At 35.3% G+C, this 144179-nt stretch overlaps 1 protein-coding gene across 2 annotated transcripts; it reads right to left on the bottom strand.

Annotated features, from left to right (window-relative positions):
- Positions 1–23912: 23912 nt before the first annotated feature.
- On the bottom strand, positions 23913–138282 carry KCNT2 (potassium sodium-activated channel subfamily T member 2; the record flags this gene model as incomplete). Of its 2 annotated transcripts, XM_079536377.1 has the most annotated exons (28): positions 23913–24024; positions 25154–25238; positions 26440–26740; positions 28340–28468; positions 30423–30506; positions 31792–31893; positions 38797–38908; positions 43047–43181; positions 46316–46387; positions 48455–48627; positions 48882–48987; positions 50297–50513; positions 51359–51588; positions 52640–52789; positions 56466–56574; positions 63972–64080; positions 68348–68411; positions 72215–72351; positions 73758–73922; positions 76480–76660; positions 98584–98678; positions 99268–99351; positions 99796–99870; positions 101744–101803; positions 103497–103545; positions 109178–109277; positions 114074–114153; positions 138188–138282. In XM_079536377.1, the coding sequence occupies 28 exons, from the start codon at positions 138280–138282 to the stop codon at positions 23913–23915; spliced, it is 3411 nt and encodes a 1136-aa protein (XP_079392503.1). The 2 variants fall into 2 exon arrangements, with proteins under 2 accessions (XP_079392503.1, XP_079392504.1); XM_079536378.1 differs by lacking the exon at positions 46316–46387.
- Between the last annotated feature and the right edge of the window lie 5897 nt (positions 138283–144179).

The raw sequence follows: 144179 nt of genomic DNA, 5'->3' as shown, positions 1-144179 counted from the left end.
AAAGAAAAGAAAAGAAAAGAAAAGAAAAGAAAAGAAAAGAAAAGAAAAGAAAAGAAAAGAAAAGAAAAGAAAAGAAAAGAGGATGTGCTTAATGTGCTGGTTGTATCAGGAATCTGGACATTTTCTTGAGTACAATTACTTTATTTATATCATCAATTTTGAAGATTCTTCATTTGATTCCATAAATTGCACTAAAAAGGTTGGCTCACTGAGGGTCAGCCCTTGCCAAATGTCTTTTGAGATGGTTCTGATGATTTCTTTGTCAAAGCATTATCAGCTTAAGTTTGCTTGGGAAGGCAGCTGCTTGAGATCTGTGGGTCCTGTATTCTGATTAGGCTGTAGGATGTCTGGCCCCTGATTTCAGTTATTTGGCTATCACTCAGAAGGAATACAGATAAGCCGTATAATTTCAAACTTTTCTTCCTTCTAAAAGTAGCACATTCTTCTAGAAATCTTGGACTGTTTGTCTCATGGCCTTGCAACTGAACACTGCAATATTGTTACAGCAGTTCTTATGGGATGTGCTTGTTGCTGTTGGGTCAGACTCACATTATCCTTCCCTTCGTTCTTTTTGTTTGTGGCATTTTTGTTTACTCTACAGGACACACCAGTACATTTGCACAACTGCCCCTAAAAAAAATACATCCTCAAGTCATTGCTAACAACATCATAAGCTATTCCCTGTTTATGGAATTCCATGTGGCAAATTTGAATGGGTTTTGGTGAAAACTATGTGGTTGCTGTCAAAGCATTATGCAGGCATCATCTGCTGCTAGTGCTTTTCTTTGCTCTGTTCTATCTGACTTCCCAAGTTAGGAGTCAGTGAGTGTTCTATTCAAAGTGAGAATGGAAAAAAATTGCTTGTAAGATCTTTGTGTACTGTTGTTCCAAGACAAAAAGAAGGAGGGTTTAACTGAAGGATGAATGGTTTATCAAAGGATTCAGTATCATTGCTAGAGAGGAGGAACTAATGTAGGAGTGTCCTTATGCAGGTCCTGTGCATTCCCTGGGCACCTCTCCCAGCTGCTCTCCAGTCTTCTGTGAGGAAAGCCGACCAGCCAAAGAGGAGAATGGCACCTTGGCATACTTGTAACTGATGTATGTGAAGCAAGAATCAGTTCTTGTTATTCTAACAGACACTCAGAAAGATCTATAACAAGAAAAGGACAGAATTTCTTGTTCCCATTGTGGGATATTTCTACTGACAAGATGAAGCAGGTCCCCATGGGCTTGAAACAGGACCTTGGAAATTAATAGAAACATTTTAATTGCTCTCAGAACTGTCAGATGCCTAGCAAAGCATAACAAGGGGCGCTGATGTAACATTTCTTTTTCTGCATATTACTGCATACTTCTACATACTGTTCTTTTTACCTACAATTTTTCTACTTAGTCTTTCTTCCATTTACACATTAGATTTTTAAAAATTGGAACATTAATGAATAAATATGTATAGTGAAAGTAATATATGATTCTTTCACAACTTATTTATATTTTAAATATTTTATATGAATATATCAGACAGGTAAGATTTAAATAATGTTTTATTCATGTATTTCAATACGTAAATGTGTGTGTATTGCTCTGAAAGTAATACCTCCTATTTATTTCTCTGGAAATGACAATAGATAAAAAGAGCACAATAACATTATTTGATAGACAAAATTCTCAGCTACAAAATGCTATTTTCCAACACTGTCACTGCCAGTAGCAGTGCATTTTTGCCAGCAATGCCTGCCTGCTGTGATCATAAACATCTTCACCAGCAGAGGTGACCCAGTGTCACAGTCACCACTGCTGAAATGCACCACTAACTGTGCTCGCAGCCACTGTTTGGTCTCCAGAAATGTTCAACAGATGTCAATGGGTGCCATTATTTCCACATGGAGGAATTCAATGACGCACTTTTGTTTCGTACACATTTCTATGTCAGACGCCATTCTGCCAGACTGCCCCTCTGCTGCCATCCGTCACACAGCAGCAACATGTAAGGGAATATTAGTGGAAAGATTCAGCGTCTACTGTCATAACACCAACATTCACCTCTGACATCATGGGCAAAAATAATAAAATAGGCCTAACTTTTAGAATGGTTGTTGTTTATATCTATATGTATGTATATATATATATGTGTGTGTGTGTGTGTGTGTGAGTGCATATATGCATGCATGTTTTGTATTCTTTTTCCTGAATTCATCCAAATCCCATTAGGACATTAATTGGAATGTAAACCGATCTTTCCTACTCAAGTTTTCACATACCTAGGTCACAGTTCTCAGTGCTGTCTAATGTAAGGCTGCTACATGCATCTTATTTGTTTTGAGAGCATTTGAGATAGAGCTTTTTAAGTTAATGTCTGCATAGATGTGAAACTTCAAGTAGCTATGATTTAAAACTTTGAGATAATGTCTTTAATAATCAATAATAAGAGTGCTAAAGCTGTTTTAATTATATTTATGTGTGGCTGCCTTGTGATTCTAAAGGAATAACAGCAAAATCCCAAGAGTAGTCTTGTAAACAGTTTAAATAAATTGACTTTGCCTCTATGTTCCTTTGCATACTCTGTCAATATTGTAGCCAGTGAATTTATGAAAATAATGCACCATACTGAAAGCAGATTTTTAATTGAATATTATCATATTGCTCCAGAAACCTGGCTCTAAGTGAGACATAACTGTGCAAATTGGATGGCACATCTGAACTGCCTGAATTTTGACCATATGAATTTGAGTAGTTACAAAAACTATACAGAAAGGAATTACTAGTTGAAAATATTTGGTAAGCATCTTCACAAGTATTTCAGCTAAATTTGTTTACAAGCAGCCTGTGAACAAAAAGAAGCAGAATATTTTTGTTGGCTACAAACTACGATTAGAATTTCCCAAAACAAGAAATAAATTGCATTGTCACAACATATTTAGGTAAGGCTCCTCAGAATGATGCTTTTGACATAAGAGCCAGCAAATCTTGAAACAGAATTTGAAAGTGTAATTAAATATTTGAGATGTTCTTGACTTTTCAGCAAACATTTTTGTTTGTGTGGTATGCATATGATTTATTTTCATAACAAGCACAGTGGTCTTTTTACCTTTAATAATCACAATTATTTAAATGGCTTTCACGTCATTTGGACCTCCACCTTAAATAAGCAGTTATTACAGTAAAACCTTCATGGATGAAGAAAGGGATGAATGAATAAATTCTCAGTTCTGCACCTCCCATGCAGCAGTGCAGCCCCTTCAATATGTGTGAAAGAAGTCAGCATACCTGCCATCTGTCAGCACCTTTTCATCTGTGTCCTGTTCTTGCCCATGATGCTTCACCTGTGAGCTGAATACTCATCAACACCCTTCTCCAGTGTTACATGACTACATCCTGCTGCAGCTCCAGGAGCTTTTTCAAATGTTTGTCCAGTCTTTTAAAAAATGCCAATAATTTTGAACAAATCCCACACTTTGTTACATTCCACTTGAAATAATCAACTTCTCCTTTGATTTCATTTGAAATTGCTGAAATATGATAAAATACAGAAAATCATCTCATTTAAGCACAATATCATAGAAAGGCCTGAAAAGTTAGATTGAAGAAATATGAATGAACTGTTCTGGAGTATAAGATATTTAAGGGATGGAATAACTTTATCAAAGTAAGGGATAATCCCTCTAAAGTAGGAGCAATATGTAAGTCAATACAAAGAAAAATGAGGAATTAATGCAGAGTCATCTGCGTGACTTAGTTCAATTATCACAATCTGTGGAATAAATTCATACAGCTGTAGAAAGATCTCAGAAATTAGTGGGAACTGTGACTTTGTGAGTTGAAGATAATAAATTAACCAGAGGGAAAAAATACGTTAGAAAAAAAAATCAAGTAACACTTTAACAAGTGTAGTGTGTTTGACATAAGGTAATGTTTTGCTCTAAGAGATTATGAATTACCTTTTGTATATGTGTACACTCTAAGAATAATAGGAAAACAGGGCAGAATGAGATCTTCAGTGATCATCAGTGTAGTAATTCCGTGGTCTGCAGCAGGTTATCTCTGCTGGCAGAAATTTGGCTACTTTGTTCCTACAGCTCTACAGAACATTAGGAATATTTTCTATTTGATTTTCAGTCAGCCAAGGTGCAATCATTCATATACTCTTAAATCCACCTACCTGCTTGCCTCTCGTGTTCCAGAGCAGAACTTGAATCGTGCTCTCTACTTTATATCCGTGCATTACCTTTACCACAAGATCAGAAGAGATGCAGAAGCCATCAGTCCAAGCCAAGGTAGTTATGAATTTGGGTTTCCTTTTTCTTGTCTCTCCTGCCACAGTATTTCAAATATGAGTGTGACCTTGTCTCCTTTTTATTTCCAAACTTCTCTAGTAGAGGTGACTACGGTGTTTCTTGGGAACACATAAATCCTTCTTGACACCATTTTATAGCTGTAAGCCCATGCTGGCTTCCTGAACATTTAAACCTCTAAAAACAAATAACAGCCTAACACCAACCACTGTTTCAACAGCGAGGGAAGAGTACACAGCTGAGGCAAAAGTTCCAAATGCACATTGCACTTGTTTTAGGACCTGTTATCCTTCTGTCCTTAGATGTTCAGAAAAGGATGTCTTTGATATATAGCACTGGTAAGAGGCTTATTCCATTAAGCTGTAGCGATTCTAGTTTTCATGCATCATTTGACAGAGAAAATGAGAATTTGCAGAAGTAATAGCTAATGTAAAGAGTATTAGATTGCAGTGCAGTTCGACAGGTAGAAAATAAAGTTCATGTATTATGTTGTAGATGGGCTTGCATATTTTATTGCATGTGCATAAAAGAGAACTTCTTGGCTTGCTATTTTCATATCAAACAAACAAACAAAAAAAATGCTAGGACCATTGTTTCTGGTGTGGGCTGTATCCTCCATATCTCCTAACAGAGGACAGGGTTTCAGTTTCAAATGAACATTCTTACACATATTGATAAACTGAAGTTGGAAAAAGAAAAAGAAAGCTCTAAGCAGGTGTGAGAAAAATAAAATAATAGTTGACTCCAATAATGATTTTCCTATATAACATCTTCAGATATGCAGGCGCTACCTTAATGCTTAAATAATTCGTGTGACTTTTTTCCTGAACTATTTCAGGCATTTGTCAAACTATTCTCACTCTGCTTCCTGAAGTTCACTTTGAAAGAGTATTTCTTCACCATTCACTTCTACTTACAAGAAGATGAAGGAGAAAGTATTGTGAATTTTAAGGAAGTGCATGCAATTGAAGTTTAATTAATGCCTTTGGTATCTGAGAAGAGTGGTAGAAAAGAGTAAAAAAATAGTTACGTGATTTGTTGCACAGTGAGTTCTGAAAGTGACCTACAGTGACAAAATCTATTGCAATCTATTAAAATATCCAAGAATTTCAGACACATCATGAGCACTGAGGTGATAGCTGTTTCATTCCTGCAGCACTTTAATGCCTCCATAACTCGATGGCACTTGTAAGCAATAATCCGAATTGCCTATCAGATGATCCATTTACTATTATTTACAAAAGAATGACTGAATAACTTAGAATGTCACTATTTTTGTATGGAAATAAAGTGAGTCTGGCAACTTCTATAATGGAGGAAAGTACAAGCAGTATTTTAAATTGTTCTCTTCAGATAGTTGTGCATAAGGGGTTGGTTTCATGTAGCAATATGATTAGCTCCTGCATTTCAGAATCAAAGTATGAAGAAACAAAAGGCCCAAATTTGCATTCTTTCAGACTGTGGCTTTAGAGGAAATTTAGTTTAGCAGAATGTCACGAATAGAATGTCACGTATGTCACAGTTATTTTTACTAGTGCTGGCAGTTTCTTGGAAACCTTAGCAACTTCAAAATATTTTTGCAACTGCATCAATAAACACCCAAAACATTTTAAATTTCTTTGAAATTGATTTTACTTTACATTGCTTTTTCCACTGAACGTAGTATCTTTTTATTACCACATGTATGCTACCCCTATCTTTATGAGAAAAACTGTGATTGTTCAAAACTGTGTTTTTTTATACACGATAAAGTTGCATTAATATTCTGAAGTTCAAAACCTGATTCTAAATCCAAGTAAAAATAGTATAGGTCTAAATATGAGGTAGCAAAGGGAAGAACATTGGAAGTCAGTGAAAAAAATTGAGCACATCCGAATGCTTCTTCCTACAGCTGCTTTTTTTTTAATAGTTCAGCTAAATTTTTTAGCTATGTTTTTTGCTCTAGAAAAAGTCAGAAAGAGAACTGAAAAGGATATAACTGAATAAGAGTGCAAATAATCCAAGAAGTAAGGGCTTACCACCAATGTTTATCAACTTTAGATTTTTACAAATGTTATTGTTTTCCTAGTTCAGTTATATACATCAAATGTTATAATATTTTTTCATAAATTCCCATATGGTTTCTGTGTTATGAATTCCAGTCTGTTCAAGAGAATTCCACAATGCAGACAGCATGCTAGAAATGTACTTCCACTGCAAATATCATGGCTTCAGGAAAAATGTGTCCTACCCTTTGTTTCAAAATCCAGTCTCTGAGGTGATCAAAGATATGCAAAATATCTCATTACTTTAGGTACATTGTATTGTACAGCGTCTTGATAAAGACTGAGTCCGTTTACTGTGGTGTACTTACTGGGTAGGAAAATACATTTCAATCTTTGTTGAACTGGTTTTAAAAATTTAGTTTCCAACTCAGCAACTGTTCATTGGAAGTAAAGTTTTGTATGCGCCAAAAACATTTACTGCATTACTTCAATGCAATGAACTGTCATTATAAGCTATCACTTAATACAAAAAACACATATATATTTGACACAACTTATGCTTAAATGTATTATGATTTGATTAACCTTGTTGGTAAATACTCTAAACAGCAAGGACAGAAACAAAAAGCAGTTTAAATGCATTTCAGTCTACTAACTTTCGTACTGAAAACACTACTTGATAAATCATCTCAGAATTCTTTTTTCAACAAGGCTGTTTGGGAGCGGGCAAGATTGCTAGCACTAAAGTAGTGTTTAAATATGTGATAGAATAAAATGAAAATTTTAGTCTTTTACTCTACAGCAACATTATAAATAAGTGAGGATTTTTTGTGTTATTGTAATGCAGCTTTTTAACTGGTCTGTTCTAGAGAATAATTGGTGTTCATGGCCAATTATTATGGCAAACTCAGCTAGAGGAAAACTGACAGTTTTCTGGTAAAGACAGACTGGAACAACCAGCTAGTTTTATGACAATTCCAGCTAGTTTTATGATGAATGATCATGCCTTTTATGACTAACTCTTGACATGAGCTTGCTACTGACCAGGGATACAAGGGAAAACGTTCACACTCCATTACAGAAATCTCCTGTTATTACCAGTGATATTAGACTACCATCTAGAGGCCTAGCTAAGATTATGTTATTAGAAAGGGATGCCTATTAGACCAATAGAAATGTTACTAGTTTTGCTTTGAACTACAATTTTGTATATTCTTCCAGTTCAACTTCTAGGGCATTTCAGCAAAACATTTAAATACAGATGAAAAATGTTTCATTTCTGTGTAACCTGAACATGAAATTTGATAAATGTAGTTCAAGAATCCAGTTACAGCTGCGACAAGCAAGGGAAAGCCTTGCACAGACTAAAATGAAATGTTAACCTTAACCTTTCCAATGTATCTAAGGTACCTTTTTTGCAAACTATCCTGATATGTTTAAGAAAATGCTCTGCATGGATGTATATACAAGTGTATGGAGTATAAAAAGAGCTATTCAATTCATGAAGGGGACGTCTTTGCATGCAGGGTCAGTGGAGCAAATATGTCCTGCAAATGGCTCTCATTAGGCTTCTGTTAGAATCAACTGTTCAACTGTTCTAAAATATAATCTCTTCTGATTCGTGTTTTTCAGTTGAATTCCTCAAAATCCCATTCCTGTGTAATCTTGTCGCCTTCTTATATATACTAGTAAATTCAATAAATTCCTAATTGTACTGTGTGTGTGTATTGCACCGATTTCTTTGCAGACACCTGATTATGCTGGTATCTTTAAATTCCTAAAGTGAACAGAATGCTTTGTAAGAAATATAAAGAAAATTATAGTGCCAGTTCCACATATACAAATATTCTGCTGTTTATGGTTGTTTTTTTAATAGTCTGGATCTACTGGCACTTTTGTTTGGTACCTTCTTTTCACCTGTTGACGACCTAATTACTTGCTGAAAAGCTAATCATGAGGATAATCGTGATAGGTCAAGCAAAGAAATTGGACAGAAACTAGTATTCCGTGCTATCAGCTTGATAATTAACATTGTCTATTCACTCTGAGCCTGAGATTGTCTGAGCCAAAAAATATACGAAAAAATGAAATGTGGCTTGAGATAGTGACATTTTAACCATGATCACAAGATGGCATCGTTACAGAACCCTTCACATCAGGTAAACTAGAAAAATTTACATGTAACAAACTTTTATCAGTCCTGTTCTGCTCCCCAACAGAAGCACTGAATCTGTTTTTTTCCTTTCAGGGAAGTGTCAATCCATTTGAGAGATCTGATGAGAAGGAAGGAGAATGGTTAGAAGTCCAGTAAACACATCAGAACTGGGGATATATGTGTGAAGTATGAGGAGGGACAAGGTAAAAGTCATCAAATGCTCTTTACAGAGAAAAAGAATATTTGTTTAAAATGCTTAAAGAAGCAATTAATTTTTAGTGCAGCACAGTTATTTTAGTTTCGATTTGGGAAAGAAGCAGAAGAGCGAGGCATTGAATCAATGCTTTTGAAGGTTTTGGGTCTAGATTATTGAAGTACTTTATTAAGTACAGGTTAGAGATAGAGACACCTGTCAGAAATGATTTGGTTAAAACTGATCTTATTTTGGGTAAGCTTATGATCTCAGTCTTCTGCTAAGGTCTCTCTCTGTTCTGTTTTCTGTGTACATCTCTACACACTCATCTTAGTTCACTCTCAGATTCAAAACCAGCCTTAAAACTTGACATTGCTCTTTAAAACTCAGAGCAGGGGAAGCATTGGCAGGTGGTGCCAGTCTCTTCTCCCTGACCACTGATGATCACACATGAGGCAACAACACAGAGCTGCACCAGGGGAGGATCAGACTGGACATGAGGAAAAATTTCTTTGCTGTCAGGGTGGTCAAACAGGAGCAGGCTTCCTGACAAAAAGGTTGGTGCTCCAAGCCTGTCAGGGCTTTAGATAATGCCATCAGAAGATGATATTGAAGGCCCCTTCCAACTGAACTATTCTATTCTAGTCTAATCTAACTGCTCCAAAATGTTTTGTCTTTGTTGGCAAAAGCAACATAATTTTCCTTTCCATAAGAATGGCATTTTCTGAGGGAGACCAGGAAGCCAACACCTTTACTCTCTCTTCTAGTCCTCAGTACTCTCCTGTATGTCTTTTACTTATCCATATATTGTTAGTGATTTCTGAGAATAAAATATATTTAAGCAACTGACATAGGAATAGAAGGATGTATAGGATGTACTTTAACTTTATAGTTCTTACATCTACTTGCTGGATGTAACATAAGAAGAAAATAAATATTAATAGCTGTGGAAAGTTTCATTCTTATCCACAGAGAATTTGTTGACTAGCCTTTGACAGTACTGTTTTTCCCCTTTCTCTTTATTCTCAGTGATGATGTGCAGTGAACACTGTTCCCTGTGTTTATATACACTTTCATCTCTTTCTAAACTCTTTACATTTAAAATTCTTATAAGAAGGAGATTTTTAAAATCACAGCCTGGCTTTTATGTTTGGTTTTGGGTATTTTTTGTTCTTAGCAAGTTGCTGTATTTTAGACACAAACACAATTTAAAAAAAAATAGCATTTTAAAAAAGTGAGAATTTCTATTTTTTCTATTTCCATAATCAGAGAAAAGAGCTAAGTAAGTAAATAGCTTATCATGTCAGTAGCACAGTGTTTATGCTTATCTGAGCATAAGTACTATAAAGGTGCTTATGATGTCTGGTTTATGCTAATATCAAAAACAAGGGCAAGTAACATAAAACATACTTCATTAGGCTGTACTTTCTAGTAAGATCCAAATAATTCCTCTCCTGAATTGAAGCATCACCTCTCACAGCACAGTGTAGTAGAGGTAGCTTTGATATACGTAAACGTGAATAAGGCGGAGTCCTATCTGAGAGCAGGAATGTCTATTTTGGATTAGTACTGCTTAATTGCACACCAGGAGTGCTTCTTTATTTTGCCAGTGAATGTTTAACACAATGATAAAGCCATTTTTCAGATTACCGGGGAAATACTATTTTAAGATGGACATTGCTGAACAGAAATATGAAAATGTAGCAGTGTTGCTGTTACCCAATCAAATTGTTGGAGTTTACGCTGATCTTATTGTGTTCAACTAAAATAATGGTGTTGAAAGTTTCTAAACGAATGACACATTTACTGTTTTCATTTTTAACCATTTCCATTACAATGCAATTGATTTTATTGCCATGAACAACAGCACACAAGCAGAATTGCAACAGCACAACTATGATGATCCTCCACACTGTAAACTCAAGTGCACTCTTGCTTACTTTTCACATAAAGAAAATACCTACTGTTTCCTTCTTCAGGTCAGTTAACCAGCAACAGTTCACAATCTTTGTATGAAATGTAGAAGAGTCAAGACAAGCCAGGCTTTTTTGGTCTGGCTTAGACTGCAAAGGGCTTTGTTCTTTTTTTGTTTTGTTTTTTTTTTCTAATGTGTAATGGCTTGGTTATAATTACTTGATTGCCTATTATTGTAGCTATTTTCACAGTAAATAACTATTCTGTGTTGAGTACCTGTTTATTACCCTAAGCTGAAAGTATAGTGTAGGAGTGCAGGTATGGGATTATATCAAATAAAAGGTGTCATAAATAAAGTAGCAGTATTTAGTTATTCATTATGATAGTGTTGCACTCTTGAGTGAAGACAGATTCGCAAAGATCAAATATCCAACATAAAACGACCTGCATGTGCAATAAATTCAGACGCTATGTGTATAATATTATTTTTCTATACTTTGAATTCTGATCACCTTGATGTTTTAACTGAAAGTAAATGTCAAAAAAACCCTCCCAAATTTTAAACAATTCTTATTGAAAAAAATGGTGAACTTACAGCTGAAAATGAGTCTTGTGTGAATTAATAAAAAAGAATCATTTTAACACAGCAATTTAATTTATTAGTAATGAAAAAGCTCAATGAGAAAGCACCTTTCTTGATATTGCTAATAGCAACTACCATGTTGAAAATCAACATGGAAGGTCTAACAGGAGATTGGGGGATCTGAATCCTTGTTCCTGGAGTTAAGGTTATTCAATTGTTTATGCTGAGAGTTGACAGTCAAGGTCCAAATAAAGCCCTACTGGGAGGAAGCAGGCAAAATCATAATACTATTCAATAGGACTTAGCACAACTTAACTCTTAAAACTATGAAGGGTACGAAACAGCTTGTAGTGGTATAGTCTTTGTAATGAAGACAGATGGTGATGTTTTTATTAATACAATATATCTAATAGAAAAGCTCCTCAGGTTTCTGTCAACTCCTCCACAGAAATCTTTCACTGATTGTTTTATAAATGGATAGAAGCCTATTTGTGTTAAACAAATGTGATCTATCAGAAGAATACCTGGGTAACAAATACTCTCTTTGTTCAGGAACTGGCTATCTTTTCTGGAGACCTGACTTCAAAAATTGTCAGTGGTCCTGTTATGATAAAGTATATACATTTGGAAGATGTCTACTTGGGCTCCATCTCAATGCAAAGAGAATATATAAATTGCTTCCCCCTAGTCTTTCATTGTTTGATCTGTGGAAAGTCCCAGATGTCCCTTGTCTGTACAAAAACATAATTATAGATTACACTACATCCACACAGATGAGCAGATATTCTGCTGGGAAACACTGAAAAAGAGGAAACATATCTGTCAGGTAAAATGGACAAAACAGCAAATGTTTTTATTCATTTTTTTTAAATGAAAATGGTGAAGCAAGCTTTCTCTCTCAAAATGGCTGACTGAATAGTGCATGGTATACATTAATTTGTTTTGGATGAGACCCCAGTTAATTCTTAAGCCTTTTTAAAATACAGAAAGAGATCATATCAGATAGTTACACTGAAGAAAAACAGGAAAGATGCAATGAAACCATTTTTCATAAACAGATAATGAATTAATGTATTCATATAAATTACTCAGCTGTAATTAGTCAAAGTATCTTTTCATATATGCAGATAGCTTTCCAGTGTGACTGAAGAAGAAAGCATATTATATCCATGCTAGTGAATTACTGATAGTAATAGGAGTACAAAAGCTTCCTTTTCAGAAAATCTAACGGGATTTGCCAGATCTCTATCGCTCTGTAAAGCTACTATTACTCTTTGTATTCAAATATGCAAACATTTTACAAAACATATCCATTTAGGTATTATGGAAATATAATAAATTAGAGGGTAAGTAAATGCTGATAGAGTAATCTGATAGCAAGATATTAATTTCCATTTTGGGATATTCAGGCGTGTACAAAGTAGCTTCATAATTAAGGAAAAAGTAAAAAAAAGTAACGTAATACTTAGTAACCTAGAAGTTTTAGTCAAAATGTCTATGTGAGGTCTCTCCAAAAGTAATGCCTCCTATTAATTTCCCTGGAAACAGCTATAAAGAGCACAATACCACTATTTGATAGAGCAAATTCTCATCTACAAAACGCTATTTTTCAACTTAAGCATGACCATTATCCGTGCATTTTTACCAGCGATGAACAAGAGCCAGCACACCATTCACACGAAAATACACACCAGAGGAAGTGGCCCACTATTACTGCTGCCAATAGTGAAATACACCACCCACTGCCTCTCTGTGCTCACATCCACTGTTTGGTCTGTGGAAGTGTTCAGCAAGCATCAGTGAATGCCAGTGGGTGCCATTTTTTTCACATGAAGCAATTCACTGGCACAACTTTGCTTTACCCGCACTTCCACGTCACACACCATGTTGTTGGACTGCCCCTCTGTTGCTGTCTGTTACACGGCAACAAGGCGTAACGGGGATAATGGTGGAAAGGTTGAAGCTCTTCTGCCATCCCATCAACATCCACCTCCGAAATCATGGGCCAATAAAATAAAACAGGAGGCATTACTTTCAGAACATCTTTTATACATCGTAAATTTCTGTCTGACTGAGAATATTAATTGTTTGCTAGTCCCAGTTAGAATTAAATGGCCTTCACAGTAGTTATTGAGTGGACAGACTGGTTGGGTTAATGGAATAGCTTGAAAAAAGTTTCCTGTAACTATGGATGAAACTTATCTGATAGATATAGGAATCAAGACATCAATCATATCAGTACTTTAGCTGAAGCTGAAGTGAGAAAGTGAGAATATTATATATGCATCCCAATTATTTTAGAAACATACATTATGATAATTAATGAATGAACTTAATTATCTGTCTTTCTGCAGAGAAGAAAAGTTTTCTGCAGTTGTTCAGAAAAACGTAAAATGTATTTCCTTTAGGAAATTCAAGCTTATGGACTGTTCAAGTCAAGCTTATGGACTGTTCCTTTTCATGATTTTTTTTCTCTCGGTTAGCTGGTTGTTTCTACATGTTGTCCACCAAGTCCCAGGATTTGAACTGCTCAAAGAAAATCTGATGTATGAAAATGCTAATTATCAAGAGTCTTGGTCAAAATGGCCAAAAATGAACAGTTGAAGAAATTAGATATTTTTATTTATGCTTTCTTCTAATTCAAGCTGGTGTTGCACTATTATGCCAGCAACAGCTTAGCTGACCTGCCCTGCGGATAGAGGTGAGAATTCTAGTTATCATACCTATATTTTATAACTGTGAGTGCTAACCTTTTTCCAGATAAGTAATTGATTGTTACCATGTCACAAAAAAATTGGAAATGCCAGGGAGATTATATTCAGAAAAGTAGACTAACTGTTAAATGAATGGAGATATGAGAGCTGTCTGCTTGAAATGCTTTGTATATATTTTGTCGAGTGACTTTATGAGAAAAAGTAACTCATAACAGCAAAAATTGGAGCAATCTGTAACACAGAAGAGTTTTATATTACTATTTTTAAGGTAGTTCAGGCTTTGTCTTTACTAGTTGCTTTTGCTTATTGTTGTTTTTTGTTTGTTTTACTGTGTCATTGATTTCAGCAGAAAATGACAATCATGAAAAACAGCTAAAGACTATTATTACAATACCAGACAAGTTTAGACATCAATTTTCTTGCAATATATGTTCAATGAGAAAATGCTTTATAAACTTTTTAAGTTCCCTTTTTCACTCTGCATCCAGTTCTAAATACATAGTTATTTTTGGCAGACTCTCAAACTTAAAATTTACCAAGAAAACAAATAAATACAGTTGAAAGGGGAAAGAGATTGTTTCATGACAAGGAAATAAATGAAGTAATCTCTTTATTGATGGATTTTTAGTAAAAGGCAAAAAGTATGTTGCTATATGCAGGAAAATATATCATAGAGACCCAAGGAAAAGTAAAAAATAATAAACTCTTCAAACTCTTTTACAAAATGCTAAATGTTTGTACAACTTTATTCACATCAGCACGTACGTGAGGAAAAGTCTTTTCCACTCTCTGTGTTTTGTGATACCAACATTTCCACCGTGGAGGAAATGACAATTACCTTCACCCCTTTCAAAACAAATTTGAAGTTATGAACCATAAACAATTCCTATACAGCATGAGGCTGAGTCACAGGCTTTGTGGGAAGAGGCTGGGAGAACTGAGCTTTTCAAGCTAAAGAAGAAGAGGCAACTTTGGGGGCATCTAACAGCAGTCCCTGGTAACAACTATAGGAAGGCGATCAAGACAGTAAAGCCAGGCTCTGCCCAGTGGTTTCTGCTGGGAGGATGAGACAGGACACAGTAACATGAAAGAGGCTAAGGTGATGTATAGAGCAACCTTTTCCCTGTGAGGACAGGCAAGCAGTAGAGCTGGTTGCCCGTGGAAGGTGTCCAGCCTCCATCATTGGAATTGTTCAGGATCAGGCTGGCCAAAACCCTGAGCAACCTGGTCTGGGGACATTGCTGGCCTTGCTTTGAGCAGGTGATGTGTATGCAGACTTTCTGAGCTTCATCCAAACAGCATGATCCTGTGATTCTGTGACTGTATGAGTTGATATGATTATAGAAACCTACCTAAAGCTTGCTGAGGTTCTGATTGATTGCAGTAGCAGTTGGATGAGAACCAAGACTTTAGAGCGATAATAATTCTTCATGAGAAGGGACTTGATTCAGGATGCTGTATCAGGGCTCCAAAAACTTGCTGATGCAAGTTTTCCAATTAAATCAGAAAAAGAATGTTTATTTAGCAAAGTTTACTGAGTGTGTCAAATTGATGTGTGTTATGACTGCACAATTAGATTAATGCACTCACTAGCAAATAGAGATGTGCATCTGGCACGTCTCTCTGTAGAGAACATGCTATTAAATATTGTTTTCTTTCTGTAACACATTTTTCCTAAACTATTTTGTAACTTTTTATCTGTTCCCAGAACAACAGATTCCTTAAAAAGTGAGATCCAATTTTGCGCTAGTCATGGTACAAAAGCTCTTCAAATTCATATTTTTACTGTTGAATTTGTGAGAAATATTTAGATTCTAATCTGTAGGTGAAATAAATACACCCTTATTTAAAACATGATGCTGATTCTTAAGGCTGGCTGCAGGCACAGGTGTTTCTACTGATTGGGGAATTACAAGCAAGCTGTATGTTATAGGCAGGGAGAAGAGTAGGGGTGGAGTCTGGGGGAGAAGTTTTAAGTAAATGGGAGTTTGTTGGAAGTGAACAAATTTACAGGACTAGGAGGAATATAATGAGCTTGAGCTTCTATGGTAGGCACTCTGAAAGAGTGAAGTTTATGTGGTGAAAGTATCTCGAAATGTGGGGAAACTTTCAAAATGGTAATGGAATGCAATGGCTTAGGAAACCTTCTGAGATGGTATCGTGTTGCTAGGAAATGGGATAAGGCTTTCTGCCTCTCTTGGTTTACGTGCTAGAACTTTGCTTCTAGAAATGGCTTCAGTGTTTTGGAGTGGTGCAAATTAGACCTGGCTTAGGTCAGCTTGTTGGAGGCAGGGGGTCTCTCTGGCTGCACTGGAGTTGCTGGCCTGGGAGACAGTTATGGGGGAGGTTTGAGCTACGTAGTTCTTTCTCTTTTGATGATCATCTTCTTATGAGAAATTCTTAATTATTTCAGAAACATTCCCACTGTTGCAGTTCCAAGGATGTTGGCAAAGTAACTTTTCTGTGTCAGACTCCTGCACTAAGGTAAGACTAATCTCAGGAAATACAAATGTAAGATTATTTTCTAGTTCTGATATTGGCTGGTAAAAACATAATAAGTTTTGCATTCATAAAATAACTTAATACTATAAATATAAAATAACTTAAAACTATATCTGAAAAAACTAATCAGTAACAACATTTTTTTAATTGCCTGGCTTGCTGTTTACACTTCTGCTTATTAGTACTGAACTAATGGGATTTTCTTTTTTACTTGGTCTCTTGACCTTCATTTGAGGGACTTCTGTACTTCAGAAGGTATTGGAGGAGGCTATCATATTTTAAGACCTAAGTTTTTTCTGTTTCAAAGCAATTGCTTTTGTAGTGCCTTGTATAGAAATATTCCATTCCACCATTTTCTAGTCAGTGCAGTTTTTTTTATAATGGATGTATGTAACCTAGAAGAAAAATTACCAGTGCAATCCAATTTAAAATGTAATTTGTTGCCTCGGATATTATATTGATTTGCAGTTGTAATCAGGATTGTTTTCCAAACAGTTGCATAGCTTTTTAAGATGCCCAGAGAGAACTCATTATTTCAGCTGTTCTTAAGCTGAAATGTATTCCTCTCCCTCCTAGGCATATTAATAAATTATTTGAAGAGGTTAGCCTAAAAACTGAAGTTATTTGTTACAGAGTAGTACTTCGTATGCCACAAGCACTGTGAGTGTATAGCGAAAGCGTAGCACACATCAAGAATACTGAATACCTCAAAGTACTGTGGAATATTTGAAAGTTTTGTTCATTGGATTCCTTTAAGTAAAAAGCTTATAGTTAGCTTATTATATCTGAGCGGTGTTCAGCTGTATTGAGGTCTTTATTTTTTGTCAATTCACCATTTCCTGAAAGCATTAAAGGAATTTTTTTTTTTTTTGCTTCTACTATGTGATGGAGGCAGTGCTGACAGTAGCTCTTCAGTTGGTGATAATGAAATGATCTTAGGGTGGGATGTGATGAGTTACATAATTCTCAAATGTGGATTCAGTATCGTTGTTCATCAACGTTTAAAAAGTCCAAGTTTACAAAGGGAGGGCTGGTAAACCAAGTGTCTCTATATATTTCTAGCTATCGTTTGTACCTGCATGTAGATGTTTTCTTTCTTGTTCAAGTTGGTAATAAAACTCTTCTAGTGACTAAGGAATTTTCTTAAAGAAACAGGCCTTGTTACAACAAAAGTAATCAACATCTCCCTTTGTTTCCCATTGCCTAAGCTAAATTTAAAAAAAAAAAAAAAAAAAAAAAGCCAGAGGAAATTGCTCTTATTTTTATCTTGTGTTTGTCTACTGTGTTATAAGGCTTCTCTGCAGATGATACAGCTGGGCTGCAGTAGCCAGATGATTTGCACAGAGTAATTCATGTAGCTTATTAGTGGAAACACTTAACACCTGAGATGAATTGGAGGGCTACATAACTTTTAACTCCAGAGCTTGATTAGAACCAGTTGCAAATACTTTGGATTCTGGGTGTTTTGGGGGTGTTTTGGGGGTGTTTTGGGGGTGTTTTGGGGGTGTTTTGGGGGTGTTTTGGGGGTGTTTTGGGGGTGTTTTGGGGGTGTTTTGGGGGTGTTTTGGGGGTGTTTTGGGGTTTTTAGAAAGCTACAGCTTGTCCTTGAAGGAAGGGGCACATTGTGAGTGAGGCAAGGCCAAAGTCATTTGTGAATGTTCAAAATGCATCTGTGGAAATTCTCTTGTGTTAGTAAGTGGTGTCTTGCTTGTGTGTACACCAGAAGATTTTCTTCTGAAGACTAATGTTCTGCAACTAGCTCCTGTTGTGAATCTGTTACTTTTCTTCTTAGTCTAAATGCATTTGAGAGATAATCATAGGTCTCTTCTACCTTCCATTCAAGAGTCAGGTACGAAGTAGAAAAATCTCTGTGTTTGTTAATCTAGAGGAAAGACTGGACTTAACTACTTTTTTTCATTTTGGCAATCAGAATTTCTACTTCCTAGTAGTCTAGCTGATGCTTTAGGCTCATGTAATTTTGTAAAAATGACTGGCTCAGAGTGGAGCTCATTTTCTAGCTCTGTATATCCCAGGACTTAGTACACCTAACGTGAATGTATTACTTTTGCCTCCACTTAATAACAAAGCTATGTCCAGATTGTTTTTACTAAGCTTTGTTTTGCTGAAATGAAGGTTTTTTCAAAAAAAAATGATTTTTTTTGAATGCTTCAAAGACAGACTAGTATAAATACTGAAGAATAAGCAGTATGTGTTCTTGATTAAAGCATCTACCTAGAGAACAGCAGTCTGTCCAATAACTGAGTAATTACATTGGCTCTGGGGAAAAGTTGTTGCAATGAAGCATCTCATGGTTCACTTGTTTTCTAGAAAAATGTCTTTTCATTGGCAGTGGATTTCCCACCTAGTTAGGGAAAAAAATGAGTACGAAAAAAATGCTAGAGATACCCTTACTGTTTTGCTGTCCCACAACAGGACACTGAGCTTCAAGTGTGCCTACAGATGTAGGAGATCGCAATTATAGCACTGAGAGTTGTATTTGATTACTTTAATCACAGCTGTGATTTAATGTATATTAAAACTATAAAATGAACTTAACTAAAATAATAAACGAACTTCAATCTATGCAAACCAGCTGGATCAATAATTTAACTGCTGATTCTTATATGTATGGAAACCATAGCTGTACTTGAAGTAATAATATGAAATTTATTTCAATATTATGAAATATATATATGAAATGTATAAAATGAAGAAATAACAAGCGTGGCTAAAATCAATTCCATATTCTACTGTGTTTCTGTTACTAAGTATCTTGCTTTGGGGTTAACATCTACATTCTCTATTATTTTTATAGGTATCTATAAATATCAGAGATCTCTTTGAATTTATTGTCTTAGTTTGTGGTTATGGTGGTTTCTTACATCATCTAAGTTTTTATTGGGGCTTTCTGAGGACTGGCACATCTCTACTCTGTCCTCTATTTTATCCTGTTTGCTGAGAATTTTGCTGTAGCTTCTATTCTTTGTTCCTTGATAGCTGATATTAAAAATACTTGAGTTGATGTCCTTGAGTATACTGTAGCTAATGGAAGTCTGAAAATTGAACAAGCTGACATAGTTATTATACACTTAACACTTGCTAGATTATCTTGTTGAGAAAATGCATTAAACAGTACCTTATTTTAAAGAAGATAGTATTCTTGTGGGATGGAAGGCCTCAGGTTATGTTGCTTTGCATTGTGGAGTTCACCTAAGTGGTGACAAAACTTCTGGGTAGACAAGACTCTCCTCAGGATACATTCTAATTCCTTTCAACATATTTTCTTTATTTTTTTGGTAGTTAGATAAGGAAGAGCAGATTAGGAGAAAGTCAGCTTTTCTTTTTGACAAGGAGAATGGCAATTGCTTTATGTTTCTCCATTGAGTATCTGACAGTTGTTGAGTCAGCCTCTAAGGAAAAGAAGGGAGTGAGAATAAATATCCCTCACTCTTTGGTTTTTTTTTTTAATCTGAGGAGAAAAAAACTTTAGAGAAATTTATCCTATTTTACAGTGCTAGCAAGTATCCAAATTTTACATAATAAATTGAAAACTAGTTTGTAGAAACATCAAATTCTTGTTTTTTACTTTGTAAAGCAGAAGTGTTTTCCTCATTAAGTTTCTTGAGTCTCTGGGAGTTCATACTTGTGTTCAACATCCGTTATTTGGCAGCATCATCGCATCACTAGTATAGACAATAATGATTTTCTTGTATAGTTCATTAATATTTTTTGCAACCTCTAAAGATGATGATCAGCAAGGTCTTAGTGATCTTTCATAGTGTTCATTACTTCTCTGCTCTCTCTTTAGTGTATGTTCTGCATCAAGCAAAAGAAATAGAGGTAAGAAAGTTGAAGTGCAGTCCTTTAGACATATATTCAATGTATGTCTGTTTCCTAGTGCATCATATGAAGAATATGCATAATATTTTAAGCAGATATCTGCATTTATGCCTCTAGCTCAAAAATAGATTTCTAAATAATCTTGTGTACTTGATGTTATTATGTAGTACTGCTTGTTTTTATTAATTTGTTTTGGAATTGTAATGACTGATTTCCTTCAGATATCAAGTAGATTTCAGCTCATCAAAACCTCATACATCAGTGCTTCAAATTTACGAAATACTTGTTTTCAGCATTTACTGCCTAGAAACTACAGAATTGTGTTGTTTTGGGTGCATTTGCTGTTACTTAATTTTTCCTCCATAGCAGAAACCCAAAAACTATTTATTTTGCATTTTATTGGTGCAGTAGTAAACAGATGTATAAGAAGTCTTCAGTAACTTAAATACTTTGAAGTACACAATTTGCTACAAAGGTAGGAAGCTATGGTTGAAGGAACTATATTATAACAGTTTGACTTGGAAATTAAAATGAAAACTTCATTAACTCACACTACTACAGATTTTGAGAACTCAAGTTGTGTTAGTGCGTGTTCTGGAACTGGAGTGGAACAGTAAAGGAAACACAATGTATTCCATGGTAATACCTATTGTGACTTTTTATTGTAGAATAAATAACATGTTTCGTCCCTTTGACTTCCAGGTTTCCTCGTAGTTGTTCAAGGAAGTGTTTGGTAAAGAGAGCATGTCTGATTTACTATTAATATGAGTTACAAAGAGAAGAAAAAAGTACATACAGTTAAATACAGACTGAAATCTGCTGTTTTCTTTGATTGAGTGGGGAAAAGATGTTATTTGGCCATCTGGCTTCTGATAGTTGGTCCAGAATTTAATCACTTGCTTTTGTAAATGATCATAAGTTTAATCTCTGTATTCACTGAGTGAATTGTCATCAGACACAACTCTGTTCAAGTCTTCTGGACCCAATAACTCTGAAGCTTTGTCATCCCTCTAGCATTGAGCATGGATATTACTTTTTCTCAACCTGATCTCCAGTCCAGCTGTATTATATTGCTGATAATCTTAGCAAGAAGCATGTGAACGCAAAATTGCCTGTAAAGTGATCCTCAAAGAACTGCCTTCATGGCCATCAAGGAATATCTGTGCTATCTCATTCAGTGTTAATGTAGAGTACTTGGTATAGTTCTTGAAAGGCTTAAATCCCACTAGAATGGGGTCTGAAGATGTGCCTGGGGAAGCAAAGCTGTTCTGCTTCCAGCGTGAAAGGTGGCATATCTTGAATTACGGAATAGAGCAGTACATCATCAATGTGTTATTAGACTTGTCTCCAAAGAAGCTGCTAGCTTTTACCTTGCTTATCTTCCAGTAGAATTTGAAAAGAACCAAGCATTTATATTCAGAAAAATTATTTTTATTTTAGACATGCTGCAAGTTGTCTCTACCTGTCTCTAGGGCTATTGAGCAATTAAAAATCCATCAAGTCTAGGAAATATCAAGTGACAATAGATGCTACTGTTCCACTGAGTTGGGTAGAAAAATGGATATGCCTAACTACTTATTTCTACTTGTTTATAGGATGGTAAATGCCAGGCATGGAGCCCTAACTATTCTTGTGGCAGAGAGTCTTTAAATCTGTTGCGGTTACTTCAGGCAATGTACAGATAATGTCTGGATTGGATGACTCCGGGATATACTGTGTGAAAAGCAGAGTAGCTTGCTGGTTGTGGATACTAGGCATGTTTCTGAAATTCTGTTTGCCTACTTGAGGCTGTGTTAGAAAGACCTTCAGTACGAAACACAGAATTGTTCTAATATTTTGGAGTGAACATTTTATAAAACACTTCTCTTGCTTGGAAATATACAACTGGCATAATCTTCTCTCTGAAGGTATTAAAAATAGAAGGCTATTCATTTTACAGTTATTTCTATGTGATAGTTTCTGTGATGCAATCTGGACAAGATTCTGTCTAAGAGATGGTATGAGCAGTTGTTTCAATTGCTTTGAAACATCTGATTGCTTTGGTTTGCTCTAAGACCTCTAATTCCTTACAGTTTAGTTTTGGAAAAATTAAGAGGAAGAGAAGGAATAATAGCAGACCTTGTGTTATTCCTAATAGGAGCGTGATGCGATTTTTAACGTACTTGCAGTACTGATAAGCATACTTGCTTGTTCTTCAGGCAGCTTGGCGTCTTATTTCTCAGAACAATATCAGCTATGCTTTTTTTCCAAATAATAAAAAAAATGTTTTTAGAGTGGATTTCTCTGTACACAGAGAACATCAAGGGAATTCAAAGAATTATCGGTTCTGCCACTTCAGTCCACGTGTCAATTTTTTTGTAACAGTCCTGTATTGATTGTTGTAGCAGGATGGTTTGAACCTTAAGGACCTTCCTCCCCTTTCATGATCAATGGCAAAGCAAGAATGTTTTGAAGATTGTGTACAACTATTTTTACTTCTGTAAATTCTTGACCAAAACTTCTGGATTCTTGTATATGTAGACTGGAGATTCTGTAGCAGCTTCAGATGCTTCATACACTGTAGATGCTTTCTTGTGTATTGAATGCCAAACCCTTCAAATCCATTTAATGTAGTGCTCCATTCATTTTGTGGAATAGATTACAAGCTTTTCTCATTTTCATTATGATATGTAGTTTCATATGAACAAGTATCATATTTGGGTAATATGAATTGGGTATGCTTGTAGTTCGAACAGTTGGAGTTCTGGCATCGCCATGGGAGTGGGAACGATCTGTGGTTTTAGTTGCTCCCTGGAGAGACACTTGCGTTCGGCATCATCCATTGAGTCTTCTTGCTACCAACCTGATTTAGTGGATGGCAACCCTCCTTATGGCAGGTAGATTGGAACTTCATGATAATTAAGTTCCTTTTCAACCAAGCCGTTCTGTGACTGAGAAATGTTAAATGATTCATTTTTCATCTGAGCTACCACTGTTTGTAGCTTCACGTATTCTTACCAGATTTTTGCAAATGTAAAGGACTGCTTTTATATAATTCCTTTAAAAGTTCTGCTTTGCTTGCTCTATGAATTGTTCTTTCTTGAAATGCCCCTGTGAGATTCTCTGAGCTTCTCTGAGCTAATTTTTCAGTAGATGTTCCTCAGGTCAATCTCTACAGCGTGACTAAGCTGTGTCATCTGTAAACTCACAGAGCAAACATTCAAGTCCTAGAGGCCATAATGGGAGTAAAACAAGGCTGTTCAAATGTAAATGGGTGACAAGTTAAGCTTGAAAACTATCTCAGAGGTTGTATTCTTGGCACAAACATCCTCTTTGACAACTTTAAATATTAACTTATTTTCTGCTACGCATACATGATCCCTTGATGGACATCAGATAATCTTTTATGATTTATGTCGGGAGCTTATTCGCAGACATGCTGCCACCTTGATAGATATACTTAGAAGCTTCTAAGTGAAACATTTTGGAGTCTCTTACTTCTTTAATCATTTCTTCATATTGGTTAAATCATAACAGTTTCCTGCTAAACTGAAGTTCAACTATAATGTTGAACAGCCTACAAGCTTGACAATCATGAGGAAACTCATAAGAGTTTCTAGAGACTGTGTCTCTAAAATTAGTGACTTACCCACTGTCACTTTGTTTCCAAAAACTGAATAAAATGTACCACTTAGTTTTCAAAATGATTGGAGGAAACTATATGTATAAAACTGTTAATTTTGTTGAATTGCATGTCAAAGTTGTGTTTCCTCTCTGGTATCTTGTCCCACTGTATTGCAGAAGCTGTCTTTTCGGCTGGATGCTGTGTTTGGAACATAAGCCAATGGATCAGGTCTGATCAAGTATCTACAAAAGAAATTACAATTCTTATTAAACAGACTTGGCACAAACAAGGATTAGTAAACATACTATTATAATGTTGTTGGGAAGTTCTGAGGAAGAGTTAGACTTAATCCAGTTTCTGTTGGTTAACTTGGACAAGTTGGCAAGTCCACTCACATTAGATAGTAGTTTCACACTGTGTCTACCTAGGCATTATCTGTATGTACTAGACACAGTTAAACCTCAATTTTGTCTGAGAGCCCATTTGACCTTTGGATGCATCAGCTGTTTTCCTGAGCATCCACTATGGTCACCGAACACAGAAGTTTGCCAGTAACTCTCTGTATTTATGCATTTGCTTTATTCATTATGCTTTGAAGAAGGGGCAAAAGTAAATTGGAGTAAATTATAAAATTTTTGTGTGAAAGCTAGGGACACACTTCTAACTATGCTCAACAAATAAAAAGCATGATGTTGATACATTTGATATACGCTGATACACTCAAGATGAACCCCTCCTCTTGAGAAAGAACTACTTGAAATTCTAACTGCTGCAAATGCTGCTTTGAGTGCAGTTAAACTGTCTCAGCATTTACAGATTCCTTATGTGGTAGTTCAAAGCTGAATATTATCTAATATGATTTTTAATTTCTCTGGAATTTATGAGTGGGGGAATTTCTGCATTTAGGTCCTGCTATTTGTGTTCAAATAATCTTAAGCACAAATATTGTATGAGAGAAATGTTTTTTTTTCTGCTGTATCATGGATTCAAAGACCACTGCAAAATCCCATTTGAAAGCACTGATTCAAAAGGTTGATCTTCCTGTAGATCTGGGTAGCTTGATTATAAGCAAGGTTATTAATTCTGTGAAGATATCCAGTGAACTTGGTTAGTTTGTATACATACGCAGACCAAGATAAGAGAAAATGGAGTTAAGCGGATATCAAAAAATTATGTATTTTACACCATCATACATAAAGAATTAAATACATGTTTATGTATACATATAAGTACCATTACATGTCTGTTTAGATAGAAGTCTCCATCTTTTCCATCCATTTTTCAGGTGCATGGCAATGTGTCCCCATTGCCTGAGCAGAAGTATGAGAAAAGAAACTTTACGCTTCTTGTGACTTTTTTTCTTTAACTTACACTATGTCATTCAGCTCTAATCTTGTATCTGGAGAAGGATTGATCAGGATGTAAGAAAGGTTGTTCTGATGATCATTCATTTCATCTAGAGGACAAAGATAAATGTACCAAATTAGGTTTAAAAACATATCATCAAAAGTATAATTTGTAACAACCTAATTTTGAAAGTTGATCTTTTTTGACTCAGAGTTGTCAAATAAAATATATCAGGTGCCAAGGTAATACCAAATAGTTAGAACTATCTGATGTATCGACTTTTGAGTTTTCCGCTCTCCAAACATGCTTTCTTTCTGAAATATATTCTTTTGCACTTCTTTCCAGTTACAGCAATTCTCAATACAGCTCAATTTTACTTCAACCAATGTGTTACATGGCTTATGTCAGCAAGTGGGAAGTAGCCAAGCTTAAATGCAGGCATATGAAATTCTCATCCATTTCTAAATTTAGTTGATATGAAGTGTTTCCTTTTTTCACCTGTGCCAGTGGGTCAGAATGTGGAAGACAGAGAAAACACAATTGGTTTTGTTTTTTTTTTTTTTTTGGAAGTTTTGCTAAGTAAAGTCTCAGCCTAACTGTAGCTATCACTGACATTATCTTTTCTGTAGTTTACTTTGAATGCTTTTCCTAGGGTGTCACAGCGAGACTAATAGGTCTAAAATGAATAAACATTTTGTACATAGTTCTTCTTTTTAAGTGAAAATTAAATAATGTGGAATAGCCCAGTTCTAGTTTCAGTGCAATTCCTAAATCTTAGTAATGAACTGTGTTTGAAGTGTGTTCTGCAGGTTAAAAATGACTGTTTTCTACTATGTGTAACTTTCCTCTGTTCCTGTATCACATATTTTGCACCATTGTAAGTAATTCTGTCTAGAGAATAATTGACTCTGAATCCAGGTGCAATTACAAAGCTGAAGTGATCTTTTACCAGTGCAGTTTAATTCTGTATAGTAAAACCAATTTTAACAATTATTACAGTATTAAGTATTTTAACAAGTTATACAAATGCATTCACCAATACGTTAGCACCATCATGCCCCTGCGAAACAAGTGACCAAACAAGTGTTATGCCTCAATTGGATTAAGTGAATTCACAGTTAATTGAATTTAGAATTGGAGGTCTCAGAGGTATGTTATCAGTGTAAAGAAAGCTGAAGGTGTAAAATTGGCTTTAGGATTATTCCCATACATGAAGATTTGTAAGTAACTGTGGTCACTTTAGTTCATGGCATCCATTAAGATGAGGCTTTTTTTCCATGATGCTAGTATTTTCATTAAGTATTGCGTACCGTATCCTGCTGGAGACAGGCCCAGATGTTTCATTCTGTTTTTCACAAGCTCAGCAAGTTCCTGTCTTTCTGACCTCCTGTAAAGGTTCATTCGCTGCTGGCTTATCCTCTCAGCTGTTTTACCAGAGTGTCTCGGTACTCTTCGGCTCAGCCGTCGAGCCCACTGCATGCTTTTTCGTCGTAACAAGGGGTGATCGGACTGATCGCTAGATGTTGAATTACGATGATTACTACGATAGTTAACCTGTTCCCTGGTGTCCTTAGTGTCTTCCCATTCTTCTACGCTGATAGAGATTTGAGACTTGAAAGGAAAGTGATAAGAGAATAAGGGCATTAAAGAATAGAAGTGGAGTAAAATGTTTTCGGTAGTGTAGTTGAACATCCTATTTTTAGAAATTCAAGTTATGTAACCTGAAGCTATCTAAACTTATATATATATACATACATACATACATACATACATATACTTCAAATTCATTAGGAAGTAATTCAACATCCACTGCACTGCTCTGAGTGCTCTCTTAAGATAAAAGGCAAAAGGCGCCTGTTACCAGTGTGATTCAGGGCACATTTTCCAAATAAGGTACTCTGAAGTTTCTACCTTTGGGTACAGTTATGCTGCTTTTTTAGCAAGACAGTTAAGAAAAAAAGCAAGTGTCAAAATCCGGTCTTCCGCTGTTTTCTTCATGTCACCTAATAACTCAAGTAGATGGACTATATATGTAGTTGTAACATAAAAAAGGAAAAGAAGAAATATAAGGGAAAACACTTAAAAACCACTCTTTTCAAGTTGTTAACTTCAGCATAAGATTTAGCTAGTACTTTCAGCTATCTTTTTGAAATTACCGATAATGGGTTGTTACTGTGATGTAACAACCATGTCTTTTACTGTCACTGAAATAGTAAACTATCCCTGGTATTAGTAAGGTCTTATTACCCAGTTTCTGATGAGGGATCTCAGCTTTTTTTAGCTTGGAGAAGAAAAGGTTCCAGGGAGACCTCTTGAAGGCCTTCCAGTACTTGAAGGGAGCTTATATAAGCAAGAGAGATACAGACTTCTTATAGGGGAAAACAGTGATAAGGGGAAAATGGTTTTAACTAAAAGAGGGAAGATTGTGATTAGGTTTTATGATGAAATTATCTTCTCAGAGGGTGGTGAGATACTGGCACAGGCTGCCCAGAGAAGTTGTGGATGCATCATCACTGGAGACGTTCAAGTCCAGATTGGCTGGGGACCTGGGCATCCTCATCCAGTGAGTGGCAACCCTGCCCACGGCAGGGGGGTGGATTTGTGTAAACTTAAGGATCCTTCCACCTCAAGCTGTTCTTATGATTCTGTGACTGATTTTGATGTGGTTTATTGCTGTTTCCTTGTCCTTTTTTTTGTTAAAGCATAAAATAAAGATGACTTGAAAATGGTGGCTGCTCACTTAATAGAATCCCTAAGAACAGAATGAGTTAATAATATGCTCAAAGTAAAGCAAACTTATCTGAAATGCTGCTGAGTTTCTAAATTTCTTTCTTTTCCTATTAGAATAAAATATGAAAGCAATATTCTGCTTATCAGTGTTGAAAATTGTCTTAGGGGTTTCCTGCACTGGTCATACAGCTTATTGATAATGCTGTTAGTTGCCACTACATGCAAGGTCAGACTAGAGCTAACTCTCAGAGCCTGTCCTACCTGTGCTTGAGCTATTCCTTCAGTCAGCCACTTCTTTGTAGATGAGCAAAGGAATGAAAATCTGTATGTAGACTGGGCCGAGTGTTAATCTGACTGTATATGCATCAGCAGATGGTGACCTTCAGTGGATTGGAATTAAGTGCATTTGCAGACATGGCATCCCCAATATTCTTTAAATAAGAGGTAACCAAATCCCGAGAGTATAGTAAACTGACATACTTCAGACGTTGTAAGCTTTTGGGGTTCTGTCCTGTAGACTCCAATTGGAATGTCTCCTGTAGAAGAACAAAGTTTCTGATATAGTCTGGCATATGTCCTAATCCATAAATCCTCTTCTGTGATTTTCATCTGAACAAATAATAATAGGAAGAAAACTTAAACTCGTGAGGGTTTACCTCTTGTTCATCATACCACTCTTGAAATTTTTTTGGAACCAGGTGCTAGCTGATAATGATCATATTGTAGCATTGTACCTTTCATCCACAATAAACCTGAAATTTCTAGAGTTTGTAGACCCTGTTCCCTTGCTCTCTATTTGCGAGACACTGCAGTGCAAATGGTTCAGTCTGATGGAATGACCTGTCTTTATTTTGAAGTTGCTCGAAAATTTCCTTCACATGATGTTCGTATATATGAGTAAAATGTAAAAGGATGAACTAAGTATTAGCAGTAGTAAGAAACCGGTGATAGACTGAAGAACAAGCACGTATTTTGAATGCATCCAGGTAACTGTGCTTTATGCTACATGTAGAGTATTTGGGAGAAGGAAAGAAGGCAATATGATAAACGTTAATATGGAAGAATGAATTCTTAAATTAATTTCAAATAACTAACAGCTTACACAAGCTTTATTTCAAGATGCACAAGTATCTTGTCAGAGATGCAGCTAATTGGCATTTACTGTAACTAAGTTAATGATTGACCTACAAACTCTGCAGTGGTTTTCTTTAAAACAAACTTTTTCAAATTAACATGAATTAGAGCAATTAGAGCAAACTTCATTTTTGAGAGCAACAATCTATAATGCTTTATACTTCACTACAAAACAACTGGCAAATGACTCAACTTTGACTTGTATCTTTGCTACTGTTGTTGGTGGGTATGAGGGAAAATAAAGTTGAATAGAGTAACCCTCTTATAATATTTTTAACTGCATGGAGGATATTGACTTTTGAACTGCACTGAAATACACCAAATAACTTCAGTTTAGGTATGCGTATAGATGCTTATTTATATAAAACTAAATTTTGTCCTTCATTACTTATGATTGGAAACAGTTGTAAAATAGCATTAGGAATAAATACTAGTCAGGATGTACTATACAGGAAGAGTTTCTTGTTTTTGATAAATATAGGTTGTTCTAAAAGTAGTACCTCCTACTTATTTCCACGGAAACTAAAATAGATACAAAGAGCATAATAACATTATTTGATAGAGTAAATTCTCAGCTACAAAACACCATTTCTTCAATACAATCATAGCTATTAGCTATGCATTTTCAGCAATAACGAGCAAGAGCCTATGTGCTGTGCTCATAAAACTCGGCATAGCTGTCCAGAACGTGGTTTGTGATTCATGTTGCTGTCACCACTGCTGAAATGAACCACTCACTGAGTTGACATACAATGTGATCTCTAGATTTTCAGCAAGCCTAAGTGAAATTCAGTAGGTGCCATATTTTTACATGAAGGAATTCAGTGGCACACCTTTGCTTTAAATGCACTTCCATATCAGATGTCATTTTGTCTGACTGCCACTCTGTTGCCATCTGTTCCATGGTAACAAAATGTAATGGAATATTGGTGGGAAGGTTCAACCTGTGCTGCCGTACCACCAGTGTCTGCCTCTGACACCATGAGCAAAATAATAAATAGGAGATGTTAGTTCTGGAGCAGCCCTTGTATTTGGTTAGTAAAATTGGTTACTGAACTGCTATATACATCTATTAAAATAATAACAAACAAACTTGCACTTTTCTTGCATTTTTCTGTATTTCCTATGTTTCTTTATGCTTCAGAGTATGTATTGTGTTTCTTTGGGATGGGGCGGATTGGTGGATTGGTTAATTTGGTGGTTGTTCTATGCTTTTTTTTTTTTTTTTTTTTGAGTAACTTAAACTATTAATGTTTTCTACCTAATTTCCTGCAGTTCTTTTTCCCCTTGCTGAAAAATGAAACAGATGGCCTTTCTTGGTATTCAACAAAAACGAAACTCTTCTACAAAGATAGTGGTGTTTTGCAGACCATATGGAACATTCTCTGTTGCTTTGTAATAACAGTAAATATACTTTTTCAGAACTTACTGAACAAAGAAACCCAGATCCTGGTGTTGTATCAAGTCCTAGGAGAAGTCTTGTGATAGAGATCATATAATCTTTCACAAATGACTGCAAGATTTTTAAAAGAAGACACAGAAAGACAAAAGAAAAGCTTCAGTAAATAGATGAGCAGATAACCATATGCACCATATGTGAATTCCACAGAAACTGTACATCTGTGTTTAAAGTCAATATCTTTTAAGTATCTTTGTAATTGTAGAAACAGTTATTTCTTTATGCATGCTGAATCTATTGATTTTAAAAAAAAAAAAAAAAAAAAAAAAAAATTCTGCATATGTCCATACAGGAGTCAAAGGCATGATGAGGTAGCTTGAAAACTAAGCTGTTTATCAATGGGAGTAACCTGTTAACATTTATTTCTTGTGAAACTTTAATGACTATCTTCTGTGCATATGAAAAGCTGTCATATGTCACGTGGAGGTGCAGTATAGAGTAGTGGGTAATACTAAGGTGAGGCTTCTATTATCTTAATTCGACCTGGAGTCATTTGTCTTTGCTGGTCCAGCTAATGATTAAGGTAAAATCCGCCTTACCTCAGATCAGACTTGTTGCTTTAACAAAAGTGTTTTGGTAGAATGATAGAAATTAGAGAGGACTAACCAAACTAAATGTAGGAATGCATGCTAAGGAGACCAGGAATGGACATTACATATGCTAAAACCACAAATGTTTCATCTCCTTATCAACTGGACTGCTGGAATCAGAAAGCCATGTGTGCTCTCCTAACTGTGGTAGGTCTGTTCATTGCCATCTCTTGAGTGTAGAAGGGCAGCATTCGAAGCAGGCTATCTTTCCTTAGAACACAACTTGCAACTGGCTCTTTGGCTTTAAAGTGTGATGGCTGCTCATCTGGAGGTCTAGTTAACAAGAGTAAGAGGACAAGATAGGGTAATGTAATAAAAGTTTCTATCAGGAAGTGAAGGTTGCTGATAAACTATTCATACAAATATTTCTATTGATTTTTGTGATTAGAGGCACTGTTTTGTTGAAGTTGGCAATGTGTATTTGTTTTTTTTCCAGTGTTAACAGTCTCTATAATCTGTATTTTATACAGTTTGTATCAAAACTATCCATTTTTTCTGTGGAGATCTTCACAGTGTTATAATATTTAAAACAGAATATGTTCATAGACAGTTTTGGGTTGGTGACTGCAAGTAGTGCTGTCAGATAGAATGTGCTCTATGGTCTTTTACCTTTGATTGTTCCTGGCATAACACCTACATTAATGGGTTAATGTAGGAAAACAGGGTAATCCAACAACTAAGTAGAAAAAATGGGTGGTAACATGGCATGACTATGTGAAATGAAGGCACGTGGTTGTTATTCACAGTACCTGGTACAGCAGTGTGTCCAACATACTGATGCTGAAAACCCTGCCAGCGGCAAAGGGCAGTCGAAACATAAATGCTAAATTAGATCCCTTCTCCCGTTCTTTCTGCATGGAAATTAAAAATAATGAAAAAAAATTACTGCTTTTGGAGGGATTATAATACCAACTTAACGCTACTTTGAAAGAGAGCAAAAGTATAAAAATGGCTTTGTTCTTAAGATAGTTTCCACAAATACGTCCTATTCCTTCAGTAATATTTGAGTAAACTACAGGTTGGAAATAATTTTTCCTATTTTAAGGAGAGATGACATCTCCAAATTGAAAGCTTGATACATCATAAAGAGCATGTTCTCAAAGTACAGAGAAGTCATGTTTTGGAATGGAGAGGCACATTCATTCACATACATACACCAATCTGTGCTTGGGGCTAGCAGTCTCAGAGGCAGCCTTGTAGGGTGGGTATGGGGATCCTGGTGGTCTCAAATTGAACATGGATTGACAATGAGCCCTTGCTGCAAAGGCAGCTAACAGAATCCTGGGTGTTAGGAGGAGTGTTGCCAGTAGGTCAAGGGAGGCGATATCTTCCCCTCTTCTCAGCACTGGTGAGGCCAAGTGTGGAATACTAGTGTATAGTTCTGGGCTCCCGGGAACATGCAGGTCATGAATGTTCTGGAGAGTCAAGCTAGTTTTACTAAGATGATCAAGATATTCGAGCATAAGGAAAGGACTCAGACAAAACAATCCCAAGACAAAGTATGGGGAGGTGTGGGTGGATTGGTTGATGGTGATTTCAGGCGTACAAATGTTTGAAGGGAGGATGAAAAGATGGCGGAGATAAACATGATTCTGTGGTAGGTTCTTTTCAGTGGTGCCCAGTATGAGGACAAGAGGAAATGGGCATAAACTGAAATGCAAATGATTCTTTCTGAGCATATGGAAACATTTTATTGTTTTGGGTGACAAAGTAGCAAAACAGGTTGTAGAGTCCTTCCTTGGAGATGAACAAAAACTGTCTGAATGTTGTCCTGGGCAACCTACTCCAGGTGACACTGTTTGAGCAAGGGCCATTTGCAAGAAAACTTCCAGACGTTGCTTTCAAATCCAACCATGCTCTGATTCTGTGATATGCAAAGTATAAGTCTGTTCTAGCTAGAGCATCATCCAAATGTGTTTAGGTTCAATTGCAGCATGCTGTAACCTCTGTTTGTCATTGTTGGTTTCACCTGTTAATTCTTACTGTTTTATATGAGCAGGGTTGAAAAGGATGTCAAGGAATAGAAGTAGTTTCTAGTTAAAAGTATTTAAAGTAACTCTTGCTGTCATTAATCCACTCTTTGTAAAATTTCACCTCTGTAAAGGGGGCCTAAAAATTTTTAAAAAGTATCTCAGTGCTTGTTGGTTTTTATTATCATTTATTCTAAGTATTCTCTATATTCTGAACAAATGCTGTTGAGTTGTATTAGAATACACCATTTTTAGGGCAAAAATGGTCTAGAACAAGCATCTTCAAACTCAAGTGCAGACTACAGTGATGTCATTACAGTAGAAAGTTGTATACTCTACTTCTGCTCAGCATTATATAAACTAATGAAACTCATTAAGTCATATCTCATTCCTAACCAGCTTGACACAGATACTTCTAACTTGCCTTGTCAAAGAGATCACATCTCCCACTAGCAGTTCAAAGGAACTTAAAATCCTCGAAGAGGAACTTAAAATCTTAAAAGTCAAAGTGGCACCAGTGACTGAAATTCTGACAAGCGCTTGTTAACTCACAAGCAGAATTCATACCAGGTGCTACCTGAACGATAGAAACTGGCCTCCAGATATCTGGCTGGGTTGAGATTACTGATTTGCTGCAGGTACTTATCCAGCTGGTAATGGGAGTACCAAAGCCTGCTGCATAGTGCAAACCAACAATCTCTGGGCTCCCACTGTGACCCACGCCATGTGAGCTGCTCTGCTAACTTTTAACATGTTAGCTACGTTCTGGCTGACTGGCTAAATGAGCTTTCCACAAACCAGAAGGTTATTCCCTAATTTGCAGGCAGGTCAAGACTACAGTTACAGGCCAATTGTTATAAATACACACACACACACACATACATACTGTAAATTACTAATAAGCAGGCTTCTGTCTGTTCTTTTATAGCAGATATGTTTGTCCACCACGGTGCTTTTCTAGTTGTCAGTGTGTAAAGTGTTGTAGGTAACGTATTCAACTTCACTTTCTTTCCCAAGAATCTATTTCCATATTATTCAGCTAAGGTTTATTTATCATACATTTCAATTAAAATAACTTATGTCCAGCCTGCTATTGCAGTTGTCGAGAGTCTATGTACAGCTTGCTACTCAGGTAAGCATACTAAAGCTAAATGGAAAAATTATCTTGTACTCTTTTGTTCTATACAGTCACACTCCTCTCTGTACTTTTATGTCACTAGGTCATAAAAAGAAAATATACCCTTACAAGTCTCCCTTGTATATGAAGTATAATTGACACAGCAATTATAGTCTAAGCCCATTAATCCCAACAGGCAACATTGTCCTGTCCACAGGAGATATTTAGAGGTGTTTGTGCAGAGTATATTTTTTCATGAGTAACCTCCTCTTTTTTTTTAAAAAAAAAAAAAAAAAAAGTAAAATATTTTGTTCTTTAAATTAAATACTCTTTAAAATATGCTAGAATCTTACGTATCATTGTAGTTAGAATACTTTTGCATTGTAAGGGAAAGATCCTTTTTTTTTTTTTTTTTTTTTTTTTTTTTTTTTGACATTACAATATCAGGTTGAGCTGCATTATATTTCTGGAACAATGTAATCACTAACAGCATGGCAGAAATGCCTGTTTAACTGAGGATAATCAATAGTTTAAATGAAGAACCAGAGAAGCATGTGTTCAGATACTTAAGTTTTTGGGTTTTTTTTTTTTTCAGAATGTAATTTTAAAAGCATCTGGTAAGCTTGCTTCCCTTGTTGAATCAGTAGGAAAAAAAATACTATATACTTCATTATCCTTAATAAGTTTGGTGTGTTTAGACTTAGAGTTTAAATCTGCCCTTCATGGTTCAGTTTCATTGCTAAGATTTATACTGCTTCTGTGAAACATTAGACCAAATAGAAGTATTGAACTGAAATCTCAATACAAGCAAGGGAAAGAGGACTATTGTCTTGCGCAGAGGAAGAAAAAAAAAAAAAGCTTGATTTTGTTGAAGTTTTTTTGCTAGTTATTTGTTTCTGCATGGTTTGAGCAAAGCTCCATATTTTTATTTATCTGTGACTCAATTTTTCTTTACCATGACAAATGCATGCATGCAAACAATGCACACATGTTCTGGTTGAAATGGCAAAGAGTGTTTCAACAAGTGTATTTCATATAAAATTGAAGAAAGCATCATCTTAATTGTACAAAGAACACTTATTTAGAAAAGCATGCTATTGGTCTTACTGGTGTAAGCCACAGAGATGAAGACCGTATGTATTAATTTTGTAGCTCTACATCATACATTTGAATGCTTTTCGTTTATTGCAAAGTAGAAGATAGGAATTGAAGAAAAGTTATTGTGAATGAAAGCTTGTTCATGCTTGTGTTGTACAACAAATACTTCAGTATTAAAACCATATGAATTTCATAGCATATGTTACATTAAATTCTTTGAATCATGCCACAAAATATTTTAAAGGCAACTGTGACAATCATATGAAAAATACCATGTGAATGAGGTGTAGTGTTTATCCTTCCATCTTTTGGGGAGAATTTGCTGAGGATTCTGGTTTGGAGCCATGAAGAGGTGAGTTAGGGCAAAGGCCGTATCTTCAGAAATACTTTTGCTTTGTATCCAACGACAAACAGACCATTTGGTTTATTTTAAAACAAGAGTACATTTATTTTTCCCATTTATATTAAGTTTTTTATATTGCTTCCTTTCTTTTATTACAGACTTGTTTTTCCTTTTTTCTGGCTTAAAATAGATTTGTTAGAAATGCATTTTTTACTCAGGCATCTGGTGTTGATGGTTTTTTTCCTTATTACCTGCATACTCATTGGTCTTCCAGACAATATAGCAGATGTAGAAGCCAGAAATATGTCAGAATGCCTGAAATGTTTTTTTTTCCCATGTGTGATGCCCAGCAGCTCCTTCTCTGACACTTGTTTTGGAATTCATGAGAAAGGAGATATAACTACTCAAAGAAAAAGCGTAGATCATTTCTAGGAACATAAATAAAAGACTGTGGTGTATGTGCATTTCAATGGAATGCACACATAGCTTACATAGTTTTAAGATAGTTATTAATAGATTATTTACTTCATCCTCATTGTTTTATGGTTGTGGTTTGATTCAAGTCAGGAAGTTGAAAATTATCACTTTTCTGAGTAGTAACAAATGTGCGCTTCTGATTTTGATAGTTCCTAGCATGTGCCATGCTTCCTCTCTATTGCTATTTAATTTATAGTTTATTTTTTGGAGGGTTGCATTTTGTCAGAACACTAGAGAATGTCTGTCTGGCTCAAGTTTTTATTGCGATTTTGCCTTTTTACTATTTAAAAATAAAAATATAGTCTAAATCATTAATACTGGAATGCCAATTACAAAGCACTATCTGCAAGCTAACCTGAAGCCCTGCTTTGGCCACTCCATCAGTGGCTGAAAGAGGTGTACGGCCCATCTCGATTTGATATATTCTCCTGCAGTTTAGACAGCAATATGGAACTCCATGGAAGGCTATAAATGTTTCGTACAAGCAATGTAAAGTCACTGTAAAGGAATCTACAAGTACATAATGTGACACACACATGTTTTGGGGTCTTCCAAAAACATAAATGCGATGACGTTCAGTTGCTTTCTACAGAGAACAGTGAAGTACATTGTTAGTTCTTATACTAGTTGTTGCCCATGTGAGATACAGCTGATTGAAATACAGTCACAGAAACCTCTTTTTAGTCCCTTTCTTGATATAAGTAATTTGGGATTGTTATCACACCTCTGCAGTACTTTATGGTTTCTTTGATTATTTTCCTAATTGCTTCTGTTCTGGCTTTTTAGCAAGAACAGATTCATTTTTTTATTGTTGATCTGGAACTGCTATCTACAGATCTCAATTCAGCAGCAAAATGTGCATCCTTATTATTTATGCTTTTATTGTTTAACGTTACTTCAGATCCGCTTCAAATCAGAACAAAACTAAAAAGAAATGAAGACAGCGTGTTTTATCCTTAACAGAAGTTCAGAAAAGCAAACTGTCTTTGTGTGTGTCACTCCAAATAGGCAGCTATCCCAGATAGATTTTTTTGCTTACCTAATGTGTATATACTTATGCTTTGGAGGATATAAAATCAGAGTATAGTATGATGAAATTTACACAGGGTTGCACATACTTTAAAAGATCATTTAAACTTAAGAGTTTTTATCCTTCCATTGAAACCTGTGGTATTTAATCAGCCAGGGCATTCTAAACTCTTTAAGGAAGGGTAATGGTTACCTCGTATTTTTTCTTTATCTGGGACAAATGGAGAACTAAGTTTTTGAACTGCAGGTGCCACATACTGGAAAAGAAGCTACTGCTATCCTTGCTGCCCCTAGTCATTAAGTTTTACATATTAAGGGAGTATGTTGAAAATAAATAATATTTGCAGCAGATAATAGTGCACGTAAGCTTCAATAGTGTGTTCTAACCTATGTCTTTCAGCTGTTGGCACTTGATGCTCTATATAAACTAGCAGTGCATGATTCCAGCCACTTCCCGCTTAATTCTTTCTGCAGTTAGCACTGAGGGGAGAGGGCAGGAGTGCTAAAATGTAGGAATCATGGGTGCAAACCTTTATGGGTACAAGGAGTGAGGTAATAAAAATGAAAATATGCCTCCCAATGAAACTGTTCCTCTCTTCATAACAGTTTCTGTCTAGCTTTTTCATGATTCTCAATTCTGTGCAAATCAAACCGCCTAAACAAGATTTAAGCTATCCTTCTGTTTTAAGCAAAGACTAAAAAATCACAAAATATCACCTACATATTTGCATTTTTTGATCAACATGTATGCATGGATAGTCAATACAGTTGATTGTGATAAAAGCTTCATATCCTGTTTCATCTAAACAAGCTGAATTTAAGAGTTCCATTCTTGTGTAAGATACTGGGAGCTGGGCTGCGAAGATAAACTTGTGTGAAAAGGTGGTTTTCCATTACATAATACCTTACACGAACACTTGTCAAAACTATGTCACTGTTACACAGTAAATAGCAAAAATGTAAATTTCAAATTTACACCCAGATTCTAGGGCACTCGCTGTGCAGCTAGGAAATGGGAGTTTTAAGTTACTTCTGCATAATAAAAATGACTTCAAACTGAACTCAGATTTTTCTACGGTAACTAAGACATACAACACGAAGAAACTGGGAGTATGCCTAGTTTACTAGCAAGTGGGGGGTGGTGGATGGAGAGGGACTGGAGTGAAAAAGTCTGTTTTGAAGACCAGTGTCATGATAGTATTTGTCTTGATCTCATGAAGTAACTCAGAATGTGGCCTGTGATCGTGAAAACGATATGAAAGTTTTCTAGGTCAGTCAGATCACCATCTCTGAAAAAGAGGTTTGTCCTGGAATTGACCAAGTTAAGCAGGTAGCTGAAGTTACTGTCTAGCAATAGTATCTTGGATGAGCCCGGGGTCACGTGTTCTTGAGCAAGTTAAACTCGGCTTACCTCCCTATGGCCCTTCTGTTTGCTAACTTGAAAATGCCAAACAGACATGAGCCTGTATGGGTCTGTCAACGTTTAAGCAGTGTTACTATCCTTACCATTAGTAGGACTGTACTATGAAAGAGAACTGGTGCTCTTAGACTGTCGTGATAATGTAACTACCAGATAAATGAAAATGCTAACAGGATATATGATTACAACACTTTTACATCAAAATGGAATACAAACTGCACATTATTCTAGGAGATGTGTATGTATTAAGTGTTTAGTATATTTAACTGTTTTCTACATTTTAGAGATCTCATTACTTACCTTTTCCAATTTGGATAAAGCAAGAGAATAGCAGTCTTTGGCTCTGAATTGCATGAATCTCATATTGGCGGGGTGAGTTAGCTCTGTGATAATGCTTAGGCTCGAGAACAACCTGTATTTCAAAAGAATGTTGCAGTTTTAAGCTCCAATTAGAACAGTTCACAAATGTAAGGATCTACATAATGCTGTGACTTGTGTTCATGTCCATGTTTTTAATTAAGCACCTGAAAACTTAAGTCTTTTTGGCAGCATAAAAAACTCATATAATAGACTCTGATATAAGGCTCTAAATTTGTCATATTGTACCGATAATACATGGCAGTCATCAATCATTTTATGTGCTTTTCTTGGAACCTGACCTTAGTGAGGTAATGTCAAATGGATTGCACGGTGCAGTTTTTTCAACTCTTTAGTCCTTGCCCTCAGTTTTGTAGGGATGAACTTCACTGAAATAATAATTCACATAGAGCCTAAATTTGGCAAAATGTATTTCAAGAACTACCTAGTAGTATGTGTGTTAATGGCATCTTACTGCAGTTTCTTTCTATGTCTGTTGAGCTTTATATATAGTATTAAATCATATGATTATAGAAATGTTGGACATCGTTATGTTAGCAGTTCTGTTCCTGTGAATAACCAAATATTGTGATCATATAAGAGAAAATGGAATTAGTAAACTAGCTGAGAATCTGGACGGCATCACTTAATGACATCTTGTGTGCACTGTAGCTTGAAAAGCGCTGTGTATGTTCAGTATTTTCTGTGGCAGTTTAGCTAGTGCAGTAGTTATATAAAGGCTATTACATTCTACTAAAGATTGAGCCCTTAGGGAATAGAGCCTACATAGATAGGTTAAATACATGGTAAACACACACTTGAGTTGCAACTATGGTGTGACTTCATTTATTTATTTTTTAATATATGATACAAATGAAAGCCTTGAAAATGCTCTGTACATATGAACTTCTATCTCTTAACTAACCTAAGGAAAAAGTCCAGTTATTATCTGTGTTAATTGTGTATCACGTAGCATATAATTACTGAAGTTTCTGCTGGCTGGAAATTTTTCTGGTATTGTTGTGTTAATGGACCAGCATTCAGGTTTGGAAAACAACAGTATAATAATTTAGAACTAAAAGCAAATTAAACAACTAATCTAATGATAAGATGCACATGATCTGAAGAAGATTTGCAAGTTACTAGTTTTCTGCTACAGACGGATTTAGTTAATAACCAAGTTATAAAAGAAGATTGCAAAAGATCTACAAATGTGCTATCGATAAAAAATTCAGACCTCTTATTTAAGAGTGCCCTCCAGTGGAAATAGGGAAAAAGCATTAGAGATTGTCAAAGCAAGATTGTCTCTTAACCCTAGTTGAAGGCACTGCCTGCAAACTTTCAACGGTACAGGCCTATTCTTTACAGAGATTTCTCTTTTCTTCTTCATTCTGTTTTCAGGGTTTTTTTGTTTGTTTGTTTTTTCTTTTATTTAACAAAAAAATTAAAAAAAAAAAAAAAAAAAAACCTGACTTGGGAAGAGGAAACCTTAATCAGCCTGATGGAAGACATGCTGTTGTTGAACCGATATTTGGGAATTGGACAAGTGAGAGATGGATATGAGCCGAGAGGATAAAGTATGAAAAATATGTAATGGCATCATAAAACCTTATTTGGTCCATTTATAAATTGGTACTGATTGCTAAGTGTCATATGAATGACTAACTTATTATGTACACTGTTATTAACAAATTTCTTGCAGTTTTTGAAACTCAGCCACTAAAATGTTAGATAATAAGAACTTAAAACAGGACTTCCCAAACATAAGCATTTAAATCCAGTAATTAGTGTAAAATAAGAATATAAACACTGCTAGTACAGATTTTCTGCATAAGGAAACCTGTTTTATTGAGGTGGTAGTCAATGATTAGCTTCACATTTTACATTGAGAAAGATCTCTAGGACATAGCCAAAAACCAGTAATTGCTCCTTGTACTTTTAATCTATGCTGATTTGTTCTTTTCCACCCAAAGGATTAAAAATTTCCTTTCTAATTTGATGCAACTGTTTGAGTTGCAGCTCTTCGCTCCTTTTAACTATAAATCTGGTAAGTTAGTGTTGTGTCAGAATTTTAATTGGTATGAAACAACTTCTATCCTTAAAGGTGTTAATAACTCTGTCATGTTATAAACAACACATCCATCTCCTAATCAAAGCTGGATAGGGATATACTGTTCTGACTAAACAAGAGTAAATTTATTTTTAGTAATTTATGTAAATCAGGGAATAATGCCAAAACAGGCTTATTAGAATTGGCAACTTAGGCCAAACAGCATTACAGTGCACTTGCATCATCTCTTCAGGACTGCTTGCAATCCATAATGAGATCAGCTGATGTGAGTCAATGAGATTTAGATAAACTTATATAGCTTTATTTCTTATGACGTAGTTGGAATCTTTTTCATTTGTGTAAATGTTTGAGAACAGCACATATTAGCAACACTCCAGTGACATAAAATCCTTATTTAATCCTATACTTTTTGTTCATTGCCTTTGTCCATTATCTTCTTCATTACTTTCTTACAGATATTACTAAACAACAAAAAAACTTGAAAGATCTTAATTTATAAAGTTATGTTCATGTGATGAATGTAGTTTATTCTGCAGAACAGATGAATGTCACTACTTTACACTGCTTAGAAAAACTTAGTTATCCCTGCAACTTCGATATCATGTAGAAATACAGTGAATACATTGTGTTTGAGAAGAAGTAAATTCAGGAAAAGAGGTAAAATAGAACAGTTTACGAAGTTGACAAGGTTTTCTGGAAACAGTGTTAATTCTTAAAATGTGTTATTTTTATTTATTTTGAATTTGTAAGAAGGTCTATGCAGGCTTAGAATTATACTGAGCAGTTGTATGTTTCATACATGAGTTACAGCTGCCATCTAGTTGTAGCTATTGTGCAGGTAAACTGAATGGTTATACAGCATGTTTTACTACTTGGATATCTATTATACGTAATGTAATATTGTGATTTTATTTTTTTAGTGTTGCACTAGGTAGAACACAACTATGGGAAATATCAACACCTACTTAACAAATTTTATTTACTTTCCGTTCTATTTTTCAATTTTATATTTAGGGAAAAAATTCTGGAAATCTTAGTGATGCATATCATTGCCTCAGTGAGATATCATAGAACAGTGTGGTTATTATTACACTGGAATGTTCCGTGAATTAAGTTTAATTATAATTTCTAAATTTGATATGTGATTGAGATGCATCTGTGTTAAAATCAAATGTAAATTCAAAATCTCAAAGTTGAAATAGACAGAACTAAAACTTCTTATGTAGCACAGATTTTGCTTCTTTTGGAGTGCATGCAGTCATGCTAGCACTAATGAACTACACAGTTGGGGAAAAAAAAAATCTGTTGAAATACTTTGGATTTCACATGCTTATTTTTCTTGACCAAACCTTACTAAAATAAATCATAGGAGTTTTTGGACTTAAGCACTAGATCAGGGAAGCATTTCTTAGCTGTCTGCATAGCGTATATATCTGTTTTTGTTTGTGAGTTTTTTTGTTTTTTTTTTTTCAAATAAACCTTCTTCACTGTTTAACGTGATTTCTATCATTTGGTACTTGTTGAGTTGAGATACTTACATGAAGCGTAGCTTTAATCAGGAAATGTTCTCAAATGATCTGGAGGTCTCTGAACTCTGTCTGGTTTCTTAGTTGTTTTCTTAGACTTATAATTTTTCACTCTGAATTCAGATATTCCTTCCTGACTCTGAATATGCTATTGTCACAGGTAATAATGCACACATGCACCTGAAAATCTGTTTTTTTGTTGAAAAATCAATATTCAAAATTTATACACAATTAACTTCATACTAATGCATAAGCTGCTGCATTAGAAGGATCTGTTTTTTTGAATTGTCTTTAGCAACACAAGGATAGCTGCACTAAGAAATATGTGGGGTGTTTTTTGACCTGTTTTCAAGAGTAACATTTGTTCCTTTCCTATAAACCTGAAAATTAGAAATTATCCTCAAGTTTGGGGATGAGTTTTGTCTGAGATTTCAAGAGAGTTGTGCCAAGAAACAGTTCATAGCTAAGGCTTTTTGCTATGTGAAAAGAAAGGGGAAACAAAAATAGAAACCACACCCTCGTCTGAATACAGAATGCATTATTAGGTACTTCGTGATTAATGGATATGTAAAACAATACTGCAAAAAATCTCTTACCTGAAGAGTGTTTGAACATTTACAATGGTCTTAGCATCTGCCATGTAGTCTTCCTCAGCACTCATTGTACTTTCTTTGTCCACCACCACCATATTAGCTGCAAAGGTGACCCCACATCTTAATAAGTCATCTAGGCTTTTGTGAAGAGAAAGAGGAAGAAAGAAATGAACAAGTCACTTTAACCTGAAATGCTTAAAAGATTAGTGATGATACTGATAAATCACGTTGAGTTGCTGGTTCCCTGCAACTCCATGTACATATTATAACTTCTAGTATAGTCCATGTCAAAAATATGAATTGAGAGAATAGAATATGAATTGTTTTCCTTGAAGTCATAGAGAATACACTTCAGGTTGTTATGGTCGGTCTCCTCTTCCTAAAATGGTAGAATTATTTCAGAAATTAAAATGAGCCTTTAACAGTTACAGGGAAAGACTGTATGTCCTTACATGTTTCATCAGCTTGCTTCATCATTATAGTTATTTTTGGCAATGAATGGATCTAAAATGATTGCTCTTTAACACATTTTGTTTCAGTTTCAAAATGTTCATAAGGGTTCTAAGGGAACATCTGAAAAGCTCCTGTTTTATCTGTCAGAGTGTTGTTACAATGCCTTTAGGAACAGCTGTACATTTCACCTACTGGACAATATCTGCTGTGAAGTTTGACCACAGAAAACCACTTCTGACAACTAAGTTACAGTTGCCAGCATGCCTTATATTTATTTCCAAAATGAAGCACATTTTGGTTGTTAGTTTCTGTAGGAAAAGTTACTTTTAAAACAATTCTGGAAAAGTTTCAGAAAGTTTTTTTTTTTCTTTGGTTGGTTTTTGTTTTAGTTTCTGTAATAAAAGCTGCTGGGAACCAAGCGACTCTTAAGTGAAAATGAGAAGAAAGGGTATTTCATGATTTCCAGGAGAAATTGAAAAGCTACATTTTTTGCATCATTCTTTACTTCCAAGGAAGAAATGCTATTTTGTCATTAGAATTGCTTCTCATTTGGCAGTTGATCTAATCTGTAATATTGTCTAAACTATACTGATTCAATTATTACTGTTCTCAGTGATCTTCTAAGGCTCCTAAGTTTTACGTAACCTATTCTAAATCTGTTTTGAAACTCTAGAGTAAGGAAAAGGATACACATTATTGGTGTTTATTTTACATTTTATATGTGTTCTTCCAAAACAAATACATAATATAATTTTTGAAACTGCAATTTAACTGGTGGTTGACCACTAAAAGAAAAATTATATGACCTATATTAATAATGTCAGTGCATATGTGGAAACCTGACCTTTCTCTGAGTAATTTAATTACTGAAACAGCAGTAATGTAATACTGAACTAGCAGTAAAATAGCAGCAAAGTCTAAAATGCAACTATATTTTCTGCATTTCAGAGATGAAAAAAACCTATTCATTTGTTTACAGTTGTACCACTACTTTGAGGTTTTTTTTAATGTGGGGAGTTAGAATTCTAATAAGTATTTTTACAATTCCATTATCAGTATTTCTTAATATGTAACAGACTCCTGCACTACTGGAATCTGGTCAGTTACATATCTCACATCTTTTATACTCGAAGTCTGTAATGTTTCTGCTAACTTGGTACATTTTGGTGAAGTTCAGTCAAGCTATGGATTTCTGTAAAGATGTTTTTCCGCAGGGTACTTGCTTCTAGCAAAAAAAGGATATATATAAAGGGTATATATGGGTAATCCTTTTTGTGGTTTTCTCTTCAGCTTTGTGACATTTCATGCCAAGTGAGCATAGGACAAGTGTATTAGATATTTAAAAGGTAGCAGATGGCATTCTTAAATGCATTGGAAGTGAATTCCAGAGACATTAAGAAAGAAACTTTGTATATTTTACATTGTAGCATTTAGCTAAACATGATTGATTTCTATTGGTTATATATGATTTTAAAACATTTAAGAAAACACAGAATAAATACAAAATCTCATTACTGATGAAAATAGATGTCAAAAAATAAACTACAGAATCTGATTTTAAAGTGACTGCATTGTCAGATTTGATGCATAAGTTCATGTTAACAATACTGCAAACAAAAGAACTTTGCATAGTAATGTCTTTGGTGGACTGTAGTCCTCAGGTTTACGCATTCATTTCTTAAAAAGAAATAAAACACACCTCAGAACAAATGAAAAAAACCTGTAGGAAGTGATTTCCTTTTGAAAGTAAAACCAGTAATTTTTATTAGAATTTAATCTTCCAAGTTAATTAAAAATGGTCTTTGGGTTATTAATTATTCTAGATACTGTGAGTCAGTTCAATTATTCTGCTTCTATGAATTTTCTGTAACTTTTATAGGATTAAAACCTTAAAAAAAAAATAGTAGCTATTAACAACCCAAGACACATTTTTGCTTTAGAAAAACACATCTAGTAAGTAAAAAACATGTCTATAGACCCACTGCAGGTCTCACAGTGACCAAGGTATTGCCAAGACAAATCTGCAGCTCTATTGCTATTATAAGCAGTTTTAAAGCCCCTGTTAAAACAGGATGAAAATTTTAAAATGTTGAATATTTAAAATTTTCATTGAAAAAATAGGTTCTGCTACTTCTGGGCAGGAAATAAATTATTTGATGTCTGTGTGGAGAATGAGTACTGTGGCCTTGCAGCTCCACCTCAAAAGCAGCCATGTAGTGAAGCAAACTATTTTCTACTTTGATTTGACACTAGGCACGTGAGCTTACTAAAATGCTACTGAGCCATTGCTCCTCTCTCCCCTTTGTCATTTCTGCCTGATTTTTCTGTTAAATGTATGTTGCTGAGATTAGATATGCAAATATATACCAGCAGAATTTCTGAAGACAAATATTGGAGTAGGCGAATATTTTATGTAGGGGAAAATTAAGACTGTTGGACACATTTAAACTCATTAGTTTTAGTGTTGTTTGTGTTCTATAGCTATTTTACATGAGCCTAGTCTGTAAATGATAAAGGGTGTCACTAGAATCAGTGCTATTACCTGGCAATTTCTAGAGAAGTACTAAATACTTATTAAAATAAATGTTAATGCTTGGGTTTTGAAGATACTAAACTGTGTTCCCTGTCATACTTTATACTGACAATATCCTCTAGAAGTCAGAAATGTGAAATCTCAAACTATAGCACACAGACATACAGACCATGCATGCAGATAGATCATCTTCAAATATAACGCACACGTAGACATGCAATGACAATACACAAAACAAGCCACTGACCACTACAATGTTAAGTTTTCTAACAGTTACTTCACCTACTTGTCGATAGAGCCCACCATGTAGTAAACCATTGGAAACCAACAGATTGCATCCAGAAAATGCATATCTGGCCTAAGCAGCAGATGGGATTACAAAATGAAACACAATATCACAACAGCAGCATCTCTTCTAAAATACTTCAAAAAAAAAACAAAAACAAGTAGTTTGGATGGTGGTTTGTTAACTTCAAAAAAAAAAAAAAAAAAAAAAAAAAAAAACCTTGGAAGTATTATGTCTTTACACGGGTAATAGAAAACTGTGAAATAACAGTGCTGTAACTGTAAAGGATGATCAGAATGATCACATGCTTATTAATAAATGCACCTCTTAAATCAGAAAATTTATGGCACAGTACAATTTCAAATATTAAAACGAGTGATTGATTTCAAAGACACGCTGCTAAGTTGTTTTCCAGTGCACGAATTAGGGATACTAAAAATAAGCAGTGAAACCTTAATGAAAATGTGGAGTAGAATCTTTGAGTTACGCTAATAACTCTGATTTAAGTTAATGAGAAAAATTTTGAAGAAAAATATTATTTTAAAAACAATGTGTGAAATAAAGTTTTATTGTTTCTTTATTCATAAATTTTACTGGATTTCTTCTTGCATATCGAGAAACAACTGAAATCTCAAAAAATGCCACGTATAGGTAACAGAATACTGTAATAGTGGGTTGATAAAAAGAAAATAGGATTATAACAAAAAGACATAGGCAGGATCATCAAAGGTGGTTGGATTCCTGAGTCCAGTGAAAAAAATTGCAAAATGCCAATTGACATGAATGGCACCAAGACCTCAGCCTAATGCATGTATAGAAAGCATGCTGGCTTTTCAGGAGGGACTCTGCAACACTGAATGCTGGGAGGAGCCACTGCAAATGCAGTGTAGAAGGTAGAGAAATAAGGGTTCTAATTTAATTATCAGCCAAAACTTTTTGCCATTAAAATGATATTTAGGTGTAAAATTATAGCTCTGAAGTGTGTTAGCTCAGGCGCTGTTGTGGAAAAGATAGCAAGCACTAGAGGGCACTCTGTGTTCACATCACAGCTTAAGCATCACTTTATAACAAACTTTAAAAACCAGAAATCTTTAAAGAGCAATTCAAGCTTTCACCAAATCATGTAATTCATTTTATGCCATAACATATATACACTTAAAACCTTTGCGTTGCAAACACAAGTGTATACAGCTTCATTAAAAAGCTGTTTGAGGCTAAAGTAGAACACTTCATTGCAGATCTTTGCATAAAAAATTGCTTGTAATAAACCAGAGCACATACATGCAAACCAAAGTGTCACTTTAGTATCAACATCTGTACAGCGCATCTTCTGATGTAATTTCTTTAAGTCATAGTTCAACCTCATATTCCTTATCTGGCTAGCCTCCATTTTTGTGTCTTTCAAATTGTGGTTCTAAGTATGTAAGCAGCACCAAAGAGCTGCTATTGCAAGTAAGTTCTTAAGCAGTACTATGGTTCTCCCCCAGCCTCTGCCCCCCCAGAAAAAAACAATTAATTATTTATGTTCGGATTATTAAGCAGTACTCTTGTCAGAAGGTTTTTTCTTAAAGTTTAAAAAGCTAATGCAAAAAAGGCTAATAATTTTAGTGATCTCCACACAGGTGTGGTATTAACAACAACATTATTGCAGAGAAAGGGAATTAGAAAGTGGATCCTACTGGCCTAAAGAACTATTTATCTTAGAGTCTAAAATTGTTACAAATATTCCAATTAAGGCCATTAAGTGACTTGTAAAAGCAGTGTTTGAAGTGCAGTTTCATAGCTACAAAAATGACTAGCTACACGAGTTGACTTTTTTACAGTGCTTACAAAGTTCATTTTAGCAACTATTCATATTACTTTAAATATTTTAATACTTCATTGAAACATCACCTGTGAAGAATAAGGACATTAGAATGTAATACAGCCATTTACAGTCAGGAGAAAGTCAGTTTTGCATATAACAATATAGGTTCTGTATTTTTTCATTTTTTGCAAAGATGTACGTGCCATAATGTTTTTGATTTTAAGTTGGCCATCTGAAGAGTGATCACCTATCAAAGTAATGATAAAACGATTTTAAAATGTATCACAAAGAAAAAAAAAAAAGAGACAGAAATATTTTTAAAATCTACATACGGGTTATCCAGGAGTAATACAATGGGATTGAGTTCTTTTTTCGGTCTGTAATAAGCTCTAAGTGGGACGATAAAATTATATAAGCCATTTCCAGCAGTTTCTGCTGCAACAATAATCAATTTATTTTTGAATCCGTAGGCTTTGGCATCTTCATAGTAGTTATGCTGGCACCCCTAAAATTAAAACGAGAAACAAGTTCAGTGGATATGAATGAAGAGGTTTAGTGGAATGGAAGGTTTTACCACTAGAAATAGAAAATTGTATCAGCTGACCTGAAACAGATCTGATTAGATAGATGCAAATGCTTGGAGATGAAAAAGGATGAGAAACTTAGTCTGTGACAAAGCTCACGTCTAAGCAAAAAATGTTCAGATGCAGCAGACAAATGTGAATGCAGTTTTATCCAATACCAGAGAACTCTCTTTACCTTATCTAGTCTTAGACAACAGAAGGGTACTTTTTCATGCAGAAGATGACAAAATGTGGGAGAACTTCCAATGTAAGGAGAGTAAGGAGGATAGCCTTTGGCATACCTAGTAGAATAGAAAAAAAAAAACAAAACATTTTTTAGTATAGACAATGAAATACATTGCATTATACAGCTGTTTTATGGGATGCTTATACCTATGCCTATTTAAACAAGTATTTGTGGACTAAGAGTCAAGTATATTAAATGAACAAAGGTATGTAATTTAAATCTTTGACCCATTCTATACAATGTATTGACAGCTGTCAAATTTTTGTGAACTGAAGGAATTCTTTTTGGCTATTTTTTTTATTTTTTTTTTTTTTAAACATCTTTGGAAATGGGCTGATATATTGTAGTGTACAGGCTTGGTGTTCTAAACACACTGGAATATAAGGAAAGTTGGAAAACTAGAAAACATGGTGGGACAGCTTCTATTCCTTCCCCACTTATCATTCAGAATCTCAAGAACAAGTAAGGTCGTTACCTTCTTTTACCAAAAATGAAATTTCTAATTGGCCTTCATTTTTAATAAAAGACTACATGATAGTGAGGAAGACTGTCACTTGCAATGGGAGGTGCACATACGTGATCAGAATATCCACAGCCATCGGGGAAGACTGAGAAGATAGGCGGCCTTTTATATTCTGTTGTTTCAGTTGACAGAGTGAAGATGACTTATTCTATTATTTTTTTCATTGGATTTTTATGATCTTCCCTGGGGCTTCTCATACTTAGTCAAGTTGGAGATGCAAAACTGCTAGGTAAGCTATTGGCTTAATTGAGTATTTCAGTTTTAATATTCTCTTCAGTAATCCCAATAAACATAATTGCCTATCTTATTTTAAGGTGGTTACCAGATTTGCTTTTTTATGAGCAATGCAGCATTACTTTCACTAATGTGCTAACAAACATTTTAAATTAGATGTAATAATATTATCTCATATCACATTTTGGATTGTTCTTATGTTTTGGAGTCATGTACCTACTGTTAGTGTTCAACGTGCCTGTTAAATTACCTGATTGTCAGGGAAGGACAGAGGTATTTATTTGTTTACAGCTTACTTTAGTCCTAGTAATTATGAACTGTAGGAAAAATGGTCATGAATGTCACTTGATGTGTATGCTATAAACTGCTATACACAGATCTGTATTACAGCGTGTAGAAAATCTCCCGTAAATAGAGGATGTGGTCTGTTTTTCTTCTTTCAAAATAGGCATCACAGTATTCTGCTACCAGATAAAGGCATTTCTTAAAAAGAAATACTTCCTTTGTGTGTCTTACTTGCTACAACTTCTTGGATTGATCTGCGTGTCCCAAAACTGCCCATGCTTGTTTCAAATAATGTTACTTAGTTTATATTAAATATACATACTCTAAGCCTGCAGAGACTTCGTCATCAGATGGAGTGGTTTCATCTTCTGACTGGTCACTTAGAAGGTCGCATGCCTGAAGTGAGGATGAGTCTGCAACCTCCAGAACAGGTGCTATACTGGGCCGTCTGCCCTCTTTACCTCCCTCAGAAGGAAGAGCTAGTGTAGGTCCGCTGGACGTTCGGCATCCTGTGTCTTGTAAATCGATAGCAACGGTTCCTGAAGTAGTGTTGAAATTGGTTTTACAATGTGATTGTTAAAACATTTAAATGAGATTCCCATATTTAGTAGGGATTTTCAGACCTCATGGACAAAGACTGAAAGGAATGCCACATTCATTAGCTGTGTTTATCATATTAAAGTATAACAAATATTTACTCTTGAGGAAGCCTTCTCCTGTACATCTGCACTATCACTAACCATGAATATATATATATGCCAAGTATAATTCACTCATATTAATGTGCATCACCAGTAGGTTTCATATTTCATTCATGCACATCATTTAGTAATAATTATAAGTTTGACCCTACATGTAACAAACTCACTAGATATTTTGACATTTCTAAAACCCACATTAGAAGTTGGCACCTGAGTTCTCGATACTTTTTAATTTACTTTTTAATTTTTAGTTTTCTGTTTCTTTTTTCGTGATATTGTTGCCTGAAATTAGGGAGAAAATGTAGTGGTTGGAGATTCTTTGTTGTAATAAAACCAACTAGTAACTTGGCGTGGAAGAGATGTTAAATCTTGATGGTAATTACCATTATGTAGAATTGAACTAATTTATAATAAATTAATTGATGCTATTTCATGCGTTTGCAAACCATAAATTGTGTTAAAAAAAAAAAAAAGTCTCCATGACGTATTTATTCATATACACACATATATATATATATATACAGTTAAGGGAAAAATACCCTTTTTAGGAAAAGAAAACGGGAAATGTTTAATATACTTTCTGCACTCTATTTTAATTTCTTAATTACAGGAATACATTTTTAAAAGCTTGAAATGCACTGTTAATTGAACATGTTGTGAGACATGTTTTTCTGTTAACTTACCCATGCTGGCTATTATACTGTGTACAGGCAACCTAGATGCTCCATGATAAGATAATTTTGATTCATGTCTTTTTCTGTGTTTTTCTTGCTTCTTGAAAGCAGAATTCTCTTCTTTGGTGATATTTATATAAAAGCATATATCTGTAGAACTCATGATATACCGAGGACCTGGATTCAGCAAAATGTTTTTGTTATCTTCCTTTCTAACACCAATCAGACAGACTCCAAACCTTAATTAGAAAAGGAGAGGCATGGTTCATTTTTTATAGTTCTGTATATACTAGAATTTCCACTGTCAAAAACGAGCCTTCTGTATATTTTATACTGTACAAATAGAATCTTTCCAGAATTTTTGTTGTCAAATGTTTGAAAAAATTTTATCTCCTAAGTGGATCATCAAGCAGTTTTTTTTTAAATGATGAATCCATAGGTATCTGATTCCAATGTGTTTCTTTATCTCTGGAGATTCTACTAGAGATGTCTCAGTTAATTTTTCTAACAGATGATTAATCCCTTCTGAGAAATTATTAACAGAGAAATGGATACTTTCTATGAAAAATGTATTCATCATGTTAAATTGTTCCATGTCCTGGAAACTACTTTAAGAATATTCAGCCATTCACTTCTAAAAATCTATTTAATTAGAGAGAGAAAATAAGGAAATAAAACTAAAATAATCTTTGGTCACTTATTAATTATGAAAATAAGATCAAACGTTCAAAGTTTGATGAGTCTGTAAGTTCCATTCACACATCAGTACTGAATAAAAGATGCATGATCTGGAACATAAAGAAGATGTATTAATGTTCTTAAAATTGGATCTAAGTGGGGAAAAAAGTATTCTGAACAATCACGGGGGTATAGCAGGAATCAGCTTAAAATTGAATGCTTTGCGTAAAACTGAACATGCTGGATTTCCAGTTGGCTCCTGAATCAAACCACTGAAAACAAAAAAAAAAGTGAAAAGGATTTGTGTTCTGATATAATCTTTGTCTAAGGTATGATTCGTTATGGTTATCAAGCTTATCCTATATATCCTTTATATTCTATTCTCCCAGATTAAGCTGCCTATAAAGAACCAATATTAGCCTTTACATGACCAACTGTAACTTACAGAAGTTACAATTGAATGAAATATATTTCCTAATATACAATTGAGTATATTGGTGGCCAGATGTTTTAATCCAGAAACAGAGTAATGCCTGATATTGCACTTTTGAATGCAGAGCTACATTTGAGGCAAAATTTTAAAGTCAATCTTTTATAGGAAAATAAACATACTTTTTATGTGCATGGAAAGAAGCATATGTGAAGCTTTTCCCCTCATACTCAGCAAAAAAAGTACTTTCTTCCAGGTTAATGTGAAACACTTCATTACCAGAGCATCTGCCATACATTTTCTGCCACTGTTCTGATGATTGCTGACTCTCTCTGAAACATGTACAGATAAAGAGAATAATTTAAAACTTAATGTACCATTCTTAGCAATCAGTGCATTATCACTAAGCAGTAGAAATTATAAACATCTATTGGAAATGTCCCATGGGCTAATCTGAAGGAAGTATCTGAGATCAAAGCTTGGTAACACTGTAAATAAGAAGATTATTTTTATGAAATAGAGAGCATTTTCTGCTAAGTAATAGTCGGATTATGTACTTCAATGCCAGGAGAAACATGGTGGAATTAGGTTAAATTCACACCACAAGAAGTAGATTCACTGTAATTGAAAGATGACAGGTGAAACCAACAGCATGCTTATTCTATTCATAAAGACAGTCTCTTCAGATTCTTCGCAGATTGTCTGGTTCCTGTTTGAAGTGGTGAAGAATAATTGAAAATAACTTATGTAGGCAGGACTCATTTGATTTATGTCACTTTATATGTAAGAAAGATTTTTCTCTGCATTTGCTCATGTTTGTTGTCTTCAGTATTTACCCAGAAGGTGTTTTTAGTTACTGTGCCTTGTATACTATCCTCTTTTCTAGTGCAAGAAAAGAAATTATTAATCATTTTAAGGGTCCTTTACTAAGTGCAGCTAACGTTCCTTATCCAAATGCATTGTTAATGGAAATGTTCCAAACCTTGCTAACACAAAAACTTGCAGGCTATGGGCCTCTGTGAACCCCTTACTGACCAAGTTTCCATCTTTGTGGGCTTTGCTAGGTACAGTGGAATTATATGTATCTTTATCAGAACAAACAAGTGACAAATATGCTCTGCATTTTGCCTTTTGCAGCTAAGATCTCTAGATACTGTGACTTGTTAGTATTCATTTCTACTTTTTCAGTATCATGACATAATTTGTTTTTCTTGAGTTTTTATTTTTCCTCACCCTCAGCACAGAAACATTTTGTTCCAAGGTTAATGAATATAAAGTAAACATTTTTATTGCAACGGTATTAAAAAACAGTGCATTATATATAGAATAGCAGAATTCGAAACCTAATTACAGAAGAAAATTGTTCCATATTGAATTTTAGCACCCCTCTCCCGCCCCAAACTGAAATGCTTACCTGTTCAGAGTCTGTCTGGTTCCAGTTAGTTGTCGAAAAGCTTCCCATGGTGCCGTTCTGTAACGATCACATGAAGTTCAGGTCAAAAATGCTACTTTCTTCCAGAACTTTGTATTGTATTATAAACTGTGTTAGAGTTCTATTAATAGATTGGAAGTGTTTAAAGGTAAATGTTAAGATTAATAGTAATCAATAATAAAATTATAAATAAAAATAAAGATAGAAATGTTGTGCCTCATAATCTGAGTTCTACAAACACCTTCTATGAGAATAAGATGAATTGCAACTAGCCTGGCCACTGTGAATATTACTAAAGCTAGATGGCATAAGCAGCAGCAAACTTCTTAATCTTAATATAAAGTTGGTCTGGTCAAAATTGCTTGGGAAATGCACATTTTCCCTAACCTACTCACAGATTTATACTGGTAAATATGCTTTAATTTATTTAATTTATGCATGTTTCTTCTTTACTGTTTATTGTTTTATCATTCTAATTAGGATAGTACAGAGTAATTATTTTTCTGTGCTCTGCTGCTATTTATTGCTTTCAATTTGCAGTAATTTCCGTGTACTTAGTTCTTTTCTGATAATCATGAAGCTTATGTTATTAAGTGTCACACTACTTAGTAAGTATAGGAAGTAGATCCCAGTGTGTAACTGTACATAAATTAGCTGGTACTTGATTTATAGGAGTACAAACAGCTGCATTAATACTTTTGAGTTAATATTTGAGTCTGGTAGGATTTTTCAGTGTTCAAGCTTTCTGTAGTTCTCTGATAAACATCGCTCATGATGGCTTTCGGAAGCATCATTCTTCCAAAAAGCTTTGCAAAAGGGACAAGTTAGTATCTGGCAGCTGGGAGCATTGCTGTGGCTGAAAGCTTTCAGGACCTCCCTCAGCAGTGACTACAGCTACAGGTGGCTGTGAATGCCAGCTCCTAGTGGATCTAAAAGATGGGAGAAGCTGTCTGCTTCATGCTTCAAGTGACAGAGAGAGCTGGATCAGAAAGAACTCTAGGAAAGGGACCTTGATAAAGCTTAATCACTATAAGAACTCACTATGTGTGGGAACATCTGCTCATTTATTTGAGTAGCAGGGAGAAATTTTTTTATTTTGAAGTTCTGAATTATCAATCAAACTATTTTCTGAATGAAGTCTTATCTATGATATAGATTTGAACAAACACTCCCAATGCTACAATAAAGTTCCTAAGCTTGTGAATCAACAGAGTTAAATTAGATCTTTGGAAACATATTCCAGTATTTCCAGGTGAAAGTTGTAAGAAATAAAAGGAAAAGAAGAAAACACCGCTCTGGGAATTACATATTTTGTAGCAAAGATAATGCATTTGAAATACTTGATCTTCTTTAACTTCTGTGTTTGTGAAGATAATTCAAATTTGCTTCAGTTACTTCAACAACCTTGATTACATCAATTAATTCCTAGTGGGGAAAAAAAATAAGTACTTTTGCATTCTGCTGTAGTTACTTGAACCAGAGCTGGGAATCTATATTAAATTATCAATATGCCTGAAATAGAAATGCTGATGTTCTCAGGCATAGTAGAAAACGTTGCATAATGTCAGTTTTTGTGCTTACTGAAAACTCTCTGATATCTGCTAGGTATGCTATTCTTCTTTCATACAAAAATAATATGGAATAATCTTAAATGGCTCTGTATTCTGTTCATGCATGTCATGAAATGAGAAGTGGGAAGAAAGAGATTGTATGTCACCATGGTTTTCAGGAGGCATGGAAACATATATTTTATTGCATACTGATTGACTTCAAATGCAACTTCAAACAGGGGCACTAAAGCCTTGATATTTGTTGTTGCTGGTAACAAAAATTCTAGCTATATTTCGCTGTTCCCTATCTTTGGCACAGAAAAATACTGCAAGTGCCATACAGAAGGTTAAATAACTCTGTTTATGAATATCAAGATATTACTGGACATCTAGTTATTTGAAAAAACATGCATTTCTACTGCTGTCAAATGCACAGTCTGTATGCATGTACTCCACTTTTACAGATATACTCAGATTTACTTGTTAATGCTTCTCTCGGCTCATGGCATTTTCTTAAGAATACCTTAGTGTTCCATGTCAATAGCATACTAGGAATAATAGATTTGGTAGAATTCTTCTAATAAATATAGAGAAGTTCAAAGGGTGATTATGCAGTCTGTAGAGACACCATAATTCACTATGCCTTTCCGTACACATATGTGGTGGTTATGTTAAAAACCATCTCCTTGTATGTGTATTTGCTTGCTTCTTGATGTCCTTGCTCCGAATCGCACATAATAGTTTGTATGTTAGCAAAAAAAAAAAAAAAAGGCAGTGAACACTTTCTATTGTGGAACTGATAACACTATGCAAGAAATTCAATATTTGGAGCATGAGAAGAAAATCTTTTTTGAAATTATCATACCTTAATTAAAATATCTTGATGTCTTTAAAGAGCTGAAAATACCAATTTGCTTCTAAAACTGAAGCAGTTGCCCAGCGATCAAGTTAAGCCATGTTATACAGAATCTCAGCTGTAACTTCTGCAAGGCGTGCTTTTGCTTGTTAATGGTAATATATACTTACTGTCCCCTGGAGGTATGAACCAGCAGTGTGATCAATGTAGAGGTAGCTGGACATATACAGTTTAGAGCTAGCATAGCATATTTGAATTCTTCTTCACACACAACGTGATCTGTGGAAAAAAAAAAAATAGAAATCATTTTATAAAAATACTTTTCATTAAACAGAATTATAAATTCCTATATTTGCATAAGAAAATAGTGAAGTTAACGGAGAAATTGCCTCCAGATCTTCAGCATTCACTTTCACTTGGAGAGTAACTATGTACAATTTACCCCATCTATGCTGCCTTTCAGGTTGCATGACTGAAGTTAATTTTTCATCCAGATCCTACTTCAGGTGCAGCTGAAGGACAGAGATGTAATGGCCCTGTAAATCTAAGTTCCACTATCTTGCTTCACTGGTAGTTACAAGTAGGCCTAGTAACATAATTCAGTTCACAAATTTGCACCTTTGGCAGTTAATATGATCTGGTATAAACATATCAAGCGCAGCACAGAGATGTAAGTTCTGCACCATGCAATTTCTGTTTTCAGAAAATAGTACACACAGAGTACTGCAATGTAGGAGTATCTCCTCAATTAGATATGTAATGCTGGTTTACAGACTGGTTGTTTGGAAGTAGCTCTGGGATATTTGCACTTCAGTAGCTTTTATTTTGTTGATTTGACTAATATTTGCCCCTGAAAACAGCTAATGGCTGCTGCCTTTGAAAGGGGAAATTCATTCTTGATCTTTCTAAAGATCGAGGCCTATTTAAATGTCATAGGGAAAGACTGAGTTTTGTGAAGACACTGTCAAATATAGAACAAATTGAGGTTTTTCTTCCCCTAAATAAATTTCAATTATAGCAATTGTTTGCTGCAAAAGGGATCTCAGACAGAAATGTGCTTTTTTAGTTGACCATGTGCCACTAATACATCTATTTGAAATTTAACCTAAAGATTTTGAGAGGATAAGGCATAGTGTACAACTTGGATGAAATATCTATATTCCATTACCTTTACAAAGGTAGCAAAGATCTATGAAAATGAATATTAACTTCCCCATATCGAAGGAACAGGAAATTCATTTTTGAATTTGTGTAGGATTTTGTCAAGAAGTTCCTTTCATTTCTTCTTTAGAAAAATGTTGTAATATAGCTAATAATTTTGAAAACAGACCAAAGAAAAATATACAGAGAAATTATTTCATCATCTTCTATTTCATATCTTGTACTTGAACAGAAATGTACATGCTGACCTGATTATATACAAATGAAAAGGAGTAAACAATGGATGGCACAATGTGTGTGGAAAGTATATATCTCACTTAAATCTTTCATATACTCTATCTTTTCTAATGTGTGGCTATACCTTCTGGATGGTTTTTATGAATAATATTGCACAAACAGAGGATTGCACCTAGTAAAGAGATGTCTGCTCTAGCCACCTTAATCTCACACATGTAAGGAATTTGCAATGTGTTGTCAAGATCTTTACATAGGTCACCATGTCCATGGAACTCATAGGACAAATTCCACTTCTCTTGTAGACTTTGACCTTGCGTGAGCCACTCATGTATTTGTGTATCTGAAAAATGTATGAAAATAATTCCTACTTCAGAAGTGTTTTGAAGGCTTTGAAGTTCTTAGAGGTAATATGAGAGTGTGGACAAAAGCTTCTTAGCACTCTTAATTACCGTGGTTAGGAATATTGTTCTTATTCACTGATAAAAACATAATCTCCAGACTATATAATGAAGCAATCCTTCTTGATTCCTATTCGGCATTTTAGGAAGAAAAGGGAATGCTATGTAGAATACTTACTTATAAATAGTAAATCAGCTTTAAGCTCAGTAAGTCCCAACGCAGGAACTTGATTTAATTCTGAATTTAACTTCTAAGGTTCATCTGCCTTTTTTATCTGACTTGCATGCATGCCTCAAAAATAATAATCCAAAGTGTTATGGCATAAGATTGCATATTGTGACTCTTCACTGTATTAGGAACAAGTTTTGTTCTTGGTTGGACCAATACAAGGTAATTGGACCTAATCTTGTCTTATTCCAGAAATGTGTATATTGCTATTGTTAGAATGTTCCTGAACTTAAGAGATGCTTATTCATGTTTTCAATTCACAGAAAAATGCAGCTTGTACTAACTTCTTCTGTCTTCATAATAAGTCTTGACGTGCAAGACAGAAATAGCACGTTTTTCAAATTGTAACTCCCAGTAATGCTGCTTCTTTCTGTATACCTATTGATTTGTGCTGGCTTTTTTTTTTTTTTTTTTTTTTTTATGGTGCTTACCATGTGAATTGTTTGATTCTCTCTCCTTCCCCTCCTAAGTTACACTTTCACATTAATAAGATGAATCTTTCATACTATTTTTGTTCTTTTCCTTCTTTTCTGTTTTAATTTGAAACTTAAGTAGTGGTACTATGGGTTTCTCCTCTTTGGCTGCAGCTAAGTTCTTGTATTATATGAAGATTAGGTCAAGATGAACTTTTTTCTCTAATTATTTGAGAGATCATAGCATGTCTATAATGTCATTGTGCTTTACATTTATGTTCAGTACTCTTATTGTTGACATGTGGTGAGGGTTGTGTATAATATTTAATGCTTTCTCTTCTAAACTGAGTAGGGAGGAAGCTGGGTGATGGTCCAGTAGTCTGGGAAACTGATCAAGTCCTCGGACTTTGGTTACTAATATCATCAAATCAGTCATTCCATATGGCAGAGGAATAAATTGCAGTTCATCTTGAATTGAATATTAAGGATGTCAAACCAATTTACCAAATAGAAGGATTGCATTTATACTACAGAAATATGCCTTTTAAATTTTTTCAAAGTTGTAGTTTCTTTGAAAATACTTTTTGGTAGAAAACATGTTAAGTCTGTCACAAATAGAGGTAATAATGCTATGAAGTGAGTTAAGACTTCTGTAATGATATTGAAGATTAAGTATATGCAAAATACTGATTTATGTCTATAGCATCAGCCACGTGGTAAGAACGTGTCAGGTCTATCTGACATAACTACTCTGAGAAACCTGGCTTTTCTTAATTTGATAAGTTAACATGAGTACTAACATACTAGATAGAGAAAAACGTCCATCTATTATCTCCAGACTATTTTTTTTTATCCATGGTTGGATAGATTAATCATCAGATGCATTCAATATCCATTTCCGCGAATCTGGACTATGTTCCTTTCTCATAATCCACTGAAGATGTAAAATCAGACTTCACCAATCTGAGCTAATTCATTACTATATTTTGAGTAAATTAAGAATCACAAAATATGTTCCTATTCCTGGAACTGTGATTATATAAGTTTTCTGAACATTCAAGGTAGAGATGTTTATTTTCTAGCAAGCATATGAAATTTATTAGTAAAACTCAGAAAATAAGTAATTTATTCTGGTCTCTAAATTGAATAAATTTACTGTTCTACTGTAGATAACTTTCACTTTATTTCATGTTTGTGCTAAAATGCAATGCCAGATGCATATATTAAGGGTACACAGCCTTTTGTAGTCCTGTGTTTAAAGGAAAAGCTGAAGGACTAATAAAACCATCGGCAACTGCAAGTGAAGTAAAATGCAATATTACTGAAAGAAAGATGAGTTATATGAAGGTATTTGTATATTGGAAAGCACAGAATTATAAAAATGGCTTGTGTTGGAAGGGATGTTAAAGATCATCTAGTTCTAACCCCCTGCTGTAAGCTGGTTGCCACCCACCAGACCAGGCTGCCTTGTGCCCCATCCAACTTGGCCTTGAACGCCTCCAGGAATGGGGCACATACTTCCTGGTCAACCTGTTCCAGTGTCTCACTACCCTCTGAGTAAAGAATTACCTTCTAGTCTCTAATTTAAATATCCTCTCATTTAGTTTCAAGCCATTCCCCCTTTCCTAAAACTATCTGCCCATGTAAAAATTCTGCGCAGTCTTGTTTATAAGCATTCTTAAAGTACTGGAAGGCTGCAGTGAGGTCTCTCCAGAGCTTTCTCTTCTGCAAACTAAACAAGCCCAACTCAACCTCAACCTTTCTTCATAGGATAGGTGCTCCAGTGCTCTGATCATCTTAGTGGCCTCCTCTGGATGTGCTCCAGCAGTTCCATATCTTTCTTGTATAGGGGGCTCCAGGTCTTGACACAGTACTCAGGTCTTATGAAGGCAAAATAGAGGGAAACAGTTGCCTCCCTCACCCCTCTTTTGATGCAGTGAGAGACATGACTAAGAATTACAGCATTTAAACTCCAGGCAAAAGATTGTTATAAATGGTGATAGTGTTTCCTTGCCCATCTAATGACTGTTAGAGTTGCTGACTGTAAAAAATAGAGGAAAATAGAAGATGCAAGGGTCTGTCTCTGACACAGAGTGAAAACATTCCTTTTCTGACAAGCCATATTATTCAGTGCAAAGTATCTCTATTCCCTCACTGTGATAATAAGTTCTTGTACTCTCATTAAACAGGAGAAAAAAAAAAGACAAAATATTGCCTACTACACAGAAATTAACAATGACTTGTCATTTATACTGTTTCTAAAGCTTAAGACAGAACAGCATCCTGCAGACTTTCTTCAGGAGAATTAACTTAAGATCTAAATTTCAGTACTATCTTATGCCGTGTAGGTTTAGTGGCTAAAGTATGATGCTGAGATGCTGTAGTGTTTTAGAAGTTTTCGATTTAGTTAAAAATAAAACGTGTCAGGAGAACTTTTCTGAAATCTGTGGGTTTTTTTCTTAAGTTCAGTGACTTTTTTTTGAGAATTGTTGCCTCTAAACTTGTATGCAAAAACGCACAATAAAAAATGGAAAAGTAAAGGAAGAAGAAATACTGAGTATTTCACGTTCATAAAAATGCACAGTATTGGTTTGGGAAACCTCTAGAAGAAAGGAGTCATTTTTAAAGGAATATCAAATTCAAAAGAAGCCTTTTGCATTAAGGCAGTAATAAAACAGTTCTAAATCATAATAGGAAAAGCACTTAAAAAATCGTTGCATATAGTTACAACAAATTTTATTTGTAAAGACCCTGGACAGGAGTATAGTTTGTAGCCTCCACTGGGCATATGTATCAGATCAAAGCAGAATTGAACAAGATTAGTAATCACAGTGAAGTCGTCCTAGGAAAGAGTCTGCAGGCAAACATTATTCTAATGATTGTAAGCATTAGTGGGCAAATATTTGTGATAGGTCAGCATCTAATGATGATGTTTATACTGTGCTGGTAACCTGACCAAATTTAAAACTGCATTAAAAATTTCTGGTGTAATCAGTAAGATAAATTAAATCTTATAGAAATGCTTGTAATTCTCTGCTATAAACTGCTGCATGGTGAAACTGTAAGACATAAATAAATAATGCTATTTGCAACAAGCATGTGTGGAAATGGATACAGTGATCCATTCAAAATAATTTTGAGAAGTAAGGTGCTCTATAAATATTCAGCCCTACAATTCAGTAATTTGACAATCGATATTAGAGGAGGATAATGTGGTAGAGAATACATAAGGTTTTCTCAAGACCTTCAAGAAGTAAGGAATATAAATGAAGACAGTGAGATAAAAGATTGATTAAGCTCGAAGGAGGGAAATATTAAAATGTTTTGGTTTTGGGTTGTTTCCAATTTGCTCATTTTGCTTTGTTCTTAGGACAAACTTAGTGTGACTTAGGACACACGAGGGGGAAAAAACCCTCTGTTTTGGAAATCTAGTTATATGTAGGTCACTCTGAAAGTAATGCTTCCTGTTTATTTCTGTAGAAATGATAACAGATACAAAGAACACAATAAATCAATTTGATAGAGCAAATTCTCAGCTACAAAACACTTTTTCAATCATTAACTGTGCATTTCCAACAGTGGTGAACAAGTGCCTGCATGCTACGCCCATGAGAACGCACACTAGAGAAGATGACCCACTGTTACTGCTGCCTTTAGTGAAATGCACCACCTGCTGCCTCTCTGTACTCACATCCACTCTTTGGTCTCTGGAAATGTTCAGCAAATGTCAGTGAATGCCAATTGGTGCTTTTTTGGTTGGTTTGTTTGTTGGTATGGAGGAATTCAGTGACACACCTTTGCTTCATAAGCACTTTCACTTTGGACACAATTCTGTCAGACTGCCCCTCTGCTGTCATCTATCACATGGCAACAAAATATTATGGAATATTGACAAGAAGGTTCAACCTCTACTGCCTACCACCAACATCAACCTCTGACGTTGTGGCCAACATCACAAAATAGGAAGCATTGATTTCAGAGCATTGTATACACAGTATACACTGCCCCTACAGAGACATTCAGGGATTCAGAATAATGAAACTCTTAAAAATACAACTAGTAGCAATAAATTAACAGTTACTAGTAAAGAGAAGTGGCCATGAGTAGAGAGAGTAGAGGGAAGAGATTGTTTGTGCTACGTGGTTCTAAAGGGGAGATGAAAAAGCATCATCATTCCTGTCACAGCATGAGTTTTATTCCCTGCTGTGCTATCTCATAGTTTAAGATTATACTTTCATAACTTTCAGACTGCTATTTATGCTTTTTCATCTTTTTCCAACCTTGTGGCAAATGCAGTAGCTTTTAAAATCTCTGGGTTCGTTCTGTACTGAAATTTACTTCTTCATCACGTTCTTGGGATGATGAAGGAGACTAATATTTGTCCATTTAGTTTTTTTGAATTTTGTATGAATCAGCAGTCCCTTCTTGCTTAGAGTATCCTTCAAGAAAACTGAATTTTCAAAATTACAGTTGAAAAGGAAAGCTTTTCTCCTGCTTCATGGTGCTACTTTTCCAGAGAGAAGTAAAATGAATTGTTATTGTAAAGAGTATTCATATATTTTGCACATAAGTATATGTGTGTGTGTGGATATACGTGTATGTGACAGAGAGACATAGATTTCCGCCTACACAGTGCTGAGAAAGTTTCTGAATTTAGAGCTAGTAATCCATTCTTATGAGAGAGGTTTTATCTGGATTTCTTACATCATTTTGCATTTTTTATTTTCCAAGATATGAATTTCACTGGATACAGAACTAAATTACATTTCTCTTTCTAAAATATTTGAAAGAAAAAAAAAAAAATACTTTTTCATATGAGCTAGAGAAAAGCATCCCAGTGTAAAGATTTCTTTTTTCTCGAATGAATTTTGACCTTTTCTAAGTAGGTCTTTTCATATATCCCTTGGTAACAGTATGCTATAAAAGTCAGAAATGATTTAAAGACATGGATAAAACTTACCCGGATTTATAATTGAGAAGTAACAATGTATGATATATCAAGTAACACTGTGCTATATGAAATGAGTATCCTTCAAATGCTTATTTATAAGAGCCTGATATAGAAATGTTATTTTACTATTGAGAGGATACATTAACCCATACTACTTGAAAATGTTAAGCTTTTAATGAGCTTCTAACTAGTAAATATACTTAGGGAATCTCCCTTTGATTATGCATTCATGAAACAAGCTGCCAAATACAAACAAGCAATTCAAATGGCTGAAATCTCACACTTACCTGCAAACTTGATGTGGAATTTATTCTCAGGTTTCAGTATTTGGACATACAAAGGGCAGTTCGGGGCAAAGTCTTTAACAGCCCATGCTCTTAAAATGGTTTGATGATCCTAAAATAAAAAGTAAGAAATTATAACAATAAAACACGTGTAATCACGAGGATACATTAGAAAAATAATGCTTTACAAGTCTGTATTGCAGGAAATTCATTTCAAAAACCGTACAACACCATCTGGTATGGATATTTATGTACCCCTTCCATATAGCATGTAATATTACTTATATATGACACACATGTAAATATGCACACACATTTAGTCAGCTACTGATCATAGGAGTATAAAAGATTTTCCAGCCTGTTGGCTTTTCTGCCCATTACTGTCAAGAGTGAGTTAATGGTAGGAATAATATTCCTACTCCATGAAAGTATACAGTAATATATCCACTAATTCGTATAATGAATTTAATGAGGTATGGCTAATTTCAATGTATTAGTGATCAATTTTTATTTATTTCAGAACTAAAAAGGAGTAATTAAGAACTGCACTTAGGAAACAATGTTTGAGTTGAAATGTCTTGCCTAGTCATGAAATTGGTGCTATGAATAGATAATATGTAAAGAATGATTCATTATGTTTGCAGCATTTGCCATAAGAAAGGCTTCCAGACTCATGAACTCAAGGGAAAATCTTTGCCTTTTACTTAATTGACATTTTCAAACCATGATGTTTTAATGTCACTTGAGATGGTAGCGAGTATTTTTTGCACTAGAAATACTAGAATGAAATCATAACAGGAAGACCTTTTGAGGATGGTGAAATGCATTAGTTCATGAGTTTTAAATTAACTTTTTATGAAAGATGTAGGATTACTGCATTGATTCAGGAAATTTCAGAACTCAGCTGTACCATGCTCTAAACTTTGCTTGTATAAAGTCACGTTTTCTTCTCTTTGTCTGTCATGTATGATTTCTTATGAGGGGGAGTGATTGTGTTGGTTTTGTTTTCGGAGGTCCTTCTTTGCATTTGGATTTTTTTTTTCCTGTCTAGTTTCAAGGGACTGAAATGCCAGCATACCTCAGCAGTAGCAAATGGCTAGGTAATGGGACAGAAGGAGGTCACAGAGATACACTACAGAAGCCAGTTGTTTTGAGGTGGATTTGGAACAGATTTGAATGTCTGTAATATTGCAGATATGTTATCTATTATTTTATACAAAAGGTGCCAAGAAAACATAGTCATCTGCAGTGATAATGGAGCCTCATTGCAGAGTTTGAGGTTACTAAATTCCCCACTGCATTTCTGATAGTAGTCATGCAAAAAACACATTGGTCTGTAAAATGGTGAGAAAGAGTTATTTCCTGTGTACTACATGAATAGAAATGTAGCTTAGATTTAATAAAATTTAGGTGACTGTTTTTATTCTTAAGGATTATATAAGGAGCTAAAATTAAACTTACTGTGATAAACCAAAGCTGCACCACCAAATACATTTAATTGTATGCTTCAAGCCCTGTTTACTCGTCCTCTGTTCTTCTCACTGTTATTCATATATTCTCTGAAATTTTTTTAGAAATATTTTCTCTATAAAGCATTACCATTTTTTGGAAGGTGAAAGAATTTCTGAAGTTGAGAATTAATAAAGCTTACTACAATTTTTAAAATGCAAATGTCATTAGAAAGAAAAAAATTACTGAACCTAGACCTATAGAAGTAGGTGTTGATTGATTTCAAAATAAAATATTTTTAGATGATTATAAAAGAATGGGAAAGATACTTAAAAACTTGCAATCATTTGGCACATTCACAGTTTCAGAACTGCTAAGTATATATTGTATTCCATTTGCTATTTTTTGAAGCAATTTACAAATGCGTAACATATATAAAGTAGGTACTTAAATGCTTTATACAGTTTCAGGAGATCATCTTGGTATGCATGTGCTCTTAATATTTCCGTTGTCATAAGCATATGTTTGTGTACAAAAGCTGGTTATTTAGGATTCTCACAAAATTAGAATTTTTCCCCAGTTACTTTCACATCACAGAGGCAGTCCAGGGATAGAAATGAAAATACAGGTAGGAGTTTTAAGTGCTTAGATTCAATCTATTTGTGCAGTATTTGTGGCTCTCCCTTTTACATTTCTAGTAACTTATATACTAGTTTGTGGTGACGAAAAATTTTGACATTTTTAGCACATAGAAAGGCATTAAATATGTATGTATTATAACTAGAAGCAGCTAATGCAAAATTACGCTTCTATCCTCGTTACAAAGTATAGGCTTCTTTGGGAGTTGAAGGAAAAAATATATTCTCTTCCATGTGTGTTTGCAGGTCACACAATGGCCTGCAGTCAGTGATCAAAAATCACCAGATATACTGATGATGGTAAATATAGAGGTGATATTTCAGTTAATGTAGCAAAACCTGCAAATTTTAAAGTAAGTGTAGCAGGAATTTACATTTTCAGAACTCAAATCAAGACTTTAAATAAATTTGTTTTCCTATTTTAATGTGTTGACACTTGAAAGTCACTGTGACTTGGATTAACGGTATAATTATCTCACGCAATTTGATTAAAGGAAGGAAAAAAGTTTAAGCTTCAACTCAACCATCTCTGAATTTTCTGAAAGGGTCAGAAGAAGGATTTTGGCAGAAGTCATCTTTCATATATTTAAAGTGCCTACTAAGAAGTTATCTATAGAATAGTTCAAAGGAAGTTCCCATCACTCACTAGATTAGACCAGTAGATGTAATGTTTCAGGAAATTGTTTTATGGACCAAATTAATACAGGCAGCCCACTAAATGTGCTGACTAATTTCACGGTCTGGCAAGGACTACATCTCTAAACCCATCAATTAAAAAAAAAAACAAAAACAAAAAAAAAAACACCAAAACAAACAAAAAAAAACACAACAAATTGTCATCTATACATAAGTACAATTTGAATTCCCTTTAGGAGTCGCATAGTTGAATCCTACTAGTGAAACAGATGTCTGTCTTGTGTTATATAGCAGAAAAGCAGCTTACTTCTTGGTCTGAGTGCCAAAATTGCATTTGATATTGTAAAATTTGGCAAAGCTTTGTCTTGCCAGAGAAGAGAGAATTTCTGGTAGGAGATTTTGGAAAGCTGAAAAATTCTTGGTCTGACTACTCAAGTCCCTACTTCTCTAAGTGAAAAAGGAAGCAATATTTATGAAGTAACTGTCTGACACCTGTTATTGAATTTCTGAACTACTGTTGATACCCATGATCAAAAGCAACACAAATTTAGGCAACAGAATTTAATTAACAAAATAGCAAGTAAGAAGCATCTATCAAAACTGCTGGTAGCACCTATGACAAATGAGTAGATCCTCTGCTGAGTACTATAGATGGGGAGATAAAAACCCTCTCTGCCTTTGAAAAATCGCTACTAACAACAGCTGTTCTGGTAAGAGATGTCCTCAACACATCTGTTAATTTTTAACAGCTGTCACAAGTAGGAGAGGATCCAATGCATTTCTCAAGCTCAGCAGGATTAAAAAATCAGCTATAGACTGTTGTAGACTAACACTGACCTGGACAAAGATGGAAACTGTCAGTTCAGTGACAAGCTGTAGCCTTGTGTGTATTGCTGAAGTGCTTAGTAGTGCCTAGTGCTGGAACAGTATAGGAAATTCTATTTCCTTTCAGAGGTTTAGGAGGCAGTAAAGGAAAACAAACAAACAAAAAAAAAAAATAGAAAAAAACTTGCCCCATATTCCTTGTGCAAAGGAAATCTAAGCAACAAAAACAGGGATGGAGGTGAAATCTTACTGAGAAACTTCAAATTATACTGATCGCAGGAGTCTCACTGTTACAGCTCAGATGCTTGACTTATGTCATTCTCCTTTGGAACCACAGATTGGAAGACTTATTTGAATTTTAACGTTCTGAGATTTCTAGGCTCCCATGCTTTTGACAGACTTGAGAGTTGAGACATGAGCTATCAGGATCTAAGGCTGATAAATGGAAGCTCGAAATCCTGTTGCTTCCAGCTCCAGGGACCTCTAATGGCAGGCTTTGTTATAGAACTTAAAGCACTTAAAGGTCTGAGATCTCTAGCAAATCCCAAGGCTTTCTTCAGAGTTTTGAAACTGATAGTTTTCCTAGAAACAATTTTTATGAATTGACAAGATTCCAACAAACATTCCCTGACTGGAAAAGTTTTAACTCATTCAAATAGTAGTATTTACTGAAGTTTTACTAAATATTTGAAGTTAATTCAATTTATGGAAAATTTGTGTCTTGAATCAAAAAAGCTTACTTAAATCTTGTGCTCTTAGAAATCTGAGGGTACAACATCAGTATAAACATCAGTATAAACATTCATTCTTGGTTATTTCTTCAGAACTTACAGCTGCTGTTCTGTCCACCTCACAGCGGCTACTTAGAATGAAACAAGCTTCAGCATCATCCATTCTAGAAAAATGAGGGAGAAAACCTTGTTACATACAAAAAAAACCCACGACCTTCTGTTGATTCATGTTTCACATTTTATGGTCTTATGTGACTGTAGATACTGAATACAGAGAAGTCTATCTGCTTTCATGCATTAGGTGAACGTCAACAACACTCCTCTGTGTACTTAATCACAGTATGCCAGTACTTCTTGGCTAGGTTCTAGGAAATTTTCTTCCCTTTGTTCCAATAGAAGCTGTGCCAAAGTAAGAAAAGCAAGGTGGCCTCAAGCACAATTACTTTGCAAATTAAGTTTTTATCAGCCCTGAGTATAAAAAGGTGAATTAATAGCTTGAATTCTAACTTGAAGGTACAGTGTAGGTGAAGTCACAAGGGGATTTGAATACTAATCTGTTGTATGTCTAAGAGAGCAGTTTTATAGGCTTGTCAGGTTTCCTCTAGTTAAGAACTTGGAGTTGTAGGCTAAGTGAGAATAAAAGGTCATTCCTTGATGAGAAAGAAGGGTAAGCCAGAGAAGGACTGCAATAAGAGGTGAAGTGAAGGACTATGTAAAAAATATGTCCAAAGTGTTCGGAAAGAATTGAGATGATATACATTAAAAACCTAAGCATTGTTTTAGCGAGATAAAAAATAAGAGCTTGTGTAAGAAAATACTGGCAACGTTTGAGTTTAGTCTACATAGGATGCTCTACAAGATGATCTCAAACATACGATCTACAATATTTTACTGGTTTTATTTGAGCAGCAAAACTTAAGATGCATTTTTAACAACCTGCAACTAAAGTTGATGAATAGATATCCATATTAAGAAGCCAGATAAACTGACTAATAACTTTTTAGTTTATGACTATAGAAATAGTGAATTTGTATGTTTCGTGTGTGATCATTCGGAGAAAATATAAATGGAAAAGAAGGATAAGATAATTATATATTGTCCCCTAGGCAGCAAACAGTAGGAAAAACAGGAGAAGCCTCAGTACTTGAAATGAAAAAAAAAAAAAAAAAAAAAGTGACAAAAGCAACTGTGTATTTCTAAAATAGTAACATCAAGTGCAACTTACACAGAGAAGAATGGGCAATTCTATATGAGTAGTTTCAGATAAGCATGAGAGCAGAAATGGTAAGGTCTTTAAAAAAAAAAAAATTAGGAAGTAAAATTCAGTGAAATTAGTGATGGAGCAGCATTTGAAGAGATGATAATTAGGGTCAATATACAGATGATTTTTTGAGGAAATGAAATCTCATTGATCATATTCACCTTTTTCTCCAGTGCTTTTTAGAAGCTTCTTGAATCACTTCAGCCACAGTTGGCAAGGATAATTCCCCTGATACTAACATTCAATAGATACCATGAATTTAGACAACTGAAACACTAATAACATCTATGCTATATTAGAACCCAGAATATTCTGACAATTCTATTAATTTTCTAATAACAGGAAAAGCTTTGTAAATTTTTATGCCATTAAATCTGAAAAATAATATTGTTCTACTGCTTGAGAATGGAAGAATTTGAAGTGACTTGATACACTGAAATATTGAAATAAATTCATGAAAACAATAATAAAAAAGAAGCATAAAGTAAAGGAAGAGTGGATAAGAAGAGAATTAAGATGTGTGCTGGGTTCACTGAAGTAGAAAACCGTAAGAAGAGAAAAACTGTTTTTAACAGCATGGGAGAAAGCTGTAGAGCAAGGAAATATAAAGTTACTTTCTAGCAGTAGTCTTCCTGAAGAACAAGGGGTTTTTGTCAGTTACTGTGTAGATATAAAAGTTCTAATTGTACTGATGCCCAATAGATGTAGCAGTGTTGTTAAACCACGACAGACTGTTTTTTCTTGTTTTCCCAGAGAACAACCAAAAATTGCAAAGTGAAACTTTCAAAAGTAGAAAGCAAGAATGAGTATCATTTTTGTAGTCAGATGGTGTACTAGGACATAGGAAAATACAACTCTCAGTTAACTATTTACTAAATATGCAGTACATACATCAATTTTTGCTATTCCCTTCCTTCCTTTTGTAGCGTGACCTTTATAATGATAATTTGGCATTGCAATTCATCTATAATATATGTATAAATTTTGATAAATAAAAAGACACTTCTTGATTTTTATTTTTTTTTTTAATTTTTTTTTTGTGGTGTTAAACATTATTTTCTTTGGTGAGAGACTTTTTTCTAAGGGCAGGTAGCAACAGAATGAGGGGAAATGGCGTTGATCTGGAAGAAGGTATATTTAGAATAGATATTGGAAAAAATTCTTTGCTGTGAGGATTGCCCGAGGAGGTTGTGGAGGCATTCAAGGCCAGGCTGGATGGGGCTGTGAGCAACATGGTCTGGTGGGAGGCAACGCTGCCTATAGCATGGGGTTGGGACTAGATGATCTTCAAGGTCCTTTCTAACACAAACCATTCTATGATTTTATTTGTTAGAAATTGTTTACCGTGCATATTGCTATCTTCTCAGTACACTATATTCTCATTGAAAAGAATATAGGAAACATCTCAGGTACTGGTTACTGGTTTACAGATCAAATTAAACATCCTATTAAGTTCCCACTGTGCTTTTTCCCTCAGGAGAGGTGGAAAATTATTCTGTGACAGGTACATTCAATTACATGTTCTGCAGGAAACAGGTACTTCATTGAGTACCTCCAGGTTATTATAAGTGAAATTCATTATTATCTGTAGGGAACAGTCTAATTTTTCTTAATGTGTGGAACAAACGTTAGCCAAATTTCCCTATGAATTCGTCCTTGAAAATGAGCAACAAAGTGAAAAAAAGAAAAAAAAGGAACCGCTTTTTGAAAGAAGTTCATAATCCTGAACAAAGATTTTCTGCATTTTCAAGTAAGGTAGTTATGAAAAGGTAGCTATTTTGTTCAGTAGCAGAAATTTGAAGATAGCACTGCTTGCTAGACTTCTCACAGATGAGATTCTTCAGAATAATTCTTTAGAAGGCTGAATGACACAAGTACTGACGTATTGGCTTGATTTTAGATAGCTATATTAGTTGATTAATTTAAGTGAAGACAGTTACATTCTTATAAAAAGCAGTGCAGATAAATTAAAACAGTTATTTGAAAAGAATCACCTTTCTCTTTGGAGTCTGAAGAGACTATCCTCCTACACAAATTCCGCTGTGAATTCTTTCCCACCTTTAAGTGATTGAGCAATGGTGGTTGGTTTTGGTAGTCTTTGTGGGTTTTTTTTGGTGGTTTTTCTTTTTTTGGAAACTCTGTTTGACTGGTTTGACTGATATGTTTTGATTACTGTCATTCAATATTAACTGGCAAAGAGGTTTTTTTTAGAAGTGGTAGAAAATGTGTGCTAAGAGCAAGATCCTGAGGGAAGAGTACATAGAGGTAGAGTCGTTGCTTATGTTACCAGGCTGAACTTATTAAGAAAACAAGACTGTACAAAGCATTCAAAGGGTGATAATTACTTTTGTTCACTTTTTCTCCCCTTCAGTTGGCTTACTATCTATGCACAAATAACAAAAATTCTAGCATTATTGGCAGTTTCAGAATTTTCAACACAGCTTTTGCTACAGAAATTATAGGCACTCTGTTTCAACACCTTAAAAAAAAAAAAAAAAAATAGTGATTCAAAGATTGGTCAAATGAAGAACTTACAGATATGTTCCTTGAAAATTTTCAGACTTAAGGAAAAAAACAAATATAACTAAGATCCCTGTATTCTAAATAAACATACTTTCCTTCTAGCTTTTGTTGTTTGTCAAACTTCTTTATCAAAGAGGATACGTGAAACAAGGTAGTAAATAAGCGTTAGCTATATTTGCCTACTTTGCTCTCAACAGGTCTTGATCTTTTAGTGCTGAGCCTTGGAGATAGATAACTCTTTGAGACCACATCGGGATTTGTAGCACTCTCCGGACCTGAGCATCCATTTCAGTAGGACACAAAATAACAACATAATAGTCCTGCCAAAAACATAATGAGGAATAATCATGTTATTATTTGATGATACCATTTGTTGTTGCCAGGAGATGAATCGACAGACCAAGGATATATTAAACTTCTGTGATAGTTCTCAAATTTCATTGACAAAAGTAATTTGAATACAAATGTTTAAAATATGGAGTCATTCCTAAATGAAAATGGCAAGAATACTCATACAAGAATTATCATCATACAAGATGTTCAATACAAGAATCATACAAGAAGTTAAGGTGACCAATAGAATAATCCTATTACTTTTTTGTTTCTATGAAAGCATAAATTTTTTAGACACAGTTCACTTTTCTGTCATTACAGCTGGAAAATATAGGAAGCTTTCCACAATTAAAACAATTATTTTCACCATCTCTATTACTCCTTGAAATCTTTTCCTCTGCATTAATGGGCAGATCCAAATTTTACTGCCTGTACAGACAATCTCTATTAGAAATAAGGTCACCCTGACACGTATATGCATGTGTGTATGAGAAGGAGAGACAAGGTTAGGACTGTCTCGATATGAAGTCTTCCTTATCACACACAGTCCTCTGCTGGAAGCTTACTTCCAGCATCATCTGTATCCTCCAGCTTCCCACTTCAGTTGTGAAGGGAATGTATATAATTTCCTTCATGCTACATAAGTAGTATTAGGACTTCTCTTACTTCATCTGTATCACAAAGACTGACCAATTATAAATCTGTGAAATACTAGATTTGTCTGTACGTTTGCTTAGACTTCTTACTATCTGATTAATTTGGAGAATATTTTGCATTTGGTATTTGTCATGCTGCTGCTCAGACATTTTGTGGGGTTTTTGCATTGCATAATTAAGTGTGGTGCCATAGGTAATGGTAAAAGACATTGGCAGAGAAGATTTTTTAAAATAAATGGTTTATAGAAAAGCTAATGATGATGAATCCAAATTGCTACCTCATATAAATAATCTTTTATATGATTGGAACAAGTTATGTGACATCTGCATTAAGTATTGAATGTGTACAATGAGAAAGACTTTGTAACCACCTTAAAAGGTCTTTGCTTCTGTTTTTTCCTTCTCCAAAAGTATCTTAAAAAAAAAAAAAATCAAGTTTCCATTTCTTTCCTTCTTTGAATAGGAAAAAAAGAAGAAGAAAAGGAAGCTGCATGGGAATGTCTGTTTCTAAAAGGACTAGCATAATTCAACAAGACAATAATTCAGTCCCTTTTACCTCAATTCAAAACAAATGTCTCCATACTCAATTTCTCAACAACTCAACTTCTTACTGCAATTCTAGATTCTCAGTTTAGCCAAATATTTTTAAATTCAGCTTTACAATTCAAAAGTGACTCCAGAACACTCCAAAAATCAGTGTTACGAGATTCTTTTCTTTTTTCTTTCACTACAAATACCTGCAGCCTAGGGTGAGCATAGAATTCATTTAAAAAATCCATAAGTAGATCAATCTTCAGAGAGCTGACACACAGCACAACATGTTTTTCCGTCTGAGCTCTGTGTCGACTGTAGTTGCCTCCGGACTTCTGTCTCTCCATCCACAAATACGCCAGCTGTTCAAACTGTAATAGATATGTATCAGTTAAATACAGTCAAAAAGCTGTGCAGTAAAAGTGTACCACTTACATACAGTGCATTGTTCAGATCATGCTTTTATTCAATGATGCAGTTAGTGCCAAATGTATTTTTCTTTGCAAAAAGTTCTTGGAGTATGGGTTAGATTGATAGTAGGTTTACAGAAAAATGTGGAAGTATGGCCAGTCTCTATTGCAAATAGCTGAATAACTTCATTAAAATATCATGTGATTACACCCAGCCCTAAAATTTTAGAAAAAAGTGATGACTATGTTGTTTGCTGTCTTGTTCACATATTTCACATCTCTGAGCTGTTTTTCCAGTGCCCTGTGATCTAAATGCTTCCCTCAAATGAACAGTTAAGTTTTTATATGCTTAGGTTAATATGAGTATAAATACTTGGAAGCACTATTTTACTTTGGGCAATGACCGTCTTCAGAAATTTTATAGTACTCTGAAGGTGATCGTATCTGTGTGTTACCATCCAATCTGTGTACTCACTAATATGACTTATACATATATATACCACTTACATTCATGGCAGCTGTTAATTTTGCATTTTTCCATTTGCCATCTAATTGATGTATGCAGTCTAACAGTAAAATCTGTTTTGTACTCTAATGAAAGGGAAGCCTAGTGTGTAAGCTAGGAAGTATGACAGCATTATTATGAATATAAAATATTGCTCCACTAATCAGAATCTTTTAAACTAAAGACAATAGTGTAATAATCCATGCCTTAATATAATTCATAAGTACCATCTCAAAGTGTTTTGTAATATGCATTTAATCCTGAGATCAATTTAACTATATGTCTATTGTGGTAACAGCTTTTTCTCGCAATTTTTGTTGTGAATAATAATTCACTTAATACAGTAGAAAGACAAAGCTCAAGAGTTTATAGTAAATGGGGTTAGATCAGGCTAATCCTTGGTGGGGAGCTCTGCTCTCTGATAACAGCGACAGTGCCTGAGGGAACAGCATGGAGCAGTGTCATAAGGAGAGACAGGTGAGGATTAGGGGAAGATTCTGCCCTAGAGGACAGCAGGTATGGACAGCAGACAGTAAGTTGCCCAGGGCACTGATCATAGCCCCCAGGTGCTGGAGCTCACAGAGCATTTGGACAGCACTGTTAGACACAGGGTTTGGATGTTGGGTGGTCCTGTCTGGAGCCAGGTTGGACTTGGTGATCCTTTTGAGACTTTCCAACTCAGGATATTCTACGCTTTTGTGATTCTAGATAATGTCTCCCTCATTCTGCGTGTAGAAAACTATAAAGCCTCTTCATCACTACAAAAACGTGGAAATAAAATAGTGAATAATACTTAGATTGATGTGAAAGAGCAGTAGATTCCAGATTATTTACAGGTAATGCATAGATTTGGTCTTTAACTGTATATTAGAAGTACTTGAAAAATAAAATTTGTATTTCTGTGGAAATTCCAAATTTCTTAAACTATATTTTAGTTTCAAGCAGATCATATATCTTATTAGACTGTCATTGAGTGGGAATACAACTGTATTAGTGCATATGTTTGCATATGCAGGCATTAAATATTTGGCTATAATTTAAATGTTCAGGTAATTTCAAGGAAATTAATGCTGACAGCTTGAGCTTCAAGTCTCACAGGGTTTCTGTATTGTCTGCTCAGAGTTGAGGCTTAGTTCACAATCAAAGAAGTAGAATGCGGAAATCAAAGCTGTATGAGAAATTTGGGAGCTTTAAGGCCTAGCATCTGGGTCTGCTGTAAGATTCAGTAAGCATGCATGATGTCTCCCCACACTTCCTTTTTGTGCCCATGAGTTTTGGATCATCACCAAGAACAAGATATTTAGTGTTGTGGCACGGCTGCCCTGTAGTCAGAGAGTGTCAGTCATCAAGTCTTTGCTAATGAGCTGACAAATGTCTAGTACAAATTTATGGAAACTGATTGATTACATGAAATACTTGGATTTTCATAAATCAACCTAAGCTCATATAGGCACCAAAAATTCCTAAATGTGCACTTGGATCAGTGTGTGCCAACACACACAGATGTGAAGACAATTTGCTTGAGTTGCAGATTTAATGAGTTCTTTTTTTAAGTTTGCACTGAACTGTAAGAACATGAGAGGAAGTGGAGAGAATCAAGATTAGAAACAGGGAAAGCCTGCAGAGGAAATGCTGTACTCATAAAGTGCAGGGTATTCATTTTTTATTGTGGTTGATTTGTTTTTTGTTTTTGTTTTGTTGTTTTCTGCATTTTTAAAATTACCTAGGGTAAAGAGAAGGGCTCTGTGATACGTGACAGAAACAGAAATCTTTCACCAGCAATTGAAAGCTGGCTTCAGTGTTAAATATTTTATTACAAATTTGTATTATATTTTTATTATACATTTAAACTAAACAAAGATGAACAGGAAAATTTTAGGAAAAGATTAGAGGGTACAGAAGATGGTTATTATTTCTGATATTTTATATGCATTGCAAAAGGATGTTTTGGAGGGGTTATAGTTTTGTTTTAAAAACAATTCTATAGAGAAAATAAAATATATCCATGTTTACCTGTATGGGCAACACCACAAGTGCAACACAGATCATAATGACAACAAGCAGTTTTGAAGGCCATATCTTGGGTGTAACATCCCCAAAGCCCACCGTGGAAAATGTCACTATGCAGAAATAAAGGGAGTCAAAGAGAGTCAACTTGTTTCCTGCTCGTTCCAGATGTTGAATTCCACAAATACTATGTAGAAAAGAATGAATAAAGACACGAAAAATAAAAACTGCACTTAGGTTCAGTTCAAGTTTGATGATTACATTATATATGCAAAGAATTACTTCTTTTAGAATGGATACATTGCTTAGGAAAGACATTTCTAGGAAAAATGAGTATCAAACTAGAAGCGTTATTAATATATATTTTTACATCGTCTAATAATCTCATTTTTTTCAATATTTCAGTGTGGTATTGAGAACTTTGCTACTAGATTTTTCTTAGTGGCGAGGGAGAAGTGTTATAAGGAACATCATGGACTGATGCAATTCCTTTCTAAACCAGAACAAGACAGATGGTATACAGTTGCCACCATTCAGTTTTTTTTTAATGTATCTTAACTTTTCAGGGAGACTTTACTGTTATAGTGAAGAAAATGCATATAATACTTTCTTTATATCTGTTGCTCTCTATATTGGTCTATATTGCTTTGTATGGCAAGAGCTATTAGCATGAACACTAGTTCATTAAATAATGTTAGTACCTATGGTTACTAACTGTCTGGAATAAACCAAATGTGAGAACTAAAGGCTATCCAGCTGTCAGAGAAGTACATGCCCAGCATCACGGTCAGCCTTCAGGTAGAAGGTGTCAACTGGTATGAAGTTTTCTGTTTGCTAAACATATAGCATAGAAATAAAAGGCTTGATTGTTTCTCTAGCTGAACATATTATGTTGGTTCCTCCCAGTTACACGTTTCTGGGAAGAAGTAAATGGTAGTATGAGCTGCTTGGTATTTATTTCACTTGTAATCAGTATGATTTGGGTAAATTAGTGCTGTTTAGGTTGTGAGAAGCAGTGGCAGAAGCTATACAAAGGTCTTATTGCTGTTTCTTATGTTTTATGCTTTAAAAATATTTCAGTTTGGAAAAATATACCATGATAAAGAGCTTAAAATATGATTTTCTGTAAGAGAGTAGAATCGTTTAGACTAAATCCAATCCATCTTTTAAACTATATTCACCCATATGAAGAAAATTGATGTGTGAACCAGTCTGAATAGCGTTGCTTTTTTCCCCTTTAAGCTAGTTGAATTATTTATCCTCAGACAATTAGAAATCTAATTGGCAAATAATACCATATTCCTTGGTAATTATTCTAGAACATATCTAAGATAATTTCTTCATATATCCTATCCAGATGGTAAGAGTCACTCATTAATATCTGCCATGGTAAAAATTTTGCATCACCAGGGAGACCCTGTGTTTATAACAGCTTTTTGGTTGTTCTTCTGTTCTCTGTTCTGTTCTCCAAAAATAATTCAGTAGTGGGCAGTGGCATTTCCAGAACATATGGATCAAATTCCCAGTTTCCTTTTCACAGTTCTAGCATTTGTAGTTTTCACACTTCTTAAAATGTTCTAAAAAGGGTGCGGTTTTTTTTTTTTTTTCTGTTTGCATAAGTTTCATCCTTCAGTCAGAATTGATAATTTTATGTTCCTTTCCAAGTTGCTACACGTTTTTCACTGGAGTAGTAATCTAGGTCTTCCATAATTTTCCTATGTTCACAGTTATCTCTTTCCCTTTTCTTCTTGAAAAAAATTTTTGTCCCTTTAAGTATTAATGGAGGAACTGTCCAGAAATATGCTAATGATGAACACTTGCTTTTGGTCTCAGGCATGGAAGTGTCTCATCTATCTCCTATTTCAGTGTTAATTTGAAATGATGGAGTAAGCTGTAGAAGATGTATGAAGAAATAAGCTATTTTAGTGTAGTTATTCATGTAAGTTACATGTAATAACAGAGCTATGAAGGATTTCAAATCTTTTGATGTTTTTAATCCTAATCTCTCTGGTATGTTTTCTACTCTTTGCCTGTGGGTACATCTCTGAAACATAAACTTGATTTCAAGAATTAAGGTCACAACAGCCAGGAAAGCAGCAGTTACACAGAGACAAGGATATGGCCATAACATGCTAAGTGTGTTTATTATCTGCAAATTAGTTTGTATTGAAGCATAATCCTATCATTTCTAGAATGCATTTTGTCCTACTGTTGGTGTATGGTGCTTCCATAAGCAGAAGGGTAGGTTCTAATTTCTGTATCTGAGAGAATGAGTTAAAATTCTGTTATCCCAGAGTTTTGTGGGTTTGTTTAGGGTTTTTTGTTTTTTGGGTTTTTTTTTTTTTTTTTAAACATATTCAAGGAATTAAGCTTGTTTCTTCACTCTTTATTCTTTTCATGAACTTTGAGTAAAATCTTTAGCAACTTACTTGTAGGAAAACTCCCAGCTTAATGGAGATACTTCATTAATATTATTCTTCATGTATTCTCTTTACATCCCACCAAACCATACTTTAACTGAACTGAAAATACATTCTGGATATAACATGAACCCTTCCAGCCTTTTTTAAGTGAATAACAAAAGGTGCATTGAATTGAATGAGCCCAATTATATTTTATGAGCTGTACTCCTGTATATTCCTATATATGTATATTCTTTAAAGCCATCAAAATCATTTTGTGCCTGAGTCAGAATGTTATGGATCCAAACTGCCTTTTGTTGAACTCAGTGGGCATGAAGCCAGAGCATCTCAAATTCAGTTACCAATATTAAAGTCAATTGGACATGGGAACTCTTTATTCTTCTCTGAAGCAGAAATTAATTTATTCTTAGAACTTCTTGAAGAATTGATTTACTTGTTTGAAATTACTTGCACCTCATCTGCTGTTCTATCAGATTGTAACTGAGTCCCTAACCCTGAAAGCAAAGCCAAAAATAGTTTACCAAGTCTTAGTTTCAGTACTTGTTTTGCCGTTCTGCCTTTTGTTTTCACTAGAGCAAGGGATAACAAAATTGCCAAAAAAAGTGATTTTGAGAGATAGCTTTATGAGAATTCCAAATGAAATAATACTCCTCCCCCTCTTGGGGATTATATCTTCATCTCAAGTATAATTTGTTAAGTATAATTTGTGCTACTAGTGAAGTATAAACTGTAGAGATTACACTTTAATCTCTTCAGTACATCCAAATAAACATTAGTCTGTTTCTATAGCATGTTCCTACCTGATTGTGCTGCATAGAGTGCCATAGAAATTTACTGGTTCTCCAGTAAGGCATGTCCACGTGAATTAGTTATTTAATTCCCCACAACTTACTAACATCTCTTATTGAAACCTAATTAGTTATGTTAATAATAGTAACCACATTGACATCTTATTTTTCTTTCAAATTGTTAAATGCTAAGCATTATTTTTAAAAGATGCATCAATACTACACGTACCAAGAGTCAGCACATGTTCTTGTTCTGCTTTCTCCTGTTTCCCAACACAGTGACCTCAAACTTCATCTTTTTTTCTATTTTGGTATTTTATGGTGACATTCCTATCTCCTTCTTCTTGTTTACTTTCTCCTTCTCTTTCATACTATGAAGGAACAGTATGCTTGGTTTTCCTTGAACAAACATCAATCAGGAAAGCAGCATTCAGCAAAAGCAATGCTTATACTAACTTGTCTTTGTGGAGAAAATAAACAGCTATAATAATAAATACACAGAAAATGCCTAATAAAAATAAAAGGCCAAATTCACCTCCTCCTACACCAATTTTAGGTTTCTGTAATTCTGACATGTTCTCTTTTCATTGTGGATTTAAGATAGCAATTACATCATAACAACACTTGCTTAATAAAGGGGATATTTACATTTGTATATATATATATGTATATATACACACACACACACCATAAAACATTTGGTCTGCTAAAGCAAAAGCAGTGTCAGCAAATGTACTACAAACTCATGAAAAACAGAAGTGTGATTTTAAACATGTAAATATGTAATCTCTGATGATTAGTTATGTTTAGTTAGGTAGAACCTGAACTTTTGAGAGTTCAATCTTTGTTTTACTGGAATTTTTTTTTTCTAATTCCAGGAATCTTTGCTTGCTCAAGTATTTTGTATGCCAAAACTAACTACAGTTTGTACATAATCTGTCTCCACATGCAGTACAGAAGCTGCCTCAAAAAATCAAGTGAATTACCTTCTAAGACATCAAAAGAATATACAGAAGGATTGATGACATGTTTATTTTTTTCCCTGTCCCTTAGCTGAATATTTAACTGTTTTAAAAAAGTAAGAAACAGTTAAGATCAAGATTTTAATATACTAATCAGACATATCTGTGCAAATTTCTATTACATGCTAGAAAGACAGGTCTTCTGTAAGGAACCTCGCATGTTTAAATAGATCAGACAGGATGAATACAGTTAAATATAAAGCTAACTATGCCCACTTCCTTCTGTTTGATTTTCTCCCTCTTTCACCAGAGGGCCTGAATGCTTCACTCTGTGTATTCTCACTTTTACCTATGTAATCCAATTTGAAATGAACTAACCTGGAAGGGAAAATCTGCACGCAGAAGGGGGGACAATTTACACTACAGCATGAATTCAGAAGGCACTATGACGTTAGTCAAAGCCAGGGAACTAGAGAAATGTTTGGGGGGCCTGAAACTTTACTGATGCAGTTTTTATATAGTGGTATATTACAATATTTGGATTATTATCTGCTGCATTTTAATAATTATTTTATAACTGCTTTAGGGGGTGGGAGGGGGAGGAGAGAAACAGTAGCTATTGCACTATTGCCCAACAACTTTATATGTAAAAGAATACAAATTAAATGTTCCTGCAGTGCTATTAAGTCACCTGGACAGTTTAAAATTCAGAGAAATCATGAAAATTTGTGCTTAGGTGTTTTTATTTTATTTCAACCCCCCTTTCTATTTGGTTCTAAGTACCCTGTTATCAGAAATAAATATTGTAGAGTAAAATGAAACCATAGATTAATAATGCTTTTATCATGCTATGGTAGCATGCCGTAGAAATGGGTACAACAAGAAGTTGGATATTTATTTGCAAGTATTGTACATTAACTATAATTATTTATAATCACTCATAAACTACTTTATATTAGTTTGTGTTTTCCTTTGACAGCGGTGCCAAATAGATCTAATTTTGACTTTGGTGGGTTTTTTTGTACTTATAGGAAATTATTATTTAGAGATACAACTTCTTGAGGTCTGAAATAATGTGTCACAGTCTGAAGTCAAAAGACAGAGAGGCTTAGGTGACTTCACAATTAGGTAGCAATCAGCAGCACTGTTTTCCATGAACTTTGAGCTTCAACTTGCACAGAAACTTCTATAGTGTTTCAATTAGTTAGCTGTAAGGAACAGATGAGTATGTTGAAGCCAGTGGGGATGAATTTTATCATGTTCAGTGAGATCCTATGGTACGGGCTCAGGTATTCTAGAAAAAATACAGTAATTCTGCTGCCCATATTAAATAAGTATTCCCATTTAATTAATGGTTTCCATATATCTGAACATGGAATAGTGACAGAGCAAATTCCAAGTTAAATTACAATTATTTGATCGTGCTATGTTGCCAATTGATACTTGTATTACTTTAAATTCTTCTGATACCACTGGTACAATATTTTTTTTTCTGTATTGAAATACTGAGTGACCCCTCTGCTCACAGACCATCAACTACAGCAAATGTTTATCAGCAAAATTCAAAGAGCATAACAGTGAAAAAAATGAATGTGTTAACTTCCTAGGAAATATATGACAGGTACTTAAAACATAAATTCCTATTATAGTGGCTGTAACTGTCCAGTTACGTAAGTGAAAATTTGGAAGAGTTCACCAACTTTCTTTCTTGAGAAAGAAACTTTCTCGATCTTCACACCAAAATAAAATGTGACTGTAAGAACAGTTCATACTTTGGATTCACTCTAGAAGGCATATAAAATCTTTCAGAACTCTGATAAACGCATTGAGTTTTTGTCTGAAATTGGCAAAAGGTGTTTACTGTTGCCAAACATGCTAATATTAAGATGGTGCTAGGCTGAAGCCCTTGCAATGAAATTTAAGGCTAATGCTGTATCTGAACTCTGATTTATAACGAAGGAAACAGCCTTTCATACTGGGAGTTGTCTCTGTGGGTATTCTGTGCTCTTGAAGGAACTGGTATAGAGCCAGATGTGGTTTTGTCCTCTATTTTCCTACATCTTTAAATTAGACATTATTGGAAGAACAATTTTCAGTGCTAGTAAAATTAACATACAGAGAATCATAAAAAGCTCAATTTATGCTTCACAAAACTTTGCTGATGTAACTACAGTGATATTAAAGTTACTTCATTATTAATTGTATCAGGTACTTAATGAGATACTTCATGTTGATTTCCAAATGATAACTTATGTCTTCTGAATTTTGAGTATTTTTTCCTAAGAGACACTATTCAGCTTAGCAGTCTGGTCCTACAATCTTAAAAGGTGAATATGTTGCCTACTACTTTACTCACGAACAGCCTAATACCTAATGCTTTCTGATTCTTGTGTAAATAATGGAGAGACAAAGAAAAGAGCAAGGAATGATCAGAATCTACAGCAAATAAATGAATGGAGACAATCAGAATTTACTCTGACCAATAACAAAACATCTATCCTATTCAAACCTCTTGAAGCTGAGGTTTTAAGTTGCTGAAAACAAAATGCTTCACTTTTGCCAAGATATATGATTTTTCTCAGAATTTTATACAATGTCTGAACATCTATTTTCTGAAAAGCAGTTTTCCATAAACATTAAAATAGAAAAACAAAATTGTCTGGTTTATGGACATTTACAATTTCTAATATGTTAAAATGACAATCTAGTACAATGTATAATAATATATCAAATTAAGGAACACAATGAGAAGTTCAAACTTGCTCCCTTTATTATGTATAGTAGGATGTAAAGCTGTAAGCATAACTGATTTCAAAGACATAGAAATGATTGATAACATATATAACATAAAAGAAATTAGGGAGAAATGCTGATTGGAAAGGTTGTTATGCTGTCTTTAAAGTGAGTGAGTAGAGAAATATATTTGCTATTCCTAGTTGGTAACAAGCAATCTTGAGCATGGTAGGGAATGAAATATATTTAAAGACTGACTGGACAAAAAAAGATACTGACAGTGTGACTTCTTACACCATTGATTTTGTTCTTGAAAATTATCTAAGATATTTTTGCAGCTCTGATCCCATTGCATCAGATAGTCCAAGTCTATAGTTTTACTAAATATTTTCTTTCATAAGCAGTTTTCATACAACACTCTCTCTTTTTCAAAGAATCTCTTACTGAAGGAAAAGATTTGGATAACTTCAACAGGCTTTGAATCAAGCTTTCAGGTTCTGTCAGGCTTTATGAATAGCTGTTAAGGTAGGGTTAGAGAGCTCTTTCTTTCTCTATGCTGCAATCCTATCATGTTAGAAATGAATTCTGAACTTCTCTTCAGATGAAAAGGTAATCTCTTTGTATTTCAATTCTATCTCCAGCCAAAATGCTGTTGTTTGATGATACCATTTTTGTGTATCTATAATATCCAATTATAAGCATTTTCCCTTCTCCAAGGATCTGTACATGTTATGCAACTAGTGGTACAAAAGCTGAACTTATTAAACTTCTACTAATAAGCCATGTGACTTTCAGACACTGAATAATAGGATGTTATGAAATAAAGAAGTTCATATAAATATTTGCTGAATCTGAGTGAAAACCTTGCTACTCCTTCTGCTGCAGTTTGTGAAGCTGCAGCATAACAACTCTGATCATTTGGACTTCACGAGTAAGAGTCTCAATGTGGGCAGCATTCAACTGACTGCATTTCCATAAAAAGTACCCTTCAGTCTGCAAATCCCAAGAACTAACTGCAATTTTGTATGCTTTCAGGCTGCTCCAGAGCTTTGAAAGTCAACAAAGGAAACCTTGACATTCTGACCTCAGTGTGTCAATACTGTTGTAGCTAAGAGCCCCCTGGAGCATGAGGTTTTGTGCTACCAACACAAGTCAGCCTCTTATTTCAAAAATAGAAACATGCAAGTAGTACTTGAACCACAAGATACCCTTCACCTGAAGTGAGCTGCAATACCACAAGACCTTTTTGGCAGGGCTGTGCTTTGTCCTTATATTGCCTAGCTTGTATTGATAGCGGGACTGCCACAGCCTTGCAATTGGATTTATTGAACCTCATGAGGTTCACCTGGGCCCACTGTTGAGCCTCTCTAGGTCTTTCTGGATGGCATCCCATCCCTCAGGTGTGTCAACTGCATCTCAGTTTAATGTCATCAGCACACTTGCTGAGGATGCACTTGATCCCACTGTCAACGTCAATGGTAAAGATGTTAAGGGGCACTGGTACCAATACTGACTCCTGAGGACACTGCTTGTCACTGATCTCCATCCACACACTGAGCCACTGACCACCACTCTCTGAGTACCATCTCACAACTAGTTTCTCATCCATAGAACAGTCCACACATCAAATGCATATATGTTAGAAGAGAAGGATACTGTTGGGGACTGTGTCATATGCCTTACTGAAGTCCAGTTAGATAACATCTATGACTCTGAATTCAAATTCACATTTATTCTTTCTAAGGAAATAACAAATAGGTCATGATGTAAACTTGAGTGACTCACTTTTCTACTGAAGTTGTTTTCTTGTCATAGAATCATTAAAAATGCATTATTTCATAGCAGTAGGGGGTTAACAAAAATGACAGGAAAACTGCCCAGCCTAGTAGGAAGTCTGTGACCTGGGTATACTCTTTGCCCTTTTCCAGTAGGTGACTGTTTTGGTTGTTGTTACATAACTCAATCACAGTATAATGCTTTAAATCTTGCTCTTCAGCTTTTGCACAACTAGGATTGTACTTATGAAAAGTCTGCCTCCATTGTATGTGTAGATTAAATCCAAAAGCATTTCTTTTTCCAGGAGAAGGTGGAGTGGGTTCACATACCATGAAGTTTCAAGGACTGCTATATAATTTAAAAGAAATGGAGCCTGTTAAATTTTCCAAGACTCAGCAATCACTTTTCAGTCTTGCTTTCATATTTCTAACAACTCTTTTTGCAAAGCCATATGAATCACAGGACAGCATTTCCAAATCTTGAACTTTGTGTTTAAACATCATACATGTCATACATTTGGCCTTATATCTTTGCCAAGTGTAGCTGTTAATCTGCAGCAACAGTCTGAGTTAGTCAGGCCTCATGGATGTCAAGCAAGCCACCAAATACATTTCTTTCCTTCTGAAATACACACCCAGCATTTCTTGAAGCAGTGTTACCAAGCATAGTTTTCGTTGATTTTTGAACACTATTAGATCCAAGTCAAATAGTCTAAGTGAAAAGATATGGTCTATGAACTCTAGAAACTGCTAAACTTTTGTCTCAGCCTCAAAGAAAGAGATGTTCTTACTTTGCATTGTGCTCAGTTAGTTTCAAAAAAGAGCACAGGGATTCTTAGTTCTCATTTTGTTTTGGCCTTCTAAACGTCTGCATCCCAAACAGTTCTATAGCCGTGTTTGTTGTATAATTGAGAAACATCTTCTGAATAAACTGCATCAAACTGTTTTTCATTCATATCAAAAATCAAACATTTCTTTACTGATGCTTTCTGATTAAACCAGAGTTGTAGGCAATTCTCTTCCATAGCTGCCAAGTCCTTGGCTTGCTGAAGCCTCATTCTGTTTTGTGATCTCTCAGAACAGTAAAAACCTCTTCACACTTCCATGCACTGTGTGTCATTACCTTACAACTGACAGTTGTAGTTACTTTGCTGAAAATAACATGGTTTAGACACTGATTTGAATACTTGCAGTGTTCATTAGGCTCCAAAAACCTCTTTTAGGCATCAAAATAATCTAAAACCCTATCTTTTGTTAAAGTCAAACATGAAGAAAAGCTATTTACTTGTGTGGGATTCTTTAAGGAAATTCTGTTTATCATCTCTTTATGATAGGAAAGGAGAAAATTGGTAAGAACAGGCAAAATGATTATCAATTTAGACAAATAGAATGTTTCTAAAAGGTGGTCAGAAAGAAATGGTCCATATTAGGTTAGGCAAAGGCTCCTTTCATTCAGAGCCTGTTTCTACTGAGAGCAGTAGCAGATGTTCAATGAAACAATAACTGAAAACAGTATAGAAAGATCCTCCCATTTAATACTCTGCCTGCATTAAAGAGCTTGCAGTAATAATTCTCTGATGGAAGGAAAATCAGTTCTTTGTCCACTTTAGCCTAGGTACACTTTATTCTCCTTACAAACGCTGATTTTTTTGTAAAAAGCCTGCAATTCCTGACCTTCAAATATCCATTCTAATGTTTATATGTATCCTGTACTAACCTTCTGTACTGTGCTCTCCTTATCACACTATGTTTTCACTTGATTCTCAAGGATATTCACCAAGGATCTTTCCTACACTTTCACACATTTTTACATGTTCTTGGTAGGCTCTCACTTGTTTGCATTATGAGTGCAACACATTTTTTTCCTACTTTTATATTTTTCACAATCCTGCTATTAAAACAACTGCTTTAGAACAAGCCGATTCCCTTTCCTCCAGGTGCAAAATTTTCATATTAGTATCATCTTAAGCCAAAATTAATTTGTTGGAAATTTAAAGACAAGCAATACTTAGAAAGAACGGTATATTCCTTGGACTGGTTATCCTGCTGTGCAACTCAGACCATTGGTAAACACAAGTAGGAGTGGTCTAAAATGTGCAAGTGATTCACATCTGATAGCAATTTTTTTTACCTATCTTAACCACAGGCATGAGGACTGCAGCTCATCATAAAGCTCACAGGTGAAATTTTTCTTTCCAGCTTAAGTATCTATAAAATATACATTCTGCTGCACAGTTCTGTCTAAGCTCTTTCAGAAGTCAATTATCTCCAGACATGGAATAAACTGAGTTTTACTTGCCTTATTATTATTTTGTTCACAGTTTCTTAATATGCTATTAAGCAAATCCTCACTGTCTGCATTAAGTTTGGCTTTTTCCCAGAAACTTTCACTCACGTTAGTTTTCATCACTAATTATTTGGAAGGACCACATGGAATAATTATAATAATGATGATAAATTTTTCATGATGCTACATGTGGAGAGCCAAGACTGATACCAGGAAGATGACTTTTTCTGAGCCAGAGAATAGGCTTCTTAAACCACAGTCTATTTCATAAACTCTAATTCTAAGTCCTGCATATCTAGCTTGTTGATTATTTCACACGCCAATATTTCTGGTTCTACTTCCCCTGGTGGAAAATTGGTAACTGTGTATGATTCTTGGTTTCCCTTCTTATATGGGCACTATACCTTATGCAAGAAAGACTAGTAACGGAGCATCATTTCCTAGAAACAGCTTTTCTTATATTTCCTGGGCTTATAGATTATTTTATTGGGCATCCAATAAAACAAAGGGAGAAAAAAACTTCTAAAGAGAAACAGTGGAATAAATAAAAGACCCAGACATGAAGGCTAGAAACTGATGGGAAATATCTGCTTTCCATGATCACTGCTCACTGTACTTTATGTAATCTGAGAACAAAAGAGAGGTTTGCAGATTTGAAGAGGAGACACATGGAAAATGATGGAGACCACCTTGAAAGTTTTGAGAAGCCCAAATGAGAACCACTGTGAAATGCTACAATTATGTAGGACTATAGGAGATATAATTACATAGAGATCTGTTATGCTTCTTCTATTGTACAGTGTTTGTGCTTACAATGAGTTCATTATGCAGATGCATAATTATAGAACAGATCAATGAAGTCCAAGATCTCATAGGACTACTCTGAAGCATGGGGTGTTACTATTTACTTATCACATGTATGTTTAATAGGGGTTATTATTAATTCCAAACAAGCTACCGTCTCAATATACAATACTTGATTGTACTCACCATTTAAAGAAAGAACATAAGTTGTATCAGGATGACCTCACAAGTGGGATGGGGAGCTGATTATAGTAGTCAGAAAAATAATACAAGATGAATAATCATAATACTTGAAAGATGAGGAAGAAGAAAAATCATAGTGGCTAGCAGGAGTGACAGCACACTGTGTAGTTTGTCTCTTCTGTGCTCTGTCTGGCAGGTTTTTTCTTGACTACTTAGCCCATCTAGGATATTATTTCTATATACTCACTGCAGCCCTTAGAATCAGACTTCTAATCTAAATATTCAGGGCTTATATTAGGCTTCAAGTTGGCTGATTTGTGCTTTGTTTTGGTTTGCTTTTTGCATCTTTTGTCTTTTCTAATTTCAGGTTATTAGCTAGGTGAACAAAAGATCAAATGAAAGAGTATAGGTGAAGCATGATTCAGTATCATTCTTTTTGCTGTATTTGTCCAAATCTAGAAAATGTACATATATGCTACGTATAACTATGTCCACTTCCTAGCATAAATTATTTTCATGTAATTTCTTTTCATTGCTCATCACTGATGATATCAAACATGAAAAATATAGCATTGGATTTAATTTGTTTATATTGATGCCAACTGATAATGATAGATATCCTGACAGCATGAAAAGGTAACTCAAAAAATATATTGGCTTTTTTTTTTTTTTTTTTTTTTTTAAGAATTCTATTATTGCACTGTAGAGTTAAGCAAAGCAGTAGAATACATGCAATTACAGGAGACCGTAATGCATCTGATGCATTTAATCTACCTTACCCTGATGCGAACTGTTCCTTTTTGTAATATATTAGTAAAGATATTGTTTTGCTGTGGAATGTAATTAGTATGGTACACTGTGCCCAAAGGAACTGACAATTTGATTTCATGCCCGTTGTTAACTACCCAGTCTGCAAATTCAACCCACAGTTTGTACTTCAGTGTTCACTAAATGAATACCAATTCTTGTTTCCTCCTTATTGCTGTGACTCACGCACTTCACTATGACCTATGGTGTATATTTATATGAAATATTTTGCATATGTTGCAGAAATGCATGCCTTCCACAGACATAAAACATGTAGGTTTATCACTGCAAAGAAAGTGAGCATGAATCCAACTTTACATTGCATTTGAGTTACTTTATATAGTGTTACCTGATGTTACACTTGATCTTATTGGTCTTTTCCAACCTAAATGTTTTATTGAGAACTAGCTATGATTTAATATTTTTAACTTTTTGGCAGATCTTTATATTATTGAAATCTTTTGTTGATTTCCACGAGCAATTACTAGAGATTGTTTAAATATAATGTTTTCATAATGAATCACAGCTTTCATTAGTTACTTGCTTAATTTGAGGTCAGTAAATGATTTTTTCCTGTGACAGTTCTGGCATGGGAATGGGAACTCTATTGCTAAAGGAATGAATATCATGCATAGGTGGTTTAGAGGAATCCATGGATGTTTAATTTTAGCTTATTACCCAAATGTTATAGTATGTTTGGATGACTGCAACCTCCTATAGTCTTCACCTGTTTGAAAAATATCTGGCTAAGCACCATAGTAATTTCTAATTTCCAAATACACAGGAGCAAATTGAGAATTCTTTCTTTTAGAAATCACTGTTCTAAATGCATGAAATATCATCTTCTTTTTAGATCATGTCACACTGCAGTTCTAGCTCTGCCTAAGTCTCAGAGACATCCTTTCAGTATTCAGTAAACTTATGCCTAACATGATTGAGAAATTCCTAGTGGTTGGTGCAGCTTTTGTTGGCATGGCCAGATTTGCACTGAAATCTTTTTTAACTCTTCACTGTCTGATTTGAGATATATTAATTATGTTAAACTCCATGCTGTCAAAATGCATTTGGAATATGTAAAAGACAACAAAAGTGATCAAATCACAACATATTGTTACTGTTCATCAGTAACTAGATTAATGAGATCTAATAATACAGTTAAATGTGTTAACATAAACCAATACAAACATGAGATCTTAGTAATGTATAATAAATAGTTTGTCAGCCTAATGAATCAGTCATTGAAAGATAAACATACATATATTTAACTCTGCATGCTGATGAAAACTTCATTTTTGAGCCAGGAATAGTGAGTGATGATGGGCTGATGCCAGGCATTGAATTTAAATAGTGAAGTAACATCCTCAACCTAATTAGTCATCTGCAGCTACACATGGCATTCTATTTGCTTATGTCTAAAATGATAAAGCACTGTCAAAGACAGCATCTGAATATCAGATTTTTGTCTTTATTGTAAAGATAAGAAGAAGGATGTGGTATGTAATGTTTTCATGTAATGAAAAAGATGGAAGACAACTTTTAACACTTGTTACATATATTTAATTCATCCTTTAAGAGGAACATTATCTGCTTTTTTTTTTTCTTTTTGAAGTCCTCCCCAAACCAAAGGAAAACTTAAGGTTTGTTTAGTTTGTTTGTTTCTTAAATTAGTATGATGATGATGAAGCATTTCACAATACACAAATTCTGGTTGTATTCCAGATCTATGTTTATTCTAGCATTTTGTTTTACCAAAGTTATTCTTGTCATCCCTATTCTCAAGAGAATATGCATATTTTACATACGTAGCATTTATGTTTTCATTCAAGATACCTACTTACAAGTCTGTGATTTAGAAGCAGGTACGTGTGTGCATGTGTATTTATTTGTAAATGAACTGAAAGTTTACCAGAGAAGCCACATTCCTGTAATTTTCATGGCTTCATATGCTCGTTTAATTTGCCTTTGTATCTCCCCATGTCTCAATTCCCTGTGGGAGCTCTATGCCCACCTTCATCTAAATTCAGTTTGGAACTAATTTTCAAGCTAATAAATATCTGCAACCTGTGCTACAAATTAGCAAAGCTTTGATGGTAATTTGGAAAGGTCACAAGTAGCTGAAACCTCTACTCATCTTCCAGGCTATAATAAAACAGCAGTAATCCCTCAATCATATTGTTTACTTCTTTAATGTAATATTTCTCTACAGTAAAAAATAATAATAATTTTAAAAATTTACTTATAATCTGTTTTTGACACTTTGTTTTCAAGGAGTTTTGTGAAGGGCAGCATTCTGAGCTACCATTTAGTCTTTCTGATTATTTTTTATTTTCAGAAGAAGAATGGATCACTACAAATGGTCTCTTTCACACTCAGAAGATAATGCAGATTGAACTCTCTATGACTTTGTTCCAGAGACCGCAGAATAGATGAGTCAAATTATTTTCAATTTCACTGGTCTCTGCAACTACTTTTAGATGTTCCATTACATCTGTTGCACAAAGAATTCCCTGCATGTAGCATGGGAAAGATGCTGACCTAATTATTTTAGAAATAACTATGTAGAAAAATCTAAAAAGATTAACAAAGGAAATATTATGTCACTACCAAATTAGTAACTAAAATAGCATGAAAATCACTGTATAATTATGTGAGTTGCCATAGAAACCACGTTTGATGGGTAGCCAAAAAGACTTCTGATTGGGCTTCTATAGTTCTGCTCTGTCTATAATAAACATGATTTCTTTTCTTCCTTCTGTAAACAACTTGCCAGTTTTTCAGTAGCATGTCTGCATCCTATACTCTTTAAGCAGCCCTCTTTAACAGTTTTGATTGCCCATATGGTTTTTTTATCAGTCTGAACTCATGAACTTAAACATGTAAAAATCTTTTCAAAAATGTATCATGACAAACACCACATTATTATCCAAAGGAAAAAGAGAATAAATTTATGTATGATATTTCTGCATTGTCCAGTGCATAAAAATAAGCAAGGGCATCAATCCAGGATTTTATTGTTATTATTACATTTTATCAGCGTATTTTTTCATTGATTTTTCTCATTCAGCTTTAAGGCTTCGGCTCTGAAATACTGACAGTAACGATATAAGCAAACACTCCTTATTGCCAGCAGAGGTGAGAAAAATATGGCCCATCCAAGAAAACCCTACTCCATTGTTAACAACAGGTATTTCATTTAAATAATCTAGACCAACTATTTGTGATAATAGCTTTCACACTCTTCTTATATGGCAGACTTCACCTAAACTATCTCAGTAATTAAAAAAAAAAAACATTAACTTAGTATGCATTTCTGGCAACTGCAGAGTTTCCCTTCAGAGAGAAAGAGAAAAAAAAAAAAAAAAAGCAAATCAGCTAATGATCTGAAAAAATTTAACGGAAAAATTATGTTTAAATAACATGTTTTCTATGCAACAGTTTAAATTTACACTGAATCACATATCAGCATTTTCAGTGAAAATTCAAACCTGACAAAATAACTTTTGCTAGCATATGGAGTATTAGACAGTGGAATATTTTGTCCTTTTGTTTTCTTTCTAGGATGTAAAAATGGCAGCCAATATTTCTTGCAGAAAATTTTTGACTTGAAATACTACCTCTGGTTAAATCTCTTCTCTTTTACCTCTCATTCATGCCACATGGAAGCCAAGTACTGGCTCGGCTGAAAGCTCTACAGCTAAAATTGTGCTGATTAATTTTTTCCTAAGCTATCCCTGCTAGTTCTTGGCCTGAGACTATCCTATCTGAAGTAGCTGAAAACAACACGCATCTATTGGTTAGTGGTCTTGGCTGCGTCCCTTAATAAGAGATATTAAAGAAACAGTTCAGGATTAAAGTAAATAGCCCTGCCATATGCTTAATGGCATCTATTCAAGATTCAAGGCAGAAATTTGCTCAGTTCTGAGACAACAGTGCAATCAGTAATTTGTTTTACTACTTAAAAGTACTACTTAAACTACTTCAATAGTTTAAATCACAAAATACTTAACTATTGGTTATTTCTAACAGGAAAAGTTGCATTTCAGATTTGTTTACTGTTCTTTTTTCCTGTTTTTTGAATAACATACAATACTGTTACTGTTTTAATAATATCAATATAATTTTGGAAACACTTGGTCACTGCAAACACATAGAAACGTGACACAGCCACAGTGAAATGAATGAGACTTTAATTACTATTCTCATGCCAGAAACTGGGGCCATCTCTGAATTCCTTCAGGAATTTCCAATAAAGCATAATTAATGTTGTGCTTATAAATAAATTACTCTCCTACCAAAGTTGATGAAAAGTGTTGTAGTTGTTGAGCAAATTATTTTGTATTCTTTACAGTTACTTAGGACTTCTAATTAATATACTAGAATACTCCGAGCCTTAAATTCTGCAACCACTGTTTAATCTTTATGACCATGACAATTAATATTCTTTATTAATCAAGAATCACTGGATTTGATAAAACGAAATGACAGAATTGCAGTTTAACTTTGTGCTGTTTTTGAATGCAAAACATCTCTCTAAATCATAAACATACTCAATCTGAGCACTGGATGTGCTATGCAACAAAATCAAACAACATGAAAAGACTTGTAGATATTATAAACATATCTTATTCTGAATTATATAATTCACTAGCACTCTTTGAGTTCAATGTACTTAATGTTAGGCATCCTTCTTGGAGGAGTGCCATTGTTGGCTCCTGCTGTAATCAATACAGAAGGACAGAGAAGCAGTGTGATTTAGTTAAATTCAGATCTGTACTGCACTCGGAGGTGACTGTCTCTCTTATTGATAATAAAAGGAACTGAAGCATTGAATTGAGAGGTCTTAATTTCTGTGATATTACATAAAATTATTTCCTTTATCTCCTTTTTTTTTTTTTTCTTTCCTTCTGTAACACAGTGTTCCAAGTCTGGAATTTTGTCTTGTTTGGACTAGATTGTTGTCTGAGTTTGTTGTCATTCCTACAAGCAAATTATTTTTATTGTTTGCTCCAGATGATAATTTTTAATTGGCATTGAGGCTACAGAATTGGTATGATACAGGAATTCTGTAAGTATGTTTGTGAAAACATCCTAATTTTCTGATATTGAAAGCACTGAAGAATAGGCAATGCTGAGATTTTCTCAGTGAGCTTTCAGGGAAGGCATGAGCAAAGTTCGTGCAGGCTTCATACATTCTTAATCTCATTTGTAGCCAACTTTCTTACAAGCTAATCATTCCACACTAATGATACATGACTAGCACTGATTTAAAAAACAAAGTCTTGAAAGATGATTCACTGTGTCATAGATGCCTGAAATAGTCATTTATTGTTATTTGTCTGACTGTAGAGTTTATAAAAGTAATTAGTATTGCATTTGGCAAGCAAAAGCAAACATCCATTAGCTAAATGACAAAATATATATTTTGACTATCTTTGTCACTTTCACTAAAACTCTATTAACAGTAATTGCTGAACAGCGTCATAAAGGAGGACACTTCTTTTAGTGTACTCATAATTGGGTGGGAGAACACTGAGGTATTTAAAGAAATAAATTATTGATAGCCTAACCTATCTTTGGAACTAGAAGAGAGAAAAAAAATCCATGTAGTAACCTGTAAACTGCAGATACGTGGAGTTATGCTTATGAAGTGACTGATCTGCAGATAATTTCTCAGATCCATAAACAATTGTCATTAAAAAAAAAAAAAATACAATATACAACACATATAACACAAATTTTATGTGATTATTCTTTGTTCCGTAAATTGCCAACTGTATTCAAAAATATATAAAGCCTCCTGCTAAATTCTAAGTTAGAAGGATAACTTATAAAATGATTTTCTAAAAACTGTAAGATTAAACAATTGACTGTAAACATATTAATGTTTTATGTTTTAATCTGAAGCTCATATCTGAGTTATAAGACAGGTTGGAATATGTCTACTTGTGTTACTATCACTTAGAAAACTGCTGAGGAGATGCAACTGATGTTTTTGCTGACATTGCATGGAGCCAACTTTTCAGTGAGATGTCTGCTTTTGTAGAAGTTCAGTTATTTTGAAACATATATACACTTAGTAGCAAAGTTGACGAGAAGGATGTTTTCTGTAAGTATTTCTGCTTCAATGTAAGTAATGCAGAACCCTCCAACTAGTCTATAAGGTAAATTTCTGTGGAGGAAATTGGTCAATCAAATGAAATGCTATTGTCTGCACACTAGAAGAACAAGTGAAAATGTACAGTTACTAGACACATCTAATCCTCTCCCTCCATTGTAAAGCACTGCAAGGTCAGGAGGTCTAGCCAGCTTCTTCATCAGTGTTCTGAGTGTTCTGAGACGTTTCCAAATGACTGGGGACTGAATGCTTCCTCACATTTATGAAAACATGATTTCAACTCTGATACATTGCACAGAGGAATGCTGCTGCTCACCAAACTTGTATATATACAAGGATGAGACATAAGCATCCTCTGACAAATATCTTCTTATTCTGTAAACACATGGGCTCTCAGAAAGGAGAATATATATAGTATATCTTCTATAGTAAAATTGTGCTTTCAGAATTGTCTGTGATATCAGTTCCAATAGCCTTGTTCACATACAGCTATTTTGTACCTCTTGCAGAACTACAGAGTTCTGCTGTTAGACAAAAAAAAAGTAGAGAAAGTAACTACTTTTCCATCTCAAGCACCCAGAAAAAAGAAAAAAAAGAAAAAAAAAAAAAGATTAAGTACAGTAAAAACACACTCAAAAACAAAATTAAGAAACATATCTTGTAAGTACTGATTACTGAATAGTACTTATGTTTCAGCATTTGTTGTAAAACTTCTCGTAGAAAAGATCATCCCCAGAGTTACTTCTATGCTTCCTCAGTGCACCATTCTAACCAAGAAGGTAAAAACAATTTAAGTAGAAAGGGGAGTCTCTCCTGGACTTCTTATAAAATGGCGTAATTCCTGTATAAAGTAATGTGTTCCTTTTCCTATGTGTCTGCTAAAAAAGCATGATTTTGAACAGAAAATTACATAGACTTCAACCGGTGTTCCTATTGAAGCAGATGGTAAAAGCAAGTCTGCCAACCAGCACTTTTGGGATGTAGTTTAATTCATACAGTGCATTGAACCCATTCTTTCATTAACTGTAAAAGTTTTGCATTACTGTGGCTCTACTATTTCATGAACCAAGGTAGTATCTCTAAACGTCACCAGAATGTGTTTATAACAGGCTGCTACTAACTCAAAACCTTTCTTTTTGCATTGTTTTTACTGCACATATAGATTAGACTCTTTCTGGTCCTAGGTTTTAGAGGGGGAATTCAGTCACTCGGTTACAACTTGCTATTGTAAAAAGTATGAGAGAACAGCTTGAGTAAAGCTATCCTCAAGTAGGCAAATTCCAGAAACAGGCTTTGTTCTTCTTTCAGCATGAAAAAACTCATGTAATCTCTAAAACAAATCCTGTAAAGTGATGTAAAGTGAGATACTGCCTCAAATTCACAATGGATATAACATAATAGAAGACATTAAGTTGATTTTGACTGTTTATAGTTTTTTATATACGTGTAAAATACACTCTATAATATAAGTTCATAGATGGGTAAAAATAGTATAAAATACAATTATATGTGTTCCTATAAGTAAAAATAACTGCTACCTAAACAGATTCCAGCATTAGGCAAGCTGCAGATACTTGAACATCTATTTTTGGTAATTCCGAAAGTATTTCATTTCCTTAGTTATTGCATTAATGGGTGTTTTCATCCTATTTAGCTTATTTGGAAGTCTAGCAGGGTCAATACTAGGTCACCATAATCTCTAATAAGCTCATATCTATAACTGTTGAGACGAGACATAATACCACAGGTGAGCTTGCCATCTTCTGCATGTTTTACCGTCAGTTATCAAAATGCCTGGTACTGAGCATGACGTTCATTTTAGCTGCATTCATTAGCTGGTATCCTACCAAGCAGGGAGGATCACAGTGAGTTCTTAGGAAACATTACTGTTACTAGCTCACCAGAAATGGCATCGTTTGTCATAGAATTTTTTTTTGTGGCTTTAAGACAAAGGGCCATTCATTTAATCACTGACCAGAACAAACCCATATTCTTCAGTAAAGAGTAGAGAACTGAGAAAGTGTTTCTCGGGACTGAAAAAGTGTTGTTTTACACTGTTATTAACAAAAGGCTTAAGGTAGGATCTAACAGTGGACGTCAAGAACATTCTAGAGAAATCAGATGAGTAAAAATCAAATCTCTTTCTCCGAAATGTCAAGACAAAACTTTATCTGTGCACTAGCCCAAAGGCACCCTGTCTGGCAAAATTTCATTTAGGGGTTGTTAACCCTTTCCAAAAAGGTTCATCTCTGTTTACTGCCCTCTTGCATACCATCTCATAACACACATATTCTTTTTACTCTTACTTTTCTCCGTATGTGACACTCAGATCTCAGATACTACTGCTGAGAAATTTCTGTTTGCTAAGTAGCTTCCTAAGCTACGCTACCGCCTCTGCCTTTGTGTGTGAACATAGTTATGTCTGTGCTCAGTAATTTCAAAGACTCATGTAGTGTAGTTTTTGCCTCCAGCTCTGTTCAACTGTAGATGTATAAAGCATAGTATAAAACTGTGACAAAAAAGTAGTATTTCCTATGAACATTTTTCTAGCTGCCAATAATCTGCAGCTCTTTCATTTTAGGAACTTAGTAGATTTAAATTTAGTACTGTCAAAATACTTTTCTCTGTGCTTCCAGAACCTTTATAAACTTAAAAGTTTTTGAGATCTTGCAACAAAGTTCCTCATAGTATTACATTCTTGTTGTTTGAACCTACCATCCAGTGCTTTCTGTAATCTAGATTAAGAATATTTACTTTCTGTAAATAAGATTATTACTACTTTCTCCCTTTATAACTTATGACTGGACTGGGTAAACTGAGTGACAAGTCTGAGATTTTTTTGGCATTCTTCTGTCTATCCCTCCAGTAAGAGAATTATTACCTTAGTCTGGGTACCTTCATTTGTTCTCTTCAAATTCGAATGACTTTTTCACTGAGACTTCAATCTTAATATTTAAGTAAATTTCCTCCATCTATTTCTCCTGTTTTTTTCCATGATATGTGTTTCCTTCCTAATTGTGAGAATGAGACCCTCTCCCATGCATGCACATTCTATTTCCAAATCCAGTGTATCAGGGCTCCAGCAGTACTCAGTGCTGAGTGGTATTTGCATTGCAAGTATGTTATTATTTTAATTTCAACATGTGATTTCCACAATGCCTATTTTATCATCATGTACAAAAGTGAGAAAAGTCAATATATATAATAAAAACAGAAGGATTTTGGTCACTTACCAAGTGAAGATAAGACACAGTAAAGTGGATATTAAAATGAGGACTTGGTTAAACATTGCAGACTGTGTACGTTGGATGGCTCTGTGAAGATCATTCTGCATTAATGGAAAATAACTGTTATTTTTGGCTTTGAATTAATGAAGCATGAGCTGATTCTATAGAATTACATAGAGTCCTAATAAAATTCACTCATTCAAATCCACTTAAAATTTGCTGATCATGTGGAAGGGTGCAAAAGAACCAGCTGTGATTCAGTGATTGTTTAACTAGTTCTTTGTTCATCCTGGCACAATTCTGATACTACTGCAAGCTGCCTTAAAGTTTATCTGTTCATATCTAGCTTATAAATTACAGGCTGTGAAGACTAATTAAGGCATAGCAGTTGAGTTCCCTGTAATTGTATGTGAATGCTTAAGTAGCTAAAAAACTAGCCATTGTAACTTTCCCTCCTAATGGGCACTGCAACAATTTATACTAATTTGAGATTTCACTTCATTATTTTTTTTTTCTAATTTTGATGGAGAGAGTAGCTTTAGTAATGCTTGACCATTTGTGTACTATAACTACAGATCTGGTTAGCTCGCTAGAAAAGTTGGGCAGAGAACTGCAGTGCCAAAATCCCAGTTAAAGTAATATATTAAAAAATAGAAAATACAAATTAGTTCTTTTCTTTATCATACTTACAATCATATTCTCCAAAGCATGCTTTGCTAGCCAACAGTTTAAAAAAACAGGAATAAACAGGTTTCTTAGGACTGGCCAGAAAATCTGAACAAATTAAAAATGGAAAATGAATAAATTAATTAAAAGACTTCTATTCAAGAAAATAGCAGCAATGAAGTACTCAGGAAAAATATATCTTTATGAACTGCATGTAAGACAAAATGATTAAATACAATATATAGAGTCAATATAGAGTCACAAATACAGACACAATAGATATTCTTTGATTTTTTGTCTGACTGTTTTATCTTATTGCTTGTGTTGTAATTCAAGTTAGGGATCTGTTGGTTGTTTTGGGGGGGATTTTTTTGCCTTTTTTGGGGAAACAAAAATGATATGCACTATTTCATATAAGTAAAAATCTGCCTTGTTGTTGTTGGCCAATTTCAGTTCCTACAAGCACAATTCTTTCATCCACACAGAATTCACTTGCATCTCAGTGAAGAGTATTAGTGCAAATGTAAAAGTGTAAAATTCAAATAGTTTTACCGTAATGATGAAAGGGACAGCGTTTATTATTTCCAGGAGGAAGGGTATTCGCAGAATTTGTTCCCAGATATTTCCCTTCAAAGAAAAAGAAAAAACAATAAAAAGCATGTCATATTAAGTTTACCTACACATCTGGTGAGGAATATATAAGATATTCAAATGCCAAATACATTTATCTAAATAACTGAATTTAATGAAAAGCATTTGTCCTACAGATTTAAACACGTGTTAAATGTGAATACAGAAAACAGGATACTTTGGCCTAACTATTTTTTCTTTCTGTTTATTATAATTTACCTCACACATATGCTGTTCAAATCTATATTTTTACTACAACAGATCCTTGCGTCCACATGACTACATATTTTCATACTGTGGCCTAGTTAGTAAAACAGCAAAGAATGAAAAATTCTAATTGCATCAACTAGTCAACTCATTATGTCAGCTAATGAAGAGCTTCATTAAATTAAGTTTCTAATTTTTTCGAAGAGTAATTTCTGTTTCCTCGTATTGCATTTTTAGGTACCTTGGAATCCTACACAGAAATCATTTGTTTTTTTTATTCTTCCAAAATTGGTTTACTTTAATTTTTGCATGCACGCTTACACATAGGTAAGGAGATAAGGTTCTTTTCCTAACAAATTTATTTTTAATAATTCTGGTTTTTGCTGGAATCCTCACGCAGCACAACCTGCTGGTGAGTTCTGTCTGCAGCTGTTTTCTTTCTGCTATTTGGTTTTTTTCTGAGACACCTCTAAATCTCTAAAATCCTACATTGTCATACTTTAGCTTTTGGTTGTTTTAAAGTTTTTCTCACTTCAATACTTATTATTTAAGACTGTCTTAAAAACTAGAGACAAAATTCCATTGTAGTATAAGAATTGTAGAAATATATGTGCAAAGCACGTGCCCTACTCAGAAAATTTTATATTGAATCAACTGTTGTGATTATCTTCATGCACAGCTAACTGTCCTATGGTTCATATTGACATTTAGTGTGAATAATGAGCTGCTCTGCTTGCACTTCTTATAAAAATTTCATGTCAGAATATACAAGATCAAAATTCTGTATTTTTGTCTCAAACACTTCAATACGTTTCAGGGCCTGCTTTTTCTTGATCTTACACAAAATTAGATGTCTTCCCACGTAATTGAACGGAAGTGGTACAGATTTCTTGATCTGCTTAGCACTAGCTATAGAGTAAGAAAAATACTGGTTTTTTTCCACATCTGAGCAGTAACTGTAGTAATTAGATGTTTAGATGAAGATTATAAATTTAAGAAAGAAGGTAATTAAAACTGAGTGTCTTACAGGTATACTAACTGTATATACTGTATATCAGTTGTCCATCATAGATAAGGGAACAATGCAGCCTATATAGTATTGCAGTGATTTGCCACTACAGAATCATTATATTTTCAGTTTCATCAATAAATTAATGTTTCCTGTTAAAATGACCATCTGATATAGTAACCGAAAATTAAATCCAATCTGTATTGTAAATAACATTCTTTCTCTATTTCTAATTTTTCCCTTTTATATCTGGATGCCATTGTACCTACAGGCAGGGATTTTTGTCTTCTATGTAATTGTCTTCATAATTGGTGGGAGTTAGACATACTTGAATAATCTGTAATATTTTGTATGATAACCAGCCCCGTAAAGAGAAAATTGTGAGAATAAAGAGAAAAGAGAAATTGTGAGACTGTAAGCCAAATTTTTATTGTTGGAACAATAAAATGAAAATAATCCACTGTTAAAATGTGTACTAATAGCAAGGAATCATAAGGAATATTTCAGAAAACTGGCACTTTCTTAGCATCTGTCTTGTGAGGGGCTGCATCCCAGAAGAGGCATGTTAGAGATGCTGTACTGAGTGAAAAAAGCAGCATATGCTACAGCTTTGGATACAGTGGAGATAGGAATCAGGCAACTGAAAGAACTTACCTTGTAGCTAAGATAACTCAGCAATAGTGTTTCAAAGAGACTTATTAAAGCCACTGAAACCTTAAGTGAAGAGAAAAAAAACAATTTACATTAATACCATTTTCTAAAGAATATGGTATAAAAGATCATATTGAAAAGGAAATGCTATGATTTTCCCTGCATCTTTTGAATTCATCTCAGCTAACAGCATTTAGCATGAAACTTAAATAGTATTGTTTTTCTGACTAAAGTGTAGCCTGTGACTTGAGTCCCGTAGGTCTTTTCCAGACACAACGTTCCAGAGAGCCTGCAGTGTGGCTTTTCCATGGCTTTTAGGTATTCCAGCAGTCAGCCAGACTGTTGCTCTAGTTTCAGTTGTCTGTTCATGAAAACTATCAAGATCCTTTCAAAAGACAGAAATAGGAAGCAGCAGAAACAAGTAACAGAAGCTAGACAATTCTTTACTTCTCTGTAAAGATGTAAAAAATGTGTAGAAAAACATTTTTCTAACTGTGTATAATCGAGAAATTTTAAAACACATTAATCATTATTATTTTAATTTTTGAATTCAACTGATTTTTTTCTATATAGTATATTATATAATATAAAATATTTAAATAGTCAAATATCAAAATTGTAAAAATTTTACTTAAAACTATTACATGTACTAAATAACCACAAAAATTACTTTAATACTTTGCACAACAAATATTTGGATTTTAATGGATATTACAGGAATAGTCTATCAAGAATATGTACAATAGCAACTGGATCTGAAATAAAATAAGTCACTGGAATTTTAATTTTGAATTAATGCTCACTACTAAGAATCTAATGCTCACTAATTCAGAAGAGTGCACCATTTGCAAATATAATATCATTACCTAAAATTAAAACTAATGCTACAAAACAGAAAATTGTTTAAGTATGCCACTAAAATATAATGCCAGTTTTCCAAATAAGTAGCAAAGCTTTATATAAAATTACACTGTACCTCAAATAAAAAGAAATATCTTTTTTCAAGTATTGTATATATCCTACTGTGAATGCATTTATATATATGTATATGTATACAAAGCCACATGTATAAATTCCTATGTTTATTAAATCCAAATATTAGAATAAGTTTCTAATCATAACTTAATAAAGATGTGGAGCAAGGCTGAAATCATTCTTCCCCTTTCTCAGTTACCAACACAGTAATCCTATGAGCACTTTGCATTCCTTACAAAGAAAGGCCAATTGCACCTGACTTTCTGCATTAGGTTTTAATATCACTTGACTGTAGTGCTGTCCATGAGAAAAATGCCCACACTAAGGTGAGCATTTCTAAGGGCTAATGGGATGTGTTTTATAATATACACTTCTAAACATCCGGCCTTCTATATCATGAAGTAATCTTAGCTTTTTAATGGATTTGATATGAAAGTAAAGGAAGTACATGATAAAAAAAATACTAGTCATAAGAAATCATGAAATTTAAACTCTTCGCTGTAGAAAATATTTATTAGACTACTCAACAGAGCTTGATAATTCTACAAGAAAAAACTGTTCAAATTCCACAATATTTTGCTACAAACTTTCATACTTTATAAATATATGATAAAGGCATACAATTTAAACTAGGTAGCTGAGATCAGCTTATCTTTCCTTTATGGTTTTGTTGTGTTTGTTAATCAAGTAGATTTCTTTAATTTTTCCATATATCATTTAACATCACCAAAATGCTGTAAATCAATATTGCAGGTAGTAAAATTGGCCATTTACTTATTACCTGTAATCCCCATAAAGGCAAACTTCGATTCACCCAAATAATAGGAGACCTGTTCATTGCAACACAAGAACAAACATGGAATTTAAATAAATCAAAGGAAAAAAAAATAGAAAAAAAAAATTGTACATATCAATGGAAATTACAGCAGTTTTATATTAAAAAAAAAAAAAAAGTAGTAAAGATTTAAAATCAGTAGATATCTACTGAATATTAGCAATTTTTCTTTCTATTATAGAGTCAATCACTAAATTCACATGGGAGTAATCCAGTACCTCGTGACACCAAAATGTTTTATTGGCTTCACTGGCTGCTAGATCATCCCCCATGATTCTAGGAAGACTAAAGCAGTTTGAGATTTTGATTCTAGAGATGCAGAGGAGCCATTATTTGTAGCAGGAAAGAGAAACTTGACCGTTCTTTTGTTTGATTTTTTTTTTTTTTCCTGTGTAATGATATAAATGGCATCTATATAATAAGAACAACATATCTTGGAAAAATACCATGTTGTTTTAATATTTACTAAACCCAATGATACTTGATAGAGTGCTGCTAGAATCTGCTACCCTCAGTGGCACAGTAAATTACTCTTATTTACTATTAGTCATAATTTTTTTCTAAATAATAAGGGTGTCTATTTTTTTTATTTCAGCAAGATATATAGACATTATGGGAATTCAGAGCTTACAACAGCATGCAATCTAGCAAGTCTGTTACATAATCAAGAGGAATAATTAGAATTTTAAAGGCGGTTTTGAATATCAATGAAGTTGAAAGTAACTGATGGGCTTTATAGAAATGTCACCATGATATATTAAAATATCACCATTCCAGACAAAGTTGATTTGTCTTCCTGTCCCAGCCTCCCTCACACAATTATGTGGATTTTTTGTTTGCTTTTTTAAATGAGGAACTCACCAATCAATTGTTCCGGGTGTGTAATTTTGATTGTAACAATCCCGGTTTAATTCCTTGCTGATAGTTGTCATCACATCAGTGCAAAGTCCATTTTCATTAGCAAATGCACATGGGAACACAATCATAAAAACATACAGGGGAAAGGCATATTAGTTACACTATTAACTGTAAAATTTTATAAAATTCATGCAATAGTTTGAAACACTAGATGATGAATATAAACATTTTTAAAAGTAAAATAGTTTTTTGAATGTAGTTCTGGATGTGTTCTGTATCCATAGAAAAATACTGTAAAGCACTTCAGGTTACATTTTTTAAGATTTATTTTCAAACATGGTCTGATTTGAAAAAAAAAATAACTCAAAGTATACTTTCAAAAGCTGAAATAATAACAGTATATATTGAAGATCTAGAGATACTAGAAGCCATATCACAAAGCTAAGTTGGGCTTAGCTTTGATACTTGGGCCATATCACAAAACTAAGTAGAAAGACCAAATATACTTGTCATACTCTCAACAGCAAAGACTGCATCACGCTACACTTTGTCTTCTCTTGTGAGGATGTAAGCTGGGTTGCAAAACTAATTAGTGTAAGAAACTGGTGACCTTGATATAAAAAAAAAATAGAGCTGTTCTGTGCATGTGATGTTATTTTACCTTGAATTGCTGGTACAAATCCTCCTTTCAAATAGTCATGCAAAGATGTGGAAATTTTTGTGTAAATTTCCTTGTTTGTCCCTGGCACCTTTTCTATGAGTGAAGTGGGACTTCCTACACAATTTTGTGCTCACAGTTCTTCCCAGAAATGATTTTGGTCCTCTGTTAATTAACTTGGACTTCAAAGAATGCTTGCTTCTGATATTGAGATCCAGGAGATTCATGTAAGGACATCTGTACAGCTCAGCAGTAGGTAAACTGGCAGGTCAGCCAAGAAAGAAAGGGAATCTAATAGCTGCATTCTTACAGGCTATGAATAAGACAAATGCTAAATGGTACGCATTAATAAGGACGTTTTATATCTTAAGCTTTGCTGGGTACATCTGGTTTGCCTGAAGGAATAAATGAAAAATACTGACTTGTGCTAAAAGAGAGGAAATAATTCTGTAGTGGGAGTCTATGGTGAAAAGCATTCCTCTCCAAACTGTAATTTTAAGATCAATCACATGATAGTGCTTTATACGATCACTATGATAGTGCATGGAGTAGTTTCACTCATTAGGCTGTGGCATTTTTTTCACAACATTATTTTTTTCACAACGCAGCACTTGTAAGGTTGCTTTATGGCAGTGTTTTGGTATAAAGCCCTCGGGATGTGTATGTGCAAAACTATTGACAAAATGAGGCACTATTTGGGTACAGGGCTTGTTTTTCTGGGAAGACAAACAGACTTTAAAGTCTGGTTCTTCATGACCACACAGAAAACAATTACATGAAACTTCTCAGCCAGACAAACTTTATACAGTAACAGAACTGTCTAGTCTATTAATGTCCCATAGCTCAATACAATGGAGTGCTGTACAGAAAAAACAAACTCTTATCCAGTGAATTATTAAATGTTTAGAAGGAACAAGGAACAAACATATCAGGAAAGGACTGCAGAATTAAGCAGTCTGCAAAATACAAAAAGATCTCTGCATATGAATACAAAACTATTGAAATACTCTTGCCAGTAGCAGAAGTGCTGCTGTTCTAATCAATTCCACATACTCAGTTATACCATTTCTGTCAAATACACTCATTGGAGCTCCCTACAGTTCTTAGAAGCTCATAGAAGAAGATGATATAAACAGTTTCTTCATGTCTGAAGCTCATTAGCCACAAAAAACATCTGAACTATGGGTTTCTTTTCCACAAGAAAATTGCATTACATTAAATTGGATTCATGAAGTCCAATTATACTTTGTTATGCAATCCTGCTTCAAACTCCAATACCAAGTGCATTATTTATTCAAAACCAGAAAGAATATCATTGTTTCAATTTTTGCAATATGCTTGGATTTGAGATTTATTTTTTTAAGTTGTATTTATGGAAAACTGTATGCAAATTAATACAGCTACTCTGTACTGTTACAGGGCATGTTATAAGGGTATGCAGGGTATATAAAATATTATTCCCTTCTCAGTGCCTTAATGTTCAAACATCTCCCTCATTTCATATTACATGTCTTTTCAAATCCTGAAATGTTACTGCTACTCACTGTGAAGTGGCAAATAACATCAGCTTTAGAATCCTGTATAGAGATTTTATAAAAATTCTATTTTTTTTTTCCTAGTCAAACTACTAAAAGCAGCAACTTGAATAATACCGTGAAATTTCTCTCTAAAGATCAGATCAATTTTTATCAGTTACTACATCTTACAATATCACATTGATAACACATTCTGAAATAACATATTGGGAGAGGACAATTGACTACATTGTTCAATTAGACACAAAAAAATCAGCAGGACCTTATCCAGATCACATATTGGCTGTTGAGACTTAGTGCCACAGGAAGCCACTGCAATCATTACAATTTTTCAATGGCATGGTCCCTATTTGATTGCTGTGATCTATTGAAAACATTAAAACACAGTTTTGGCAAACTCATTTTCAGTGAAACAGTTTAGGGGGTGTACATATATGCATACATGTGAGACAGGCAACTGTGCCCACTAGCTACAGACAAGCAGGAGTTTTTCTCACTGAACTACTTAAATGTCCTGTACTTCTCTTTTTCATATAAAGACAGCATTCTTCATGTGAAATTCATACTCTTTACACAGTAGGGTCCAGTCACACTATCAGTAAGTCATTTAAGGGCACTTTACTCTTAATGATAGGAAGATGCTGTTCACCTCAGCAGCTTAACATTTGTTTTGTGATTGAAAAGATGGCCAGAACTGAATTAAGATATATTTCAGGCTATACAGAATATAACTATTATTAGGAAGCATTAGTGTTTTCTGCTTTTCAGATTCACAGAGGAAACAATAATTAGTTTTAAATACTTCTTTATTTATCCTAACTCACTATAAAATGCTTGGGAAAAGTTGATGCAAAAGTACTGATATTTTTTGAATGGAACATTGAGTTTCAGCAGAATTAACATTTATCTTCTTAATATGATAAGTAAAAGGATGCATATTTTAAGGGCTTTAGCTTTGTGATATGAAGGCTAATTTGAGAAGAAACTAACCTCAAGGAGGAGAAAAGAACAGGGTTGTCTGGATAGCTGAAGAAGGCTGTGTGTTAAGAAAATTTCAAGTTCCTGACTTGCTGTGGTGCTGTGTCTAAATTTCAGAGATAATTTTTTCTTTATCAGAGCTCTGGTTTTGAAGACTGCTACTTGTTTCCACTCTACACACTCCCTCTCCTTGAAGAGACATTTAGAGATACACGCGGAGTCAAAAAATAACGTTTTTTGCAGTTCTTGCGTTTCAAGGGAATTTTTTTTCTGTTCTTTTTTCAGATGTTCTGATTTCTTACAAAAAGTTTTGACAAAAGATTCTCAAATGAGTTTTCTGTACTTCCTATTCACACATCCCACTCTCGTGTACTGTTGAGGAAAGTCTATTTTCTTTAACTCACTTTTCTTTGGAGTTGATTCTTGAAATCCTATGCATTAGCTTTTCTAGAGCATTATCCTATATAGTTTTAATGAATTTCAATCAATCTCCAAATGTGCAAATTAGAATTCATAGTTAGTCCTTTGCCTAACATTGTGTGAAGAGTGCTAGTTCTGACACCTTGAGCTTTTGAGTATTTGTAGCCATGCTTTGTTTCATTCAGTATTTAAGGCTGACAGAAGCAAATCAAGGGAATGCAAGTAAGTTAATTGAAAATGGTGTTCATTATCACTCAGGATTGATAATATTCAGTATTTCCATGATATATATGCAATCAGAGCAAAAGATTGCATAAATTGTAAATATTTCTTTCAAAAATTGGTGGTTGATTGTACAACACATCAGAAAAAAGCTGAGTATCCAGTGCCTATTTGGAATCTACTGCCAGCTGTAGGTATTGAAAAAATTGTGCATTGAAATGATGGAACATCATGAGTACATAATGTACTTTTGGTCTCCCCCTTCTCTTAAGTGTTTAGAGAATTCAGAGGGCTAGAAAGTTATCATCAGCATCATCTGTGTGAAAGCTCAGTTTCACGTGTTTGTCTAATTGTGTCCAGGATCTAGAATCTTAAGTAAGACAGCTAATATTGCAATATTTTGTGCCATAGTTAAGTCAGAACTATATACAATACTCTTCTTATTTCCAAATTATATTGAAAGGACTTTGCATTTAGGTGTCTGAGAACTACTGCATAGCAACATAAATTTTCTCTGGCAGGAGAGTTTATTATTAATACTGATTAGTAGCTGTTCTGCCAGCTAAGGCATCAGAAAAGAAAGAAAAAAGAAAAAAAATAAAGCTGCTACGTAGAGCTATTTCATTTACAAGAGTACAAGAAGAAGAATAGTGATCCTTAACAGCTCTGAACCATCCCAGCTGATGTGGAAGCTAATTCTGCGTAGCTCCTATCCTATGTTGGACTAGATGATCTTGCAGGTCGTTTCCAACCTTGTGATTCTGTGATTCTGTGATTCTGTGTCATACGTTTTATAACCACAAAATATAGAATCCTTGTTTGGTAGATTTATTCTCTGGGAAGACCTTCATAGTTCCCACAAAAATATTGTTCCTTATTCATTTCTTCATAAAATTAATTTATTTTATATATGTTTAACAATGCTTTGAGAGAACAAGTAACAAAACAAATATTACCATCCATGTCCTTGTGTAGGGTCATCCAGAAGCACACGAATTATGTATAAGAAACAGCTTAATAGCTTAAGTGAAAAATTGAATAACCGTATTCTCAGACCTATTTTGAAAGGAACAGAAAGAAATTTAGACTGTTTACAGTTTCATTCACTTTTAAGGTAAAACTAAAAGGAACTAAAATAGCCATGATAGAACAGAGCAAAGGTCTATCCAGCCTGTACCTGATATTGCCCTTTGGCAGAAAAATATATGAATATGCCTGTCAGATGCACATAAAATACACTTTTCCAACTTCCAGAAATCTCTGGATTGAGATTTGATCCCTTTTAAAGTGGAAATCTAGACAGTTGTTTTGCTTGAAAGCTATTCTATACCATCTCTTGTTCTTTGGATCTTTTGTAGTTTTACAAATTTCTTCTCAAAAGGGGAATCAGAATGACATACAGTATTTGAGATGCAAGATACAGTAGCATGAGGAAGACACACTTTCAACCACAGGCAGAAGATATCCAATGGCAATTATTTAAATATTAATGTCTGACAGTCTTCATGTAGTAGTTTCTCATGCAGAATACATTAATACTGTCCTAACATAAAATATTAAACTGTAGATATTTAATGTTGAAGTTGCATAATTAGGAATCCAAAAATCAGGATATCTGAAAGTCATGCTGAATGCACAACTTTAACTGATTCAACAGCTTCTTCTATGGACCATATGAATACCGAAATGTTCTGTATAATAGATCTCAAATACTAAATACTATCACAGAATATTACATTATGTCTTGCAAACCATAGGTTTACTGCATAGAGAAAGGAATCCTCCAAAGGAACCCAGGTGGACAGTTGGTTCTGTCACACAGGCATTTTAGTTTGGTGCTAATAGGAGACATTGAATACTACAACAAAACTTGATTGTATTTTAATGAAGCTTTGGAGTCATTGGAGGATTAGCCTTTCAGTCCTCAGTCTTGTTATTAGTCTTAAAATTAATGAGAGAAGGCAATCTTAAGCACTATTTTTTTTTCAGTCATGTGAACCAGGAGTCCAATTCTGTAGAGCTGAGAGGCCTTCTTCCAAAGCAGAACATTAATGACTAGGTCTCACATGGATCTTATTTCCTTTGCACCGAGTATATTTTATTTTTGAATTGCAAGTACGGTATCAAACCTGCTGAACTCAGTATAACTGTTTCTATGATTTGGGAATGACAATCTCATCAAGCATACTCAAATTTATGTCCAAACATGTCCTATGAAGCTGCAGTTATCACACAAGAACTGGGTAAACTTCTACACCATTTATTCATCTGTAAGCTAAGGGTTAAAATCCTGTGCTTAGGTCTTGGCCAGGAGAAGTCCCACAGCTGTTACAGTGTGTTGCTATCCTATTATTTGACCAAAAAGTTTTTTTTTTTTCAACTATGCTATAATCTTGTACATTTTTGAACTGTTGGTGAAGAAGACACAAATTCTTTGTGTATGCTAATGATTTTATGGAAGACTTCTGAAAGGTTACTGTAACAATCAAGCCATTAAAGAAAAGAGCAGATAACCGAAAAACAAAAGAAGACAACAAAAAAGCACACGGAATTCTTTTCCCTATCCATTTTGTGTTATCAAAAGTTCATCACTTGTTTCTTCTGTTCCTTAATTCTGTAAATGTTTATCTTGATGTTAAATGCCTCTTTTTTGTTCTGATAATGGGCCAACTTCTCATAATTGTTTGAATTTATTGTTGTCCTAAATTCCAAAAGAAAACAGTGCTTTTATGATTTCAAAAACAAATCAGTACATAGCACTCATGCTCCTGGCTGCTGCCTTAAATGTTAACTCTCAAATCTTGGTCTTGAAAGATTGAAAACTGCTTACATATTCAATATTAAAATTCTCCATACTATAAAATTCTCTTCCATACTATAATTGAAAGCGCTTCAGGTTCTGAATATCTCAACTGGGCTGTTTCCCATAAAATGAGGCATGGTTTTCACTCCTTATAGGCATTTGTGGAAGGCCTCTAGGCATGACAAAGAGCATATATAGTAGTCTGGGTTACATGGACAGGGCAGACAATAGGATCTGTCTATGATAGGAGTGTGGTTCGGGCATTACAGAAGTAATGTAGAACAGACTTCAGGTGTATCTTCTGCTTCAGCTTCTGGATATACCCTGACAGAGGGAGTGCATTTGGTCACTCCTGCTAGAGCTGTAATAATTCATGTAAGTAAATATTTGCAGGTCAAAACATTCTGTAGCCTCATAGTTAGGGATGTGATCTATGAGCTGGAAGAAACATATTTGTTCCACTGTTATGGAGATCTAAGATTTCACACCAGAGGAGGAGGAGGCAGTCACCAGAAGGCTGGAATTTAAAATAGTTTTTCATTTATTACTTTCTTACAAAGAAAGTATTTCATACTTCTGGTTTGCTGGTTGACTATTTTGGTCCTGTACTTTACATAAACTGCTTGGTTTAATTTCTTTTTCCTTTTTTCCATTCACAGATTGTTCAAATAGCAGAGTCATTTACACAAAATATCTCAGCTTTGATATTGATGCCTGAAACTTGTATTCAGCTATATCAATCATATGCTGTTATGAATAGTTTAATGAGATTATAATTCTACCTTGTCCCTGTAAGCGTGATGTTACATGTGTTGTCTTCTTCAAAAGAAGAAATTGGCAAGAACAGTTCCAAATCTGTTTGTTTTCTGAAGTAAATGTAACTATATAAAACTGAGAAGGAAACATTAACATTTGAACAGGTATCTTCTTTCTTTTTGCCAGCAGTTTTAAGTATGAAGTAATAGAATACCTGATCAGGTATAATGCAATTCTTTTTTTATTATTACTTTTTCTTATAACTTCTTGGTACTACCACTACAAGCATTTTCAGAGATAATTCTCCAGTCTGAAAATCTGATCTACCTCAAAGCAGGGCTGAGAGGGACAACAGCTGAAGATTTTACTATCGCTTTCCATTTTTATTTCCTAATAAATCTCCAGCGCTGCTGGCTTTTAGCAAAGTCATCTCAGTAGCAATTGGCTTTAGGAGTTAAATCAAAATATGCTGTTAATAATTCATATCCTGATGACAGTTATCTGTTTTATACTGTCTCCAGTGAATTGAAAATTCACTTATTTTTTCCTTTGAGAGTTATTATAAGCTGTGTGTGATCTTGGCAAGTACAAGCAAGTCACAAAAATGTATTTTGCTTATTTATTTGTAGCTGACTGACACCTTTTTAAAATGTCTTTTGTGTACTGTTTTAATTTTATTATAAACTTGTTTACAGAAGGTTGAGTGGTAGCTAAGCTGAAATCAGATGTGGATGGCCTTATTTTACTAGTTCATAAAAATGTGTTCAGAACTGGAATAATGAATGAGGCAGTTGATATTTCATGCCTGTTTCTGGTCTAATTAGATTGATATTCTATCAAAAAAAAGAAATCATATAAATTCTGGACTAATAGCACTGGAGCATGGGATATTACTTCTCACTCTCTGATCTTCTTAACCTGTTTGTGAAGTCTTGGACTCATGAAAACTTTGCAGAACGTTTGTGCTTTGATATAATACTGTCTGAAAATTTGAGAAAATAATTCAGTAGAATCAGTAATAACAGGAAATTGATACACAATATGTGAAGGAGGGTTTTCAGTGTTCTCGTTGAAACCTAAGATCTAAAGGGCCAAATCTTTTTTCATCAGTTCCCTGATACCTAACATAATCCCCGGGAGGATCAAACAACAGTTGCTTCTCACTCCTTATTTCAAATAAAATTCTATAAAATTTCTTTTCCTTAGCCTCATTTTCCTAATGGAGCAGAGATGTCCTAGAATAGTAACTTAGGACAATTCCCTTAATATAGGTAGCCAGAAGTTAAGTGTTTGGCAAAGTAATGGCCATGAATTCATAGCAGCTAACTATCTTCAGGTTTTATTTTTGTGCTGCTTATGATAAATAAGTCTGTTTTTAAATGTATGCTCTTCAGTTCTTCCATCAAAATATGTATTTGTAAAAAGGTTTTTGTTTTCATTTTTTATTAAGATCTATGTAGGGGAAAAAAATTCCTACCTTTATCTCAAGCAAGTATGTATCCATAACATTCCTATAATATCTGTGAGAAGAGTTTTATAATGAGTTTGGTCTCATAAAAATCTGTTTTATGGACTAGTTCACGGAACTAAAAAAACCTATTTACTCCTTACAGCTTCCCAGATTGTTTTCTTAGCCAGGAGTAATACTCTCTTCTAGTTCAGTATGCTTTTCTGTCTTATCTCTTACTCCATTATACACTATATGAACCCTCTTGGATCAGCTTCCTGGATATATGTAAACATACATGTCTTAGTTTCTCCACATAATTGTCTTCTGTGATGAATTTAAATGTGAACATCAACGACAATACACTGCTAAATTGGAATATAAAGTTACTATATTCATGGAGACTGAGAATTTGTTATAAATTCTCTACCAGTTTCCTTACCGAATCACTCTTTTTTAGTTTTTGTACAAAAACTAAACAGTTTGATGCTTAGTTAGAAGTATTCAATAAAATTAAACAGTACTGCTAAAGCACCTAGTTTTTTGTTCTTATACTCAAACATCTTTGAGGTGTTTTACTTTCTTAGAAGTAAGGTCAAGCAACAACCATTGATAAAGCTGACATTACCATGATGATCATGCTCATTACCATAAAACAAGAAAATCTTTTTTAACTTTAAATACTTTCTCAGTGTTACAGAAATAATATAAAACTGACTTCTGTGGGGCAAAAAAAAAAAAAACTGCTGAGAAGAAAGTTAATAACTTTGCTGTTGCCATCAATGGAATTAGATTCTAACCAAATTATTACTATATTGCTTAATAGAAATTAATCCAACTGCTTACTTGATCTTTGGTTTTTGATGAAGAAGAGTTTTAGTCTCTCTTTAAATGTGTTTTCATTCATATAGAATTCAACTTGCACCCTGAAATACAAAAAGAAGGATTAGAATTGAATAAGGAAGACAATAAATTATCATTTTTTCAAAATAACTTTCCCTAATCTGTTCTTTCTGTATGACCAGTGGAACATTTACTATTCAGCCAAAGGCTCACTCAGATTTCAATGACTTAACATTAAAAAAACTGGAGATAGATACATACATAATTTATCTCCTTTACATCCAGATCATTTTCATAATACCAGAACACTCTGCACTGGAAAAGTTGGAAGCCTCTATGTTTTTAAATTTTCAATGCAAGATTACTTTCATATCTGCATGCTTGTAAGGAAGATTTCATTGATGTTCAGGTTAAATCTTCCATCTCCATTTAACTATTTCTGTAAAGTTGGCATTGTAATGATATTTTTTCTCTTACTGGTGTATTTGTTAAACACTCATGTCTGAGAGTTCACCTTTAATCAAGTACTCCCACCCAAAACAAACCATTCTCTGAACTCCATTTTTTGTCACAGTAAAATACTGAGACCCGAGAGCAAAATTATATTGCCATCATCCAACGTTGCACAGAAAACAGTTCCCCTTCCTATTTATGCTACTAAAACAACAGTGACTTCCTCTCTTCCTCACAATTTGCCCAGACCTCTTTCATGTCTCTGTCCCTCAATTCATTCTGAGCACAACTCTTGCAACAGTGGTCAAACTACCAGGGAAAAGAACAGCATTGTGGAGTACACTAATCATACAGAAAAAATTTAAGCAATTCCAGAGCTGCGCTGCCTACCCTAACATAAATGCAGCATTAGCTTCACTTTCACAGAAGTCCTTCCTAGTTCAACTAATTGAACTTCTCTCACCAATTTCACTTATCCAGTAACTAATCCTCATTCACTTTACCCCAGCACAATTTCTGTTCCTTTTTGAGAAGACAGTACTTGGTTTGGGAGCCACCATACTACTTCTAAAGGGACAGCATGAAAGTGAATAAGCAATTAAACTGCTACCTGTTCAAAGAGTGGTAGAAGATCTTTAAAATTCTGTGCAATGAAATGTTTGATGAAGTTAAGAGTAAATCCTATCATACACTAGCTTTCCTGCCCTACCTGGCTCTACTTCTTTTGAGATAAGATCTTTAAACATTTTGTAATAAAGGGAAGGAATGCATCTGTGTTTCTCTTTTTAAATTAAGAGTAGCCACAAGTGCATATTTAGTAGAGTTTGAGCTCATAGGGATGCCCTAGAAATTCCCACCAACCTAGAAGAAAAGCCCATCAATTAACAGCCTAATTTTAAGCTTTGATTGGGGTTAAACATAGAGTAAGAGTTATATTCAAGACAGCGGGAGTTATTGGCATTAGCAGAAGTACAGCTTAAATTATTGGTAACGTTAAGGAAAGTTAAGGAAACATGTCCAATGGTTAATTACAAGGTGAGAAGGTTTGTGAAGGCCTGAGTTTTGCTTCAGTTCTTTTCACAGAATCACAGAACTGTAGGCATTGAAAGGGACCTATTAGGGCTATAGAGTCCTACCCCTTGATAAAGCAGGTTCCCTATAGTAGGTTGCCCTAGGAAGGCATCCAGATGGATCTTAAATATCTCTGGAGAAGGAGGCTCCACAGCCTCTCTGTGCAGCCAATTCCAGTGCTTTGTCACTCAAACAGTAAAGAAGGTGTTCCTTGTGTTTGTATGGAACATTTCCCAAGGTATTTACTGTCACTGCGTTAGTGACAGTTTTAGAGAGAAACATTTCTTGCATTTTGGCAGGTGCAACACGATAAATATATATACGTAATTTTCAAGGATATCTTTCAGTAGGTAAACAAAGTGGCATAAGCATCTGAAGTGAGGGATCTTATTTAAAAGGAGTGAGTACAGTATTGGTGATCTTTTTTTACATGATTTAAACTAATCCTAGATTTTAGGTAAGAAAATTACAGTCATCATTTACAATGAAAGAACAACATGTTAACAGAAAGCTGTGAATTAATGATACTGTGGAAAGAGGATGTGGGAGCTAATCAGACTCCTATCACTGCTGCTAAGGACTGCTCTGATAGCCCTCTAGCAGCTGTCTGCTTCTGCTTCGCTGCCCTTAGCAACCAGTGCTCACAGCAGACTGGAATTCCACACTGCAGTCGTTTCCATGGCAAAATGTATTACAAATGCTGCTAACACCACTCCTATGGCTCAATTCTTCCTTCTACCACTGATTATTTTTGAAATTCACTAAAAACTATAGTAACCTTCTACATCTGCAGGAAATGCATTATCACACACGTGATCACCATACAATTCCATCATACTCTGGCTACCGGACAGAGAGTATCTCACTTATTCAGTTGGCTATTTACTAAGAATAAATGGCTGAAGGAGCCACAGATAGTGATGAGGATAGGAAACTTTGGATACTGTGCTTTTGTTCAATATTCTCCTTTTGATTTTTAGTATTTCAGACGTTGTGGTCTTTTTTACCCCAAGTGTTTACTCTTTTCTGTCTCTTTCCTTCTATAAACTGTAACGTGGAAAATGAGAATTTCTGGAATAGAACGCACATTCTGATCCTCACTTGTGGTGTTATTATTACCTCTTATGAAGAGGGAAAGCCTTGTAGAAGCTTTTCTGGACCCGTTACAAACTTGGTAATTAGGATGTTTCAAGTAAGTGAAATTCATTACAATGTACTACTTATATGAAACCCTGTTCTATTGCAGCAGAAACACTAGTTGGAATTTGGATCCAAGCAGTGGAAGGGTGAAAGTGTGGTTCTGGTGCTGATTGAATGAGAAACATGCAGGACAGACTGACTATCTGTGTATGTAGATGACCTGACCTATGGAATAGCTTTAGTTTTGTTCTGTGTTTGTACTGTTCTTCATGTTTTCCTTCTCCCTGTACCAAGGCAGTCACATTTCAGTCCCCGGTCAAAAAGTAAGTCAAGCTGATGGATTAATACGCTTATCCTTGATGATAGACAGAAATACTTAATGAATGCTGGACCTTGTATAGATAGCTAGTCGATCGTTTCAGACTTTTTCTATGTGGTAGGAATTGAATGTTCATGAAAATCTGACCAAGGGAGTTAAAGAACAGGTCAAATGCTTTACTGACTCTTGGTTCAGCTTTACTGAAAATGCACAAATACAAGTAAATGTATCTCTGGCACAAATAACTGAAATGATTTGCTTCTCTTGAAAACATAATGCTGGCTTTAGCACATGCAGGTGGTTCGTTTTCTAAAGCTTCTGTTTAAAATTATATACCCTTAATAGTGGTTTTCTCTATTTGAAAATCAGAGAGTAGTGATGTCAGTGGAATCTTTCAATCACATCTTAGAGTACCTAAAGTACAATTATAGATTATACACTGTTAATCCAGTCAAGATGTAATTTGAGTAGTACATTTTAATATAATATAAAATATAGTCACAAAAACACATCAAGGACACTAATGCAAATTCTGCTTTCTCAAGACTGTAAATCACTGGAACCAGTTCCTTAACTATGACTGCATGTTTGTCACTGCTATTTATATATGCAACTCTAACTCCTTAGTCATGTTTTACAATAGTTACATTATCACCTTGCATCCTCAATTTTACATTTTTTCTCTTTTGTGTTAGAAAGTAGTAACTGTGGCAGAAATAATTCCTGCAAAAATGAAAGTATGATTGGGATTTCTCACTATGTGCATGCTAAGAGAGGAAAATTTTCATGTTTACTGTTTCCTGATATTGGAATCAGGTTGGTCCAAGTGGAACCAAATTGAAGGAAACTATATCTATTAACTGAATCTTTTTTTATGGGAAGGGAAATTTCATGTTGTCTTTCCTGCAAGAAGAAACTTGTATAAACAGTCCTTTTTAATTGGGATTTTCAAATCCAATATATGTGAAATTGTGTTAGATGTCAAAATTTAAAGTTTATATAATATGGTGTAGATAGCTGCTTCAAAATGAAGTCATTTCAGTGCAAAACGGATTTATTTTTTTTTTAATTCACTTCTAGAAAAAGTCTCGGGTATTTTAATGATGACTATCTTGGGTAGATGCCCTCCTTTATGAAGTTTTTCAAGTTCAGACATACTCAGTACTCTGATTTGGTTAGAGCTTCACAGAGAAGTCATCCTATTAACACAATGTACTTTCCAGGTGAAAAAGCAAAAGTTAGATGGCAGACACTTCTACAACTACAGCAATCTATTCATTCAATCTGTACTCTCTGAGGAGACAGAGTCATGAAGCCTGCCTGGGTAAACCACATATGTTGCATGAAGGAATTAGAAATTATTGTTCTTAGAGTATTTTCTACTTTTATATTATTGTTTTTTACTGCTAAATATTGAAAATAGAGAGTTTGAAGCTATTTCTCACTGCTTACCAAACTTCTGACTGCGTAACATTTCCAATGAATTGCTACCTCAGTAAGATTGTCTCCTCTCATTTTCTCTAAATAAATATATTAATAAATCAATAAATGAATAAATAAAAGTCTCAGTAAGTACACTAAGTAGTTACATTTATATCTACACTCAAGCTCTATCCTAAGCACCACCCCTGGCCATGCAGCATGTTTCAATTGTTTATAGCCTTACATCTCTTCACATTCTTGCTCCTACTTCCTTCTTTGGTCCTCTGAGATCTCTCTTCTTCTTCATGCTCAGATGACAGTTTACATTTCATTCCAATTCCTCCTCCTCTCTATTCCTCCATTCAAGCTTTAAACTTCTTCCTATTTCTTCATAGATTGTCCTGTACTACAGTCCCTTACAGAGTTCACCTTGTCCTGCCTTCTTTACACTAGAGAAATTCATTTTTTTTCCACCTGAAAACATGGCTTCTTTCCTTTGCTGCAATTCTCTAAATCGACTTTCGCTTTCAATACACCTTTCCTCTTTACACATTCATCACCTGGAAATGTAACTAAGAACTCTGTTTTCCTTCCTCCTAAACCTTTTCTGTTTTACGTTGGAAACTACTTTTGGTGAAAGTGTCTCATTCTCTTATTTTTACTTTAGCTCTTTCTTTTGCGGAAGTAATTCATTCTCTCCCATAGCACTTGTCTTAGTTTCAGCTGAGACTGAGAACTGTTTGCTTCCGAGTGTCTGGTATGATACTGTTTTGATTCCAGGAGAAAAACAATGTTGATAATGCACAGATATTTATAGTTGCCTGCTAAGAAGTGTTGTACAGAACCAAGGCCGTTTGCAGTGAAGGGCCTAAGGAGCTGAGAGGGAACAGAATTAGCTGATTTAAACTGGCCAAAGAGATTTTCCATACCATATGACATGAAGCAGAAGGAGTTTGGAGGGGGGTGGAAATTCATCTCTGTTTCTCTTCCGCTGCTGGGAGGCAGTTGGGCATTAACTGGGGAGTGGTGTGTAATTGTGTGTGCATCTCGTTACATACATTCATATATGTATATGTACATTGGTCGTAATTGTTACCCTTTCCCCTTTCTCGATCTCAGTAAATAGTTTTATCTCAAACCACAAGTTCTACTTTGTTTTTTTCTGATTCCCTTCTCCATCACACTGAGAATGGGGAGTGAGCAAACAACTGTGTGGAGCTCAGCCACCTGCCGGGTTAAACCACTACACCACCACCACTTCTAACTCTAACCACAGACATAATAGAATGCATAGCCTTCTCTCTAGGTCTCCTTCTATGCCATTGTCAACAATGACATTGTGACCAGGTGTCATTAATTTAGTGTTACTTCTGGCAGTGTTGTCATTATCCATCTCCTCTTGTCATCATATTGTTTAGATTAACAATAAATCTCAAAGTCATTCCTTTGCTTCTTAGTGTACAAAAGCTTTAGCTGTGCCATGGCTATCTCTGTACCTCATTGAAATGTTATCATTTCATAACCTTAAGGGATCTCAGTCTTTTGAGATGTTGGTCTTCCTTCTCCTCATGGATTATTTCATCAATTTTCAGCCTGCTTCCAGTGATGCACATAGAGACAGCCCACAGATATTATAAACTTTGCAGAACTGCATAAACGCCATACAGGTCTATTGGTGATACATAGCCCCTGAAAGACACCTTTTTTTCAGGCCAATCAGAAACATAATGGCAAGCAGATAATATGATATCCATTGTATGTTCAAAATAGATGATGGCAGTGAGGGAGTTATAATATTGCTACTCCAACATTTAACATATGCTGCTATTTTACAGTAGGCTTTATTCTGATAAGTTTGGATGCAGTTTCCATGCTCTCAATTTAACACATTTTTCTTACAGAGCTAGCAGTTAAACACTATGAGGGACACTGTCATGAATATTACCTAGACAGTGAGAGAAACAGACATTCAGATAAAAAGGAGCCTTAAATTTTCCTGGTAGATGTTGTCATCTCAAAATGTAAGAATCTCAGACTGAATGCTCTCTTTAGATGTGGCCACTTAACCAAATCATCTTTGTTGGTATAGCAGCTTTTTTTTTTTTCCCTTTATGGTTTTTGTTTCTGTAGTGGCCCAAGATTTAAAACACCAGAAAGCACTGTGTTCAGATGTGTTGTTTACTAAGATTAAGTCCAAAGTGCCTTCACTTTTTAAGAAAATGCTGAACAAACATTCTTCTTAAAGTTGGTCCCTTGAAAGTGTTTAAAGTTAGCTTGTGAGCACCAGTGACATTCAAATCACAAATCACTTAAACTAATCTGTTATTGTTCTTCTTCAAGTTACCTTTTTCTTTCTTATCACTCAAAACTGCACCTTTTCTAAAGCAGCAAGTAGGACAAAGCTGAGAACTGTTAGCACATGGTATCCTCGAAGACGAGATCATTTATCTTGGCTTTATTTTTACTTAAAAAGTAGGAAATTAAGGTTTAGCTATTTGAAAATGGAGCAACAAGGAGAAGATTAAAAGAGCAGATGGATATGCGAGAAAAAAAAAGAATCCAAAAAAAGAAACAAAAACCTTGTGGGTGAATCCCAATCTGTCATTTTTAAGGAATCACATGACCAAGTGTAAAACATAATTTTAAATATGACTTAGTAATATGGTATCAGAAATCCATTGGCAGTTACCTATGTCAGACCCAATGCCCAGTACCATCAGTGAAAAGATTCTCCCCACTTACAGTTGAGTTTAATAACCAAATATAAAATAATCACGCTGGACTTCCCTTATTGCTTCATGTATTTCATTAATATTTTTCCCCCAAAATGAAAGGCATTTTCTTGCCACTTTATTTGTACAAAATACTCCGTGCAAGTCTGGAGATCAGCGTGAGTTTCAGAAGAACATATTTATTGATTCTTCTCTAATATAAAGAGCTCTCCACAGCTCTTTATTGTCGACATCTGGCTTTCTTATTACTTCTGTGACTTTTCTGCTTTTGATATATATATATTTATTAAACTGCACTACATTAGATCTGCCTGCTGATTTTCCATTAAAACCAATAGCATTTCCAGAAAAAATGGTCGGTATGTCAAGTCAGAAAAACAAACATCGAAGGTCTTCCTCTAAATGAAATGTTGAGGTTCAGTAAGTTAACCTACTTTTTTATATAAGGCATGGTATGCTATACAGAAGTGTTAGCTGTACTCCCCAAAAGGACATATAACATTATGGGGAAAAATTGTCTTAAACTACCTACAGCGGTCGATGTTCATAGCAGAACTTATGTGATCTTTGTATCTTGTCTTACTCTCTGATTAACATTCTTTTACAAGTTTCAGAAAATAAATTCAGAATTTTAAGGCAGAAACATCAGCATGTCATGTCAAAATCACAAATTCCTGTTTTTCTTCTGAAAATTTTTTTGTTCAAGAAGGTAATTGTGCTTTAGATTTCCTTAATCACTATTTAAGCAGAAAATCTAATGAATTTTTCCAAGCAAAATGCATTCATCAAGCTGGACAACAGTCTTGTTCAGTTTCATTTTTGGCGTTGTTTGGTCTTTTGAACCCAATTATAAAAAAAACTTCTGAAATTTTGTTTTTGTACCCTGCATTAAACTGCGGTTACTGTGCAAGAGATTAAGCTGTCTTTTTTATCACATTGCCTTAGTGGGAAGTGATCTGTATTCTGTGTCCAACCTTTTGGGAGCTATGTTCTTCTCATACTTCTTTGCCCTAGCTTGGTTGTCTTAATTGCTTCCTAGATAACTGCAAGGAAATGATAATGAGTCTTAGCTGGTTAACAGCTTCCCACTGAGCCCTGAAGTGAAAACAGCATAAGTAAGACCATCTTCACTGAAAATGCTAAGAAAGCCTTATGAGAAGCATCTGATGAACTGCAAGTGTCTGCAGTTTCAGAAAACAACACTGCATTTATCCTTCAAATGTGAAAATCTTCCGATTTCCCTTCTAAGTGTTAGGCTAAAAGTGAGTAAAAGTGAATCCAAGTGTGGAGCCCCCAATACAAGAAAGATAGGGAGCTGTTGGAGAGAGTCCAGAGGAGGGCCACAAAGATGATCAGGGGACTGGAGCACCTCCCCTATGAAGACAGGCTGAGGGAGCTGGGCTTGTTCAGCCTGGAGAAAAGAAGGCTGCGGGGTGACCTCATTGCAGCCTTTCAATACCTAAAGGGAGCCTATAGAGGGGAGGGAGGATCAACTCTTTGAAAGGGTTGATAACTGCAGGACAAGGGGAAATGATTTTAAGTTGAGGGAGGGGAGATTTAGGCTGGACGTCAGGGGGAAATTCTTTACCGAGAGTGGTGAGGTGCTGGAACAGGCTGTCAGAGAGGTTGTGGATGCCCCATCCATGTAGGTGTTCAAGGCCAGATTGGATGGGGCCCTGGGCAGCCTGGTCTAGCGTTGAATGGGGAGGTTGGTGGCCCTGCCTGTGGCAGGGGGCGTTGGAGATTCATGATCCTTGAGGTCCCTTCCAACCCTGGCCATTATTTGGTTCTGTCATTCTGTGAGTACATTTTGCACTTAAAATCCTACTTTTTTTTAACTGGACACCAAATAGATATCTCTAATCAATCTGAATTGTCTGATGCCTCTCTGACCTGATCTTTCTTTTTTTTTCCTTCTCCTAAAATTGCTTCCTTCAAGATGAAAACTAGGCATAACTAAATTGCTTTATTTCTCATAAAATGACCATACTAATGATATTTGGAGGAGAAATGAAGCATGAAATATTGCATGTTTCTTTAAAACAAATAGAAATCTGAAGTGCAGATAACTATTAACCATAAGAAAAAAAGCATTTGAACACACTGAAGATGCTTTTATATTCACATAGATGGAGATACATATTTTCAATGTGCAATTGAAAAAAATTTGCAGATAAAACTCATACCAGTCAGTGAAAGTTTGGCACACACTTTGTAAGTCACATGTGCTTATGCAGTTGCCATCCAGGTATAAACTATATTTTCAGATAACAGAGGAATTTACAGTCAGGGAGGTCATGGAAAACTAAACACTGAAATGGATGAGCTAATATAGCCTTCAAATATTTAAACCTTTACAAAAATTAAGCTGGTGCTAATTTTAACCTCAAGTGACATTACATGTAGATCATAAATCACAGACTCATAGAATGGTGTGGGTTGAAAGGATCAAGCTCCTATCCCTCTGCTGCAGACAGGTCCATCAACTTCCACATTTAATACCAGACCAGGCTGCACAGGGCCCCATCCAATCTGGCCTTGAACACCTACAGGAATGGGGCATCCACAACTTCTCTGGGCAGCCTGTTACAGCACCTCACCATTCTCAAAGTAAAGAACTTTCCCCTGATATCCAACCTAAATCTTCCCTCCTTCAATTTAAAACCATTTCCCCTTGTAATGCTATTGTCTACCCTTTCAAAGAGTTGACGCCCCTACTGTAAATAGGCTCCCTTTACATCTGAAAGGCTGCAACGAGGTCATTCCACAGCCTTGCCTTCTCCAGCCTGAAGATGTATGTGCACTTGTATATTCCTGTGATATATACACATTAGATTCCTCAATTATTAACCCCTTGTATGTTTGCCTCAGGAAAAAAAAAAAAAAAGTAGAGAAAAAAAAGTAGAACGTTTCTTTGGTTTCTTCATCTTGGGAGATGGGAAAGGAGAAAAGTGCTCAATTTCACTTTGTTAGCACCATTGCCACTTACTCTTCTTTCATCCCTAATCCCTGAAGTTCTCTCTTGCCACCCCCAGCTGTCAACACAGTCTGGTTTGTCACCTTCTAATCCTCTCCAAAAAAGGCTGAGTGTGGAGTAAGTGCCAGTGCTGCTCTCCAGGGCCTTGAGTAGTAGACTCATTCACAAGAGTTTATACAGCACAAGGAAAGTAGGGTGAATTTTATGCTGAGTGGAAGGTGAATTCATGTGTACATCTATGCAATGATGTAACATAAATAACAGATAGGGCTGCTAAGATAGTTATGTCCGGAAAAATGACATTTATTTAACAGGTGCTATATAGTGCAATTGAATTTAAGTGACAGTCTAAACCTCTATTGCAATAGTAATTTTAAAGGCCAAATGACAGGACTGAGATTTCTCCAATTGTGAATTTAAGAAAAAAAGAGAGAGAAACAATTGTTACATAGAAAGCACAGACTACAGTTAACACAAGAGAAAGCTATGGCTGATAGAAGCAGATGCTCAGGACAATAATGTAGTTGATAGATACTTGACATCATGCGGGGCTCAAACTGAGGGAACAGAGTAGGATCTTAATTTCCTTCTGTAATTTGCAGAGCAGGGATTAGCAGCTCTGAAAGGGAAGAGGCTCAAGCATTGGCCTTTGATGCCAGTTTGTACTACAAAGAAAGGGCTGCTGACAGAGGCCTGACAGTGCAGAGCTGTCTGGGACATGAGGGTGTGCTTGGACTGCGCATCCGAGTCTACTACTATCAATTCCAGCTATCTGAATCTGAAAGCAGCCAAGTGTATTCATAAATGAAAAATACATACACATTTGCAGTTCAGGGTATCTTACAGAATCATTAGAAAAAAAAAACTGTTTCAATAACTATATTGATCATAAGAACAAAATGGAGAGAATATAGAAATGTATGTGAGAATGGGGTAAGTTCACTGAAAGAAGAATCAGGAAAGAGATCTACTGGAATGATCTTAGAACAAGACTCAGTGTGTTAACTTGCTCTGTTCTTATGCCTTGTCTCTCATCACCTACTACTCTCTGCTAAGTAACTGACCAATCACACCAGTTTAATCTGTTATTAACAAACTAGGCAGTCTTTGATTTTAAGAGAAAACTAGCTGAGCAGAGTCAAATACTACCAGTATAAGATTAATATTATGAGAAATTTTATCTCTCAATAGGGTTAAAAGCTTATAATGTTCAACGTCAGCTGTATGAATTCATAGCCAACTGAAACAACAGTATAATTTGCTAGCTTGCTAAAATAAAGATGATATAAAGATGATATAGCTACCTATTCAAGTTTGTAGGGTTCTTAAAATCAAAATGGATTATTTTTCATTCATAGTTACAACTGTGAAAGAAGTGCAAGTAAGAGGATGTATAACTATGGTATTCCCAGGAGGAGAGTTTTATGGGTTATCTTTTTTCATTAAGTTAGTACTGGAGTAGTAATAGCTACCCACAGCAAAGAGCTGAACCCTCCCATCCTACTCTACCTGCACAAATACATAGCTACTACATGAAGGCTGCTAAGCCACTGTGCTGTCTGGAGGGAAGCAGCTTTCCAGTTACTTCTGTAAACTTGCTTTTTTCCTTCAGTAGTTCTATTTTCATCTTTGTCTTCAAACACTATAAGTGCTTCTTAAGTATCAGTCTTTAGCATGCCTTCAGGATTAGGAGGCAGTTCAGTATGCTGAACTCTTCATTGTTTGATCTATATTTGATCAGGACACTCTGGTCCTGTGTTCCATCTACTTGCTGCAAATTGCTTGACTTCTGACACATTCCTCTTGAAATGGGAGTCATATGCTCTTCTATTTCCCTAAAGGGCTTTTCTACAATGGTTTGTCCTAGATTCAAGGTCTCAGGATTTCATACAAATATAATTAATAATAAAAATACAAGGCAAATGTATATGAAGTTCAAAAGCAGATTTTTATGTATTTTCTTATTCTTCTCTTTATGAATTCCTAAGAATGCCTTGTTTTTTTTAAAAAAAAAAAAAAATATATATATATATACACAGTAGTCAAAAAGATGCTATTCTGTACTATAGTTACTCAAGTTGGAGAAAGTGTTAGTATCTTAAAAGGACGGGAGATAATTCTCAGCTTGCAGTGATTTTAGTTTCTTTAGAATTGCATAAGCCACATCCACAATGGTAGACAACAAATTGTCTGTAACCTGAAAATTGGAATTGTAACCAGACATAAAGTTGTAACCACCACATTAGGGTGAAAAGTAAAGATTAAAAAATGGCAGCTAAATAAAATCATGGCAAAAAGCTAACAAAACAACATCAAAAATGTTTACAGCATATGTTAGGATTGATAAAAATACAAGTACCAGTGATAATGTTGATGGGAGATGAAAAAGAACAAATGGCACCCATGCCAAGACCTTCAGGTTGGATTTAGGCTAGGAACAAACTAAGAGCAGAGCAAATGACAGATATAAATAGAATATGAGCTGTAGCACTCTGCTCCATTATGAGATAATTGGAAGAGATAGATAAGGGAGAAGTCTGAAGTGAACATCATGTACTTAATTTTTTTTAAGTCATTTAGAAAGGTTCTATGGAGACTGATGCTGCAATAATAATAATAATATATATAAGAAAAAGTAAGCAACCCAAAAAGGTTGCTGTAATACAAAATGAGAACCTGTCCTCACAGGAGACATTTTCTTCAGGAAAGAAGGTACAATAACAATGCCACTATGGCCAAAGAAGCATAGAAATATACCATCATTTTTATTTTTTTTTAATAATTTTTTTTAATAGAAGTAGATTAGGTTGAAAATCAAAGATGAAAGAAAAAACTGAGTAGGAAAGTGATATAACTTGAAGAATAAAATAACATGCAGTCCTTTGTCATAAAAGAATATGTATTCTACCTGGAGCTAGAACTGAGAGAATCCTAATAGAATAAGCCAGGTAACTTCTTACAAATGTACAAAAGCAGATTTTTTGCACTTATAAAGTAGAAGTAGCCTAAGCAAGATAGAATTAATCATCATTGGCCTTGAACCCAAACAATAAGCACACTAAAATAATCAGTAATGCTGAATAAGTATTTCAACACTTATGCACATAGTCAGTTGCAGTGCAAAGAAATAATAAATCCATATATCTCAATTCTCTCTGTGTGGTGTGACATGGTATTATATAGACAGAAGTGTGTTCATCAGCATTAATTGACAAGAGTGACTGCTGTACATGTGGCCACAGAAGCGATAAAAGTGTTTTGTAGTCTAACAGGATAGACATAAACTTCAGGTATAGAGTGAGCCACTTTGGCTCTGAGGAGGGAAAACAGTAGAAACAGGCTGTCAGAATATTGCATATTCCTATATATATATATATATATATATATATATATATATATATATATATATGTATATGTGTGTACCAGGTACTCAAATAAATGTAGCTGCACAACACAAAGTTGCTAATGATTTACTCTTATTTTTCTGTTTTCTATTGTGGTTTTTCTATTGCTTCAATTGCAACCTAACTTGCAAGTGATAATTTTAAATGATTTTTGTCTGCTCTATCAATTGTGTGTAAGTATATACTTATCAGTAAGCGAAGTACTTGGTATCCTCATAGGAGAACTGATAAATAAAAGACTGCCAAATAAATACTTTGAATACTCACACCGAAGAAAAGGCAAAACATCAGTTGTTAATCTGAATGAAGTTTCCTTTGGGCCCTCATCTGGAAATGCCTTCTAGATAGTTTCTGTGGTTTGTTTTGGTTTGCTTCTTTTATTTTTAAAAAACAAGAACATTAAGGATTCCAAGAGATGAGGATATCACTTTGCTTGGTATTGAGAAAAAAATAGGAAAAAAATAGTCTTTCCTATTAAGAATTTATTACTAAACATATAAAAGAAGATAAAGATTTAATGACTTCATTTGTTACAATAAACATTTGTCTTAACTGAAGAAGTATTGAAAAGGGTAGGACTGGGAATGAAAAAGTAAAAAATTCAACGATTAGTTTTACAAAGACCCTCATTCCCTTCACTTGCATGCAAGTGAAATCCTGCATCATATAACGAGTTAATGAGACTATGGCTAATTACTGTCACTGTAGGCTAATATTCCATCCTAGTACCTCATAAGGCATAGAGCAGTTGTCACAAATCTGTGATTTGTTTTTATGTGTAAAAGGAAACTGGTCTATATTGATAACTTTTCAGTCTCTACTGCATGCTTCTTTTTTTTTTCCCCACAAAAAGAGTGTTTATTTATTTATATACTTTAAGGAATTACAATGACTCACAAACTCTGAACACATAATAGAACAAATGAATGTCACTGGTATCTTAGATGTCACCTGTCTGATACTGTTCTTCACAGCCAACAAGGTACAGTGTAACTACAGATTTCATGTAAATCTCATTCTCCTTGGAGTGAGCTATTACACTTTCTATTACGCATACATAAGGTATGGTTTTTAATTGGCCTTTTCTTAGATTAAGAAAACTTTAAAATATGTTTTCACAATATTTTAGCAGTTTATTCTATATTTTTTATTCTAGTTAAATAGCACTTTCACAACGTAGTGCGATGATTAAGCACTTCAGTGTAAAAGTGCTGCTCATCAGTAGATTACCTGGTAGAATTCTGTGCCCGGTATTTTATTTTTTAAATAATCTCAAAATTCCACGATGTGCTTTAGATGTTTTTACAAAATGAGTTAGCAGGTGCCTTTGGAAAAGTGGCTTGTTCAATGTAAACTATGACCTCCCAAACGAAGGCAGATATTTCAAAGTTCGGTGGCTTTAGTGAGGGTCAAATTACTTAAGATTTTTTCAGCTAACTGTATTGCTGAGATGGGTTTGAATAGGTTTTGTTCTATCATCTTGTTCTTATGCTTTATATAGATCTTAAGGCGGAGCAGTTAGTGATAGGTGGAATACCTGCATACAATGAGCAGAGGTGTGTTTATGGATCAACTGTATTAACATAAGGAGGTCTGATAATGAATTGTCAAATGCCTAGGGTAATACAAGAAGGCATAACAGTACTTTCAACTCCTTCTTCTTTGCATATGAACATTTCCGTCCATGTGAAGTGGCACTGCCATTCCTAGAAAGGAAAGGAATTTCTATACCCACAGGTCACCATAGCCCAAAGAGAAGTAGCAGCAGATTGTTAGACAACTCCAGCTCTTCAACATCTCCACTCCACAAGTCTCAGATTAGCCCATGGTGCATGTCACAAGACTGGCTCACAAAAATTCCCTTTCTACCATTTCTCAGACAACCCTGCTGATATCCTCAGAGATGCTTTACTCTGAAGCTTTTCTAGTGGCCCAACTCATTCTTCCTAACGTGAAATGCCGTGCCAAGGTTGCACTAAACCTGTTTGAATGACCTCGAGTTGGTTAAATGGCACAAAAATCACATTGTTCAAGTTTTCATGAATAGTTAATTGCTACAATTTGTCGTATTAAAAAAATTTATAATACAGCATTCATCTTACTTTGTGAGGTTTTTTGTTTTGTGTTTTTTTTTCCTCCAGACTATAATCTGTAAATTGCCAAATTAGGGGAAAAAAGCAGAAGCAAAAACTAATCTGGCCCTTAAAATCCAGTGCACTTTAAATGTATGGGGGTTTTTGTGTGAGATTAGCTAAATTAATCAGTCAGTTAATTAATGTTTGTGTACTACAAAATATTTTGCTACACTTTATGTGTCTTTATTGTCTTTTTTTTTTTTTTTTTTTTTAATGATTACTGAGAGAACAAAACAGTAATTAAAAACCAGGTAGTAACTACAAAAACATCTTTTAAATAATGGTTCATATATCTGATTAAAACACTTGTATGAGAACTGTTGAGTCACATCCTGAACCACTGATTGATCACCTGGGGAAAGGATCTGGTCAGCCCTGGGGGCACGGGTGAAGGCAATTCAGCTGTGTGACCAGAAGGGATGGAGTCTGGCTGCACCTCTCTTAGAGCTCATTTAAGGGCTGACTGGTAGTAGGGAAGGATCTCTTGCTGGAGATGCACCCCCCCCTCTCCCCTCTTCTGGAGTTCTCCTCCTGAGCCTAGATGTTTAGAGATGGGTGAGCGCTTTTTCTTTGTAGTTTTCTTTGTAGTACCCTTCTATCATGCTAGTCCCTTTGTCAGTACATTTCCTGTATCACCATTCCTCTGTGCTGATCTGTCTGACTGTTACACCACTAATCAAATACAAAATTGTTACACGCAGTGGAAACAGAGTTTGCTTACTTTTCAAAAGGGTGCATTCAGTTAAATATAGAGGGTAGTGTTCATACCATCTTTGCTAGAGCTGGCTGTGCTTGACAGGGAGAATTGCAAGGCAGTAGTAATAAGTAACCAATGCCCTTACTTCATTTCAATGTGAGTATGGGAAACCAAACCCCTTCTGGAGTAAGGGGATGTTGTGCATTAACAGATGCTGTCACATAAAGAACAAATATAAAGCAGTGTTCCAGTCTCAGCTTAACATTTTTCCCATTTGTATTTGTTTCAGATTTGGTTTAACACTGCTTTTATCTGTGCTTAAGTCTTTTCTAGTCACCCGGGGAAGAAAAAACAAAGTGAGGAAGACATTAAACCCCCCTAGAACAATATGGCTATTTAGAATAATACAGAGGCTGTTTTAAAATGTTTACTCCTTATTAAATATCTCAATAATCACTGTATTTTGAAGGAGCTCTGTAACTTAAAGATACTTGAAATACAAGTGGCGTTAACTCTAACACTGTAAAAAGCTAAAGCACAAACTCTTTTCTTTGCAGAAAGCACTTTGACTCAGAATACAGTATCTAGGAGACAGGGAAAGACTTTCCTGGCAGGGCTAATCTATAGCTAGGACTGCTGCTCAAATCTTGTAAATTGCTCCTACCAGGCATATGATCCTTGTCCAGCTGTTACATTTCCAGTAACTAATGGCTAAACTCCCTGCCTGAGAGTTAGATTAAATTTTTTTTCTTGTTCTTAACTCAGTAGATAACTTGTCCAGCACTGACTAGTTATAACCTAATACCTTCCTCCTCATCTACCATGGCTTGATACTCAACAAAGTCAAGCAGAATGATATGAGATTTAGTGATTGGATTTCCACCACAGATCTACAGCACTGCCTCATAGACATCTCTATATATGGAAACAGAATTTGTCCCTCAAGGGATGCTTGTCAGTAAATAATAATATCACTGTTTTTATCTCTTAATGAGTGTTTCTGTTTTACTGATACTTCCCACCGGGAAGTTAACTGATAACATAATTAGTAGATGATTGTGTGGAGGAGGCTGGAATCTTTAAGGCATTCTGCACCAAATCTTCTGTGCTGCAGAACTTTTACGGTAGTTGAACGATATTCATTTTAAAGGATTTAATGGACTAGAACAAGACATTGGATAGAGTGCACGTACCATAGCCTTCAATTCAAAAGAGTACTTTTAGTACACTACAAATTTCTAGTCTAGGAACTTGATGTATAGCACTAAGATGTTTAGAAAAAATCTTCATAATAAGCGTTTTGAAGCTTCAGACATTTGGGATGTTCCACATGACTCACAGGAAAAAAGGAGGTAATAGAAACCAATGCTACCATTTGTTATAAAAGAATCATTCTGACAGTAATCACAGCAACACAGAAATTTACTGTTATTCTATCACAGCCAATGATTATGATTTATAATAATCATAAAATTAAGAGAGAGAACATTTGGGAAGGAACTGATCAGTTCCCCACGGAATACTGTAGTGTCTGCCAGATGTAAAGTAGCACGGATAAAGGTTCTAGATGGAAAAATAAGAGCTTTTGAGTATTAAGTGTATAATTAAGTAATAATTGAAGTACCAAGCACATTTACAAACTTGGCCAGGAGAAGACAATAAAAATTTAAAAAATTAAAAATAAAAACTCTTTCAGAGTTTTGAAGCTGAGTTACTTAAACTTTTTCTGCACCAGAAAACTTCTGCAGATGTTCACCATTGAGGTCTTTCTAGGACAAGTACAGATATAACATGGAACTGTTTCTCTTATCTTTTTATCTTTTCCCCAATTCCAATTTGTGCTAGATGAAGTGGACTGTAGAAATAATACATCTTTGTTTCTGCTGTTGTTGTAAGAATGATGCTAAAACACGTATAAGCTGACAGAACCACCTTTTGTGGAGTATTGCTACCTCTTCCACATAAGGAAGTTCATTCCTCCTTTTACCTGTAAGATTAACTAAAAAAAGGGACTTAATCCAACAATTAGTTGAGATGGAAAGTGAGTTCTGAAATACGAATTTATTTATGAGAACTGTGCTCCTAAACCTGCTACCTGAAGTATAAATATAGACCTCTAAATGTGGCTGGTGCAGTGGTTTTGAAATGCTAGTATTTTTCTTTATTTTTTAATTATTATTAACATGCAGCAGTTTTTTTCAGGTTTTTGGGCAACTCAAACTTTCCAAATACCTCTGTGCAGAGTCTCACCACAGTTACCATGGAACTATTTACTTTCTTAGTCAATTAGACCATTAGAACCTTAAGTGGTTTCAGTCAAAATCAAGCTTCTGAAACAGAATTTAGGATTCTAAATTGCTGAATTGCTTTGAAAAATTACTTATATTGCCAAATATATCTGGATTTGTTTTTATTTGCGTAAGATCTTTTACTTTGTGATCTGTGTTAAATGGAAGAACTCAATACATTTTCCAAAATGAAGAGGTCAAATTGAAGGAAATAGGGGAGTTTATTTTGAAGAAATCATAACAGAATCTTCTGAGGAGGTGCAGAATTTTCATGTGATTTGAATCGAGGGTCAGATATCTTAAGTCACTTGATTCAGAAATGGGTGAGCTTTTAACCCCTCTTAGTTGAATAATCTCAGGTGACTTCCAAAAAGTAAGACACAGGAGGGCTCTACTCCGTAATACGCACTGTGCCTTCTGAGGTTTACAAGAGGAGCTGTTCCTTGAAAGTAGTGAGTCAAATGACAGCAACAAACAGTTCTCCAAGTGGTGTGTGGAAGTGCTGCAATGTCTGGATTTCTTTCCAGATAGGTGGTAATGTTGATTTAAGTGGTAAGCAGATTAGAAAGGAAATCTGGTTTTAATTTAATCCATTCAGTAGCCAATATAACAAAGCTAACGCTTGCCTGCATGGTTTTATTATTAAAGTGTATGCTATAGCAAAATGACTCAAATCTTCATCCTTGGTACAGGAGCAGTATTTGAAATGTGTTCCCAGTACCAGCTAATGTCTCTTCTTACTTAGGTACAGAAAAGAAAAATGCAGAACTGAGAAATGTAAATTTTTTTCTCTGACTGTGAAATTGTAAACACTTAGTGGAACAGCATATGGAAATTATGAAATCTGATGCTTTGAGTGTGAGAGTTACAAAATGCATCAAGGTTCAGTGTTCTCTTTTATTTACTCTTTTGGTATGTGATTTTGAAGTAGCATAGTCACAGTGATTCTTTCTTGAGCATTTTACTTCTCCGTGTAACTTGGAAATCCAACAGGCAATAAAATTTAATAGTAATATAAAAAATGTTTTTTACTATAAACTCTTGTGTATAGTATTGCAGTTCAAATGACAGACTGTATTAATTCAATGCTCTAATGTGTACCCCGTGGTCTCTTCATTAATATTGCTAGAAATATTCAGCATTTATGAAATTTACATTGGTATACAAGGACCAAAGAAAATCCAACATTCTGCTTAATCTTGCAGAAACCCAGAGGGATTTGAAGTGTAAAAGATAGTAAAAACAAAATGTTACATTTTTGAGGTCAACAGAATCTCCTGCTGCACATTTTTAAAACATCCATGCATTTTTTCCTTTTCTGTCTCTAAAATATTGTGGGAAAGGAATTATGACAATAAAGGTGTTTAACACACTTATTGCCTTCAGTTTAAGGCTATACAGTGTGTTTGAGGGAGGAAGACCCAGGTATGAATGTGTCTGCTAGTTATACTTGGACCTCCCTGTAGCAGAGCTGCCATATATATATGTAAAATAAATGTGTGACACAGGCAACTTTAAAAAAAAAAAAAAAAAAAAAAAAAATTTAATAGCAGAAATAGGAAAAGCAGTGTGTAACATTCAAGGGTAGATGTTATTTCCACAATAAAATGACAGTGATCCATTCTGGGTACATCTTTAGCAGTAAGACAATGGGCCCAGGCACTGACACTGACACGAAATGACAAAGAATGCCCTATATACACACTGTGTGGGAGTGTTTCCTTGGACATTCTAAATGCCAGACCCCTCCTGGACGCTGCTCAAACTGTTCTGGCTACCTGGTGATAGCCAAAAGCATGCAGCAGAAATCCAAACAGGTCACTAGTGTAAGCAATCACAGTGGTGAGTAACATTCTTGACTCTACATGTTACTTAAACACTGAACTTATGACTAACCTTACTAAGAAAGCACTCATACCAACAGAATGTAAATGCTTTTTTTTATTATTATTATTTTTAACTTGGAATTCTTTTAGCTTCTAGTTATCTGCTTTGGCTTTTTTTGAAGTATATAATGAGTACACAGTTAGATGAAACAATATATTTTCTGTTTTCCAAACAGCTTTTTTGAAAGTTGACATGGGAGCCTGAAGTTAATATCTTTTCCAGTTCTTTGAAGCAAATTATTTGCCAGATTTAAACCACATCGTGTTTTCACTGTGATTCACTTATAAGGATATTTTCTACTTTTGTTTCTGATGCTCTTCAACTCAGCTGGTAAGACTGATAATTGATTATCAGTAGGCTTATAAAAGCTGAAACTATGTGTTATGCAACTTACTGTTACAGTTGTGCTTCAGTGAAATCTTACTGAACTGATGGGTAAATGGCTGCTGCCGAGATAATCCCTGAGTTATCCCTATACTTCTGCTCCCTTCCCAGGCAGCCAGACTGTATTATGATGGTAAAGAAAAACATCTAAGAATATCCACTAATCAAAGAATTTACTTCAGTTTCAGTTATTTTCAAGAGCGAAGGCAAAATTTCACCAAGGGATATTAGTGATATTTACATAATTAGTGATAAAGTCAGTTATTCATTCTTATCACCCATGGTCCAGTGGTTGGATCATTTACATGGCCAGAACAATGAAAGCACCTGCTGCAGAAATAATTGTGTGGCACCTGTGTACTTCAGCCACTGTGCTGGGCTTTCACCTGCTCTCCCATCTGGACATATGTGAAAAGCTTCCACATATGTCCAGAGTATTCACATACGTTCCAAAGTATTTAAATATTTTACATGGTGACAGGATTGTGAGTGCCTCTACTTAAAAAATAAATAAATAAAATGACACAAAAAGATTTGAGTAAATTAATATTTTTTTCCATATGAAATGTGAATAGCCAAATGGGGACTGAAGTTTTACTGGAAGAGCAATCCTAGTGAGAAAATGGCGTTTAGAACTCTATCTGCAGACAGGGACAGAGGTAACAACAATTTTCCCTAATCAGAGTCCCATTACTTTCAGCAAAGAACTTTGTGCGTGCATTTTATAAGCAAATAGAATTATTTAAAATATCTGATCAAATTCTCCCCTTAAAAGGAATGAGTCTAAAACAGCAAATTAAGAGTTCAGATGTAGCAGGCCTGAGGTTTATCAATCACAGGTGGAAATCGTTGGTATCAATCTGTGCACAGGAGTCAAAAGCAATTAGAAGAATGAAGTTGCAGTGAACTGGAAACATGCAAAAAATTATTTCCAGGATCTTGACCAATGGCTAGTAACCTCTGAAAATGAGCCATATTGATCACATGCCTTTGTGCAGCCATGCTATAAGGCTACTTCAACTGTATTATAGTTCTCAGGTATTCCAGTCATAGTTAATGTCTATTCAGTTGAAGAGGGTGTAAAGCACAACCTTTGGCAATATCTGTATTACGTGCTAATTAGAAAAGAATACAAGAAATGTGCTTCACCAAACACAAACCTGGGTCACTTATGCAAGGTCACAAAGAAAAAGAAAAAAAAAAAGAACCAAAGTCATACTCATGTAATATCAATCCTGTGGTGAACCATTTCAAGCTTTGTTGAAAGTCCTCGCAGGTCTTTAGCCTCTTTAATAAAGTATTTCCTGAAAGTGTCAAATATTAAAAATATATGGCCATATTTTTATACAGAGTATGCTTTTGGTATACTGGATAGTAACAAAATATCAGCAGTGGGATTGCAGTAATATTTCAGTATTAAGTGATCTCCTCTACTAGAGAACAAACAAAAAGAAAAACAATCTCAATATGACCATATCGTAAGATGGGCAAATAAAAACTCAGATTTTTTTTTTTTCTTTTTTTAAGAACGGACTTTGTTCAGATAACAGAAAGCAAGTATCTGCAGACTGCTATGGTAACTTGCAGCACTGGAGGAGAAGAGTGCTGCTATGACAGCCTCATGCAAAGTAGAGCCAACTGCACAGCCTTCCCCCCATGCTGCAGCTGTGTCTAGACCTAACAGAGGGCAATAGCTGAAGTTCTGGAAGGCCATTTCTGCTCTTTTCAGTCCTGGCTTCATAATTTATATTTCAGATGTGACTAGAGATGGTTATTTCATTCATGGATGTTAACAAAATAATTAAACTATTAACTATTCATATTCCTCTAGCCCGTTGGTGTAGTTTTCCAATAAAAATCATGCTCTGTAATGCTGTTATGCTATAGTTGTGCTATCAGTATTTTCCAAGGATTTATATATATATTTCATTAAGCAGACGTAGACTTGCAGTAGGAATTTCCACGCTATGGTTTATAGTTGCTTATACACAATTTTCAATGTGAGATCAGCCCCATGCTTGCTCCACAGAAGGTAACATTATGAAGTTTAGGAAAGCAAGTCAAACAGAAGTTTGAACTAGAGATGGCAGAAGTTTTAATCCACAGAGTAGTCCGAAGAGTGGCACAGGGAGTATTTTATTTTTGTTAGCCATCACAATCTTAGCTAAATAAACAAACAGTTAATAAAGAAAAGTTGTGGGCTTTTTTCCTATTCCAGTCAAAAATAAAAAGGAGGTATATTATCTACTTTTTCTAAAGTCCTCAAAGAATGCTGTCATCATAAAATTATGTGCACAGAATACGCTTATAATTTAATTAGTATTTAAAATATACAACCATGCTTTGATAAATCCAGTAACTCCCTTGCACTGAACTAATACAGAATGCAATGCCATCATTTCCAGCCACCACCATGTTTTCATGACTACGTTAAGACATCGTTCACCATTTCATAACTGTCTGGGTAAATGGAATTTGTTTAATTACTTCATTGTATACCGCACTGTCATAAAGAAAATATCAAATTTTGCTTTTATGTGAACTTGTGAGCAATGAGAGGTCTTTTACTATTATTATTTATTTAGGAAAGCAGCTAAAATTGCAAGAGTAGATCAGCATTAAAATCAAAGTTTCTGGCTGCTGAGTTCAAGCATGACTCACCCTGGCAGTACAACTGTATTGAATTAAAATCGGTTCAACATAGCATTACAGACAAGCAGGCTTTTCTGCCATTTAACCATAGGGAATTCTTACTGCAAAGCAGATCTCACGCGGTTCTGCAGGCGCTGTGAGTGAATCGCTCGCTGGCACGGCAGGTCGCGCGGTCACATAGCGGCACCGCGGTGCCGGTGATCACCAACGCTACTTAGCGCTTGGAAACGAGGCACGCCTTGGTGCGCCATCGGTTTGTTGTCTTTAATCCTCGCAACGATTCACAAGCAGATGAAGGCAATGGCCATCCCAGCCTGAATCGCAGCGCGGAAAGAGAACGCCGGGCGGGAGCCGCGTGTCGGACAATAGCGCCGCTCCCGGGGCAGCCGAAGCGCGGCTCGGCGCGTTCCCCCGCGGCCGGTCCCGCATCCCGCCCGCTCCTCCGGCCCCGTTTCTTCCCCTGGAAAGTTTGCCCGGGCGCGGAGTCCCCAGAGCAGGGCCGTGCCTCGCCGCCCCCCGCCGGCCCGGCCCTCCGTCGCTCCGCCGCGCCGCTCACCTGTCGTCGCTCTGCCAGCCCTGGTCACCCAGCAGCAGATCTCGAAAGCGGTACCGCGGCGGCAGCGGGGGGACCTCGCTGTCCAAGTCCACCATCCTGCCCGGCGGAGGCGGACCGACCCGCGGAGCGCCGATCGCTCCCGGACGCCGGTCCGCGCCTCCGGGGACGGAGCGGCGCGGCACGGCGGCGGTGCCGGATCGGGGCCGGCCGTCCCCGGACGCCCGAGGCGGTCGCCGCGCCCCACACGCGCCGCGGGGCCGTTACCGGCCGCCGGGTTGAAAGTTCCGCCTCGCGCGGCGGGGCGGACAGGTGGCGGCGGGCGGCGGCGGCGCGCGCCCACCCACAACGCGCGAGCGCGCGCGCACCGCCCGCCCGCCGCGGTTGACAACAAAGAGCGGTCCAGCGCCATGCAAATATTGTTCGGAGCCGCCGCGGGCCGGCCAGCCAATAGGGCGGGCGTTCGTTAGCGTGCTCCGGTGACGGTGCGGGAACCTCTGCCTGCCGGCCAATAGAAGGGCCGTCGGCTGCGTGCCGAGCAGGGGGCTGCTCGCCCCCGGGACGCAGGAGGCGCCGCGCCGCACCTGTGCCGGGCTCCCGGAGGGCGCCTTCATGCCCCGGGCGTTGCTCGGCACCTGCACCGACAGCTGCCGCGTTCGGTACCACCTGAGGCTGCCTCGGAAGTATCTTTCCATAGGCCCCAAATGTCGAAGTAAAGATTGTTCGATCTCTGGGTGTTTTGTTATGATAGGTCGTTCTTTCTTGTATTTCGTTCTTTTTTCACGTGCTGCCTTTAAGGATCCTCTCTGCAGACCCCACGTTGCTGAAGGCCTGCTGGTTCTGCCATAGCTTTGTCTCCTGCTCCTTTTTGTTCTAGCAGGCACGACTTGGTGGCAGGCAGGCTCAGAGGACTCCATCAGGCTCCTATCCGGATACAGGTGGGTGTCTGCAGGGCCAGCCTTCCTTATTGTTTTCATTATTGTGAAGGACACTAAATTGAGAGTAGCCATTGAGCCCCTCCGTAGAGATGCCTTGCAGAGAGATTTTTACAAAGCAGGCAGCTCAGCAATTGCCAATTTCATGAAGTTAATAAGAGCAAGTGGGGGATTCTGCACCTGGCACAGAACGACCCTGGATATGTACACAGGCTTTGGGTTGCGAGGCTGGAGCGCGGCTCCAAAGAAAGGGATCTGCAGTTCTGGCTGGTGTGAAAACAGAGCTGAGCCAGCAGTGTGCTCTGGTGGCCAAAGGGCTGCCAGTACTGCCACTGGGTGATGGAAGGGGCTGTCCTGCTGTGCTCTATGTGGCCTCACCTCAATCATTGTGCAGTTTGGATACCACAGCATAAGAAAGACATAGAACTATTAGAAAGCATCTAAAGGAGAGGTACAAATATGGTGAAGGGTATGGAGGACAAGGTATGTGAGGAGCACTGAGACCCTTGGGTTTGCTCAGCCCAGAGCAGAGGAGCTGCGAGGGAAGGCTTTCGTGGCAGCCTAGAGTTTCTCGCAGGGAGTGGAGGGGGAGCACTGAGCTCTGCTTTCTGGTGACAGTGACAGGCACTGAGGGAACAGCATGGAACTGCATCAGGGTGATCAGGTGTGAGAGAAATGTTCTGCGCCGGAGAGCCTTGGGCATGGAGCAGGCTGCCCAGGGCAGTGGGCACAGCCCCAAGTGCCAGAGTTCAAGGAGCATTTGGACGCCACTCTCAGATACGTGGACTGCTGTGCAGGCAGTTCTGTTTGGAACCAGGAGTTGGACTCGATGATCCTTGGTGGTCCCTTCCAATTCCAGCTATTCTATGGTACTGTGATACATGGCTGATGCTGTTTTGTGTCAGTTCTTTTGAAATTTAAGGTGCAAACATGATAAGACATTGATTGGTTTGCACTTTTTATAATTTGAGTTTTTGTTTTGAATTTCAGGAGTGTTGGCACGGGCCCCATAAATATCTAGGGAAGCTGGGTTGTTTAGATGCACAGTTGTGCAGCTGACGTGGCTGACTCCCAACAGAAGGGGCCCACCTACCCGTGAGTTTGACCTTGTCAATCTACCAAATGAAGACTGAAACCTCTCAAGCAGATGAAATTCTTCCATACTTCCAGTGTAATCCATTCACGGGGATACTCAGGAAGTAGCTGAGATTCTTTAGCAGTGCCTGGAATCCATTTTTAAATGATTTCCTTTTATTACCTAGACTTCAGCTTGATGGGCCTTACAAATAGGCAGAGCTATGAAAGGGGTTATATGTATTTATTCTTTCCCTGGCTACTTATTCCCACCCCCACAAAGCCTGGAACACAAGCAGCTGAAAAATAACCTTTTTAAAAAAATTATTTTCTGGGTTAGTTTTTATTTCCATAAGTTTCCTAAACCCAAGTTCGACATATGTGCTGGCAAAAGATGCAGCTACTGCAGAGCAGTAGTGAGGCAGTATAACAAGACATAAGGTAGGGAAGACCTACTTCTTTCAGCAGTAGATCTGTGTAAGTCTAAAGTACATTTCTGTTTTCTATGGGAACCAGCATCAATCAAATGCTTCTTACTTATATGCGTTTGTTTGCACCTTTCTTTGTCTTTGTTTTCTGTAGCTTTTCAGTGTAGTCTTCAACTTATGCTTTTAGCGTTTGGCTATGTGATGACTGTGTAAAATTGTAGAATTTTGCTTTTTCTTTCTTTCTTTCTTTTCCCTTCTTCTTATGTGAGCTAAAAGCTTGGTTTCAAACTGAGTTGATTCAGCTCTGAAAATATTTCTGTCTTGTATCTCCTCACTGTAGCTGTCTGTCTCACCTTCTTTACCATCTCAACTGTTGTTGTTGTTTTTCTACTCTAACTTCCACCTGTAGGTTAATTCAAGATTAAATGCAAAAATCCTGTCCTACTTGTGTTTTTTCCCAAGCAAAATACTTTTCTGTGTTGGTAACTGTTCTGAGTGACATCAGTCTGTAACATTTGAGTGTTACATTTGTTGAACTCCAGCTAAGTTTCAAATGTTAGTCTTGAACTCATAAACGTGTTATACTCCTTTACAGCCTCTGAATTGCACAATGAACCAAAGCCTAAAGATTAACTTTGTAGTCAGTGACTGAAATGGGAGGCACTAGAGGAAACACTTTAATTTTGTATGTGACCAATGAAATATAGACAACCAATATGAGAACCTGTTTGAATTCCCTGTGCCAATTGAAATAGCAAATAGTTTTTTGCTTTTTAATTTCCTATAATCACTAAAATCTAAACTGTCATATGTACCACAGTCATACTTAGTATCTAATGCCTTTGTCTACCAGCTTTGGTACCAAATAGAAATTCCTTCATTAAAATGAAGTCATACACAGTGTAACAACGGTGGTGCAGTTTTTAAGCATGGCTTTCACAGCTTGTTGCATTCGGAGTTTACTTTCTTTCTTCTCATAAGCATTTGTTAGATTAAGCAAAACAGATGCACTTATGTGGCAAAAGTTCAAAGGTAAGTTGTTCTTTGCTTTGGCTGGTATGAAAAATAACTTAAATAATGAATTACCCTGCTGTCACTCTCTTGCCAGTTTTACTGTGCTGCGTTCAGAAGTTAGAGCTCTCTAAAACTTCAAAAAAAGAAAAGTACAATCTTTCTCCATTAAAACACTTGTTACGTGCAGCTGATTTTTCTCTTTCTCAGCTGCTTCTGCAGTTGAACAAGATGTCTCTTCCTAGAAAACATTGTTTCTTCACTCTGCCCCAGTATCTTTTCATCCTGCCAAAACTTCCTTGTTCTCTGTATTTGTTCCTTCACTTGAGGCAGTGGGAAATCTGTCTGCTGTAATGACTTGCTACAGAAGTAAAACGAGGCTTAGGCTAGCTACAGTCCTTTTCTGAAGTCTATAAATCATCAAATGAGTCAAATGGGTCAAATGAGAAATTAATGGTGTGTCTACTGTCTCTTCTAACTGCCTCATTAATTTTTCCACCCTAATTGATTACTCTAGCATTTGTTTTCATACTTGAGGAGCTAAGTAGAAATAGAAGCTGTAACACTTTTTCTACCATGGAAATGCATTTCAAAATGGCATTAGCTGACCCGGTAAACTAGCAACCGGGTTAATAGTTGAGCAGAGCAAACAGAAAGCAAACTCATAACTGAAACTATAGTCGTGCAATCTATAAAGAAGCTTAATTTTATTCTCCTAAGTAATATAAACTGTTTGCATTATAAAATAACTGTTTTCTTTCATGTCTGACAGCATGTGGCCTGCTCTGTCTGAAATGCTCTTAGGTACATAAAATTGGACAGAAATGGGATTTAAGTTAGCTGAATTCAATGTTTTGATTAGTGACACAAAACACCGGGGGATGTCTTGAAGCTGAAGAGACACTGAGTCTTTTGCTTGGAGGCAAACGCTCTTATACACAAGCTGTTGTACTGGGTCACTACACTCAAGAGAAGATTTCCTTCTGCAGTGCTTATGTGTTAAAGAAAAGCTGTGAGCTGCTCTCAGTTCTTTCAGGGAACAAATGTAGGTTCGTACTCTCAAGGAATTATTTTGGCCCTGAGGAGTGTCACAAGCATCTGTGGCACTGAATTGAGGACTGAAAATAGACTTTAATGAATGTATCCTTAAAAAGAAAAAAGGAAAAAAAGGAGGGGAAAAAAAAAAAAAAAAGGTAACTGGCTAGATACAGGAGAGTAAGTCTTCCCAAGCACTTAACTCTGAAGTTTAAGGGAGGCAGAGGGAGAAAGAACTGGGCTCCTGAATGTTTTGCTAGTGATTATGTAGAAATCTTGGGTCATACTGAGGTACAGAAAGAATAAAATTTTCAAGCTTCCTGTTTATGTTACTCATATATCTGGTGGAGTATAGGTAAAACATCAGCTGAAACAATGCAAATTACTAGGTTGATCTGAAAGTAATGCCTCATATTTATTTCCATGGAAACTATAAGGAATACAAAAAGCACAATAGTACTGTTAATAGATCAAATTCTCAGCTTTAAAACAAAATTTTTCAGCAAAGTCACCACCATTACCTATGCATTGTCTTCAGTGATGAGCAAGAATCTGTATGCTGCACTTGCAAAAATCTGCACAAGAGGAGGTGACCCACTGTTTCACAGCTGCTATGACAGCATTTCTGCTAGGAAAATGTTGCCCACGCAGTCCCTCTTTCATTGTCCTGAACAGATGGAAGTCAGAAGGTGCCAAATCTGGACTTTATGGGGGATTTAGTAAGACAGCCCAGCCAGGATTCACGATGTGCTTCATGACTTTCAAACTGATATGGGGCTTGGCATTACCACATTGCAAGAGGAAGGTTGTCCTCTCTGGCCTGACTTAAGCTTGTTGACTGTGATTTTTACAAAAATGTCTAAAAAAACATATATATCACCACAGTAAACTAATAATGATCAGGGCAGTTCAGGACAGAATGCCTAAGTGGGTTCTTACAAAGTAGCAAGAGGACAAAATGACCTCTAAATGTTGGTTGAAGCCTTGTATTTTTCTTTTACTTGTTCTTATGGTTGATGGAAAGCTAAGAACATGCTGCTGAGCGGTGTACCAATTATAGAGCCCACAATTCTTTGAGACCGTAATTTTTTATCTAGTTAGACCTGATTCTTGTACATTTATTTTTATACAGTCTCGCATGCATTTCTGCTTGGACCCATCATTTTATCTACAAATTGCTCCTCAAATAAGGGCAGCACTGATTTCCTTCTCCAGTTTCGTCACCATAACATCAGGCCTGTTAGTTAAAAATCAGCTACTTACTTCCATTTCATTTCCAAAGACTGCCTGGACCATTCCTGATTCAATTCTGTCCTTTTCTATTCAGATATTTACTTCTGTCTTGCATTTTTCCCTAACAATAGCCTTTGTTCCCACACATTATAATTTGAAAGCATCATCATTTTCTTTCTTCTCCTTTTTGCAAAGTAACTACCTCAGCAATACCACCCTGATCTCTTTCACATCCTTTTCTCAAAAAGAAGTTGATGGTAAGTTAGGTCAGTGAGCTAT

This window comes from Tetrao urogallus (genome assembly GCF_951394365.1).
Source record: "Tetrao urogallus genome assembly, chromosome: 5".
Taxonomy (NCBI): domain Eukaryota; kingdom Metazoa; phylum Chordata; class Aves; order Galliformes; family Phasianidae; genus Tetrao; species Tetrao urogallus.
The sequence above is the reverse complement of the archived record's forward strand: the minus strand, read 5'-3'. Positions and strand labels throughout refer to the sequence as shown.